Source organism: Zootoca vivipara, chromosome 4 (assembly GCF_963506605.1).
Source record: "Zootoca vivipara chromosome 4, rZooViv1.1, whole genome shotgun sequence".
Taxonomy (NCBI): Eukaryota; Metazoa; Chordata; class Lepidosauria; order Squamata; family Lacertidae; genus Zootoca; species Zootoca vivipara.
This window is the reverse complement of record NC_083279.1, coordinates 45,458,923-45,563,701: the sequence shown is the minus strand read 5'-3', so window position 1 is coordinate 45,563,701 and position 104,779 is coordinate 45,458,923. Positions and strand designations below refer to the sequence as shown.

General features: G+C 42.7%; 3 protein-coding genes across 4 annotated transcripts; 2 read left to right on the top strand and 1 right to left on the bottom strand.

Annotated features, from left to right (window-relative positions):
* Window positions 1-18,315: 18,315 nt before the first annotated feature.
* MED14 (mediator complex subunit 14) lies at window positions 18,316-59,801 on the top strand. Of its 2 annotated transcripts, none has more exons than XM_035114407.2 (31): window positions 18,316-18,703; window positions 21,350-21,376; window positions 24,956-25,061; window positions 27,013-27,186; window positions 28,527-28,656; window positions 29,011-29,139; window positions 29,478-29,585; window positions 31,476-31,608; window positions 34,547-34,697; window positions 35,745-35,856; window positions 37,282-37,407; window positions 38,190-38,268; window positions 40,608-40,767; window positions 42,322-42,516; window positions 44,052-44,186; window positions 45,177-45,253; window positions 45,878-46,041; window positions 46,153-46,299; window positions 46,411-46,502; window positions 46,872-47,024; window positions 47,407-47,676; window positions 48,441-48,578; window positions 49,837-49,945; window positions 50,161-50,292; window positions 50,892-51,074; window positions 52,247-52,482; window positions 53,421-53,600; window positions 54,050-54,157; window positions 54,259-54,384; window positions 55,743-55,932; window positions 58,167-59,801. In XM_035114407.2, exons 1-31 carry the CDS (start codon window positions 18,522-18,524, stop codon window positions 58,238-58,240), a joined length of 4,326 nt encoding a protein of 1,441 aa, XP_034970298.1. In that variant the 5' UTR covers window positions 18,316-18,521; the 3' UTR covers window positions 58,241-59,801. The 2 variants fall into 2 exon arrangements, with proteins under 2 accessions (XP_034970298.1, XP_034970299.1); XM_035114408.2 differs by having other exon boundaries at window positions 48,441-48,575; window positions 58,167-59,800.
* Window positions 59,802-60,203: 402 nt separating this feature from the next.
* C4HXorf38 (chromosome 4 CXorf38 homolog) lies at window positions 60,204-79,025 on the top strand. The gene is made up of 6 exons (XM_060273541.1): window positions 60,204-60,814; window positions 64,904-65,038; window positions 72,087-72,209; window positions 72,933-73,082; window positions 74,433-74,600; window positions 78,662-79,025. Exons 1-6 carry the CDS (start codon window positions 60,599-60,601, stop codon window positions 78,851-78,853), a joined length of 984 nt encoding a protein of 327 aa, XP_060129524.1. The 5' UTR covers window positions 60,204-60,598; the 3' UTR covers window positions 78,854-79,025.
* Window positions 79,026-84,517: 5,492 nt separating this feature from the next.
* ATP6AP2 (ATPase H+ transporting accessory protein 2) lies at window positions 84,518-97,330 on the bottom strand. The gene is made up of 9 exons (XM_035114411.2): window positions 97,213-97,330; window positions 91,841-91,971; window positions 91,292-91,420; window positions 90,987-91,082; window positions 90,683-90,820; window positions 89,782-89,835; window positions 88,398-88,547; window positions 88,055-88,171; window positions 84,518-85,336 (listed from the first exon to the last, which is right to left on the bottom strand). The coding sequence occupies exons 1-9, from the start codon at window positions 97,256-97,258 to the stop codon at window positions 85,142-85,144; spliced, it is 1,056 nt and encodes a 351-aa protein (XP_034970302.1). The 5' UTR covers window positions 97,259-97,330; the 3' UTR covers window positions 84,518-85,141.
* Window positions 97,331-104,779: the final 7,449 nt, after the last annotated feature.

Genomic DNA, 104,779 nt, shown 5'->3' with positions numbered 1-104,779 from the left:
ATGGGATTCAGTTACAGCGGCTGCAAACCTTGGGGAAACTGAGCAAGAGCCTTTTAAAGGCCTCGGGGCGTAATCGGCTGGAGCGTACTCTCACTGCGCGGGCTGGATAGACAGGCGTTGCGCATCATCATCACACCCAGAGGAAATTATTCTGCACCTCTCCGTCGTCTGGACAAAACCACCGGAAACAGCTCTGAAGAGAGCAGAAGTAGTGCTGGGTGTAAAAGAGCCGAGAGGAGTGCTTTAAATTTCACAGACTCCTTACGTTCTTAGACCTGGCAAAAATATGTTACATATAGTGGCTCACGTTTCATTGCTAACCTTACTGTTTTGTCTTTACCTCACACCCATTGCACTTTCTGTCCTTTTTATTCTCTAGCTTATGATGTTATTTTGTTATCTTCCTGGACATGAGTTGGAATTAAAAACATCTTGCTAGTTGGAATGCACGTACAGGGATTCCATTCAGTTATTTTATTTAATATTCAATTAAACAGAAGCTGGAATAACTTTTTCAAACTAATACCTAACCCATAGTAAGATGTGAATCAATAACTGCAAGCAAGATGTGTCTGCTAAGAATTGCACTTGTAGTCCATACTCACCTGTGTCTGCTGGAGGGTAGAGTCCCACCAGCAGGAATACCTTATAGTGTTTCCCTATCTGTTCAATATGGTGACCAAGTGTCCAGTTTTTTTCAACTGCTCACTGAACTGTTCTACACATGCACCCTGAGGGCTACTACCCTCATCTCTGTCATTAATTTGCATGCTTTCTTCATAGTTTTTGAAACAATTAGGTAGCTGCTCTCTTTTATACCTCTGCCACCTGGTTGCAGAAAAAAAAAGATAGTTTTTGGCATGAACTGAATAGAAAGATAAGATTATGGTGCAATACAGCCTAGACACCACTATACCATAAAATCTAAACTACCTCCCCACAGTCCCTTACAACATTTTCATAGTTCTAGATACTTAGTTTTCTACTAGAGAAACTGGATTCTAAATCTACAGGACACCTGCAAATGGAAACATTTACACCATTTGATCAGAGAGAGAGAGAGCTCAAAATCTCGTTTAGATGTCTGCCCTCTCCCCCCACTCAAGGATTTGTTTTGTAACAAAAGACTGGCAGTAGAAGGTTTATGACTTAGAGCAAGACAGGTGAGGGCAATAAGGACTGACTTCTAAGGCAGGCCTGGAGCACCTGGAGCCCTCCAAATGTCATTGGACCCCCAACTTGCATTCCTAACTGTTGGCCATGATAGCTAGGGCTGATGGGAGTTGCAGTGCAACAACATCTGGAAGGCTACAGGTTCCACACTGGCTCTAATGAAGGATTTTGCTATATATAATCATTTTTAATTGGTCACAATACAGCAATAATTCAAGCATATTTAATTTCATTGAAATTAGTGAGGAAAAGCATTCTGAATTGTGTTAGGCCATGGCCTTTGTGATTTTTATAGTATCCTATGTGAAACAGTTTTGTTGCTTTATTTCCCCGCATTCATGAGCTTTAACACCTGGCAAGGGCTGGACTGGTGCAGCGGGTTCTGTTGACCCTGGGCGGCAAAAAAAAAGAACACAATGCCACTGCCAGCAGCCACAGCACCACTAGCTAGGCTGAAGTAATTCTGTTAAAAAATAGTCACAACCCTACACTCCCAGCAGCAAAGCAGAAAGAAAAACAATACCAAAAGAAATAAGATAAAGTAGCAACATTAACAGGCATTCCCACAGCCTCCACAAGTCCACCATCACCCACCAATCACTGATGACCACCAAATAGTATCCATGCACGGAAGACACCAAACACAGGGATGCCATGATGATGTGTTGTTACAGAATCCATTCTGCATCTCCTCTAGTGCATGATGAATGAACACACTGACAAGAAGAACTACCGTACTCATTCAGGAGCCTCCATGGCTCATTGTTTGGAGGACAGCTGTTAACACAGCCATAAGCTCCAGTTTTTCACTTACCGGTAGGGGATGAAATCCTGTAAAAAAAAGTCAGTAGCAGCCTTCAAGTATCCCATTTGACAGGCGAAAAGGGCAATGGGTGCCATTCTCATAGTGGTGGTAGTATTAGTAATTAATTAATTAATAATAAATAACAGCAAGTGTTCCTATAGTCCAGAAGGACCACACATAGAACCTGTAGGTAACAGGCCTCCTCCTAAAGGGGTCAGACCCCACAGCAGTGAAGATGATTCTGGACTCAATGTATTTGTGTGGGTGTCTATAAATAGGGTTGCCATACAGTATTTCAAAAAGTTAAAATCTGGACACAAAAGTTGGGTTGTCACACGTCTGGATTTTCCCGGACATTTCAGCCGGAGCACATAAACAAGGAAGAATGCACTACAGTAGCAAGCTTACAGAAGACAATATTGTGAGCTTGTTAGTAGCTCTGTGAGAAGGCACAATGCAATCGGAAGCAAGAGGATGATTTGATTCAAACTCATGAAAAATGTAAATGTGATCTCCACAAGGCCAAATGTATCTTTTGAGTGAGTTGCTGGCAATCACATGGAAAAAAGCAGAAGCAATAGGAATAGAACCTGGCTTCCTCTTTCAGAAAAAGAGACTCTTAACTACACAGTCACAAACACAGAAGATGTTCCTTACGGGGTTTCTGTGCATAGCGGTCCTTTTACCAAAGTTCCAAGTTGTAGGTTCTTAATTTGATAAGTACAGATACAAAATAATGTAGCCTCACGCTATGCGGTCTTGTCGCATGAACTATGTTCCCTTGCTGGGCCTTCTATACCCTTGATACAAAGTCAGAATCCTATCTTCTTATGTGGCTGAGGGGGGAGATCTCCAGCTGTAGCATACTGCTAGTGCTGCAGCATTGCTACACCGTGTGTAAATAGACTATTCCAGATTAACACTTTATTTTGCCAGCAAAAGGAGATCTATAAACAATCCTCTCCTTATCCAGTGGGAGTAATTTGTTATGATCCTGGTGTAATGTACTTGAATGGGTTTAAGAGGTTAAATGTCTCACTCCAGGGCAAAACACTTTTCACTAAACACTTTCATGAGAATACTTAACAGGCCTCAACTTCCACCCAGTACACTCAATGAGAATGTTCCAACTACTGTATAGTTAAAAGCACAAATCCAAGGAATGTAGTGGCTCTGTGTTTGCATTGGGTTATTTTTTATTGTTTTGAATCATGGGTAGAGCTTAAGCTCCTGCCTGACACTTCTTACCTGTTTGGTCCAAGCTTCATTTTTCAGTCATACCAACATACTGTATTTCTCATTTTGACATTTTATATTTTTACTTTATGTAAAGAGCAAAGCCAAACCAAATGTAAATAAAAATTGCAGATGCAAGATAATGGTTGAGGCCTCACATTCAGCTAGCAGCAATTTTTTGTCCCTGAAGAATATGATTTACAATAGGTTCTTTCATGATGATTATACAATGCTGCCTGCTGTCCAGTATGATCCAGAGTAAATACAATGCATCTCATTCTAATCTGAAATGCATTTCCCCCCTGTTACAATAATTGTGCATAAGAGGCACACCATGTGTGCTGGCAGATCCCTAGTACCAAATTGTCATGTAATTTGCAACTCGGTAACTAGTCTAGCTGTGGAATCTAGAAGACCTTGGAACAAATATTTTATATTAGTGTCTGACAAACTCAGAGTCTCCCTAATTATATGATGTGGTGTCAGTATGGAATGCTCACCAGATGTTTGCTGCTTCTGACCCAAATTCAGAAAGAGCAAATACACACGAGTTGACAAAGATCAAGTAAGGAACTCCTGCAGAGGCTGACATTCTGTGCGCATCCACATTGTTGTTTGATGTGGATAATAAGCTTCCTGCACCTCCACTAATTCTCTGTTGTCCATATGATGTTCTCTTCCAAACCACCATATTCCCACACTATCCTCTCCCTCAGTCAGGATTTTCTCATATGAAGGATACTGCAAAAAAAGAGAGGAAATGAGAATATCCGGACTGAGGAGGGGGAAAGAGTGGGGAGGGAGTTATTTGGTGGAGATCATCAGGTTGATAATAATGGAGAATTAATGAAGGTACAAGACTGTGCACATTAAATTATAGTATCCATACTGTGGGTAATGCTGAGCAAATTTAAAACACAAAGACACTTTGTTTCAGTGATGGAGATGATTAACTGTCAAAACTGACTGTTCAGGGAAGTTTGTGAATTTACCATCACATGGCACCTTCAGTTCATGATTGCCAGAAACCTTCTGAATAAATTAGCTTTTGTCAACCATCAAATTTATGTTGCAGGTGCATCAAACACCTTTTAATCAATCTTGATCCCTCTTGCTGATACTTGGCCTACACTAAATATTGCTGTGGAATTAGCAGTGCCTGCTTGTTTCTTCCTGGTGCATTCTTATAATGTCTTCCTCCGTTTATATACTGCAAATAAACAGGTGTCTGCAAAGTCACCCTCGGTCCTCACTTCTCCCAAGGGAAGTGCCAAACCTAAACAAAAATTTCCACTTTTCAATATAAATGAAGTATGAAGAGCTATCAGATGAGCTTGTGTTTTGAACATATTGTTACAAATTTGTGGGTGGGTGCAGACTCCCCATAATCCTAGATGTAGTAAAGAGGTAGAATTTAGCTGATTTTGGGAATATTAAGGGAAGATGCCAGGCCAGGGGAAAATAGAGGCTGAACCTGTTCTCCTGTTCAGGAGATCGCACAAGAAGAACTAAGGAGAACTAAGTACAGTACTGGGTTATTAAGAACAATTTGACCATGCAGATACTGTCCTGTCCCTGGCTGAGAACTTGACAGAACAGTAGAAGTGAAGGGGGGAGCTTTTCAGGGTAACAGGGCATTATGTCACTACAGAGGTTTAAAACAGAGGTTTGGGAGCAGAGGTTTCTGGGAAGAAGGAGCAGGAAGTGGGCAGAACTCCATGCGGGGACTGAAGGACAGCAGAAATGCTGGCTGGCTGTAGCAGATTACTACAGAGAGACATGAGGATGGCACTTAGGCTGCCTCGGGATGCAATGCTGCACTGCTGAGAAGGACAAGCCCCTCTTGGGATGTAAACCTATGAATTATTTCTCCAACAAAACCTAGGTTATAAATATATGTAAAATAAACTGTATTTTTCAAATACACTAATCTCTGCTGTACCTCATTTCCCCCCAAGGAAACACAAACCCTGATTAAGTGGCACGGCCCCTGGAATCTCTGCTACCACTTGGCGGAGATTGGGGTAGCCTGTAACAATATTTAAAATGAAACGGTGGCTAAACATAAGCAATTCTATAAAAAAGGCACCTACCCTATTGATTAAATTTTGTAGGGTTGCCACCTTTATCTGTTAGTTTACAATGTACACGTTTTTAAATATACAATAGATATATTAGCAATATGTGTTGAGGTGCAAACCTAGCAAGATGGTTCAAAAATTATTAAAATATGCTTGACAATCCATCCTCAAACTTTCTAAGAAAAAAAGAAAATAAAATAAAATAAGAACCCACCCAGTTTCTAGAGCAGGGTTTGGGGGCCTGTGATCAGAAGCATCTACATGAATTTTTACATGGTAGGTAGGCAAGCAAACAAAACAAAATGTAGTTGACTTCAGCGAGTAGATCTATCACAGCTGGTAGAAGTGTTGATGGAGCAGTGGTGAGGTTGGGGTAGACCTGGTTTCTGAGAAACTTGTATTCCAGCCCACCTTTCCATTGCTGTCTATCTATGGCAGGGGTAGGGCCACATTCAGTGGTGCTCTGCCACTGGGGGCGGAGAGCAGGCGCGCTGCCCCCAGGGACGTGGCACACGTTCTGGGAGTGGGGTGCACAGGGGCAGGACGCATGTTTTGGGGGTGGGGTGCACCGTGCGCAGGGGCGGGATGTGCGTTTGGGGGCGGGGCGCGCCGTGCGCAGGGGCGGGGCGCACATTTTGGGGGCGGCCTGCCCCCACTGCCCCTATCTTCCTATGCCCCTGGCCACATTCCCAAATTATGGGGGCCACATGCCAGAGGCACTGGATATACCGGTAGTTCTTACCTTTATAAGTGGGCTACATTCAAGGCACGCAAAAGAAAAGTGTTTCTCTTATACAATGCAGCTTTCCATCCATCAAACAAGCATAATAAGGCCAGTGTTGAAGATGCTGGGACATTTTGCTTTGTAATCCTAGAAATTTCTTCAAAAACTCTCTCACACATACTGGAACATTTGAATCTCCATGCAGTCCCACCAGATATGATGGTAGGTGTGTTAGATACCAGCCATACAAAAGCTTTAAAGACAGTTCCCTGGTTTGTGTCAATATTGACTTAAAGAGTCCAGAACCCAGCAGCTGGTCCTCTTTGTCTACCTAAATGTACAGTGTCATTTCCCATTCTCATTGCTTGAGCCTCAAACCTATCAATTCCCAATAACATCTTATAAAAAGAGGGTATAATGGCTTTACCTGCTCCACCAGAGTTCAAAATCCATTTATCAAAGCTAGTTACAGTAGGTCCCTTGTTTATGCACACCCACACACCCCACTGGGGAATAGAGAGTTGCTGCTTGCTCCAAGACCCACAACAGTGTATGTACCCTAAACTTCCTTTCAATTACCTTTATAGATATGGGAGGATGAACACCAATAAAAACCAGTTACAAAATATTCAGCTGTTTGTACACTGTATATATTGCTTATGTTCTGAAACATTGGGGGTTGGCTGTAATTTTTCTCACACAAAGGCATGTACTGTAACTGTAAGCAGAAGAAGAGATGAACATAGCATAACAGAACCTTCCTAGTACAAGAAAGAAACTTATAGAGAGAGTGTGATGTGATCCTTTAGAACTCCACTGAAGAGCCTACAGAGTGTCTATGCAATCTGATAAATAGAGTTGGTGTGAGAATTAAATGCATGAGAGGAAAGAGTTATGGAAGTGCAGCCAATAAATGTCACAAGAGGGATGTGCTGAAGACTAAATTCCCCTTCCATAGGCAAGCCAAACACACATTTGTATTTGCTTGATGAGTATCTGACTTGAGGGTGAGCAGAAAATAAACGTAGAAGCTACCTACTTTGATGCACACATCATGAGTATTTCCATTTTAATTGCACATCGCACATATTTTAAAATATTAATCCCACTCATGCTTTAAGGCTGTACTATTTTGGGGTAAATTGTTTCCTACTGCTGAGAGGAACGCCCCCCCCCTTTTCAGTGGAAATCCAGAAATGCACATAGCAATTTAAATAGTTTTGTGGGTTTTGTTTTTGTTCTAATAGCAACATTTGGAAGGCTCCCATCCAAAAAGCAGGCTGTGCTGCAAACCATCTTTATTGAGAAAGAAAGTGCCTCGTAATGTTCCCTCCATTCTTGGAAACAAAGCTTCTTTTTAGATTAAGACTGCAAAAACTGGTCACAGTACATTGCCTCAGGAATCTTGCTGGATGTTTTCCTCAATCACAGATGTTAATGAAGGGATTGTGGGAGTCTCAAGCAAAGGATCCATACAGTATAATGATCCTGAAGACTGCTCCTATTCAGTAGCTCCCATTTCGTTTCACTGCTCTGGAGTGACTCATGTTTCTGAATGCTTAGCTCACAGGGAAAATACAGCTGGAGCAAGACAGCTCTCCACAGAGTTCCATGCTTGCAGCTCCATGACAGTCCAAAAGATTATTGTACTTGGAACACTGAGAAATACGTAACTTATACAGTGTGGGAAATGATTTTGCTCTGCAGAGCTGGCCACGCTCTACATACTTGGGAGGCCTTGTCTGCATACTTGGGAGGCCCTGGGCAAGTTATTCACTCTCAGGGTGAAATTAGATTTGATGAAAACCACTACCACCCTCAGAATGTGGGGAATGGAGCTGGGTCTCTTGAATGGTGAAATGAGCACATACAAAAGGTCTGCCTCACTCACTTCCGACCCATTTGCTCTAGGGCCAATGTTCTCTCCTTCCAGCTCTAATGCCAGAAGTGAATCAGGCACAAGTAAAAGTCTGAAGAGAGGAAAGGCATGGGAGAGCTCAGTGTTCAGCACCCCTCACCACATGCAGTCCTTTTCTGTTTGAAGTAAAACCACACATCTACCTTCAAATCGCATGGCTCTCCCCAAACAATCCTAGGAACTGTAGTTTTCACCTCATGGAGCTCTCTTTCCCAGCACCCTTAATAAACTACAGTTGCCAGGATTCTATTAGAGGGGGAGTCATGTGTTCGAATTGTGCTTTAAATGTATAGGGTGGAGGTGAAGCCATGTAAGAGGAAAACACTTGCCTGTCGCTGTCACATCTGGTTTGGCCCTCAGATGCACAAAATTGTTGCGTGGGCAACTATTCAAAAATCAACTTGCCAGAAATTTCCCACAAATTAAGGGATGATGGCAATTAAAAGCATATATATCATCAATACCTTAGGCATTTAGGGCAGTGCTATTTTTATAGAAAAAGAGGTACTGGAACTCACCATGACCGCCTTCCTCATTCTGTTAGAATGCAAATGGTGCCTAACTGAGAGGTGCTGAAACTGAGTTCTGGTGAGTTCCCGCTGAAAAAAAAGCCCTGATTTAGGGTATGTTTAATGTACTTTATTTTGAGGGACAGATGTAGGCTAGTCGCTCATTTGCCACTCACGTTATTACTATCACATGGTGGTACCCACATCATGTGGTCCCCTACCAGCCAATTCCTGTGCCCTCCATGCACTGGGGCTGCTGTCCTGAAGTGAGGAGCCTGCTCTATGCAAGTAGACTTCCCATGCAATTTAGAAACCTGCACAATCACATTTCTCCATCTCACAAAGAACCTACATGCCTAGAGGAGACTTGAAGCTCCAGCAGGTGGAGGGCAGGAGAATGGACTGGTAGAGGATGCAACAGCAAGGCCAATCAGAGGTGCCATCTTCTGAAACACATTGTGGGGGCCCGACACAACATCTTGACATTGTTCTTCTGTGCCCAATTCTAACAATGGTGCCCCCCTAAAAAAAGCATGGGGGTGACACAGTGCCTCAGCCCCCTGGATCCAGTGCCTATAGTGTGTGTGGTGTGTGGTGTGTGTGTGTGTGTGTCAGGTTTCTAGGTTATATGCAACTAAACAAATAGTTTGAATAACCCAATGAATGGGTCAATCCATCCCACAACTGTGACATGTTCTCCACTTCCTCAAAGGGTGAACAATTCAAGGGGAGCTTTAGTTTCCTTTGGACGAGAGAACACTCCTATAAGAGGCAGCAATCCCACTTATTCTGCATCAGATTTCCAGTGAGAGCTGTTGCACTCAAAGGTACTTCGTCCCCACAAACTCACAATTCCCTTCTCTTTCTCTCTCTCTCTCCACCCCACCCCTGTTAATTCAACCTGTAAACTAGATCCAACTGTTTCTGTTAAATGAGTGTCGCCTTCCCAAACTTTGATGACTGTTGCATTTTAAGGCTCCACTCTCAAAAAAATATTAATATTCTTTTATTAAATCTTTGGCCCATATTTGGGAACACTTTATGAAAAAACAAAGTGATAGATACATTAACAGCAAAAGTCAAATTCCTAACAATATACATAAAATTGCTACCCTCAGGTATGAAAGGAAAAAAAGGAGAATAGCAAATACCTTTGGTATATAATATGTATGCTTTGGGAGGCATTTGGTTACCATAGTAATATGAAAGTACCCCTAAACATTTGGTTTTTTAAGGCACTGACTTTTACAAAAATTATTACAAAATTTTTTGTAAAAGTGTCCATAGTTGACAAGCTCACTCTGGAGTTCAGAGCAAAAGCAGGACATTTTGCTATTGTGTTGCATCCATTTCAGTACAGAAGCTACAATTCTACAGTATTCATTTTGTTGGGATGAAGGTCTGTAAGTGCTGCAAATGGAGGTGCCTAGAAGTCCACAATAGAACTACTGCAGATATCTTTCAGACACTTGAATTATTTGTGCCCACAGGAAAAGAGCGGAAAAGAGTGTTGAGTGTGTGACATGAATGAGTCACAAGAAAATCACTAGCTCTGTGAAACCTGAGCAACTAAAAATGGTTGATAAAACGCTGATCAGGTGGCAAATCACAGTTTATCTCAATTCCTTCATCTGTTGCAGAAAATATATTGCAGCAGAATGTGATTGTTGGCTCCATTTGTTGTGTACTTTCTTCAGAGCCTTGTATGGTTTAGCACCCAAAGGTAGCATTTTCAATAGCTTTCAGCAATTTCTGCAAAAATTACAGTGCCTTTTTTTTATTGGGAAGCATACCCCTAAACATTTTGTGAATCTACGTTTGGCCTCATGGAGGGGCAGTATTTCAATATGAGTAGGAAAATGAGAGTAGCCCTAAACATTCTTTTAGAAAAAAAGCATAAAAGCAGCTTTTAATGTTGCTAAGTTTTCAACCCGACCACATACATGACTGATTACCAGCTTGTGATCATCCTTATGAAAGGAAGGGGCATCTCTACAGATCTGGGTCTCCAACTACAACCATGGTATAATATTGTTATCAAGACAGAGGACCCATTCCCATCAACCCCCCCCCCACCCTCTGACTATACATAAGGGTCTGGTGACTTCTGTTTCAGTGTATCTGAAGAAGTGTGCATGCACACGAAAGCTCATACCTATGACAAACTTAGTTGGTCTCTAAGGTGCTACTGGAATGATTTTTTATTTTTATTTTGACTGCGTCAGACCAACACGGCTACCTACCTGTAACTAATACAGGGGACGACCATTTTGCACATGTCATTTGACTCACAACTGTGCACAAGAGCACCATTTTCAGATGAAGAAGAAGAAGAGGAGGAGGAGGAGGAGGAGGAGGAGGAGGAGGAGGAGGAGGAGGAGGAGGAGGAGGAGTTTGGATTTGATATCCCGCTTTATCACTACCCAAAGGAGTCTCAAAGCGGCTAACATTCTCCTTTTCCCTCCTTCCCCACAACAAACACTCTGTGAGGTGGGTGGGGCTGAGAGACTTCAGAGAAGTGTGACTAGCCCAAGGTCACCCAGCAGCTGCATGTGGAAGAGTGGAGACACGAACCCGGTTCCCCAGATTACGAGTCTACCACTATTAACCACTACACCACACTGGCCCATAAGGGGGGTGGGGAAGGGAAGGCTTATGTGTGCTCTCCTGACTTGTGGAATGACTCGGAAAGCAACCTCCACACAAATCAGGCGTTGCCTGTATTTTATATTACAATGCTTTTATAGTGGTACCTCTGGTTAAGAACTTAATTCGTTCCGCAGGTCCGTTCTTAACCTGAAGCACCACTTTAGCTTATGGGGCCTCCTACTGCCACTGCGTCACCGGAGCACAATTTCTGTTCTCATCCTGAAGCAAAGTTCTTAACCCAAGGTACTATTTCTGGGTTAGCGGAGTCTGCAACCTGAAGTGTTTGTAACCCGAGGTACCACTGTAGTTTATGCTTCTCTTTCAGCAATTTTGAATTAGAATCAGTTGTCTCTCGCCAATTGCAAATTGGAGGGGGTGGGGAATAAAAACCTGGTGCCTCACAAAATGCTAGGAACAGAAGTGTCAGTAAAATGTGAATGTAAAGGAACCCAGAGCAGTCTTTAACCTGTAAAGTCAAGGACCTGAATATTCTAGGATATTCATGTTAAGAGAAATCTATTGGATGCAGGGTGGGGAAGCAAAAATTAATTTCAGCATGGCTCTGCAACTTTGCGAGTATATTGCCTTTGAAGGTGTTAAAAGCATTTCAAGTATATTATCTAAGTTATATTTACATCATTTTAAAGTAGCCATTTTTAAAAATAATTGTCTCTAAATTAATGCTGCTTGGGTTATTATCTTTATAGTTTATCCAATGGTTCAAAAAATATACTTGGCAGTGTAGTGCCCAAAAAGGGTAGGAATAAAGATGAAAAAGTTTTGCCTACAACAATCCTGGCATGTAGGCCACTGTTATCACAGACTGCAAACATTGCAGAGATCTCAAAGGCTGCTGAGCGGATAAGAGGAAGTGAACAATGTCTATGGCTGCAAGTGTTATGTCAGTTGCATTCTCTCTGTCACACAATCTCATACACACACACAGACATGTAGCGCCCAAACATGTGCAAACATGCAGCAATATGCCACGGAAAAACACATGCAATAGCCTATCATATACAACAGCATGGCATGTGCAATTCATATGGAGCAGCACATAAAACAAACATATAGTGTACTTGGCAATGCATGCACCAGGACTTTCCCCACATTAGAAAGTTGCACATTTTATTTTTTAATAGGCAAAGGCTTTATGGGGAATTTGTGTCTTCTATAGGGACCCAGGTGGCGCTGTGGTTAAACCACTGAGCCTAGGGCTTGCTGATCAGAAGGTCGGCGGTTCAAATCCCTGTGACGGGGTGAGCTCCCGTTGCTTGGTCCCAGCTCCTGCCAACCTAGCAGTTCGAAAGCACGTCAAAATGCAAGTAGATAAATAGGAACCGCTACAGCGGGAAGGTAAACGGCGTCTCCATGTGCTGCTCTGGTTTGCCAGAAGTGGCTTTGTCATGCTGGCCACATGACCTGGAAGCTATACGCCGGCTCCCTCGGCCAATAATGCGAGATGAGCGCGCAACCCCAGAGTCGGTCACGACTGGACCTAATGGTCAGGGGTCCCTTTACCTTTATATTTTGTTAAGACTCACCCACCAGCCCCAATCAGCACGGGGGTTTTAGTCTAGGGGTCGGCAAGGCTTACTGGGCATGGGCCGGATCACTCCCGCGGAGCTCTTCTGTGGACTAGGCCGGTGCAGCATGACGCCGGAAATCATGTCTGCACATGTCCTTGGCACCAGAAATCACTTCTGTGCATGCCCCAATACCAAAAATCACGCCTGCGCAGAAGCAATTTTTGGCATCTGGGCATGTGCAGAAGTGATTTCCGGAGCTCCGGTTTAGCGCAACACGCTGGGACTTGCCAAGAGGGTGGCTTGGTTCGCGGGTGGCTTGTGGGCTGGTTAAACGGCCTCTGTGGGCTGCTTCCGGCACATGGGCCGTAGGTTGGGGGACCCCTGTTCTAGTCCAACAACATCACTGCTTTAATAGCTGCCTGACTGGCAGGCATCAACAGCTGAAGCTCTTTCTATTACAAGATCTCCATATTCACATTTCCTCTCTATAACCCAGTTAAGCCAATGTGAGTCATTTATAAGACTAACACAGCTGAATCTAAAAACCGCCCGGTAATGCTCAGATAAAGGGCAGTATAGACATCATCATCATCATTACCATCATCTGCCTTCATTATTCACAGATAAGCCTGCTTATTTGGCAATACAGTATGTTCTACTGAAATCAATGCATCTTAGTACCAAGTAAATGCTATTAGGACTTAGGTGCCAAACAATCTGAATCCAAGTGCATCGGCTTCTCTAGACTAAGGAGGTGAATTTGGTCAGCAGCAGTTAAATCTTATCAGTTTCTTTTCTAACTTGGGCAAGGTCACAAGACAGAGTATTTACAGCACAATCTGCTACTGGATATATCAGAATTACTCTCCTCTCCCTGGTGTTTTCCCCAATGCATACAGAAAGGACTCTGGCATATAGCCTAACCCCCAGACCACCTTTGCAACTCTCAACGTCATGAATAACATACTGTACAATCATTGCACTTACCCAAGATGAACCATTAAATATTTCACGCAAATACAGGCACTCCTCCTAGGACATAGACATTACTTCCAAAATACCTACCGGTAGTTTATAACAACTATTATAGTACCTTCTTATGTGGTTAATTAGAAATATGCTCGAGATAGGAAGTTAAATCAAACTTACAGTGTGTAGGGACTTAATACAATTTAAAGTGAAAATTCAGTAGTATTGTGCAGACTTCCTTATACTGCTATGTAATGTGTAGAACTCTTATTCAGGGAATTTGTCATCTCTGCAAGAGCAACAGATGTAGGAAATGTACATACTTCAGCTTAACCATGGCTTACAAATGGCCATAGCTTTTCAAATAAGATAGAAATTGATTTGAGGGAAAGCACATCTATCAGAGATATTTCTCAAGAAACTGCATTATGTTTATGGATTGTGGCTAATGTCATGTGTACTTGGCTTCAAACACCAGTGGTGAGAGTGCACTGGAGCTGGAATAAATGGTAATGTGTACACAATCAGAGTCAGTGTGTTCTGCTGGAAGCTGAATAATATTTCTGGTCTCTTATCTATCACCTTGTATGCGTCCTTCAAGATTGGGTGTTTTAAACGTTGCCATTTTCTATTGTTGTCCTGTCACTTTGGGACAAAAGCTGGATGCATGGAGTAAGTTTCAAAGTGTCCAGCACCTTGGTGAACTAGATTAAATAAATGGTTGGACAGGTTGACTAGAAAGTTTTCCATGCAGTATTATTTCTCACTCTGTGGACAGAGGAACTATTTGTTCCATTGTTATTGTATTAAATAGATTACGTATAAATTTAGTTCAATTGCTGTAGTGTATTGTTAGGTGTGAATGTGGTTTCAGCTGAATAAAGGTTTTAATTCAGATCTTTGCGAGTTTTATTCCTACTAACCTCTGTAGGACCCAAGCAGGTGGAGGTCATATTAGCACCTGCACGAGATGCTTCTGCAAGCACAAAAACGCCCCGCATCCTTAGGAGTTTCTACATGATAATCATTTTTGTTTATTACAGCTATCACCATTTAGAAGTGGCCCCAAGTTTGGCAATGTGGCCCCTTCCGGAATGAACTAAGAAAAGCAGGATATTATTGTCCTTTTTGGTAAGAGATTTTATTGACTTTCTGTGTAAAAAGGAGATTCTGTTCTGCAGTCTACTCCTCACAAAGCCGAGCTGTTCCTTAATCCAGAAAACGAGGTTTTATAAGTAGTCTCTGATATTAACAATACTGTATGTGTCAATATGTGTGCAGGAAGTATACCCTCACCATGTTTATAGCACAGTAAGTGCGTAATTGTTGCTTAGGATCCAGCTCTTTCTCCTTGAATGAAACATTTTTGATGGGGGGCTATGGCATTATCTCAGTACTCAGACTAGAATATTCTGTTTTTAACTGTTCTGTCTTTCCTCCTCTGCAGGTCTTCATAAGCTTGGTAGCAATTGTTGGTTGGGCCATTAAAAAGTACCATTAATGCTAGGACATGAGTCACTTCTATCAGCCCAGGCAGGTGCTGAAAACTGGTTTTGTCTATAAAGATGGAGACCTGAAGTTTATGCTAGTTTAAAATGGAAGAATAAATCTATTACTGTACTGCCTGTAGTTTACTCCCATATTCTCTGGTCAAAAACCAACTTGCAGCAAGCATGGCTAACTGCTCCTGCCATCACTGCCCCCGTTCCATTATAAGTAGACTGCCTATTGTTATGTTATCATTGAGTCAGAACGTGCACAACTCTTTCTAGAATCTGGTGGAGGGAGCCTTTGAACTGATTGGATAAGAAGTATTATACTGTTTATATAGTACCAGCAGCTGGCAGCAAATGATAATGTTATTCTGAGGGGAACATTTTCTTTTTCAAACTGCCATTTCAAATATAATTGCATCTGAATTTCTCAGTATTTTCAACAGGCACTAATAGGTAACTAATTTACTGCTAATGTAAATAATGCTCTATTGTACACACAACAATCACTTAACAATTGACAAACCAATAGTTCATGACAGCAAACTGAATTTACTAGGAATAATACAGTCACTAATGAGAGTTGAGGCCCAAATGTGTGACATGTTATATTACATTTCTTTGATATTAAAATGTTTAAAAATAATTTTAAATTGCATTGCACAAACTATGTAGGGAGACTCTTTTAGTAATAAATGATTGTTACAATAGAAAGCATAAGGTTAATGGTATGTTGAACTAACACTTAGAATTGCTGGAAATTTTTCAGACTTCTTACATCTACAACTTTATATTATAAAATATAATTTTACAAATGAAGGTGGTATTCAGGTAGAAGTTTCCAAGTAGTAAGTTCCCTTCTTGGCTTAAAACCCTTAGCCACTAATGTATATTAAGGTGGAATATTTTATGTTTATACTATTTTACTTTTAAAAAAGCAACTACAGGAATTAGTACAGGGTTGGGGAACCTGTGGTCCACCAGATATTGTTAGGTTCCTTCATCCCTGATCATTGGTCATGTTGGCTAGGTCTAATGGGAGCTGGAGCCAAGAGTCTCATAGAGACAGCATAGAGAGTGGGGTTGAATGATGAGGAGAAGTGGGAGATCAGAGAGCTGGAGAAGGTCAGCCTGTAAGAAGGTTCTAGTGGGCTGGGGATTGGAATCCAGGACCCCAGGAGGAGTCTGAACTGGGGAAGGGTCCTAGGGCTTAGGAGATAGAGCTCTGGATCCAAGGGAAAGAACAAGTAGATTGTCAGAAGAACAGCCCACCTGTGTCATTGGATACCCCAAACATAGTGTGACCACCTGTTGAGGTGTCTTTCTCTTGTTAGTGAAGAGTTTGTCACCGATCTGAAATAGGGTTGTTGTTTTGTGACATCTGAAAACTGTCAATTAATATGATGATAAATATTTTACTAGTGGTTGGTTTTGTTTAAAACTATATTGCTTTTGCGGCCATTGTAACACATCCTGGGATCCTATAATGAACAACAGATAAATACATATAAGAATAATGCAGATGAAAAAAGTAAAATTTAAAACATGTACTTGGATCCAGTTTTTGAAGGATTATCAGTTCCCTCATGAACCTGCCTGGTTGTTAACTTCAGAAGCCCTTTTCTGGGTACCCCCTGCCACCTGAGCTGAGGTGGCAGGAGAAAGCAGCTACTCAGTGGTATTGTCTCAATGTGGAATGCTTTATGCTGGCCCACTGCCCTGGTACCAAGTTGATGAGGCTTTATAATGAGCTTCCCAAAGCAACTTCCAAACTCCATGGCTGATGAGAGATTTCCAGTTCAGGCTTGCTATTGCACCACACCAACTCACTACAAGCGATTCTAAATCACATTGCACAATAAAAAATACTATGGAAAGTGTTAATAATATATGTTTTTTTTTCTGACAAAGCGTCTTTAACTGTTGCATGATTTGCAGGAGCAACTTCTCTTCCTGTCAGCATGAAGAATTTCAGCCTGTTCTGAAAGTTGTTGAAGGTACAAGAACTGTCAGGAGAAAAAAGGAGGAGCCGCAACCTCTTCTTGAGCCGGGAATTCGCGCAGCACGGCCCGCCTTAGGCCTCTGTGGCTCTGCGGCGCCTCCCTCTCTGGCGACGGCTTCAGACAGACGAAGGCCGGTAACGCCAGGCCACCCCCATTGCTTTCCATAGAGTCTCTATACTATCGAGATTGAAGAGTAAAGTCGTGATTCAAATGCCTGAAGAAGGAAGTTCCGGTTCCTGTTGGCGCTAATGTTTTCTCCCTGGGGTGGAAATGAGAGTTGCCAAAAGAAAATTAAGAGTTTATTCCGTCTCCTAAAACAATAATAATAACAATAGAAGCAAAATCGGGAGCTTATGTTCTTGCTATTCAAGTTTGATTTCGGGTGGGAAATGAAGTTGTAGAAGCCATAGTTTTAAGCATCTACCAGCGTCATTATTTTCATTATTACTCAGAAGTAAGCTCCATAGAATTCTATGAGGCTTCATCCCAATTTAGTGGATACGGAATTGCAGCTAAATGTACAATGCATCTCCATGCAAGTCAAGGCTTCCTCGTGCAGCAGTGCTGGGTGTGCGCTGGCTGATAGATCGGTTTAGTTAATATTTATAACTCACTTTCCTATTAGGATAATAGCGAAAGTCGTCTACATTAAAATAACTCGACATGATGCAACATAAAAATTAAATCGCACGTTTAATTATTTGTTTAAACGGGCGACGATTTTAATCAATTTAACTGAACACTAACTCGAGTGTGTTTTGCATGGGATGGATCCTGGATACCGGTACTATTTCTGAATGGAACGACCTCAGTCCATCTTCAGCCTGTAATAAAGATCTGAGCTTACAGGGCTATTGCTAAGCAACTTTCGGGCACGGCAGGCACCTCCCACTTGGGCTTCGTAGTCATGCTATGTTAGAAAGATAAAATGTATTTCTACGTCGCTTTTCATTGAAATGAATGCTAGTACCGTTGGCTTCTTAACGGACAAACCGCTGCACAAACGCAGCTACATTAAAACTTGGGCTTCCGCCACCGTTTCCTGTGAGCGGTTCTTTATTACTTCCTCCCTGGGAGGCTAAAATCGAGCTCAGAGTGAACCCGGAAACTTGGAACCTTTTGTCAGTCTAATAGTGGGTGACCAGAAAAGCTTCTTGCAGAGATGGGGGGAAGTCTATGATCCCGCGCAGGCTACCGGAAGAGGTTTCTTTCCGGTCCGTCGCTGTCCTCGGATTGCTTCCGGTGCGGTGTCCGCCCCCAGCAATGGTGGCGGCAGCCCCAGCAGCGGCGGCGCTCGGCGGCCGAGGAGGCGCGTTGTGATCGCGACTGCTTCTCGTTGCCCGCGAGGGAGAGCGGAGCCGGGCGAGGAAAGGACGCCGAAGACCCGCTCTCGTAGGCCGGCCGGCTTGTTTCGGTTCCTGCCACGGCAACGATGGCGCCGGTGCAACTGGAAAGCCACCAGCTGGTCCCGGCTGGAGGAGGGCCCACCTCGGCCCCAGCTCCGCAGCCTCCAGGAACGGCGGCGGCGGCGGCCAGCGCCGGCTTCCGACTCAGCACCCTCATCGATTTCCTGTTGCATCGCACTTACGCGGAGCTCACCGTTCTGGCCGACCTGTGAGTGCCCGGGGGGGCCTGGGGGACCCCTTGCCCACCTACCTGCCTTGCCCACCTGCCTCCCCCCGCGAGACGGTTCACTCTCCAGCGAACCCGTGTTAGGCGACCTTGGCTTGTGTAACGCCTCTTACCCATTCGCCCAGGAGGTCCTCCTCCCTTGTGGCTTTTTTCTACGTGATGGAGAAGAAGGGTGGTGGTTTGGGGAAGCCTGATCTTCTGGTTCAGTTAGAATCTTAAGACTCTCTTCGCACGCTGTGACTCTTAGGTTACCTGCCTAAGATTCATATGTACACCCCAAAATGTAAAGGTTGAATAGAGTTAAACAATCGTTCAAAAACTTGAGTCATACATACAAGGGCATTTGTTAAAGAGCTGGAATTGATTCCTGGTTGAGTTTTATGTTTGCTGGCAAACCTAACAAGGACATCAAGAAGATAAGGGCTAAGTCTTAAATTAAAACTTGTGTTTGCTTGATTGGAAATACTGAATAAAAAAATTCCTTCCAGTAGCACCTTAGAGACCAACTAAGTTTGTTATTGGTATGCACTTTCATGTGCATGCACACTAGGGTGTAGGTGACAAGGGTGCTGTGCTCTCAGTTGGATGCTGTATTTTAATTTGAAGGGTAGCCTCCTTTCACTGTAAGTCATCTGGACGGTACAGACCATTTTGGTCCAGTGCAAGCTGTCTGTGTGTAGACTATTGAGGGACAGGTACCGTTGGAAGCATCCTATGTGTCTAGATTGCAGCAAGGCCTTTGCTGTCTTTGTATTAATCAGGTTTTTAAAAAGAAGTTGTATTTATACTTTTCACGAAGTTACTATTGAGACCTCGTTACAATCTCCTGTCACATAGCTGGAACTTCTGTGACATCAAACAGGTGGTTGCTTTATTGTGGCCTTTTAAAATCACTTCCTGTTGTGGCTACGTCTTTGCAACAAGCTATTTATAGAACCATAGAATTGTAGAGTTGGAAGCGACCCCGAGGGTCTTCTAGTCCCCCTGCAATGCTGGAATCTCAAATATTGTAAATGATGGACAAAGCAGCAGACCCTCTGTGTGGTCTCTGGAGTATTTCTGGTACTGGTAAGTAACAGCCCAGGTAATGAATAGAGGGTTGGTTGGATGAGATTTTAAAATAATTGATAAATAGCCTTATTGAAGTTAATAGCTTTAATATATTCACACCAACTACTTATTTAGTCACTTATTTAGTCTCTTTCAGGAATATGCTGAATTAGGTTGTTGGCTGTGAAAGTCAGGATAAACCAATTCCTTTTTTTACATATGCATAAATTAGACCTATAGTCATATCTGCAAACCTTTTCAAAAGTATTTGCATTTTAGTTAAGCTGCATTACTGTACTTTAAATGGGGCTAAATGAGTTCAAAATATGATTATTCCACCTTACCTAAATTGTGATTCATAGCACTAGCAATATAGGGCCCTCTACAAAAATATATTTCAATCTACTTTAAGTGGGATATTGTTATCTTTTTTCTGTTAATGCTTTTGTGGAAATATAAGAGACCCTTTAATTTACCTTAAGGTGTGTGGATAAATACTCCCAGAGTTAAAAAAAAAATAGTGGTGTAACTCAGTTTGTTTTAGCATCACAATAACAGAGTGCTGTTAGTACCCTGTTTCCCCTTTTTTAATACGTAGTCGTAAAGTAAGCCATGGCAGAGTTTTTAAGCATTTGAGAAGTATAAGACATACCCCGAAAATAAGGCATACTTCCGCGCTGCGGAAACCAACCCCCACAGGCACCTCCACTCACAGAGTCACTCCATGCGGCCGGCACTGCAGGAGTGCGATCAGCTGTGAAGTGGCGCTCCAAGAGCTCCGCTTAACAGCTGATCGCGCTCTCGCCTTGCTGGCTGCATTCCCGCGCTCCACCTTCTCGCCCACAGTCATCCCTGCCGCTTCCATGCTTGCCGCCACCACTGGGCTCACTGCTTCTTCCTTGCCTGGCCCGGCCAAGGAGCTTGGAGCGCCCTGCAGTGGCAGGCGGAGCGCCTGAGCCAGCGGCCTCCGCCTGGCCCGGCCAAGGACTCCTGCAGCCCCGCCACTCAGAACAGGTGGCTGCTGCAGCGCCGAGCACTCAAGAGAGCCCAGCAGCGCCCTGAGCCGTAAAAACCGTACCAGTAATAAAAAAATAAGACATCCCACCGAAAGTAAGCCACCCTGTGTTTTTTTGAGGAAAAAAAGTTATAAGACGGTGTCTTAAAAAGGGGGAAACACGGTAATAGTAAAGACACAATACATGGAGATCTGAAAATGAATGACTGCAAGTTCACACTTTATGATGTCAGGTCACTTGTATTTGCACTGGTGTTTGAAAAACATTTGGGGAAATCATCATCTGTTTTCAGTTATTTGGACACATGGTAGACATTTGTTTATTATCTGTGTGAAGAGGTTTGCAGTCACATACTGTAGATATCTGCCTAAGATTTAAATGTACACCCCAAAATGTAAAATGTGAATGAGTTACAAGATTGTTTAAAAGCTTGAGAATTGTACAAGAGCTATTGTCAGAGAGCTGGAATTAACTCATGCTTCCTGTTTAATGTTTTTGTAGTATTTGTCAAAACATAATAATTTGTTCTTTTTTTTACTACTCCAACTCCCCTTCTCAACAGATTACCAAGAAAAACAGATATGGAAAGGTGAGTAATGACAATTGAGGAGGATTTGTAATGAATTTTAATGAAATTTAGGTATTGAATCACTGGGTCAAATATTTCCTTTCTTTAACTTTACCTGAGTTAAAAAAGAATAATATAGTGTTTCAGTTTTATTAAGTGCCCAGTTTGAAATTCAAAACATGTTGGGATGGTTTACATGTAATTGCAACTATGATTTGATGCTATAAGAATGAGCCTTGTGGTTTTATTTTCCACCCCTGCCCAGCACCCTAGCTGGATGAATTTCCTCTGTAGTACAGATCCAAATTTGCCACTGCGTTCAAATCAGAAAACTATGGTTTGTGCTTTCCTCCAGATCAGGATTACTGTACTGGATTATGAAATGTTGTATGAGACGTCACACTACTGCAGAGGAAAAGTCTATGCCAATAAAGGATTAACATTTGTGTAATGTGGGGTAGTTGTTGTTTTTTTTAAAAAAATCCTATGTAACATTAGGGTGGTTTGCATTGTAAAGTTGTCTGATGCCATAGGAAGTTATCTAATTTAGCAGCATTATTATTTTTTGTTATTTTTATTTACGTAGTAAACAAAGGTAAAAACTTTGAAACTGCCAAGCTTGCCCAATACTGTATTTGCAATTGGCATCCATTAATTTTTACTGGAATTGTAGAGTTGGAAGGGACCACGAGGGTAATCTTGTCCAACCCCCTTTCTAACTTTTGCCCAATTTGGGGCTCAAACCCATGACCCTGAAATTAAGAATCTCATGCTCTACCGACTGAGCTATCCCAGCTTGTGGGGTGGACATTTTTTCCTTATCACTGAATATCTGGAAGATAATACAATAATAGAACCATTTGCCTGGTAGCAAATTGGGAGTCAGGTTTTCAAATAGAGAACCCATAAGTTTTATCCACTTCAGATAAAGTTATCAATTGATAGGAGATAGACTTGTTTGAATACAGGAGGAATTATGGCCTCATGCAGATTCTGCTTCAGAATAATTTCTGAATACTAAATGTTGGTCATGATGTGAAATCATGGGGTTGCAAACCATGGTTGGTATTAACTGTATATCAATGATATATCTGCACAGAGTATGGTTAGGAAAATTAATCCACCTCTCCAGCCTCTCTTCTTATAAGATAAGAAATAGGTATTGCTGGTGTCCCATTATACACATCAGCTGAGGGCAGAACTAACTTTGCCAAACTAAACCATAATCTCTTGTACGTCTAACATGTTAACCATAGTTAAGTTTAGGTCAGCATTGGGCCATTCAGCTCTCTGTGCCCATGTTCACTTGTATTCGTTGAGGATTTCTTCTAAAACTGTGAGCTTTGTAATGCATAGATATTTATCACACAGTTAAACCCTGTAGCAGTGTTCTGGCATTTGCCTGAAGGTGTCACTCCAAAATCTCCATGCTGTCACTGCTGATGCTTGTCAGTGATTGTAACTCAGCTCTGAAGAGTTTTTCCTGCTTTTTTTTTTAAGTCTGGCTGCTTTAGGGAATGTTTTAATTAACTAGTGTGCTGTCCTTCATTGAAAATGAATGCTTGCAGCAGTGTTCTGGTAAAACTGACTAGCAAGTGAGTCCATAAATCTCCTGCATGTACTATCTTATTTGATAAAATTAGTTAATTGGCCGCCAGGTTTGTTTTTTTAAAAAAAGCTTGTCAATCTATAATCAATAAAATTAGATAGATCAAACATTACAAAAGCAGTGTCAACAAAATGGAAGGCAACTGCACACAATTAAACTGCACATTACTTAAAAGACAATAGAAACACTACTAAAATAGTGGTCTGGGAGACATCCTGAGAAACTGGTTCAAGAGCTGTGAGAAAGCCTTGCTGTAAGTCCCATGGCATGAGAATGGGTCAGCAAACTTTTTCAGCAGGGGGGCAGTCCACTGTCCCTCAGACCTTGTGGGGGGCCGCACTATATATATATATATATATATATATATATATATATATATATATATATATATATATATATATATATATATATATATTGGGGGGGAGAACAAATTTCTATCCCCCCCCAAATAACCCAGAGATGCATTTTAAATAAAAGCACACATTCTACTCATGTAAAAACACCAGGCAGGTCCCACAAATAACCCAGAGATGCATTTTAAATAAAAGGACACATTCTACTCATGTAAAAACAACCTGATTCCCAGACCGTCTGCGGGTCGAATTTAGAAGGCGATTAGGGCCAGATCCAGCCCCTGGGCCTTAATTTGCTGACCCATGGATGAGAAGGAGCAAGAATAGTGATTGTTGCATAGGAAACTGCCCAGAGGGGCAGACAAAGCAAGTGCTTCTCTTGGAGGATCAGGCCACCAATGACTATTAGTCATTATGGCTATATAGTAATCCTGCTTGTGGGCTTCCCCTAGGCCTCTGGTTGGTTGCTGTGAATGGCAGGCTGAATCTGATAGGCCGTCTGATAGAGTTTCTTCAACAAAGTTGAGCATATACATACTTGAGACGGTCAAGTTAAGATCATTTTGGAGCTTCCTGCATTTTTATGCTTACATATAGGAACAGATCACCTAACTGCTCCTGTTTGTCAGTAAAGAGAGCATTAGCATTTTGTTACTATGGGGCATAGAAATCTTTCTATCGAGCCTCACACTAAATGCAGCTGTACATGTATTTAAGACAGTTTAGGGTGCCTTTCTAAAGCAGGCTAAAGTGTGGTTGAGGGACGATTGGATGCAGCGTAAGTGCTTCTCTGTCAGAGAAGGAGGCCTATCAGCAGAATAACACGTAGCACTGCTGGAGGCCCCCAGTACAGCTGCAGGGAGCTCCATGAGTCTATCTGTACTACCAGCAGTGAGCAAGGGGGAACAGGGCATGTTGGGGGCAGTAGAATCATAAACGCCCTTGTTCCCCTGAAACCCCCTTCTCCCCTAAATAAAATGGAGCCCTAGCTATGCCAGCATCGGTATAATGAGGTGGAGTGTGCTGCATTGTGAGGTGGGAGCAGGGGAAGGTATAGCCCCCCACCCCCAAAAAAGGAAAGGAAAGGAAAGGAAGAAAAAAAATGTAGAGCACCAGCATAGAAGTACAATAAATCAAATCAATCACTTAAAACATTGGAAGCAGTAATAACTCAACCATAGAATTCCCTGTCCCCACAAGTGCTCCAACAGTCCTACTACAACTACATTTTTTTTGGCCTTAGATATTGAATATTTGCATTCTGGTATCTCAGGGATAGCTAAGCTCCTGTTCAGATGCCTGGCATACTCCTGAAGCAATTTTTCTGTCCCCCAAGACCTCACCAATTTTGGCAGCCAAACAAAACAAGAAAGGAGATAATAAAATAAAGTAAGAGGGGGTTGTGAGCATGTGAAAGTGTGTATAAGAGTGTGAAGGCAGCCCCTAGAGGGTTCACCAAGAGTGAATGCAGACTTTTGGCCAAAAAGAGTTATCTAATGTATCCAATTGCAATGTTAGTCTATTATCTCATTCTGCATCTGGAATAATTATTGGCATATCTGATTCCCCCTTTCATGTGCTGCTTTTTTTCAAAATAATTGAAGTACAGATTTTCTAATGCAATTTGCTTCTTTACAGAAAAATAGAAATAGTGCAGTTTGCAAGTCGCACACGGCAGCTGTTTGTCCGATTGTTAGCTTTGGTAAAGTGGGCAAATAATGCTGGAAAGGTGGAAAAATGTGCGGTAAGTTTGATACTATTCATTAGCTCTCAGCTGAAATTTTCAGAGGGAAGGGATGGCTTCTGTATTTCACCCAGCTGAGAAAAGAAAGAAAATAGGTCATTCATTCATTCGGCCTTTATTGGCATAATTTAGACAATAAAATCATAAAAGCGGGGGAGGAAGCATCTATAAATCATTGAGAGAATAGTTACTGACATTCCACATGTTCAAATATAGTGGTCATAAATTTCAAAAAAATTTCTAGTAAAAAAGTTATGATTTCATTTTCTTTAAGATGCAGTGAATGATTGTCTCTTGGAAAACTTGCCTGCAGCTGGGTGGACTAGAAACACCTGAAAAATAGCCTGTTCATGGTTTTATTCCTGATCTTTGGTATAGCAAAATATTCTGTTTTCAGAATGTAGTTCTGCAGTTAGTTACAAACTAATGCAGAATAACAAATGACAGCTAAACAAAATTCTGTAACATGATGTAGATTTATATTAAATGTCGACATGCCCCATTATTGCGAATTTTTTCAATATGGTGCATGTAATACTAGTGGCATCATATTTGCAGAAATTGTTCCTGTCCAAGATCCTTGTTTAATTTTATGTACTTTTAATGTGTTACTGTAACAATAAAGAGAAATAAGTCATTTAAAGTGAATACATGCTTCTAAGTGAGGATTGGAGCTCTGCCATGATTTCTTAGGCTTTAGGTTAGCAGTTCATATATTGTGCAAAGATTTTGGCCTGGTCAGGCTTTTCTTCCTGACTGACCTCAGCTTCTCTCTATCCTACTGCCTGGTTTCATACTCTGCCCCCACCCCCACTTCTTCTCCCAACACCTTGCCCAGCTGAGCTGTCGCTGGCTCTTAGTAATCAGAAAGCACTTCAGGTAGGTAAACTGGATTTTTGTCTGTAGTTAGTCTGTTTCCTTTGGATGCAGGTCGGGGTGATCTCAATGTTACATTTCCTGTCATTCTGACTGTCTTGAACAGTGGGCTTGTTATCTTTCCCACTGTATGACACTGCTGTATTTACAGTGGTAGCTCGCAAGATGAAAATAATTCGTTCCGTGGGTTGTGCCGTCTTACGAAAATTTTTGTCTTGCGGAAACAAATGGCAGACGGCAAAAAAAGCGGCAAAAAACCCCGCCTTGCGAGATGCAGCCATAGAAAGCTTCATCTTGCGAGGAAACAAAGAATCACTAGACACTTTCGTCTAGCGAGTTTTTCGTTGTGCGAGGCATTCGTCTTGCGAGGTACCACTGCATTGGATAAATCAGTCTACAGTGGCACCTCCAGTTGCGCACTGGATCCATTCTGGAGCTCCATTCGGATCCTGAGGAATTCGCAACCTGAGGTGCCGCTTCTGTGCATATGCGCAGCGCGACAGAGCACTTCTGCGCATGCGGGTGTGGCAAAGCTCTAAAAAATATTTCTGGGTTTGCCACGTTCGCATTCTGACTGATACTCACCAGAGGTGTGTGTATCCAGAGGTACCACTGTATAAGGGTGTTCTTTAGGCTGTATAACAAGAGCACCACACACATGCTGATCTATTGGGTATGTGTTCTTTTTTTCTTTTTGGTCTTCTCTTCCCTTGATTTTCTTTTAGGGTACTTCCAGAGCTATAATGTCCAAATTGCCTCTTAAAGGCATGCTCTTGTCCTCCTGGCAGCTTTAGGTCTTTGAAAGGGTCTATAATATGATAATATATTTTTGAAAAGTTTACATTACCTTTTACTATTTATTTATTATACTTGTATATTGCCCTTCATCTGAAGATCACAAGGCAGTTCACATCACAATTTATTTCACAGATCAGCTGCAATGTTTATTCCACCAAAGACTTTGACATTTTGAACAGGAGGCATATAGTTGGCTTTTATGGAGGAGTTTAGATGTGGGTAAATAATTTTAAATGGATTTATGTATAACTTTATATATTATATATATATATTACAGATGATATCAAGCTTTCTTGATCAACAAGCTATTCTGTTTGTGGACACTGCTGATCGTTTAGCATCACTAGCCAGAGATGCTTTGGTCCATGCTCGCCTGCCCAGCTTTGCTATTCCATATGCTATTGATGTACTGACAACTGGGTCATATCCACGGTTGCCAACATGTATACGGGTAAATAGCTGTATAATGTAAAAACAACAAAAGACTTAGACCTCTGTCACAGTTTGCTTTCAGGGGGAGCTTTTTCCTCACAGCCTTGTTGCATTGGTTAAAAGGCTTCTGTTTGAGATAACTGATGCCAAATACTTCTGATTCGCCTAAGACACTTTAGTTGGCTGAATCATCACCAAATAAGATTCTTTTAATCACTGGTGTATTTTTAATTTTTTTAAAAAATGTTTTGAGCTTTTTAGAGTCACAATTAAAAAATATGGCCCTTGCTCCACTGGTCACTTGTTTGAAGGCTAAAATTAGCAGGTTTCTTTGGTACACATATGTCACAGATGGGTGTTGGCTACTCCCGAGTAAGCACTCCACACATCCTCTGGATTTTCAGAGTTTTATTGTGCATGTTATATACAGTGGTGAGATGTCTCAAATCATGTCTGCTCTGCATGGGGCAGAAGCCCGCAATGGCCTCTCACGGGCTCTGATGCCCCTTTTAAAACTGGGCATCCAAACCCCCCTCCTCCTTGCTCTACGGGTCCTCCATGGTCCCAAACCAGGCTCCTGAGGTGCCTTTCTACCTACCTCCTCCCTTCCAGCCCCTGCTGAAGCTAGCTCCGCCCCTGCTTCCCTGCTCCCAGCCTGGAGCTGAGCCTCCAGGACTCTGCAGAGCCCTGGACCCTTCTTTACCACTTCCTGTTCCTGGTTTTCCCTCCCAGACTTGCTGCTCTCCCAGCTGGTAGAAGTAAGCAGAGTGGGCTGCTCTCTGCAAGCCCACTCTCTTACAACATACGGTATATGTATTTAAGACACTTTGTTTGTTTGTTTGTTTGGCTTGTCCCTTGGTTCCAAGTAAGTAAGCAAGGGCCACCAGCCACCAGTTTTCCATGATGTGGTTTATTTCATGTCTCCTTTTCTGAGTTTTGATTTGCTGTGTTAACTTACCCATTATGAGAGCCCCTCTTTTTCTCTATCTAGTCCTTTTCTGTCAGTAGCTCAACACATTTCCACTGTTTGTTTTAACAACAGCACAGGTCAAACTCAACTTTAAAAAGTAAAAAGTAAAAACATCCATGAAGTTGTGGTAAGTCCTTTGCATGAGCCCAGGCACCCCCAAACTGCGGCCCTCCAGATGTTTTGGCCTACAAGTCCCATGATCCTTAGCTAACAGGACCAGTGGTTGGGGAAGATGGGAATTGTAGTCCAAAACATCTGGAGGTCCGAAGTTTGGGGATGCCTGATCTATAACATGGATGATGAAGTTTGTCCTTGCAGTTTATTCATGTTTACAAAATGGTTGCATGAATTCGGGATGTATGTAAAAATGCACATCTGTAACTTTACAGGACAAAATAATTCCTCCTGATCCAATAACAAAAGTTGAGAAACAAACAACGCTCCATCAGTTAAACCAGATTCTTCGCCACCGATTGGTGACAACAGATCTTCCTCCACAGCTGGCAAATCTTACAGTTGGTAAGCCATTACACTGATCCCTTCACTCCTTTTCTTCATAAAACCAGAGAATCTTAGACTTGGAAGGGACCCAAGGATCATCTAGTCCAACCCCCTGCAATGCAGGAATCTCAGCTAAAGCATCCATGACAGATGGATTACTCTCAGCTAATTAAAATGTCTAATAAAGATTTATTGAGAGTAACTTAAAAGGAATGTCTGAAACTCAAAACTACCAGAAAGAGGAGTCATTATTGCTAGAGGAAAGGGAATCTTTTCCATACCCCCTTTTTTTTAAAAAAAAACAAACCCGAGTTTCTGGAGTTTTATTTTGCTTATGCTTTGTTTTGCACTATTTATGGTTTCTGTTTTTAGCTAATGGTCGTGTGAAGTTTCGTGTTGAAGGTGAATTTGAGGCTACTTTGACAGTGATGGGAGATGATCCTGATGTCCCATGGCGTCTTCTCAAACTGGAAATTCTGGTTGAAGACAAAGAGACTGGAGGTAATGCCCATAGACATTGTGATAGATCTAATGCTTATGGACTTGGGGCCCTCACCTAAACTGATATACTCCATTAACCTCTTCTATTAAAGTAAATTGAGCTGTTTTTGACCATGCCATCTTAAATGTTGACGGTGTCTGCTCTTCAGCATGTTACTCTGTATCCCCAGCTGCGTGTTCTCAAGGGAACACTGCATCAGAAGCCGCTCTCCAAGCATTAATACTTTATACTTTCCACTATAGTTTGGGGCTTTTAATAAACCTTTTAAGTAGTGTTACATCATCCTAAAGATTCATAAAAAACACAAAAGATTCATTTTCTTTTCTTTTAATGGAAGATGGTCGAGCTTTAGTTCACAGTATGCAGATCAGCTTCATCCATCAGTTGGTCCAGTCCCGGCTCTTTGCCGATGAGAAACCTCTGCAAGACATGTACAACTGCCTACGTATCCTTTTCAATGACTTTTTGTGAACCCATAAAGCTAGCTCCCAATCTGAGATGTGAAATGCAGGGTAAGTATATGTGTAGATGGTAAGGATTGTTTGGGTAGTTGACTCAGTAGTTTGTAGATACACTTACGTGTTGGAAAAACACCCTGGGGGGGGTGCCTGCAAGCCCCCGGAACTCTGAGCGTCCTCTGGTACGCACAGCTCTGGAAAAGGCATCTCCCTTCTCTTCCAGTGCGCTTCTAGCCATGTACATCATAATGATATACGCACACTAAGCTTCTGGCATAGCGCAGCAGGAAGCGTGAAACATCGTAGAGCTAATCTACTATTTATTTACACACTATGTACAGACAAAAGTATAATGGCGTCTTTTCTCTCCAGCTCCGAGAGAACAAAACAGAAAAAAACAAAAGCGAAAGTACAGTGTAATAGTACATGCAGCGGAAGAGATAAGACTTGTCTTCTTTTCCCAGACTCGTCCCAGACAGATTTACAACAATCTCATCTGCAGCATCGGAGGAGTATAATTGCTAACATTATGAAGCTGCAGCTGTTCCTTAGGCCCTGATCTGCTACTGCTTGTTAGTCTCTTTCTCCCTATTTTTCCTTGCACAGAAGGATCTGGAAAACCTTCAGTTAGAGCAGGGCCACAAATGAGTTAAAAAACACAATGACAGCTGCACATGCTGGTAGGATTCCTATTGTATTTCAAAGTATTCTTTAGTAAGGGATATTTAAAAACCCTCTCCTTGATAAAAATGGCTTTGCATGATTCCCCCCCCCAAAAAAGCAGTTTTTATTAAGGAATAGGATTATTTCCCCCTTCATTGGGAAGAATTGTTTGAAGTGTTTGAAATCATACCAGTTTGTGCTGCCTGCTTTTGCTGCTTGGTGTCCTTTTCTATGTAGCAGATTCTGTGTTTTTTGGATCTAAACCCAGTCAAAACGCTTTTTCTTCACCTGGGTACTAGAATCCTCCTATCTGCCAATGTTGAGAACATTGATTGTGCCTTTTGACTTGATAGTGGGAAAGGGAAGCAAACATTAGTCCGTTTCTTTCCTTAGTCCTGGGGAACAGGAAAAGTGGGGTGGGAAGGAACAGTGACCACTATCCTTTCACCCTGCTTGAACTTTGAGATTTTGGTTATATTCTGTACTAAATACAAGAGGTTATTACTTTGTGTTCCTGGTAACCTGAGTAGCCTTTGAGCTGGGGTAGAGAGGTTGGCATTGGATGTCCTCAGTATGGTGTAATGATCACTGTATGCTTATAAACAACATAAAAACTTCAACTTATGGAAACCACATGTGCCAAACACAGTTGGGAAAGCATATATATAACTGTCACATGAATAATATGTTAATACTTTTAAGATATGTTTGGGAGGTAAAATAAGTAAGTAATTTGGAAAAGAAGGCCTAGATTGAATGCGTTTATTCCAAGTATAGCATCTCATCTTAATATGTAAGTCACTTGGTGTGGATGGAACATACATATTACAGAATGATAGCATTTTGTCATTGAACCCAAGACACCATACATATAGTTCCCAAGTAATCACTACCCAGGCACTAACCAGAGCTGCTTAGCTTTAGCATGCTGGTGGCCTACAGACCTAAACCCTGGGATATTCTACAGTAGATCCTGTTAGATTATTTATGTAGAGAGAGAGTGGGAGCTTGGAGGGAGAGAGATTTCACACAAGAAACCATTCCCTGGTGTGACTGTCAAGAATTGCTTTAAAATCTGCTTAACAAGACCAGTGTTGACTTCCCACGTATATGTGTGTGTACAAAGGCCAGCAAGTCTTAGGTTTAGTGTAAGCTGAGAACTATCAAAAGTTGCTCCAATATTTTACTGCATTTACTTAACCTGAATTCTTTAGACTCCTTCTGCTTGTCACTGCAGTTGGAAGTTTTGCATTCACAGACTTTAATGCTGGTTCGAGAGCGCTGGGGTGATCTTGTGCAAGTGGAGCGATACCATGCGGGCAAATGCCTCTCTCTCTCTGTCTGGAAGTAAGTGAAAAAAATCATGAGATCTGTAAATGTTGGATTGAAATATTAAATCTCAAGTAAAGCTTGGGAGCTTCTATACCAGGGGTGTCAAACTCAAATTCATCGGGGGCCGCATCAACAGTTTGGTCACCATCAAAGGGCCGGTTGTATCTGAAGGACTATGTGTCCACTCTTTATTATCATAAATTATTGTCACTGCATTCAATTATTACTGTTTTTTTGTAATAATGTAAGTAATAACTAGCTCTGAAAGCAGAAACAGAGAATAATGGCAAGTAGATATTCAAATGTACAATTATTGTACAATTTATTGAAAAATGATTTTTGGTAACTGCACTGGGTGGTGGAGGCTCGCTAGGGTTTCATGCAGGACCTTTGTAGAGCTACTAGTACCTGGAGATGCTGGGGTCCTTCTGCATGCAGGACAGATGTTCTACCAGTGAGCCACCACCCTTCACCAAAGGGACTGGCTGAGGTTGACTCACTGGAGCTGCTCTCCTGGTTCCAGGGTTTAAGGGCCAGAAGTATAAAGCAGCATCCTATGTTTCTGAGGAGAGGGAGAGAGAGTGGGAGGGAGAGAGGAAGTAAGGATTTAGGGGAGAGAAAGAAGAGTAGGAAATAAGGAAGGGAATAAAGAAGGAAAGAAAAAGAAAGAGGGAGCGAAGACGGAAAGGGAGAAAGAAGGAAGGAATCAGAGGGAAAGAAAGAATAAGAATGAGGGAGAGGAAGAAAGATGGGAAGGACGGAAGGACGGAAGGAAGGAAGGAAGGAAGGAAAGAAAGAAAGAAAGAAAGAAAGAAAGAAAAGAGGGAGCAGGAGGGAGAGAGGAAGGAAAGAAAGAAAGAGGTGAGAGAAAGAAGAGTAGGAAAGAAGGAATAAAGAAGGAAAGAAAAAGAAAGAGGGAGAGAAGACAGAGATAAAGAAGGAAGGAAGGAGAGGGAAAGAAAGAATAAGAATGAGAGAGAGGAAGAAAGAAAGGGAAGGGGGGGGTCGCCGCCTTGATTCAGCGCCAGAAAAGAGCGCGAAGGGACCCAGGGGCAAAAAGCATTTCCCGTGCAGCGTGAGGCAGCGGGTGTCCGTTTTAGGAGAAGTGCGTAAAGCCTCAGAGTTGCACGTTCGTGAGGCTGAGCCGCTGCTGAGCTCACGTTCATGAGGCTGAGCCGCGGCAGGAGGAGGAGGAGGAGGTGAGGCAAGAGGAGGAGGAGGTGGCGGAGAGTCCCGAGCCTCTGGGACGCAGCAGTGCTCTGTAGCACTTTGAATCCTCCTCCTCCTCCTCCACGCGGCGCTGCTGGGTGCTTTGTCTGTGCTTCAGTAGCAGCAGCAGCAGCCGTTTCCAGGCACCGAGCCGTGGCAGGAGGAGGAGGATTCAAAGTGCTACAGAGCACTGCTGTGTCGCAGAGGCTTGGGACTCTCCGTGCGGCGCTGCCGGGCGCTGACCCGGCAAGCTGCCTCCTCCTCCTGCTGTGGCTCGGGGCGCTCCATGCAGCGCTGCTCCGGCCGCCTTTCTACCCCCCCCCCCGGCTCCAGCTGTTTGTCGGTGCGGCGCTTCAGCAGCAAGGTCCCGCTGCTGGGTCCCGCTGGCTGGGGCGCTCGGCGGGCCACATGACGAGGTCTGGCGGGCCGGATTTGGCCCCCGGGCCTTGTGTTTGACACCCGTGTTCTATACTATACTAGCATATTTAGATGCCATATTATATTAATTGCCTTTCACTGAAGCATAGGAATTGCTGATCTTTTGGATTTAGAGGGGTTATATTAGTGTCAGACAAATAATGCATAATTGGTTTTTGGAATATAGAAATTGATGATGATCATTTCTGGCCTTTGATAAGGCTATTGATCCAATAATGTTATCTACTTATAACACATGTTACAGCCAAAATAATTGCAGTTAAAATTAACGTCTTGTTTATATTTAGTGATCCCTTAAAACACGTACCTTAAAACATTGGGACACGGGAGGCACTGTGGGTTAAACCACTGAGCCTAGGTCGGCGGTTCGAATCCCCGTGACGGGGTGAGCTCCCATTGCTCGGTCCCAGCTCCTGCCAACCTAGCAGTTCGAAAGCACATCAAAGTGCAAGTAGATAAATAGGTACCGCTACAGTGGGAAGGTAAATGGCGTTTCTGTGTGCTGCTCTGGTTCGCGAGAAGCGGCTTTGTCATGCTGGCCATATGACCTGGAAGCTGTACGACAGCTCCCTCAGACAATAACGCGAGATGAGCGCCGCAACTCCAGAGTCAGTCACGATTGGACCTAATGGTCAGGGGTCCCTTTACCTTTACCTTAAAACAACATGTCTAGGCTGTTTTTGCATGCTCACTCAGTCAAGTTTTGCTTTATAGAGAAAGCCATCACAGTATTTCAAGCACTATCCATCTGAAACACATAGTCAAAACAGTAAATATGCCCAGGATGTATTCCAAATTAAATTTTAAAAAATTGCACAAGGATGAAACACATATAAAACATAGCATTAACATAGTCTCAACAAAAGTTAAGAGGCATGGGAAAATAATAAGGTGCCTGGCTTGTGTTGGAAGTCAAAGTTGGCATCAGCTGAGCCTCCCCAAAGAACATTTTCAGGTGCAGAAGAAGAAAGAAGTGGACAATGGTGATTGTCCAGATTAAGATGGCATCTTAAGTTAGGCTTTATATTGGATCCCACATGAAAAACAAAGTTCTCAAGAATTTGAAACAGCAAATTGTAGTGACTCATAGGCTGCTATGGGTGATGGTTGTGTATCTGTGAGAGGAGTTTGATAGTGGTTCTTTAGAGACTTTATACAGGAATAGTGCGCTAAACTTTGCGGCACAACACAATTGTATGGTATTGTTTCATAGTATGAAACTTTAAATATTATTCATGTGTTTCAGTATTCTACAGAGGGAGTCATTTGGCTTCTTTATCAGCTAACACAACATTTCTATATTAAGCCAACAGGTGGTTGGGAGAAAAACAGGGACTGCATCTCTTCATAAGGTCACCATTAAGATAGATGAGAATGATGTGTCGAAACCTTTGCAAATTTCCCATGAACCTCCCCTTCCAGCCTGTGATTCCAAACTAATTGAAAGGGCTATGAAGGTAAATATTGCCAGGTGAAGCTGGCATATAATTTTAATATATCATTGTTTTTAAAGTTAATCTCTCTCAAGCAATGTATTGTGTTTGGGTTATATCCCAGTCATTTGATGTCATAATGATATGTGATTGACAGGTGGGTGGGCCATCCACCTGTCAAAAATTAGCCCCCAGCGCCATTTCTGACTTGGGTCCATCCCATGGAGTCCAAACAGTTCTCCACCCCTGTGCTTAAACCTTCCTTTTACTGTACAATCATACCACCACCTCCTAAGTGACTGAAACCCAAAAGGTATGTTGGGTAGGAGGCATATGTTACAAATCAATTGTCTGAATCCAGGAAGGCTAACTTGAGACAACGGCCAGAGTACCTTTCTTCATTTAAAAACACAAAAAACCCCCACCAACCACAACTTAGATGAGCTTTGGGCCATTGCTGTGAACAGTGAAGACTGGGGAGACTCTGAGAGGATCATAGAGAGGAGCAGGAGGAGGGGTTTGCAGGCAAATTGCCACTTGGCTGGGCTGCACATGAATCAACTTTGCACTTTCCCCATCTCGGCCCAAATTTTTCAAAACCTGATTGCAGTAAAGATTGCAGTAGTTTGATAAGCCTGTGGGTGGTTAAGTAAATTATAAATAGCTGATCAATTTTGAAGAGCCTTATTACTTTGATCTTCGTCGTGTTGGAAACTGTGGGATGGTGGGCTAGGGCTCCAAATCGCAAAGTTCTTTTCCTGTTTGGAGATTCAGAAAAGGACTCTAGTTGTCTGTGATGGAAAGACATTGTTACTTCACTAACCAGGCTGCAGAGATACAGTACTTCCTTCCTGTGGTCGTGTTGTATAGAAATCAACATGCTGGATTTAAGAAGAACTTTCTAAAGTCTAACCTTTTTTAAAGTTCTTAAATCCAACATGTTGATATTAGTGAAACAAGGCCAGTATAGGAAGTTTGCCCAAGCAGCTCAAAACACATAGTTTTTAACTGTGGACCTTTTTAGAGTACTTATAAAATACAGAATAACTGCTCTATTTTTTCCCCTTTTAGATAGACCACCTATCAGTAGAGAAGCTTCTGATAGACAGTGTCCATGCAAGAGCTCATCAGAAACTCCAGGAATTGAAAGCCATTCTTAAGAATTATAATGTCAATGACAATTGTATGTGATGGTATCTGAACTACATTGAATTGGGTGGGGGAGGGAGGGGATGTTGTTCTACATTTTTATGTGCCCTTTTAAAACTTTTTTCAAAACCAGAAATTCCTCTGCCAGCCTGCCTCTGCCTAACCGAACCAAAGTCATTTCATGCACTTTGAACTGAATGCTTCCTTTGGTCCTTATTGCCTTGAGCATCCCCTAGGAGAGTGACAAAACTTGAGGAAGAAATGAATGGCAAACATTTTCTTATTTCTGTGAGACAAATGTAAATATGTACAGGCGAAACTCGGAAAATTAGAATATCGTTGAAAAGTGCATTTATTTCAGTAATGCAACTTATTATTTTTTATTTTTATTTTTACAAATGCTTTCTTTTGGAAATTCCACAGTAATAAAACAAATAGTTACAATAATACAAAAATAAACATTGCTATTACATTTCATTAATTACGTTCCATTTATAATTGACCCGCCTAATGACAAATAATTACAATTACAACAAATAAAGGTTTGACGTATCTTGCTTTGCATGTCATGCATCTATCTCATATATTGGTTTCACCTTTTAAGTTGCATTACTGAAATAAATGCACTTTTCGACGATATTCTAATTTTCTGAGTTTCACCTGTATAACTAGTGCTTTCCTTTGGAATTGATTTTAGCGCTTTTTAAGCTCTACTTAAATCATCAGTGAAGATGGGGTTTGGAAATTTTCGTATTTCATTTGACTTGCATTTTAGCTTCTTAAACACAACTTGCCTGTGCCTGATATTGAAAAACTCTTCCTGTCTCTTTGTCTGCCCTGTTCAGAAGGGTTCCTGGCCCTCATGAGAGGCTTTTCAGGGGGCTTGGGTGGGTATAGGTAAGAGGGGGTGAGAAAGCCTTTTTAAACCAACTGTCTTCCATGAATGCTTTTTTAGATTGTAGGTCATAGGAGACACACGGGGGGGGGGGGAATTCCACTTCATACTTGGATATAGCAAACTCTCTCCTCCCCATCCCTCACCCAGGTCCTGACATCTCAATATCAGAGCTGCAGAATTGTGATTTTGGGGTTGGGGGGGAGTGGGTGTATGTTGCCTTATATGGAAAAAAGCAGCTGGCTTTAATACACAGATTGATATCTTTGAAATTTGTTAATTAGTGTACATCCACTTAGTGAACAAGGATATTATATATCCAAACAAGCTGCCAAGGAAAAGGGCAAAGTTATCAAGAATAGCATACCTTTAAACAAATGGTCATTTTTTTGTACTCAACAAAATCTTAATTGAATAAAATAGCTTTTGAATCAAAAGTACTTAATTTATGATGTGGCTGTGAAGGCTTTTAAAGTTCTGTTTTATTACTGTGAAGTCTCCATATTGCTTAATCAAGTAAAACTTTGTACCTTGATTTATGAATTCTTGATTCTTTAATTTTAGCTTTTATAGAAACGGCTCTCCCCACACTTGTCATCCCTATTCTGGAGCCATGTGGTCGATCCGAATGTCTACACATTTTTGTAGACCTTCATTCTGGAATGTTTCAACTAATGCTTTATGGGATTGGTATGTAAATAAAACTTTCAGGCGCTTCCTTCTAATACCTTCCTTAGTAGAATTCAACTCTCTCTTTTTGGCCTTGACGCAAAAATTGAAAATTGAATCTTCTGGTTGGTTGGCTGGCTGGTTGGTAAGGATGCAGGAGTAGAAGGTGAATATAGATTAGCATTGTATTCAGTGAATTAACATGCAGCTTACTTAAAGCGCAGTGCAGTGTGATGTGTAAAGCTGCCCAACAAAGGAAGTAGTTATGGCTAGCAGCTTAACTGAAGCTGAAAAGAGTATGGTGAATTTGTAGAATGTATTTTACAAGTGACCTGATTTCAATGAGCTGAGAAATGCATAAGCCTTTTGCTCCTTCTTTCATTGCACAGTTTGATAAGCCACGAAGTCCCTAATTAACTGTAGTTTACTTCTTCAGGTGCAAAACAAAACTTACTTGGTTTCAGGCTTTGGGACAAGATCCTGGCTTGCTCTGAAACTTTTAATCATGGATTCCTGGTTAGGACAAAATGGGAAACTGTGGTTAACTAGGAATGTCCTGGCTTATAGAGGTCAGCAAAGGGACTATGTGCATTAACGAAGAGGTTATTTTTATCTTGGCTTAGTAAGGTGAGAGAAATTGCATGTTGAACTATCTTTTGTGGCACTTATTACAGAGGGTGGTTTGATTTTTAAAGCACCATAAACCTATGAGTGTGCTTTTACTTAGAACTCTAGATTTCATTTTTCTGGATAAATGCACAAAATGCCACATTTGAGTAGTAACTAATCCTGTTTCCCTGCAGACCAGCAAACTCTGGATGACATAGAGAAGTCAGTCAATGATGACATGAAGCGCATCATTACATGGCTCCAGCAGCTCAAGTGAGTAATATGCAACTATTCCTGTTGGTGCAACGCCTATTCTTTGCCTCCAGAACTGTGAAAATAACACTCACTTCCATAAACTATTTTTGAAAGCTAAACTCCTTCCCCTTCCCTTACTCAGGGTAAGATATTTATGCAGAAAGTTGTTGTCCTTCAAATTCTATTCCAGTTTCCCCTCTTTTTATTGTTAATAGCAATACATTGTTGCAAACTTGCTGATCTTACAAGAAACTGGTAAACCATTCAATGTGATTACACTCTGGTTATAGTCCCCTCGACTCCACTGACTACTGACTTCACTTGCCTTTACTGCGACTTTATTCCTCTTCCCATCTCCCTTCCCCTCAAATCAGTCTGCCATCTTGCTCTGAGTTAGTAAATAATAATAATAATAATAATAATAATAATAATAATAATATGTTGTTGTTGTTGTTGTTGTTGTTGTTGTTATTTGTACCCCACCCATCTGGTTCCCATTAAAAAGTTTGGGAAATGCTCTCTTTAGGATATGGTCAAGGGGGCAAATAAAATCACTTTGTAAGCTGTGTATCACTAAGCTCTTAAAATTCTTTAGGAGTGCCAACAAATGTGTGGTGAAGGGGTGCTCCAGTAGACATTGTCAAAAGCTTTTTGAAAATCTAAATAAACAAAGCCCCTCACAAGAGGCTCCTGAGAGAATTTAGTCAAGAAATAAGAGGACTGATCCTCTTAACAGGAAGCAGCAAGTAAGAATAAATGGACAGTTCTTGTGGTAGAGGGGTGTAAGATATGGGGCACTCCAAGGTTCTGTATTGGGACTGTGGCTTTTTAACTTGTTCGTAAGTGTTGGGTGAGATGGTCAAGATAACATTAACATCACCAAAGTTGGGGGGGGGGGCAAATGGGTAAAAAAGGTCAAATATTATTTACTGTGAAGTGATGCACACACTAGAGCAAAAGACTAACTTGTATTTGCTACCACAGGATGTGGCAATGAGCCACCAACGTGGGCTTTGAAAGAGAAATAGGCAAATTCGTAAAGGTTAAGGTTGTCAATAGTTATTAGTCATGATGGGTATATGCTTCCTCCAGGGGTGCCTCTGAATATCGGTCACGGGGGAACAGCAGCAGGAGAGAATAGCATTTCTCAAGTTCTGCTTGTGGCCTTCACAGAGGCATCTGGTTAGCCATTGGTTGGGAAACAGGAAGCTGTGTTAGATAAAACTTTAGATCTGATCCAGTAAGATTCTTACTGACTTATGAACCTAGTTGCCTTTTTGGCAAAGCTGTTAAAATTTAAAATATTGCAGCAATGTGGCTTTGAAAGAGGAAGGCTCTCTAAAAATGTCCTTATTTCCTTCCAGTAACTTTATTTATAGATGCAACAGAGCAAAAGAAAAGTGTTCGTGCTAGAATTCCTTATTTAAAATCTTTAGGTTTGCTTGTGAACATATTAGTTAATTTATTACTGACTGGTGCCCACAGTTGATAAATAACTTAGTTACTATGTGATATTTTATACAGTCATACCTTGGGTTGCGAACGTGATCCATGCGGGAGGCATGTTCGCAACCTGCAGTGCCATGTCTGTGCACATGCGTGATGCGATTTGGCACTTCTGCGCATGCGCGTGGCATCATCTTGTGTTTCTGTGCATGCGCGAGCGCCCAAACCCAGAAGTAACCCGTTCCAGTACTTCCGGGTTCGGCGCGGAGCACAACCTGAAAACACACAAGCCGCAGCGTTCGCAACCCGAGGTATGACTGTACCAAGGAGAAAAGCAATTGGACATTTAAAAGCAAACACAAAAGCAGATTGCAAGCTACTTTTGGTAGGCACTAACCTATCCCTACTATATATTAGGCACCATATAAATTATCCCAAATAAGAATTGTATTTGTGTAACTTGCAAGTCCCCAAATGTGATAGTCCTATATACAAGCAAAATCTCATAAGACTTGCTAATGTTGGGTTTGTGTCGTGAATACACATGTAAAAGCCTCCATTCCTATAGTTATGAGCCAGTAAACATGGGTTTACTACCATATGTACAGTTACCAGGCAGCTGCAACTGATCTTATTCAAATGTCAAGTGTGTGTGTATAAGGTACATAAGTGTGTCTGCCATCTTCACATCTTCCTTTTGAAGTACACATGTAAAGTATTTTAGATGCGCACCCCAAACAGAATTTGTATAGTAGCCCTGTGAGAACAATTTTTTAAAAAAAATGCAAGTCCTATTCTGTTCTGCATGATTGCAAAGAGGTCAAAAGCAGTCTAGAAGGCAAATTAGCAATGTTACACTCTATCTAATGCAGGAGTGCCAATGTTTTTGTATGTTCTTTTTTTCAATTAAGGTTTTGGCTTGGACAGCAGCGTTGCAAACAATCAATAAAACATTTGCCTACAGTCAGCAGCGAAACACTACAGCTAGCTAATTACGCTATGCACCCTGTGGGAAATCTCTCCAATCACAAACTCTTCATCAAGCTCACCCGACTTCCACAGTACTACATTGTAAGTGAATGTGGAATCTTCCTATGAACTGGGCCCTTAGAATGAAGGAAGCAAAATGTAATAGGCTAGCTGTGACTACTGCTTTGATTTTTACCACTTTGAATTGCCAGAGCATTGCAAACCAGCAGTTGGGAGTGTTTTCAACACCACCCCTCCCACTTTGCCCCAGTGGCTGCAAATTTTTCTTTTTATTTCCTAGAAGCATTCTGTACCCAGTGGCTGCATGGGTGGAAAGCAACTTGTGTAACTGCTCTTTCTCTTCCCCTCCTCCCCATGTACCCTCTGGAGAAAACCCTCCAGGGAGCCTGAATAGTGGAGGTTGTCATGTGGTGTTGAAGTGGGAGATTGATGGAAATCGGGCAAAAGGATTTTGCCCAGTGGACCTCCTGTTGGAGCAAGCTTCCTGCACTCCGTTTAAGGCGATTCTCTGCTCACTGCAGCCACCCATAACACAGCCCTTGGATTTGGGGAAGAGAAATATAGGCTATGCAGACTGCTTTCCAATTGTACAATCATTGGGTGCAGTTTATTTCTGACTAGTGGGGAAAGTTTGGGGAGGGGTCATGTTGAGAGGCCACTCGATCCTCCAGAGAGTGTAACTGGAGGCTGCAGAGAGGATGAGGAGAGAGATTGGTGGCTAACCACTTGCACAATTATTGGATTCAATCCAATTTAGTTTAACACTGGCAATGGCAAACTTCTGTATTCTAATTGGGGGACCCTGTTTTTGACAAAATTTCATGTTGAGTCCAGCAATGTAGTAAGGAAGTACAAAAAATTTAAAATGAAACTATATTTTATAAAATGCTTCATGTGAAATAAAAAAGGTGAAAGTGTGGAATCTATTTCTTACAACTAACAAAAATGTTGAGTAAAACTACAGGCATGTATTGGTTAAAATTTGGTAGAGTGACTAGTGAGTAGGCTGCTTTGGGGCTGGATCAGGCATGGATCAAAGAGGTGGGAAGCTAGGCAAATTAAAAAAGTTGTAATTGGTGGCAATACATAGAGGGCTTTTTTTGGTCATACAAGTGCTTGTGTGTTCGAAGTAGGTTTTTTCCTGTTTGTATTTATTTATGAGCAGCAAATCTCTCAGCTCCCCTCATATCACAATTACAGTAGCTTTTGAAATGTACCTCCATTTCAAAAGCACTTCATTATGAAGTATATGTGGTGGGTAGTTCAGGAAATGCAATTCTTAACTCCTGTTTGATATGCAGAACTAGTTGTGTATAATTTACACAAGTCATTCTTTTACAGTGATGTCTGCTTCAATTCCCCACCCCATCCCCATTTGATTGGAATTTTTTTCTAAAAGTCATTGTTGAGTCATTTACAAACCATTCTACAAACTGTAGTTTGACCTTGGCTGTCTTCATGCAAATACCCAAATTGTGTTAGCTAGAATGTTTAAACATGTGAATTGTGTGCTCATTATGAGAGTTCATGTTTTCCTGTTGCAAACTTATTTAGTGCTTTCTTCAATGACAGAGAGAGTTCTTAAATATGTGAAAATTCTCAAGCTCCCCCCCATTTTTTTAAAAAACAATTTAGGTAGTAGAGATGTTTGACGTTCCCAGCAACCCCACACAACTGGAATACAAATACTACTTTCTTTCTGTGAGCTATGCTGAAGGAGATGACAGCCCTGCCACTGCAGTTCTGCTGCAGCAATTTAAACCAAATATTGAAGAGCTGGTTTTGGACACAAAAAGTGGGAAGCAAGCAAAAGGTGGCACAAAGCGCAAGGTATGGCTTTGAGAACAGGGACAGTTTTTTAAATTGGCATTTCCAGAGAAGTACCAGTCTGTTACAGCAAAAAACAGCAGAGTCTAGTGACACGTTAAAGGCTAACAATTTTATTAAGACAAAATAAATAGCCAGCTTTATTATGGCATAAGCTTTATGCCATTATAAAATTGTTAATCTTTAACGTGCTACATGACCAGTTGTTATTTATTTAGTTTGTTTCCTACATAAAAGGTCTTGAAGTAGAACGCCAAAATACAATGTATTGCAATTTTCAGCAAACCTCTCAATTGAAAAACACCACCACCACACCAGATAGGTTAAATCTACAAAAATCATTTACCACATATGTAATCTTTCCCCTGCACAACACCAGCATGAACACTCAGATTACCCTAGTTGAAGGTAAGCAGATAATTATTGAGGTACATCTTGGCTTCTGGCTGAGTGAATCATGGTCAATAATAAGCCTGCACAACTACATTTCTTTGGTTACAAGGCAGAAATGGAAGAAATTGGGTTTGAGGAGCATTCCAGTATCCTGCCATTCTAGCCATCATTCTCCATATTTAAATAATGGTACTGAAATTACCTTAAGTATTTAATAATCTAGTCCTCTATGGTTCAGTAACTTGCATATGGTTTTAGAGAAATTTTCACAGTGTTTATGTAAGTAATGCTTGCGTACATCTTTAGAGGCAATTTCTAAAAGTACATTATAGGAGCATGCTGTCTTATGGCCACCTAGGAACCGGAGTATTTAGTTTCCTTACCTGACATGGAAACATTAAATCATGAGGATAGATGCACCGTCATTTACTAGTATGTGTGTTTCCTTGAGTAGGAACTTTTAGGGCTGTACAACTGATTCAGAAAATATGAGTCAATCCTTTAGCTTTTAAACGGCAAGATTTCATGGGAATAAAACTATAGTTTTGAAGTGAAAATACGTTTATAGAAGCATGTATATGTCTCAGCAAGCCCTGTCTGAGGAAAAGTAGTTGTCCAGCCTCTGTGGGCCCCTATGATAGAGGGCAGGGCTAACCAGCTGACATGACCATGATGTCGTGTGAAGTATTTTCACACCATCTTAAATTCAAGCTGGTCTGCAAAGTACAAATGTTCCTCTGCCTGCAGAGTTTCAAACTGTGCGGGCAAAGGAAGCATTTCTCTTTCTGCTTTATTTGCTCACATGATTTGAAATCTGACCACTTGACAAAGAAAGCAGAGTTTTCAGCCATTGGCAATCTGCGTTTGGCAGGGGTGGGTTCCACTTGGGAGTGGAACCCATCCTATTGAGGCTTGTATTTGGAGCCAGAAATTTAAAAGACACCGAACACAAGCCCCTCTTGCCAAGCACAATGGAAGGCTCCAGATAGTTCCTTTGCAGCTGCTTCACATTGTCAGAGGCATCCCTGCTGTTGCTTTACATGAAAAAGGCGAGTTCAGTGCTGTGAACCGAATGCCTGTAATTAGAACTTTGAACCCAGCTTTTAACTGCAACTGGCTAAAAGAGGTTTCCTGCTATTCTCTAGTTGTCTGGTGATCCATGTCCTACTGAACCCAAGAAACCAAAGCGGTCTGGAGAAATGTGTGCCTTCAATAAAGTTCTAGCTCACATTGTAGCAATGTGTGATACAAATATGCCATTTATAGGACTTCGTATGGAGGTAAGTAGCTAATAATTTCCATTGTGCGAGAGACGGTCGCGTTGACAAGTCTTTTTAAACATGGACTTTTTTTGTATGGAAAAGAGCCTAGACCTCAGCTCAATAGTAGGGAGGAACAATTAGACTTTATAGCCATTGGAGATGAAAGAGACTCCTGCTTTGACTTTCCTGTTCAGCTATGCTAACTGCTGACTTGGGCACAAAGCCCAGGATTTGTCAGAAGGTGAAGAATTTAGTCATAGACCAGAAAGCATTGTGCTCAGCTTGGTAAAACATTTTGCTAACGACCATAAATATCCCTTGGTGTGTTGGGTTTAATTGGTTTTAGGGATGACTTGCATGACGAACCTTGGGACTTGCAAATAAATTATTTGTGTGATAATTTGGTGGACCTGTTACGTAGAAGAGGTTGGGTGCATTATGTCAGGGGCGAGGAACCTGTGGCTGTTCAGATGGTGCCGGTTTACAACTTCCATTGTTACTATTGACCATGCTGGCTAAGACTGGAGGGCCACAGGTTCCCCAACACTGTATTAAGCTGGAAAGGAGGAGGTGTAGCCATTGTTGGGAGTGCAGTTTCTAATAATCTAATGGGTGAAGGGTTTGGAAAGTAGATTGAAGCAGAGAGTTCCCAGCAATAATCCGCAATGTGGTAGGAGCACAGATCCGTCACTTAATGATGCAGAAGATGCTGATACCTTGCCAGGTACAAGGAAGTTCAACTTTCTCCATTCTCTTAAACCCTTGTGAAGGGCTTCTCAGCCTGTCATTGCCTCTGGTACCATATGAATCACTACCTGTGTGATACATAGCTCATACTGTAGATGCTAAGGATCAGGTAGGCAATTTAATACCCTGTATTAGGACTGAACATGTTGGAAGTTTCACTTGGCTGAATGGGCCAGTTGTGGTGGCAGGGGGGGGGTGCTCTTTAGCCTGGACTTTTCTCTTGCAATGAAAATATAAGAAATGTGATTTGTTTTGTTTCAGTTATCCAATATGGAGATCCCACATCAAGGAGTCCAGGTTGAAGGAGATGGCTTCAGTCATGCTATTCGTTTATTAAAGTAAAGAGATTATGCCACACTTTCATTAATGTGTACAATATTCCATGAGTGATGGAAGGGGAGGAAAGTATTTAATATACAACATGTTGTAGAATTAAAACTGATATTGTATTACATTATACATTTATTCATTTATAGAATGGAAAGTTTTACAACAATAGTTGGAGAGTAAAAAAAAACACACCCACCCATCTTCAGACTGTTTTTGAATGCATACATAGTGCAGAAAAGTGAACAGCTTGACACTAATTTTGGCACAGTAATTTTACTTCCTGCCGCCCCATACTCATCCTTAATTTTTCTTAGCTTCATTTTATGTAGCAGCATCCTTGAGAAGTATCAAAGCCGGACAACAAAATTTCACTACTTCCTCATTGCTTTGAATTATGTGGATTTTCTTTTTTTCTCTTTTTTATTTATTAAAAATTGCATAAATTGCTGAAAGATGATACCTCAGTATGCTGTTACTATTTTACACTTTTCTAGTAACTTCAGAGTTTCCTTGCAGGGACACATTTTATTGTACACGTTGTGTGCTCCAGAAAATATTGAGCAGCTTACGTTGAATTGTTTGGCTGTGAGACTAAAATAAGTACATGGTATTACCTTTATCCTTTTCAACAGAATTCCTCCGTGTAAGGGTACAAGTGAAGAAACCCAGAAGGCTCTAGACCGTTCCCTTCTTGATTGCACTTTTCGATTGCAAGGTAGAAATAACCGCACGTGGGTTGCTGAACTGGTGTTTGCAAATTGCCCACTTATTAATAGCACTTCCTCCAGGGAGCAAGGTTAGTGTTCCAACTTGCACTTTGTTCTGTCTTGACTTCCCTACTTTCTGCTTAAGTTTTCTGTGTGCCAATGTGATTTGACCATATTGGACCATTTCTTTCACATTGTAGGACCTACCCGTCATGTGTACCTGACATATGAAAGTCAATTGTCTGAACCAGTTGGTGGACGAAAAGTAGTAGAGATGTTCCTCAATGACTGGAATAGCATTGCTCGCTTATATGAATGTGTGTTGGAATATTTCAGATCCTTACCAGGTATATAAATACATTCTTCTTTGTTCTTATGTTGCTGTATGAGGTCTGCCGAAACAATTCATATATCTATTTTTGTATCTTTCCCCATCCACTTTCTTTCACCTTATGAAGAAATACCCAGCCATCTAAAAGTTTTCTCAGAGGTCCGAATCTACAATTATCGGAAGCTAATTCTTTGTTATGGAACTACTAAAGGAAGTTCAGTAAGTAATTTTTTGGGAGAAGGGATAAACCAGGATTTATTTTCACTTTGCCTGATTTCTAGCTTGTCTTTATGTACCAACCAGGAATTGTGGTTTAAAATAAATGCTAGTCATTTTCTAAATAAGCCAACTTGAAGCTGGCTTATTTTAACAAACTAGTTTACTGTTAAAGTACCATTTCTGGTTCACAGGGAAGAACAAGATAGGAATAACTGAAAACGAACGTGAATTTGGGTCTGTTACTCTTCCTAGCTGTTCTAAACCATAGTTTAGTGATTACATGCACACCCTCCAGCTGCGTTGTGAAACAGTTGCTTCTTAGATGTTGTTGGATTATTTTCCATTAAAGCTCTTACTTGTTTTTTATAGATCAGCATTCAGTGGAATTCTGCACACCAGAAATTCCACATATCATTAGGAACAGTTGGACCAAACTCAGGTTGCAGTAACTGTCATAATACAATCCTGCATCAGCTCCAAGAGATGTTCAATAAATCACCAAATGTAGTCCAACTTTTACAGGTAACTAACCCTTCTCCCCAACCTGCCCTTGGAAGAGAAATGTTTGATTCAAAATGCAAAAAGCACCAAAGGACAAATTCTATTCCCAGTTCTCAGGAGTATCATTTAGCACAAGAAGCCAATAATGACTTGTGTGTAGGGCTGCAGGGGAGAATAAGCTCATTCATTACATAGTTAACCTGCTGTTAAGAGTTTGCTTTTGAATTAAAAAAAATGAGTGGGAAAGGGTGATATGAACATTTAATACACAATAAATAAGCCACCAGGTTCTTACCCCTGGTAAAAAACAACTTTAAAGTTGCATTTATGTTGATTGTTTCTAAAGGCTAAGTATATTTAGTTGGCTATTGTGAAACTAAACAAGTTTTGTTTTTACTTGCAGGTTTTGTATGATACTCAGGCTCCATTAAATGCTATCAATAAGCTCCCAACTGTGCCAATGCTGGGATTGACACAACGTACCAACACTGCCTACCAATGTTTTTCAATTCTGCCTCAGTCACCCACACACATAAGGCTGGCCTTTCGGAACATGTACTGCATTGACATTTACTGTCAGAGCCGTGGGGTGGTGGCCATTCGCGATGGAGCATACAGCCTTTTTGACAACAGTAAAATTGTGGAAGGCTTTTACCCTGCACCAGGACTAAAGGTAATTTAATCTTTATTTTACAGTGTAATTAAATAAGCCTGAGTTAAATAGCCTGCCCTACATTTTTTGAGGATGTAATGACAGTGTTGGGCGTGAGATTTGGACAGTTACATCCTTCAGGTCACTTTTGGGAGTTTTCACAACTGCTACTCAATACTTTTTAGCTACTGAAAGCCAAATTCAGGTAGCAAGATGGAATAGACTCCTGCCTGAGATCTTGGGAGAGCTGCTGCCATTCCGAGTGCTTGCTGCTGGGCTGAATGGACCATTCTGTGACTTAATATGTCATATCCATCATTTTATGGCGTTTTTAAAAACTTGAGTCTTCTATGAGTTGCGTTTTTTCAAGTGTAGTGCAGCTGATCTTATCGAAGTAACTTTCAGCTTTCTTCTGTCCTGGATGCCATTTTTTAATGGTACAGAAATATATTTAAAAGGAGTACTTTTAGAAGACACCTGAAGGCAGCCCTGTATCGGGAAATTTTTAATGTTTGATGTTTTACTATGTTTTATATATGCTGTAAGCTGCCCAGAATGGCTGGGGAAACCTAGCCAGATGGACAGGGTATAAATAACACAATTATTTGTGATTTATTATCCCTTTCATGGAACAGAATTCAGCTGCTTCTACGGACACTGACTAGCTGAAATAGTTATAAAATCCTTGAATATTGCTGTTAAGATTGATCTAGATGTCTGGTAGATACAACAGGAAGACATGTTGACTCGTAAATCTGATAAATCTGAATACTCTATATCCACAGACATTCCTGAACATGTTTGTTGACAGCAATCAGGATGCACGAAGACGATCTGTCAATGAAGATGATAACCCACCATCTCCTATTGGAGGGGACATGATGGATTCATTGATATCACAGCTTCAGCCGCAGCCGCAGGTTGTACGTGTGCATGCGTAGATTGAACTCCCAGTATAAGGCTAAGCCCCTATGATTATGGTGATCATTTTTGACAAATGTGTATGTCCAAAGAGATAACAACAGCGAGTGAGGTTATATCCTTATTGTACTTGTGTAGCAATAGTTATAGCTCTTCCTGGCCAACCGTAAGTGAAAACTAAACATAATAACATATTTTAAAATGTAGTGGTGATTTATGAAGGCCTGCCTGGGGGGCGGGGGGCGGGGCGGAATGAGGATGGCAACTGACTTCTCCCCAGGCCTTAGACATTGCTAGAGCATATTAATGGAATGCCAGAAGTATTCTGTCAAAAACCCCAGTGAACCACTGGCAGTCAGTGTAGACAGGTACTGAACTGGATGGAGTAATGGTCTGAATTTGTGTAAGAAATGTGCCTAACACATCAACGTGTGTACGTTAGAGTGGATGTTGATTTCCAGTGCGTAAGCTGCTGGCTAGAAGCAGTAAAGTACAGACCACATAATAGACTTAGAGATATAATAGAAAGGAAAAATGGCTCTTGGAATCAATGGCTTATGTTGGTAGTTTGTGGAAAGATAGTGTAAAGAAGTGAAATTCTACTTTAGAAATTCAGCTTTAATGAAGTCTAATGCCTGAGGACAAAACTTCTAAGTATTATATACAGGTGAAACTCAGAAAATTAGAATATCGTCGAAAACTGCATTTATTTCAGTAATGCAACTTAAAAGGTGAAACCAATGTATGAGATAGATGCATGACATGCAAAGCAAGGTACAGTCATACCTCGGTTTAAGTACGCCTCGGTTTGAGTATTTTCAGTTTAAGTACTTTGCGGACCTGTCTGGAACGGATTAATCCACTTTCCATTACGTTCAATGGGAAAGTTCGCTTCAGGTTAAGTACGCTTCAGGTTAAGTACAGACTTCCGGAACCAATTGTGTTTGTAAACCGAGGTACTACTGTACAGTATGTCAAGCCTTTATTTGTTGTAATTGTATTTATTTGTTGTTAGACGGGTCAATTATAAGTGGAATGTAATTAATGAAATGTAACAGCGATGTTTATTTTTGTAGTATTGTAACTATTTGTTTTATTACTGTGGAATTTCCAAAAGAAAGCATTTGTAAAAGTTAAAAGAAAAATAATAAGTTGCATTACTGAAATAAATGCACTTTCCCAAGTCTCACCTATATTTAAGCATGTAGAATTATTGGGATCTATATTTTACTATATCTAATAGAGGCCTTATTTCAACAGTCTTCAAAACAGACAGGAGCACCAGGGGCTTACCCATTGACATCACCCCCTACATCTTATCACAGTACAGTCACCCCATCACCTTCCATGATGCACACGCAGTCCCCAGGTAAGACGGCTGCCTTTTATGCGTTGCCAGTAGCAGTTCATGGCATTTAGTGTTCCTAAGGTGTTTCATAAATGAAATGTGATGCATCCTGTGTTTTTATAAATGACTGTACCTTCAAATAACCTTGACAACTTACTAAAAAGAGAGTTCTCTTTAAACTCGGAGAGGAATAGTTGGGTAGTACATAATGTTGCTGTTCTGAATGTCCCCTTTAGGAACGCTGCATCCTGCAAACTCTCCGAGTGGCGCATTAAGAGCACCGTCACCAGCATCATTTGGTCCAACTCCTTCTCCTTCATCTCTTGGAATCACAATGGGACAAAATACAAACTATGCTAGCCCACATGGTAAGCCCATGACTTGTACAGCTAGATACTGATAGAAAACTGACACTTCAGATACCGTAAAACAAACAACCCCTTTTCCTGGCTCTGGGAAAGCACACTGCTCCATTTCCTGTTGGGATGCAGGCTCTGAAATGACAGCAACTGTTTCTTCACACACCTGAACTGTTGCTCCTACTTAAACAGGAGCCGCTGCTGCTGACAAATCACTGACTTTATCAGCCCCAACATAGCAGGTAGGAAAAATTGGAGCAAATAGTCTTGATCTCCTTCTAGTGGAATGGTTTCTAAAATCTCTTGCGTCAGCAGGCATTGTCCTGGAGCCTTCTATGGTAAGCAGAGCAAGCGAGCCCCTTATCAATGAATAGACTGAGCAATAAAGCATTCATTTTTTAAGGTTCACTGCCTGGCGTGCTATGGTCCATGGGGTCATGAAGAGTCGGACACGACTAAACGACTAAACAACAACAACTTAAACAATGTACGCAATCAAGGCATGTTTTATGTGTTAGGCTTTAGATAGGCAGGGTCTAGGAAGGCTATGGATCCGGGTGTACAGATAGCAGAGAAAGCTGCCTACAATTTTCTTGCAATTTCCACAGGTCCTATAGATCCTACTTCACCGTACACAATGATGTCTCCAAGCCAGCGTGCAGGGAATTGGCCAGGCTCGCCCCAGGTCTCTGGTCCCTCTCCAGGAGCACGTATGCCTGGAATGTCACCAGCGAACCCTTCTTTACATTCTCCAGTACCAGATGCTTCTCATTCCCCAAGAGCGGGAACAAGTAAGTAATACCAACAAGAGGTTGCAAAGCCAATAAAGGGGATGTTCAAACTTAGTATTTCACTACAAAATGCTGTTGACATGGTTATGGCAACCTAGTTAGTCAAAGGCAGGCAGACAGGCAGGGATAGCTTAATTGGTAGAGCATGAGACACTTAATCTCCGGGGTGTAGGTTTGAGCAAAAAAATTCTGCATTGCAGGGGATTGGACTACCCTCGTGGATTACCCTCGTGGTTCCTTCCAACTGTACAGTTCTGTGATTCTATGACTGAGTTATTTGTTAATACAAAATAAACAAAGTACATTAATCAAACATTATTGTAATTTGAAGATAAGGTGACTATGCAATCACCTTAACTCTGGAATAGTCCCGCTTGGACTACTGCAATGCGCTCTATGTGGGGCTACCTTTGAAGGTGACCCGGAAACTACAACTAACCCAGAATGCGGCAGCTAGACTGGTGACTGGGAGCGGCCGCCGAGACCACATAACACCGGTCCTGAAAGACCTACATTGGCTCCTAGTATGTTTCCGAGTACAATTCAAAGTGTTGGTGCTGACCTTTAAAGCCCTAAACGGCCTCGGTCCAGTATACCTGAAGGAGCGTCTCCTCCCCCATCGTTATGCCCGGACACTGAGGTCCAGTGCCAAGGGCCTTCTGGCGGTTCCCTCGCTACGAGAAGCCAAGTTACAGGGAACCAGGCAGAGGGCCTTCTCGGTAGTGGCACCCACCCTGTGGAATGCCCTCCCACCAGAGGTCAAAGAGAACAACAATTACCAGACCTTTAGAAGGCATCTCAAGGCAGCCCTGTTTAGGGAATAATGTTTGATGGATTTCTGTATTTTAATATTTTGTTGGAAGCCGCCCAGAGTGGCTGGGGGAACCTGGCCAGATGGGTGGGGTATAAATAAAAATTATTATTATTATATTATCATAGTGGTCTGAGTAGTTAACCCTCTCTGTTTGCATGAGGGAAATAGAGGGAATTGGACACAGCCATTAACTGTTTCTTAGTCTTTGGAATTGTTAGGAAAATCCTGGGGCGCTGAGTTTGGGAAGGTGTCATTATGCCAAGTCTTACTGGGAACTGCCTAGCATTTTAAATGTATGTAAATAGCCATGCATCCCTAGACAGGAAGAGTGAGGTGTGCTTTTTCTTATTTCTGCTAGGTTCCCAAGTAATGCCAACAAATATGCCGCCACCTCGTAAACTACCTCATCGCTCTTGGGCTGCATCCATACCCACAATTCTCACTCACAGTGCCTTGAACATTCTTCTGCTGCCCTCTCCCACCCCCGGGCTTATGCCGGGGCTGGCCGGAAGCTATCTCTGCTCTCCACTTGAACGTTTCCTTGGATCAGTTATCATGAGAAGACATCTCCAAAGGATTATCCAGCAGGAGCCGGTACTTAAGGAATCAAAATGTTTAGTTCCTTATGCAATCACTTTAAATTTAGACTTCTCCTAGCTTCTATGCACTAAGTAAATTTCTGTTGTGCAGCCACAAGGCCTTGTGCTAACAGAACTGCTATGTTGGGTTCTGCCCATTGAAATTAATGAACTTATATGAGCCACGGCCATTACTTTTAGTAACTCTACTCTGGATACAGTCTAATAGGTGTTAACCATTCTTCATTTTAAGAGGTGTGAAATGGGATGTGATTTGTGATGTTTTAACCACATTGAGTTGGTATACTGCATTGCTGAAGTCGAGGACAGTGGTTTTTAATTTTTCTGCCCATAGGGAATACTTTCTACAAGTCTGCCAGAGAACTCTTACATGTTCACTGTGGAGTCCTGAGCAGAAAATTCTGGGGTGCACACTCAATTTCTGTAAGTGGTGGTGGGGCTAGCTCCACCCCCATGCAAACTAAGACTGCATCCTTGAATCATTTGGAATGGTGCTCAAGTGGGCTTTCAGATGGCTTTTCCGCCATTATCAGTTTCCTCAGCAGGTAGCTCCTGGATTCCTAGCAATGCAAGTGGGAAACCGCTTATTTAGCACTTCTATTTGGAAAAACATGGTCCAAACTTTGGCTAAGCCATGAACTCGTATTATTTGTGTAGGACCAACCAGTATTTGCTAGGATTAGTGAAATAGGAATTTGTATTGACATATCTCGGGGCTTGTAGGGGAAAGCTAGAGGGAAGAGTTGAATAACAATATAAGGACTGGTTGTTGTTGTTTGGGGAAGGCAGGTGGAGATGTACCTGACAAGCTACATGCAGCCAACCTTAAAATGCTTAGAACTTGGGTTTGTGAAAGTTTTGCTCCTGCTGCTTACGAGTATAGGCAGGAGCTTATTTCTTGCATTCTAATCAACTGTCTTGGCTTTTAAACAGCTACAGCTTATGAACTCCAATGAACCAGGTGTAATAATGTTCAAGACAGATGCCCTGAAATGTAGAGTTGCCCTCAACCCTAAAACTAACCAGACCTTGCAGCTAAAAGTAGCACCTGAAACTGCAGGGCAGTGGAAACAAGAAGAACTGCAGGTTTTGGAGAAATTCTTTGAAACCAGAGTATGTACCCCCATCTTACTTTATTCGTAATTTGATGTTTGAGAAGATGTTTGAAAACCACATTCATAAAGTAAGTTCATAATACATCACACATATGTGATTCATGTCCAGTGAGCTTATCATGCAGAACATACTCATGCCAGTTCAGCACCTCCCTAAAAGCTGCCAGGCTGACATTGATGTTCCATGTGATTTTTCTCCTTTGTATGTTCCTGGTCTGATGCTTGTGCTGATCATAAACTGGGCCACTTCATATTCTTACGGTTTTCACCTAACTTTCCAGCATTTATTGTAGAGAATTCCAATTTGTGAGATTGCCATAATGAGAATTTCGCATCCTTGTGCTGTTATTTTGATTTTAGTAGGGTTTGTGATATGGATTAAGAGCAGGATTGAAGAATCATTGAGCTGCCTAAAGAAATTCTAATAACACATTGCATTCACTGTAGGTTGCAGGACCACCCTTCAAATCCAATACTCTAATAGCCTTTACAAAGCTGTTAGGGGCACCTCCACACATTCTCCGGGACTGTGTACACATTATGAAACTAGAGCTGGTAAGTTGGTTTTAATGTCTTCACAACATTCTGTATTATTTCTTGTAATCCATTCTGGATTGTTCATCTGTCTTTTTCTGTGGCATGTTTTATTGAAACAGTTTCCTGATCAGGCCAGCCAGCTGAAATGGAATGTACAGTTTTGTTTGACAATTCCTCCAAGTGCTCCACCAATTGCTCCTCCAGGAACACCGGCCGTTGTGCTGAAATCCAAAATGTTGTTCTTTGTAAGTAGAGCAACTAAGTCAGTTCCATGTTTGGTGCAGTCTTTTGACAGTGTCCAGTTGTAAGGAGTAGTCTGACTATGACTTCTGTCAGCCACTGTGTAAGTAGCAAATGAGATACCTAATTACAGAATATATTATCCTATTTTCATCCCCTTGAAGTCTAGGAACTGAATTGCTCTGGTTATACAGGAAAGTGAGGGGCAGGTGGGGCTCATCAACCTAGGAATGTAGCCCATCAAGGAGAAGGAAAACTCTATTCCTAAACCTCTGCTGCCTTGTGGGATATCCTCAGAAGGACAGGCTAAGGAGTAAACCCTGCACAAATCCGGATTGGAGTCCATAAGACGGTTGGATGACATCTTGTATGCCTTCCTTCTGGCAACTCCTGCAGCCAAGCTGGTTCCAAACATATTGCTCTGCTTCCCTTTGGACCACATCAGTATGCCAAAAGGAGGGATCTTGTCGTCTGGGCAGCCCAGGACCTACACACACACACACACACACTGCCCAGGCTTGTGCCCCAGGGTACTACTAACACAGTGGTTTGACTTCACCCCCAGAGGCACACTCCATTATCTCTTGAGACAGATGGATGCCAACAACAATATATGAAACCAAAATACAACATTTCAGCATGTTCCATTGCTTCAATTGGGGTTAAGGATGACTAACTTAAATGCTGAAGTTGCTGCTTCTGCTATAAGAGGCCGTGACTAACACGACTCTTTGCAATTAGTCCCTTAGTCAATTTCTTTACAAATAGGGCACTATATTTGATTTGTGCTAGTTTTTATTTTCACATATGCATTTCACATATGCAGTAGAAGGCACCTACTTTTTTCCATAATACGTAGCTTTGAAAGTTTGCATGTGTGGAGATGGTTATGTAGACCCATTTTGATAAGCAGTTTATGTAATTGTCGGTGTGTTTAAAGTGAACACTTAGGATTAAAAAAACCCAGCTGACATTGAAATCGGATGAATGGTGAAGATAATCTTACTTTTTGGAATATCACCATTCCAAATTTCTTTAAAGAAAAATTGGACAGTACGTATTGCTTATTTCTAAATCTCCCAGTTTCCTTTTATCACTAGGGAAATTCAGGCTGCACTAGGTCCTTTGGTGCACTTTGGTTTAATTGTCAGTTTGAAATGGTTCTGATTTAAGTTTGGATAGCTACTCTAATTTGTGTCGGTTGTATTTTGGCTTTCATTTTTCCTCTTGAGCTAAGGAACGGATTCAAACTGGCACAGCAATAAAGACCATGCCTTAACTCATATGATGTTGCCATATCTATATCAAAGGTATATTGTAAGATTGCTGTGATTACTTTTTGCATATTCTATTCTGTTCACAGCTTCAGCTAACACAGAAGACTACAGTTTCACAGGAAGCCATGAGCATAATAGTCCCCATCATTTATGATATGGCTTCAGGTACGACACAACAGGCAGACATCCCCAGACAGCAGAACTCCTCAGTTGCTGCTCCCTTGATGGTTAGCAATATTCTAAAGAGGTTTGCAGAACTGAATTCGCCACGACCAGGTACTGTACATGTCCAGTAGGTCAAAACTTCTGCATGCTTGAATGGACAGAGTCCAACCTTTAAAGTTTTTAAATTTCACTTTACCACCAGTGTTGCTTTGCCTTTTTTTTTTTGTTTCCTGAAAACTGACCTCGTAAGACCTGGCTTCGGATTACTGCATGTTAGTGATAAATTGTTGAATATATACCTCTCTGTGGTGCCAGAAGGGTTGTATTATTGACAAAACATGGACTTTATGACACTGACCAAGGAAGTGTAATGCACTTAATGACTTGGCTCATACTATTGTAGTCACAGCGACACGATTTTAACTTTTGTCATGTGAGCACTGTGTATATATTTCTGTGAAAACTAGTGCTTGTTAAGTCATCTTGCACTGTAGGAATGTCTTCCCATTTCTTGTAATTTTACTGTTACAAGGTTTTACTACCTGTCTTGTTCTCAATTGTACTCCTCTGAGGAAAGCCTGGGGTCCAGGAAGATGGAACTACTTATAAATTATTCCATAAAGTATCACCTTACAGCTCTGGCTTATACTTTCTGTATCTCATGACTAACATCTTGCCTTGACTGTATCTTCTCTCTTATTTATGCTGCCTGCTTTGTTTCTGTGAGAAACTTTTGTATTCAGTTTCACTTTTCCTTTAATAAAAGTGTTAGAAACTTTTGAAAAGTGATTTTTTTAACAGTTTAATTCTTGGGTATGATATTTTTACCCAAGACACTAACTTCTTTAATGGAAGATTTTCTCCCCTCAAAGGATATCTTTCTTGCTTTCTGATTCTTGGTTTAACAATAAAAAATTATTATATTAGTTTAGGGTTGTTTTTCTTTAAAAAAGTGCCAGCATATTCTTAGTGTAGTGTTATAGCATAGGCATGAACACTGATTCTGAGACTGCACTGTGTGGATACGCATACCATTTGACTACACTGAAGCAGCTTATAGGATTGATGTGGTATGTGTGTCTGCCTCTTCAAATGCTTGCCTTTACTTTTGGCAACACTCCATCCTGAACCCCTGATCGTCACTGAGGTAACTGCGATGTTGGGAGGGGTTAGCCTTGTGTTTCTACCTGGGCAGTAAGGTTCAAGGTGAGTTATTCAACATCCATGCTGCGTGTCACTAGCAGTTGGAATACCGTGCATGCCACACCCATAATTCATGCATGCTCCAAAGAGCAACTTTCAGCTGCCTTGGCACTGACGATTGTGGGAGGGAAATGCAGGTATAGCTTCTATACATAACTAAACAAGCGTCATCTTTACCAGTGAGGCATTTTGTCATCAGGCTTTACTACACAGGGCCATGGGGCTTTAATGAAAGGGAGGGAGGGGAGTTAATGGAATTGGCAATTGCAGTTTTGTTCCATTACTCTAAAATATAAAGGCATAAAAATAATAAAATGTATGCCATCGAAACTGAAGTTTAGAGAAGAAAGACTTCATGGCTACTTTTCACTGCTTTGTCATTCTGAAATTGTAAGTGGAAGCACAATGTACATGTAAGTAAGCTATTGTCTATTAGAGCATTCCTATAAAATCAAATCCTCATCAAGATTCCTAATCCTTAGAAGTGTCCACAGCAGCACCAACAAACCAGCTCCAACACCAGCAGTATAGCTTAGCTTGCTGTGATTGTTTATGCCTATCAGGAGATACTGGCTGAGCTGTTACTTTTGAACTGGACGCTTATTTTTGTCTCTGAGTCTTTATTGACAAGGAAGTTTGGTTATCAGTCAGCTTTGCATCCCTCCTTTCCTTCAAGGAGCTAAGGGTAGCACATGTTGGGGGGTGTTGTATGAACTCTGCTGGGCTGAGAAATAGGCACTCACCCAATGCCATATGGGGCAGGGTTTTGAATCCAGGTCTCCTTGGCCCAAGACCAACATTCACCACTCTTGGTTGTTTTTTTTTTTTTTTTTTTTGCTGCATGGAGACTCCTAATGGTCCAGTTGTGGTTGAGTGGGCAAACTGCACCTTATCAACATCTTGATTTGTATTTTCCACCCAAGCTGGCTACACAATTTCCAATAGGTTAGAATAAAGCAAACTTGCTTAGCATTCAAGCTATTTGATTACTGTTGCACCTGGTTGTAATTACCTATTTACAAAAGTTTGAGTTGTGGCGTGCCTTGTGACACAAATTGAAATGCATTTGATTAAGTTTATCACTTGCCATAACCCGACTTGTTTTTTCTCCAGCTAACTTGTGTTTCTTTCCCTTGTTCTAGGTGAATGTACAATCTTTGCAGCGGTTCGTGATTTAATGGCTAACCTTACACTGCCCCCTGGTGGGCGTCCATAGGCTATTTTTAAGCAAAGGGTAAAAATGAGATGAAGAGGCAAAAACATTTCTCTGAAATAAGCCTTCAGTTATATAAAATGGAAGAGACATTTTCGCGTGTCACATTTTAAAAAGAGCTAATACAATGGATTGGCCCACTTTCAGGGATGCACTTTCATCAGACTTTTTGTACAGCACTCTGTATGACGTTTTAAGGAGACATTTCAAAGTCGTAACAGATTTATGTATCCGCTTGCCAGTAAATAGAGTTAATATTCTGTTTTATACTACAAAGATTATGAAAATGCCAAAATTTGTTTATTTAAATGTTTTTTCTTATGTCTTGGTGTAATAGTCTTTTTTTAAAGGCAGGTCTGTCATTTTTTGAATACTGTAAAACTGTGACAAACTTTATATTGAAACTGTATTTTAATATGACTGCTTTGAATCCTTACATTTAAATCTGGGCTTGTTGTAAACATGTCCCCCCAAAAGCAATATTTAATAAACTAGATTTAAAAAAAATGTTTGTGTATTTGCATTAAAAATGTTTAATTTTTTTATGTGAAAAAAATAATGCCAGCTTGCTTGCTTATGGGGCTGTTTCTGGGTAGTCCGTCGCTGCCTTAGAAGCTCAATGTACTCGGTGCACCAAATTTAGAAGTAGGAAATTGCCAGTTCCTTCTCAAGTACAGTAGTTTAATATCTCTAAAACTTGGATTGAACAAGCAGTAAGTGGTATGATTTTGCAGATCTTCATACCTGATTTAAGGCAAGTTCCTGAAGCACCCTGAAACTAGTTCAGTAGGCCTTTTGACTACTAATAAAAGAGCGAGGGCGGCATTCTGTGCTGCACAGCAATTGACTTCGAAACTCCGGGATGTAGCAGAAGCAGTTTTTAATGGAGGGACTTACTTTCATGCATATGGAAAGGGAAAAGGGAAAAGCCCCAACAAAGGGAGTACCCAACAAAAGCAGTAGCTAAGGTTGTTCTCTGAATTCTGACTATTCTTCAAATTAAAAGTGTTGCATGGAAGCCGCTTAAAACAGCCTCTGGGGGAAATCTCCCACCTGGCAACTGTACCTTGTAGAGTAGCTTGCCACATGGAATGGCAACATTACATAGTATTCCCCTGTTCACCACCAGCAGCCACAGAGGCATCTGGTGCTGGCATGGCAAATCCACATGACAATCCCAAGTGGTAAGTTAATGCATATTAAAGATTCCCATGTTGTGCTGCTAGTAAGTGGGGACCATTTGACAGCTTCCATATCAGTAGAATATTGATAATTGAGGACACAAATAAAACACTAGAACATTTAAGGAAACACGACAACTTTTATAAAGCGTGTATATGGAAACTAAAGAAAATCGACCATTGTTTAATATCAGTAATAACTGTATTTGGAAGTTACATTATAGCCATTAATAGGCAAAATACAGGTTAGCTCTGATTTCTTTAACATAATGCCCATCACCACATCTTGTGGCAGTGAATTCCATGAGTTAATTAGTACTTCCTTTTATGCGGCTGGCCAGTCAATTTTGTGGGTAACTCATGGGTTATAGTTCTTCCATTACATTTATCCAAACCAGGAATATTTTATAAACTTATTTTATCTTGCTGCCCTTTTGGGTTTGTATTTTTTTTCTATTGCCAATAGAAGCCTCCTCAAGAAGTTGGTGGTTTCTGGTATGTAACTGAATACTGCTGGCAAATGGTCTGACAAATACCTAAGAACATATCCTGAGAATATAGATCATATATTGAAAATATATCTATAGGGTGCCATGGACTTTTCTGAGGAATCAAGAACTGTTTTAGGTCAAATTACTACTAAAAAAACAGTAATATCACTGTTTACTTTTCTGCATTTCATTTCCCACTGACCTCGCCTTTTAGATTTCTCTCAAATTTCACACAACTGGTGGTGTAGACTGTACTCCACAAAATCTTATGCCATAATAAATTTCCTAGCCTTTAAGGTGACCCTCTATATCTATCTATCTATCTATCTATCTATCTATCTATCTATCTATCTATCTATCTATCTATCTATCTATCTAACAATGGACTAAAAAGGCTACCATCTGGAAATTAACGTAAGTGTACACTATTATTTATGAAGCTAACATTGCTGAGAAAAATCTGAGTGCCCTAGGGCAGGGAGGGGTCAATATTTTCCCCAGTTTTAAATAGTCAAAGTGTGGATTAAATGAAATCGATACCTACCCTCTTGCACGGTTGCTTAGGAAAGTGTCTGCAAGCGTGAACCTAGAGCTGACAGGATGACCCCGGGATGAGCCTCCCTGCGCTCCGCCGCCTCTAGCCCGGCCCCCTGGAGGCTGGCGCGCAAGGCGGCAGAGTCGGGCATGCCATGGCGCTGGCGGAACTGGCCTCTCGCCTCAACTGCGCCGAGTACAAGAACTGGGTGAAGGCCGGGCACAGCCTGCTGCTCTTGCGGGCCGCCCTGCAGCGCTTTGCCGGGGAGCAAGTGCAGGCCTTCCACCGCCAGCTCGTCGCGCGCTCTTCCGCGCGCCTCAGCCCGTCGGGCCTCCGCTGCAGCAGGCGCTGCACCCCTCGAGGCAAGCAGGTGAGGCTCCGCCCTGGGAAGCGGAGGTCGGAGGAGGGTCCTGCCCCGGTTTGCCTGGTCGCCCTTCTCCCGCCAAAAGCGCGCTCGAGGAGCAAACTCGCGCGCATCATTCACCCGACCCTTTCCGAAGTGCACGTGGCGCGCCCCTGAGGTCGCTTCAATACCCCCGAGGGTTTTTGCAGCCTGATATCTGGAGGGTGGGTGGCCCGGGGGAACTACTTTTGCTCAATCAAAGAGGAGGGAGCGATTTTGAACAGGAAAACAGCTGAAGGGGTTGCGCATCCCTCTTCTCTCGCGCGGAAAGATACGCGCCGCGCTCATGGCAAGTTTCGGCCAGAACAAAGAACTCCGGCTTGTCTCGGATCCAGAGCGCTTTCTGCAAAACTGTTTCTTTCGAACAGCGCCCCCTTCTGCTAGGCGAGAGATTCCCTGCTTTATAATACAGTACAGCATGCTGCGCGTTTTCCTATCCTTTTAATGTATTATAATTTCATTTGTTTACCGGTATATATAAGCTCAGGGGCAGCGCAACACGACCAGTTCTCTCGCTTATTTTAATGTGGTTGCAGAACTTCCGTTATTTCATTGTGAAATACTGAAACATTTTCTGCTGTACTACCATATACAGTAAAGGTAAAGGGACCCCTGACCGTTAGGTCCAGTCGCAGACAACTCTGGGGTTGCGGCGCTCATCTCGCTTTATTGGCCGAGGGAGCCGGCGTTTGTCCGCAGATAGCTTCCGAGTCATGTGGCCAGCATGACAAAGCTGCTTCTGGTGAGCCAGAGCAGCACACAGAAACGGCGTTTACCTTCCTGCCTTCGAACTGCTAGGTTGGCAGGAGCAGGGCCCAAGCATCATCCAGTTGCGGGGATTCGAACCGCCGGCCTTCTGATCGGCAAGCCTAGGCTTTGTGGTTTAGAGCCACCCGCCTACTATACAGTACAGTGAAGCAATAGTTACAGTGATTGCTCCTGGCATCCTTGAGAAATTTGAATATGGTTGCGAAATTAGTTTTGACATGAAGGAAGAAATCCCAAGAAATGGCATTTATTCTTAGATTTTTTTTAAACATTAGGTATGCTAGCAACAAACATGAAGGATGCTGAGCAATTTTATTTTTAGAGTGCCACTACGATGCACCTACAATCATTAATAAAAATGCACAGTTGTTTCATGATGCCAATTTCACTTTTGCTTTGCAGCAGAGGGGAGGTGGGCAGAGGGTTGCTTTTCTGTTTCAGATTACATAATCTCTCATTGGATTTTCTCATTTGGGGTTCAAAATGTGTATTTGATGCCATTAGTAGCATGATGGCAGTCAAGCTTTGGAATGGTACATCAAACTGAATTCCACATCAAACTAGACATCCAGGTTTTAGCTTTTGGCGCACCATATATCTGCGGGCAAAATGTACACCTTCAGTCGCGATCCTAAGCATCATAGCTGATAGTGGAATATTATGTGTAGAACTGCTAATCACAGACCCCAAATGAAATCCTTACAAGGGTTTTGAAGGCTTAAAATGATGCTGCTTTCAGGCAAGATAAGTGAGAAGGACTAGCGAGGTCAGTGTGCAGCAGCTAATACAACATATTGCACTGATCGCATACATAGCCGTGAACTTTGTTCTGCAATCAAGGCTTCAAGGAGAAACAGATTCACTAATGGAAATAGGCCAGGATTTTCAAAACATCCTAATGAAGAGACCCTGCCCTCTCAGGGTACTTGCACAGAATTATTTGAATCAGAACTTCTTACTTTAACTTCTGTGGATAGTTAATTTCATGTTTTGAAAAACTGCTGCTGGTGTGCTTTACTTAGCACCAGATTAAGATAATGACCAGGTACCATTATGAAGGTTGCAAAGAAAATTGCATAGAAGCCAAAGGCATGGAGTCCTGCCAAGAATGAAGCCCAACTGACGCTTTATAAAGATGTAGTTGAAGACAGCATGACTCACTGCTTTGAAATATTTCTGGAAATGATTATGCTTGTCACCAGCAAATGATTATTTTAAAGCACTGCAACAAAAGGGAGTCTCTAATCCTGCCTGTTTTATTTATTTTTTATGTTGATTCCTACATACTTTCACTGCTCTTATCCTGTAAATGGCATGTGTGGAGTGCTTGTTTTCCTATATCTTTGAGACTTGAGTGGGAAGAGAATTTTGGAGGTGGGTCTTCCACTAAGAGAGACACAAGTCGTCCAGATCTCAAAATATACCTGGTGGGCGGCATTTTCCAATTCTTTTGCAAAGCTGCCAAACTAATTTGGCAGCCATCTCAATGATTTCAAATTGCTCAAGGGTGCCAGGATGTCACCACTCAAATGATTATTTCACAAAATGTTATAGCACAAAAATTATATTTAAAAAATGGGCAGGCAGCACTTCACAGTTAAATAACCGAAATTCCAAAACTGGACTGTATAATCTTATGCAGTGCATCATGATGGCAGTTTGTTTGATAATTTGTGTAAAATTACTCAGTGATGCCAAAATGGCACCATTCGTATTTGAATTATAAAGAAAGCATCAGAAATGCTCTGGATAGGTGGAAGTTTGTGGCTTTTTGCTTTGCTGCTTGACTTAACATGACTGAAAGAATTCAATCTGCACAACTTTTACCGATACAGAATCTCCATAATGGGGAAGGCTCCCCCTTTTTGAATTTTGGGGATTTTTCTGGCATGGGTTGAAATTGCAGGAACTACAGTGGTACCTCGGTTTACAACCACAATTGGTTCTGGAAGTCTGTACTTAACCTGAAGCCTACTTAACCTGAAGCGAACTTTCCCATTGAAAGTAATGGAAAGTGGATTAATCCGTTCCAGACGGGTCCGCGGAGTACTCAACCTGAAGCGTACTTAACCTGAAGCATGGGTGTAATTGGTTCCGGAAGTCTGTTCATAAACTGAAGCGTTCATAAACTGAAGCGAACTTTCCCACTGAAAGTAATGGAAAGTGAATTAATCCGTTCCAGGTGGGTCCGTGGCGTTCGTAAACCGAAAGTTCGTAAACCGAGGTGTTCATAAACCGAGGTTCCACTGTATGTGATTTGCCAGAGAGACAGAAAAGAGAGATAATGGTTAGAAGAAAGAAGAGTGGGGGGAAGATACATGTTTTTGACCAGAAATTGAAAGGGAAACCTTAAGAACACTGTGGTACATGTTATCTGTTCTGACACTCTACATACGGGTACTTTGGCATTATAATGCTGGGCTTCATCTCATCAAGGGAAGCAGAACCCATTAAATTTCTGCATGCCTCACAGCCTTTAAAGACACAGGAGCCAGCACACACACCTTCCCCCAATATTTTTAGCCCGATGTATTTTAATTTTATTTATTTAATAGATTTAAACTTCCTTTCAGGGTATTTTCCCTTACAAGACAGTTCATAACATGGCAAATAATAGTATACTTATTCCACCATATTAAAATAACTTGCTTTCTACTTGTTTTGATAGAGAGGACATTATATTTGCAACAGAATGGAATCTTAAGTTATGCTCTGATTTCCTTTAAGAAGTATAGCCGGCGATGCCATTCTACCAAACCCATCTCCACATGTTAAATTTCTGCTTGACATGTGGCATTTAAAAACACAGGAGTCCTGCTTGCAAAGAGCGCTCTGAATTCTGGTGGCGGCATTTTTTTGTGCAGCTTTTGCATTTTGAAAGGATAAAGCTCACAATCATTTCAAGGCACCTCAACAAAAGAGAGTATTTAACTTTCTATTTGCATCCCCCCCAATTAATTCCAGAATATTTCCAGCTTTTCTTAGCATGCACATGCAGGAATCTCTCAAAAGGTCTTAGGAACTGGAAGCCCGCTAGAGAGACACTATGACTATGTAAACCCATATAACCTCAACATCTCTGCCTCTTTCCTGCCAACAGTAAGCAGTCCCATCCCTAACTCCTTTTCATCCCTTTTTAATTACCGAATTGGGATTTGTTGACTTTGGGAACCGGACAGTGCTTGATTTCTTGGACAATCCAAATTGAGTCCCATCCCCTCGGATAAAAAAATTGAAATCAATGATTTACATTATAGTACTTTTATTAGTGTTTCTTTTGATTTGTAGTTCCAGCCTGCGTGCTCCTTGTGTAAAGAATGGAAAAAAGAGATTCTGAATCATCACACGCACAAGAATGGGGAGGTCCACTGGGGAAACTGCAGGCCTTGGCTCTGGCCGTCTAATGCATGGGAGTTGGCAAAGGTAATGCCTGGAAGTTCTGTTATGTAAAATGGATGTTCTGCTCCAGCTTTTGCAGCATGCATCAGGGTAGGATATACCATAAATCAGGGATAGGGAAGCTGTGGCACTTCAGGTATTGTTGAACTATAAGTTCCCATGGCTGCAGTCAGCATGGCGAGTAGTCAGGGGTGATGGGAGTTGTCCAGAAATATCTACAAGGCCCTGTGTATGATATGGCTACTTTTGAAACTGCTTCAGGAGCAAGAAGAAGCTCCTGCTGCTCTGAATTCTAGGCAACCAATTGCTACCCTCTTTTGTTACTGCCACCTTTTCTCTTCTATGAGTTTATTCAGTTGTTTTTTCCTTTATTTCTGGATTTGAACAGTCCGAGAAATCACCAAAGCAGCATTTGTAAGTTTGTATTCAGTTAGTAAGAACAAACAAACAAACTCATAGTAGCATTTTACCATTTAGAAGTTGCATCTCTCCCTCAACAGAAGTTATGTGATTTTGACAACTGCACAGCAGGCAGATATTCAACACATGAAGCTGTGGGCTGTGGTTGGCAAACAAACCTGTTGAATTTTATGTCCGTATTAGAGTTGCTGGGCCCTGTTAGAGAAAACAGTGTCTCCATTTCCTCCCATTCTCCCGAGGAAAGACAGAAAGCCCATGAAAGGAAAGACAGAAAGCCCATGTGTGGTGATCATATATGTATCTGTTGTGTGGTGATCATATATGTATCTGTTTCACTGTGGCTTCCCACAGTGTAGATGTGTGCTCTGGGAAACTGTGCCTCTTTGTGGCTTCCAAGATGTAGACATGCTGTGAAACAGACGTAAGTACAATCAACGTGTGATGAAAAGCATGTTGATGAGCTTTGCAAGGCAATACATCTCACCCTAAAAGTCTCATCTACAAGTTTGGTGCTTCATTATGGAAAGTGGAACTTGTTTTGGATTCAAGAGGGAGTGGCAGCCTAAGGCTGACCAACAGTAGCTGAGTTCTAAATTGTTCTAAATTGTGCCCTCCTGTATGGTGTGGAACATTATGGAATGTGTCACAGTGGCCGGAGTGGACTACTTCAGAGTAACGACGCTACGCAGCTCTGCATTTTATTCTTTTATTGGTGCTGCGTATTTACAGTGCTGAAGTCATTGCTATTTACACGGAGTGATGTGATCAGTCGGTTTCAGAACCTCCTAATGGCTTTTGGCGCGTCTTTCTCCAACACAAAAGCTTTGGCAGACCCATCCTCTTTCTGCGTAGTTCTGGAGTTGGGGGGATGGGTCTCCCCCCCTTATTCGCCCCTTCCTGTCCCACCTGGGACCCTGGCTCCTCTACCTTGCCTGAGCCTCGGACACGACTTCCTGCTTCCCCACTGGAATCGGAACTCTCTCTGCTTTCCCCTGTGCTCGGTGATTGGCTTGAACTCAGGAGGGGAGGGACTTCGCGATATCCCCTGTCCCTCACATCCACCCCCCTCCCAAGCTCTCCTTCACCCCTCCCCAGGTCCCCCCCAGGTGTCGGTGACGACTGGAAGCCTAAGAACTCAGTGCTTTCCGAGCCCGTTGGTGTGAACACCTCCCCCCAGTCCTGCAAGCCCCCCCCTTCCGCCTGGGAGGATGGGAATCCCAAAAAGTCCGTGGCGTCAGAGCTGGTGGGGGTAAAAATGTTCTGCCAATCTGCTCCTTCCTCTGACTGGGTGGATCTCGGTGACACCCATACCTCATCCTCTGGTTCCTCAAACTCCGCTTCCCAGCGCCATGGTGAACTGCTCTCCCGTGCTTCCTCCCCCTCCCCCTCCCTTTCCATGTGCCAGGGCTTGGGTCTATGGGGAAAGAGGGCGTGAAATTCTTCTACCAGGAATTCCTCCTGTATCTGAGTGGCTGGGACCCATTCATTCTGGGACGGTGGAGCATCCTCCCATGCCATGAGGTACTCCAGTCCCCCCACCCCCCACCTTGAATCCAGGATGGCCGTGGCCTCATTGAGTTGCTCCCTGCCTTCCCTCTCCCCCCCTCCCTCAGGGGTTTGTTCGCTGTCTCGGAGCCTGCTGCTTTCCCTGTACGGCGACAGCAGCGATCTATGAAACACAGGGTGCACCCTCATGTCCTCTGGCAGTGCCAGCCTGTATGCCACCGGGTTGACCTGTTGCGTGACCGTGAAGGGGCCCAACCTTCTGGGCGCCAGCTTTTTGCATCGCCCTCTGATGGGAAGGCCCTCCGAGGACAACCAAACTTTGTCCCCCACCCTAATGACCTCCCCCGGTCGCCTGTGGCGATCTGCCCCCTTCTTGTACGCTTCCTTGGCTCTCTCCAAGTGTTCTCTGAGCTGCTGGTGCACCGTCTCCAGTTCCTCTGCCCAATCCTCAGCCTGTGGGCCCTCCTCCTCCTCCTCCCCCTCCCTCTCTGGGAAAGATCTGAGGTCACGCCCGTAATTGGCCTTAAAGGGCGACACCCCTGTGGAGACGTGCACCGCATTGTTGTAGGCAAATTCTGCCAGTGGCAGGCGATCCACCCAGTCCGTTTGCCGCTGGCTGACGTAGCATCTCAGGTACTGCTGCAGAATGGCGTTGACCCTCTCCGCCTGTCCATTGGTCTGCGGGTGTCTAGCCGTCGACAAGCTGACCTCCACCTGCAGGAGGTTCATGAGCCGCCGCCAGAACCTGGAAACAAATTGGCGGCCACAATCCGAAATAACCCTTAAAGGTAATCCATGCAGTCTGAATACGTGATCCACAAACAGTTTGGCTGTCTCTTCTGCAGAGACCGCCCTGGCACACGGTATAAAGTGGCACATTTTGGACATGAGGTCCACCACCACCAACACTGCGGTCTTGCCCCTGGACGACGGCAGGTCTGTGATGAAGTCCATGGACACTACTTCCCACGGCCTGTGCGGTGTGGCTAAGGGCTCCAGCAAACCTGCTGGTGGCGCTCTGACCACCTTTGCCCGCTGGCAGGTGTCACAGCCCCTTACATAATCCCTCACATCCTCCCGCACCCCTGGCCACCAGAAGTGTCTCATGACTAGGTGAGCGGTTTTGTCCCTCCCAAAATGACCCGCCGTTGGGTTGTCGTGCATCTGCTTGAGGACCGTGCGTCTAAGCTGGGTGGTGGGCAGGTACAGTGCACCCTTGTAGAAAAGCAGCCCCCTGCGTTCTGCAAAGTCTTTTGCCTGCTCCCCCCCCCTTCTCAGTTCTCTGAAGATGCGGTTGGCAAATTCATCCGCTGCCGTCAGTGCTGTGAGTTCCGCCTCGCTCACCACTGCTGCTCCGCAGGACCATGCTGACGGGGGGAAAATGTGCCTGGGTGCCGGTGGCGCCTCCTCCTCCATGTACTCTGGCTTGCGGGAGAGGGCATCCGCCCTGACATTCTGCTCTCCCGGGATGTAGTGTATGGAGAAGTTGAAGTTCGAGAAGAACTCTGCCCACCGTATCTGCCGCTGGTTGAGCACCCTGGCAGTTCTCCAGAACTCCAGGTTCTTGTGGTCTGTGCACACCTGGATGGGGTGCTTGGCACCCACCAGGAAGTGCCTCCAGTGCTGGAATGCAGCGTGGATCGCAAGAAGTTCCCGATCAAACACCGTGTAGTTTCGCTCTGGCTGGGTCAACTTCCTGGAGAAGAAGGCACAGGGTCTCCACTCTCTGTTGGCGTCCAGTTGCAACAAAATGGCGCCCACAGCTTTATCAGAAGCATCTGTCTCCACGCGTAGGGGCGCGTCCTGAACCACGTGGAACAGGTTCTGGTCTGAGGCGAACACCCTCTTGAGGCTTTCAAACGCTGCTTGCGCCTCTGGTGTCCACCTGAACTTCTGCTTGCCTCTCAGGCAGTCAGTGATGGGAGCCGTAACGCGAGAGAAGTTCTTGATGAACTTCCTGTAGAAGTTGGCGAAGCCTAGTAGGCGTTGGGCATCTTTGCGCGTCCTGGGGCTGTGCCAGTCCAGGATGGCCTGCACCTTGTCCTTGTCCATCGCCAGCCCCTTGTCTGACAGCTTGTAGCCCAGGAAGTCCACCTCCTTGGTGTGAAACTTGCACTTCTCCAGCTTCACATACAGGTGGTTCTCCTTCAGGCGCTGCAACACCTCCCTGACATCTTTCACATGCTGCACTGGGTCATCGGAATAGATAAGGATGTCATCCAGGAAGACCAAGCATTTCCTGAAGAGGAGGGACCCCAGGACGTGGTGCATGAAGGCCTGGAAGCATGCTGAGCCCCCTTGCAACCCGAAGGGCATCACCAGATATTCAAAAGAGCCCAGAGGCGTGAACATCGTGGTTTTCCATTCATCGCCTTCCCGGATCCTGATCAAGTTGTACGCCCCCCTCAGGTCTAGCTTGGTGAAAATCTTGCCCCTGCGTGCCGCTGTCAGGAGATCATCCACTCTGGGCATGGGGAAAGCCACTGGCTCTGTTACTGAATTCAGCCGTCTAAAATCCACCACAAGACGGCGCTGTTGCGTGTCTTTCTTGTCCACCCAGAAGACTGGGCTGCCCCCTGCTGCCTTGCTTTCTCTGATGAACCCCCGCTTGAGGTTCTTGTCGATGAAAGCGCGCAGATCCTCCAGTTCCTGGTCTGACATGGCGTACAGCTTGGCTGGGGGTATAGTTGCCCCTGGCACCAGGTTGATCTGGCAGTCAAAAGGCCTGTGTGGGGGTAGGTGGTCGGACTCCGCTTCGCTGAAGACCTCCTGTAGGTCCCAGTACGGCTTGGGTATCGCCTCACCCCCTTTGATGTGCATGGTGGCCACCGTGGCTATCGGAGGCCCCTCCCCTGGTTGGTGCTGCATGCAATGTTCCAGGCAAAAGTCCGATCCAAAAGTGATGCATCTCTGGTGCCAACTGATGGAGGGGTCGTGGCGCGCCAGCCAGCTCATGCCCAAGACGATGGGGGGGTCTGAGATGGTTGTGACGTTGAATGCCAGTGTCTCTGAGTGCCTTCCCACCGTCATTCTCATGGGGGGGGGTTTGATGAGTGATGGCCCCTCCCAGCAGCTCTCTGCCGTCAATGGTTGCCACGTGCAGGGGAAAATCCAGCTGCAGAAGCTGTATCTGGTGCTCTTCTGCAAAGTTTCTCGAGAAGAAGTTGGCTGAGGCACCACTGTCAATTAGGGCGAGGACCGTCAGGGGATAGCCATTTGGGAGCGTGAGCGTCACTTCTAGAACCACTCCTGCTCTGGGAGGGGTGGGCTGGCTCTGCTCCTCTCTGTGCGGGTGGGTGGGCTGGGGCTGTTGTCTGCTGACTGTGCCTGGCTGCTGCCCCTTGTCTCCTGCAGCCAGGCTTTCCCGTTTCCCTGCTGTGGTGCTGCGTCAGTGGGGGAGGGCACAACCGTTCCCGCCTTTCCTTGCCACTCCCTGCGATGTGGGCAGTCTCTGACGAGATGCTGGGGGGAGTTGCAGAGAAAGCAATTCCCACCCCTTCCCTCCTTGCGTCTTGGCGCCGCTGGGGTTTGAAAAGCCCGCGCGCGCGCGCTATCAATCTGCATGGGTTCCTGGTCCTGACTGGCCCCAGGCGTGGCTTGAAAGGGTTGTTGGGGGAGTGGCTTCTCCTGCGACCGTGGGAACCAAGCCCGCTTTGCGCGCGTTGCTTGCTTGTCGCTCCACCGGGATTCCTGTCTCACCCCCACCGCCAGAGCCGCTTTGCTCAGCTGATCCATATTACTGGGCTTTGGACCTCTCGAGAGCTCATCCTTCACCTCCTCATGCAACCCCAAGTAGAACGCCGCTTGCATTGGGGGTGACTCTAGTTCCCACCCCAATCTGTGCACCAGCATGGTGAATTTCGCCCAATACGCGCGAACTGTCATATTTCCTTGGCGTAAATTATGAAGTTCCTCCTTAGTCTGGTCCATATGACTATCGGACGAATACATCGTTTTCAAACCTTCTAGAAATAGTTTGACATTCTTCATGCAAGGATTCTTTGTTGCGATTAACGGTCTTAGCCACTCCCTGGCTGCCCCGGTAAGGTGCTCCACAATAAACGCTACCCTGTGCTCATCATCAGGGAACTCAGCGTGGTGCAGCTCAAGAGCATACACAATCTCAGTCTCAAAGCCCTGATATTCCCTCGGGTCTCCATTGAACTTGCTTACTAGCGTCCCGGCTCTCCTTCCTGGCAGCACTTGGACTTGGGGTGCCCCTCCCGCCTTGTTTTTCTCTGCATCCAGCTTGTTTTGGAGGTCTACCGCCACCGCCCTTAATTCCTGCTCTCTTTCCTGTAGCGCTCTCACCTGTTCCGCAAGTTGTAGCCGGTCGTCCTGGACCTTCTTAGTCTCTTCTTTAGCTGCCTTCAATTCCCCCTGCGCCTGCAGCGACAGCTGCTGCAGTTCTTGCTGGGCTTGCTCCGCGATCTGCCGCCATCTCTCCGCCTCTGACACGCTCATCCCGGCAACTCCAAAGTAGCCCAAAAAGGATTAGGAGGTTGCTGTCACAGTGGCCGGAGTGGACTACTTCAGAGTAACGACGCTACGCAGCTCTGCATTTTATTCTTTTATTGGTGCTGCGTATTTACAGTGCTGAAGTCATTGCTATTTACACGGAGTGATGTGATCAGTCGGTTTCAGAACCTCCTAATGGCTTTTGGCGCGTCTTTCTCCAACACAAAAGCTTTGGCAGACCCATCCTCTTTCCCCTCCTCTTTCTGCGTAGTTCTGGAGTTGGGGGGATGGGTCTCCCCCCCTTATTCGCCCCTTCCTGTCCCACCTGGGACCCTGGCTCCTCTACCTTGCCTGAGCCTCGGACACGACTTCCTGCTTCCCCACTGGAATCGGAACTCTCTCTGCTTTCCCCTGTGCTCGGTGATTGGCTTGAACTCAGGAGGGGAGGGACTTCGCGATATCCCCTGTCCCTCACAGAATGACTGTGCAGGAGTCCAGAGAGTGTATCCAATGGGATTGTAAAGAGAAAAAGGACAGCTGCAAGATGCTAATTAAACCACCGTTTTAGTGCTTGACAAAGCTACAATTAAATAAACACAAGTTCTGATATAGCTATCAGTTAGAAATAGTGTGTTACTAATAGCTTCTGAATCAGACATAACTGCATGCGTTCTCTTTCGGTGTGTAGGCTTACATGCCTCGTGGGAAAGCAGACATTTGTGGTCCAGACAAATGTGATGCATCTGCACTCTTAAACCTTTTCAACTTCTGCGATCACTTCAGTAACATCGATCAGAAGAAAGTCAGAGAGGTAATCCAACTACTGATATTGACATCTTTTCTTAGCAGGGATCCCACAAACACCCTCACCAGGGCGCCATCAGTGACTGCCTCTTCCATTTGGGCAAGAGACCTCTCACAGAGCTACAGAGCTACAATTCCCAGACTTCTGTTTCAGTGTATCTGAAGAAGTGTGCATGCACACGAAAGCTCATACCAATGACAAACTTAGTTGGTCTCTAAGGTGCTACTGGAAGGAATTTTTTTTTAAATTTTGTTTTAATTCCCAGAGTTGTACAACAATAAATCCCTCTTCCCAAGAAATCTGGAAACTCTGTGTGAGGGGAGTAGGGGCCTCTTAACAGTTCTCAGCCCCTTAACAAACTACAGTTCCTAAGATTATTTGAGGGAAGCCATAACTGTTTAAAGTGTTATGAGACTGCTTTAAACGTATAGTGAGGTGGAGCTTAAATTGTGCATTCCTACAAGTATAAAATGCAACATAATAAAGTGCTTAAGGCTGGTTATCATGTAGCAGCCTTTGAGGAGGAGACAGTCAAGGAACATAACATTGGCGAGGTGTTTGCCACACGGGGCGTTTCCATTCTAGTAACAACAATATGTGGCTCTGGTGTGAAAACAGATCGCTCAGTCAGCAACCCCTAATGCAGGGCTGTAACCTGAGGTCTTTGCTTACCATTGCCCTTAACTGAGTTCTCAGTCTACTGGTTTTGCTTCATGTTTTTATCTCTAGGTGATTAAGTGCCGCAATGAACTAATGCATTCTTCAGATATGAAAGTCTCTTCTTCTTGGCTGAAAGAATTTGGGAATCATGTTCAGAACTTGCTAAATGAATTTCAACACATTCCAGAGGCTCAGACGGCTCGTACAAGGATAGAAAAGGTAAGAGTTGCCATTCTTTCGACTTGTAGTTTTACTCTTGAGATTACCATATCAAAAGTTTATTTTTTGAAACAAAACAAAACAAAAGTACAGCATTTTATCTGCATGTTATAGATGGAAATGTAAAACTTCTGCAAGGTAGATAGCCTTGCAAGGAGGCAACAGGCATTATGCTATGTGGCATTTTTTTTTAAAAAGAATAACTGGTTAAAAGAAATTACTTCTCAGTGTTGAAATTTAGAACAGTGATCTCTTTTTTTCCTGTGAAGCTTCTTTCCTTCAGTTTTAGCAGGTGTGTCTCTGCTCTGAGAAAGAAGCTACCTGCTCAGCCACCTTAGATCTACGTTACCTCTGGGACAGAAATAGAATCATAGTACTGGAAGGGACCCTGAGGGTTCTCTAGTCCTACTTCCTGCAATGCAGGACTCCTGCCCACAGCTGTCCCTGGGTGGGCTTGAACCACCAACCTTTTGGTTGTTAGCCTATGTGGGAGAACACAAAAGCCAGGATACAAATTCTATTTTAGGCCCACTACTGGAATAAAAAAAAAATCTTTTGTTCAGCCGACTTTTATGCTGTATCACATAATCTGCTTCTGAAACTTCCCAAAGTTTCAAAACAGTTCAATTGTTTTAGAAAAGAATTTAAGTAAAAGGAGATAATTAAAAAAATAAAATTAGTAATCGGCAGGGACATTGCTGCAAAAGAATAGCCAAAGCACCATTTTTTAAATTATTTTAAAGAAGTTATTACTATGCATACCTATCTGGAAATAAGTCCCATTGAACTCTACAGGGCTTACTTCTGAGTAGTCATGCATAAGATTCCACTGGGAATTGTTTAAATGTGTTCGTTTGCAGTGAAGGTATAGCCTCCAAATAATGTTTTTAAATCCACAGAATGCCAGTAAGTTTCACAAACTACAGTGGTACCTCAGTTTCGAACGTAATCCATTCCTGAAGACGGTTCGAGTTCTGAAATGTTAGAAATGTCAGGATGTTGCACTCAGCAGAAGCCGTGTGGCATGTTCGATTTCCGAGGCATGTTTGAAAACCGAAGCATTTACTTCCAGGCTTACGGTGTTTGAAAACCAAAACGTTCGTCAATAGAGATGTTCAAAAAACGAGGTACCACTGTGCTTGGCATACCTCAGTATTGTTGAATACTGTTGCTCATCTCTAATGTCACAAACAACATTGACTGGATTCAAAGAAATGTGTAACTAGTTCCATCTGTATTTCTCAAACAGCATCCTGTGCTTTTTGGGTCATTGAAGCCCTTAAGTGTCATTATTTTGTCAATAAACCCATAGCTTTTCATGTTCATTTTGTTTTTACTAAAACCCAATAGCTTCTGTCATCTGATTGGGCTGTACATGTACCAGGGGGAGATCAGCTTGATGGATTGGAGGGTGAAATGAATCAAAGCCACATCAGTGAAATAGAAGCAGAACTGATAAAAGAGAGACTCCATGAAATCAGTCTTCTTGTGGAAGAACAAGGAATGATGTCAGAAGAGGTAACCTAATTTGAAAACATAAAAGCAGGATTGCACTCATGCTTAAGAGTTTGATGCTAATAGGTCCATCTGTGTAATAAGAGGGGTGCATTTAGAGGGTACCTCAGAATTAAAATAAACCTTTATTGCTTGCCCAAGGAAAGCTTGTTCCAGGCAGTTGAGCTCCCAGCATCTCCGTTGCATTTGTACCCTAATAGAAAAAATTGCTTCGCTGTAAAATTCAACTGGAATGCATTTGCCAGGGTGCTTAAAATCTACCCCTATGGCATGGACTGGTAACACACAATCTTGCCTCACATTAAGTGGTTTTGGGTGAAGTCAGTGCCCAGATGCCATGAGGGATCCCTGTATAAGCTGCCTTGAGTGCTTTGATGGAGGAAAGGAGGGCTATAAAGGTCCTAAAGAAATTACTACTCAATGTTGAAATTTAGAACAGTGATCTCTTTTTTTTCCCTGTGAAGCTTCTTTCCTTCAGTTTTAGCAGATGTGTCTCTGCTCCGAGAAAGAAGCCACCTGCTCAGCCACCTTAGATCTACGTTAGAATCATAGTACTGGAAGGGACCCTGAGGGTTCTCTAGTCCTACTCCCTGCCATGCAGGACTCCTGCCCACAGCTGTCCCTGGGTGGGCTTGAACCACCAACCTTTTGGTTGATAGCCAGATGCACTGGCCCATTGTGCCACCTGTAACGGAAATGGGATAAGTCCTTTCACTGAGTAGCCCAATAGTACACAGAGGCTCCCAAGGAAGCTGCCAACTGCCCCCTAGACAGGAGTGATTTCTGAGGGGTCCAGGGCTGGTATTTTGGAGGGCAGACAGAAAAAGCACCCAGCCTACAAGGCTCTTCCAAGGTAGCCTGCTTCCCCCCCCCCTCTCAGACCCCTGATGTAGCCTGTCACAAAAATGGTCCAGGCACCATTTTTGACTCTGGCAGAAATGTATCCAAGATGTCAACAGCCAAATTTTATGAAGTTTATTAAGAATCAAAAAGAAAGGTAGAGGAGAAATGAAAGAGGCAGATTGTTTCTTCAATAAAATAACAAGCTTTAATTTAGATCACCCTGTTATAGCTACTTACAAACAGTGAGGTGAGCCATCCAGGTGTAGAATAGCAGCCTTTCCTCTACTCCCAGATGCAACTCTTCCATATGCAGATTATGGAAGACGGGGGGGGGGGGGGGGAGGATTAGCAAACTCATTGAGGAGAGCAGGCGGAGCTTCCATTTTATAGTTCCTTGTGTCTGCTTAGTTGTAGGTGATCATAAAAACCATCCTCCCCTAGTATTTCAGTGACAAAAGGAATTACGCATCTGTTTCCAACACAAACAATTCCAGCTTGTGCAAGAACGTAGGGACCTGAAAGTTGACATTTGGTGTCTCTTTATTTTGTGTTCAATGAATGTAAGCAGCAACATGTAAATTATAGTTATAGCACGCATGTGCCCATCGACTAGGTTTTGAGGCCCTGTGGTAAAGGTCACAAGTACTTTATGAGTCTGTGAAGGCTTTGAATCTTGCACTGATCACAGAGTTGACATTACGTAACTCCCTCCAAATGCCAACAGAGTTACTTAAGACGCATGATTCATGAGAGAACAACCTGCTCCCCATGATCTTGCTGGTTGAAGTGGCCTCATGCTCCCTCAACAACTATTAGTTGGTTACTTCAGAATTACCTTGCCCCCTCCCCCTGAGGTATAAAGGCAGAGGAGCCTACTGCCGGAAAAAAAGAGCAGGCAGCAGCAGCATATAGTTAAACCTGCAACATGCTTGGGAGGCAGGTACTGAAAAGCTTTTGAAGCCCACTTCAAAATATATGTATTTGAAGTGTTTCTGTCATGTATTGCCTTGGGAATTTTGTGTGCGTGTGTCTGTGGAAACATAATTAATAAATGCAACAGAATGTTTAGGGAATTAAATGCTGAATATAAGGAAATTCCATCCCCCTCTTAGTTTGTGAACTGCTTAAATCCATTTGCATAGTAATTAAATAAATGGAACCAAGTAAGTTATTCATATATTCACTGGATATATATTTTTTTTAATGGCAAGAACCGGAGACCACTCAGTGTCTGAACTAATGAACTCTTCTGGTATTGCGAGAGACATTGCAGTGTTCACTTTCCCCTTCTTTGTATTGTGTTGGTTGATAGTGATGAATATAGGATGGAATGTAGTCTTATAGCTGAATGGGTTTCTTGTCCTGCCCTTTACCTGCCACTTTAGTACAGTCAGCAAAGGGCTTGCTGCCCACAATTGTGGCACAATTAATTTTTGTCCGATGTTGCATTTTCCTGTGCTTCACTGATATGCCTAATATCGCTCACTTCATTCATTGCTCTGCTGTCGGGTAACTCGTGGCATTTTTCCATATTAGCTTCCTGGTTTCAGCTTTAAAGATTATACACTTCTGGCTTCAGATGAAGTAGCAAGTTCTGCAGGTAAAATAGTAAAAAGGCTTTTTTTAGAAAGAAAAAAGCCCAAATGGAAACATTTGTCTACTGCTTTATAGAAATCTTTTTAAATTAGGAATTGCAGGTCTTGCAAGAAGCATTGGAAAGAGAGAGAAGCGGTTCCGGTTTCCGCCGGCAGGAATGGCGGACCTGTTTTCCATCCCTCTGACCTTCGTAAGGAATTTGGCGGTTGCTAGGGGAGTAAATGGCAACCCCCTACCCTCTCCGGGGGTTACGGAGAGGGGCCGCTGGCCCGCGATGCCCCCAGACCCACTCCGACTGTTTATGGAGTGGGGGGAGCTTGGGCTGAAAAGCACTTACGAGGGCCAGGACTCCCGGACGCTAATCTGCATGGCGGGGATTTCCATGGTTAAAGAAGATAATTAGGCTTAAATCTATGGACATACTTCAGAAGGAGGGGAAGAAGCGCTGTTTACTGCTGAGAAATCTATGCTGCTGAGGGAGAGGAGTTAAAGGCTGTATATCATCTGGAAGAAGGATTGATGGGGACGGAGCGATAAGGGAATGGAGTTTTATTTTTCTTCATATGAGTTACTTCGTACCTTCCCAGACGCGATGTCCTGGCTTGTTTGGAGTGAAAGAGAAGCAAAAGACTGTGTGAGTTGAACTTTATAAACTGTTGTTACTGAGCATATTTTTTAAAGATGTGGAGTTGCCGATGAGAAAAGCCCCCCCCCCCTAGTCGGACGGAAGGAGTCCTGGACGCGTTCGGAGGATTTATGAGCTGTGACGCACTTTGAATTGGAGCAGCGACCTGAAGCTAAGTTCAGCTATAGGGCAAGGAGATCCATTAATTTACCAAGAGTTTATGGTTTGATGTTTGGGTCTTCTGCCTGGAAAAGCTGTAAATTTTATAAAGATCGTTAATCTTCATGGCTATGAGAGAAAACGAAAGTGATTTGAGCTTTTTAAGATGGCGCTGCTTCGACGCAACAGGGAGCTACAGACTAAGAAGATTTATGGGGAGGCTGGACTGATTAACCCACACAGGAGAAAGAACATTTGTGAAACCTCGTTTGATATTTATCTCAGCAGCTGGGAAACAATCGGTTGAAAGTGGAAAACATCTATGTGACTGTAAGGGGAAGATCTGGATTATTATGAACTTGGAGGACGATTTGAACTTTAGAAAAAAGACGGCAGTGGACGGTTGCGAGGAATCCCCAATTTCTTGAAGCATGGGAACCCAAATAAAAAATTCTTTAGACGATTTGGCATAACATTCGGTTTGATTGATATATATATGTGTATAATTTGAAATAATGAATGTGATATAATTGGTTTTAATTGGAAAATTAATAAAATATATTTAAAAAAAAAAGGAAAGAGAGAGAAGCAACCGACAGACCAGAGAACAGGGTTGGTGTAGTAGCAATTTGTGTGCATAGGGTTGGCGGTGATAAGCTGAAATTCAGATCCATCTTCTGCTATGAAGCTCTCTAGGCAGTATCAAACATTTACTTGCCTGAGATGCTTTTGGTGAGGTGGTAATAAGAACAAAATAGGATCCTGACAAAGGCTCATCTACTCCAGCATCCTGTTCTCATTTCACATTTTGTTACTCACAAGGTATTTCTCCCCCTCTTAGGATTTAAACAGAATACAAATTGTAAAGGATTTCCTAAACGGCAACCATGATCTTCAAAGAAGTTTGCAGGCTGAAATGCAGAACCTAGAAGACCTTGTGCAAAAATTGTACGGCCAAAAACAATCCATGAAAGAAACCCAGGAAGTGAACAATGAGGAGACAGATGAAGGCAAGTGTATATGTTTAAAATGAAATTTGTGTTTTATCGCTCTAACAAGTTGCACAGCAAAACTCGCTGACACATTGTAAGGTGTTGGGAAAGAATACCGCCTTAGGAAGGAATACCACCTTACAGAAATCAGAATATGCAGCTTTGAGGTTGCTTTTATTTGGATTCCACGAGGCAGACCTTCAGTAAATAAGGGCAGGTGCTATTCTTACCGTAAGTATGCAATATGTGTAATGTTGTCTGTGCCTTTGTTTAATTTTTAGATTGCCATTTAGAAAAAAGGAAGCGTACGATATGAAGAATGTGACTCTACTGTGAAGATGCCATGCATTACCAAATGGGAAATGTGCACAATTCCACAGGAATGCTCATTTAAAGAGTGATCCTTTTTTCAAGTTATATTGGAATTTGGAGAATAAACCTGAAGGGTCAACAATTATTTCCTTAAAAACTCCAGTTTCCTTTGAACTGTATTATGGTTTGCTTTCAGAGGTTTAGTATTTTGCTGTCTACCCAGGACAGTTTGATTCGTTTCACCTCTGTGCAAATGTTTTGACCGTACTACTTCCTCTTGACAAATGGAACTATCAATTTTGTAATCTCTCTATTTTACATTGCACCAAATGCAATCTTAATGTGCATAGCCCCATTAGGACATGACCCTCCTAACTCTTTTGTTTAACACAAGCCTTTTTCCCATGAAACTAAATAGTGGCTGCATACATGTGACAGTTCTTTTCCATCTCCATGTTTCCCTGTTAATTTATACATTAATGCAAGTCCAAGACTCAAAATTTAAATTCTTCCAAGTTCACCATGAGCAAAATCATGTGAGGATTCTTTGTTTTCATTAAATAAGTTATTACAGTCCAGCAACAATGATCATTTACTGCTGTGTCTTAATGAAGTCTTTCCTAAGTGTGAAGTTTTTTTTTGGGGGGGGGGAATTAATACATGGAGCTTCAACTTAGGGAGTAGCTGCAGCAAGCCTGACAATTAATGTGTGCCAAATACTCTAAACCTGAAATTCCTTGTAAGATATGACAAAATCCAGCAAAGGGGCCCTTTTCACAGCAACTGAACCTGGTAAACTTGAAAGAATTAAAATTTTGAGTCTTGGACTTGCATTAACCAAATTCCTGGGCAGGGGGTCAGTAGCTTTGCAGGAGCATGAAAACCACCGTGAGGTTTTTCAGAAAAGCATTCAGATAAGCTGAATGCCTCTGGTGTAACTACTAGCTTCTCTCAAGTGTAAAGTAGCTAGCATAGGGTCTTGCTCTGTTCAGAAATTTAGGATTACATTTGAATGGCTGATACAGGACTTCCATGAGTTAGTATGTCAAACAGGAGGGCAGGAGTGAGTACCCTCTCGAAACTGCCTGCATATAAAGGCAGAAATGGGACGCGGGTGGCGCTGTGGTCTAAACCACGGAGCCTAGGTCGGCGGTTCGAATCCCTGCGACGGGGTGAGCTCCTGTTGCTCGGTCCCAGCTCCTGCCAACCTAGCAGTTCGAAAGCACGAAGTGCAAGTAAATAAATAGGTATCGCTCTGGCGGGAAGGTAAACCGTGTTTCCGTGCACTGCTCTGGTTCGCCAGAAGCAGCTTAGTCATGCTGGCCACATGACCTGGAAGCTGTCTGCGGACAAACGCCATCTCCCTCGGCCAGTAAAGCGAGATGAACGCCGCAACCCCAGAGTCGTTCGTGACTGGACCTAACGGTCAGGGGTACCTTTACCTTTATAAAGGCAGAAGAACAGTAATATGAAGAAAAAGCAGGTGCTTAAGTAATAAGCCATTAGAATAACACAAATCTTGACAAGCACAAACATTTTATTCCATATAAATTGGGGGGGGCATTGTCTTCTAATGCACCCATGATCCTTTTAGGGGAGAGAATGTGCTACAATACCTGTTTCATTATCTGTTAGAGGGATGCGGTTTAGAAGGCTGATGATGGACTCCAAAATTCATCCAAATACAAAGTTTGGTCACTTCAACATACATAACAATGAACTGCCACACTGATACAACTGTATAAAATGGCATTATTTGTTAGGATCATGTCCTATTTGATATCTCAGGTAGGACTAGGTACAAAAATAGCCTTCTCTCAGCTGTCTCAGTAAAATCATCTGCGTTTTCAAAAGGCTTCTTGCATTTATCACAGCTATAAACCACAAAATCCAGTGGTCTACTCAATGCCAGTAAAAAAGAATGGAATAGTTTGATAGTGATGAACTTGTCCAATTTGTTCCAGTGGATAACTTATTCCAATTGTGAGTCAAAAGCCTTATGTTGTCCCGCACAATGAATTACTGGAGCCCAGTTAATAAATACAAGCTCCAGAATCGAACAAAAACTTGAATCAGTTAACAGGATTTAGATATGTCTAACTCTAGGTCGCATTGTGCAGTTTTCATTTTACATTACTAGGCAATTTTAATTTCAGATTTCATTTTAGGACTGATTTGTTGGTTTTAGGATTGAAAAACAGATGCTTGGTCTAGTAATAGATCTGTGGATCTGCAACAGGACTGGTCAATCTTTTAACATATCAAGTAGCTTATGCACCTGGTAACCACTATAGCAGGTTTTTTAGACTGGAGGAAACGAGCTAGAAAGTAATAGTTTCATTCAGAATATTTGTATATAAAGAATAAGTACTCTAAAGCAGAAAACATTTATGTCTACTGCTAGAGATAGAACGATTGCACTAAAAGTGGAAGTAAAGTATTCTTCATATATCATTTTTTCAATTATACATATAATTTCACCTCTAAAAATGGAATTCAAGCAGCTAATTAATGTAATCTGGGAACACACACCTATCATGTTTAACCTCAATTCGACTGGAAGACACAGGCCACTTAACACATTACAGTGTACACGTTGAAGACTCTGACCTGCCAGAGACTTGAAGAAGCTGCCATGAAGAAACATTTTGCAAGATGTGACCAACACACAGTTTTTGTGGCTGAAATTCTTGAAGAAACCATCAGTATTTTTAACAGCAGCTCTGATAGTGAACCTAGCCAGCGCCAAAAATACAACTGCAGAAGAAGAATAATTGGGGAAAGGGGTAAAGCCGGGCAATGAAAAAGCATTTATAAGCAAGACCGACAGCACTCAGAAGATGACTTCTCATCCCAAAAGGAAAAGGGCTGTATCTTCTCAGTGCCCAGCTGGCAAGGTGTTTGAGAAAAAACTGGTAGAGGACAAAGTTAAGAAGAAGTTGGAAGAACTTACAGCCAGCCACCAAAAAAAGGAGGTCATTTGTAGAGCTCTGCAGCTGGAAAAGGTGAAGCAACTGTTACAGAATCGAAGGAAGGAAGAAGAGGCTGAACAACAAAGGAAACAAAACTGGAGGAGGGGGGGGGAAGAGCAGTTGGGGGGAAAGAGCCAGAAGTGTAAAGGTCACCTTCGCAAGGCACTGCAGCCTTGGGAGCAGATGGAAGAAGAGAACGCAACTTCAGCAAAAGCTTGCTCAGTAAGTTGGAGAAGCATGGAGAAGAAATTAATACAAACAGCCATACACCCATAATATACACTACTTGACACTGGTGTATTTGAGGTTGTGAATGGGTAGGCAAACTAAGGCCCAGGGGCTGGATCCGGCCCAATCGCCTTCTAAATCTGGCCCACGTCGATTCCTGACGGTCCAGGAATCGACGTGTTTTTACATGAGTAGAATGTGTGCTTTTATTTAAAAAGCATCTCTCAGTTGTGGGGCATCTCTCGGTTGTGGGGCATAGGAATTCGTTCATTTCCCCCCCAAAAAATAGTCTGCACCCCCCACAAGGTCTGAGGGACAGTGGACTGACCCCTTGCTGAAAAGGTTTGCTGACCCCTGGTGTAGAACTCTCCACCACGCCCAAGTGGCAAAACATGCTCTCTCTCTCTCTCTCGAGAGAGAGAGACCACCTAAATCAGACATCCCCAAACTGCGGCCCTCCAGATGTTTTGGCCTACAACTCCCTTGATCCTTAGCTAACAGGACCAGTGGTCGGGGAAGATGGGAATTGTAGTCCAAAACATCTGGAGGGACGAAGTTTGGGGATGCCTGACCTAGATCTTGTGTATCTGGTGTTTTTGTGCATGGCAATTTTTGTCGCTTTCAAAAATATGTTACATTCTTCTTATATTAATTATGTTTTTCTTATTTGTGATAATGAATGGTGTACTCTGTTGGCACTCCAAAAAATAATAATAAGCACTGCCAGCAGCAGCAGCAGCCAGGACAATTTTTGACCACCTTTCTGCTCGGCTTTTGCTTTGCTCTCCCCTTCCTGCTGCCACCCAGGTATTTGTTTCACAATTGATATATGGCTCCCAGGTGTGCAGTTATAAAAACACTGCTCCTTTTGAAATTTTACAACTAAATTTTATTGCTCTTTGTTGGGGATTTCATCCTGTGTGCCCAATGTAGCAGTTCACCTGGAAGTCGGACAGATTCCGGTTAGGTCCCAGATATTAATTTTGAAGATCCATTCTTGGTTAAAACTGATTTTCTTCCTGGTAGGTCTGACACTCTTAACTTTAATAGTTACATGCCAAACAAAATGGAAATCCTCATTGCAAGAGAAACTGAGAAGCCAAGGGTTCACACCTCAAGCTCTGATAACCTGTGGATATGGGAAAACCAAATCCACAATTAAGCAACGAATCTTGGATGTTGAGTTGCAATGCCATGTGCATGAAATGACCATTAAAGGTAATGGGAGGGGGTTTACTCCAGTGAAGTATTTATCCAAGCTAGAAAAACTTGCTTGGATTTAGATGATCGTTTACCCTTGCCAGGCTCAATGTCGTACCATCTGCATTACTGCAGGCTGATTTGAAGGTAAACCATATTCAGAGAGAATATGCCCATGTGGTTTGAAGGAAGTTGAAGCTGTTACTCATGTCCTACAATACTGTCATTAATATAGGGACATATGTTCTATATCACTCCAATCATGCAGCGAATCCCAAGCAGATCTGATGACCACTACTTCAAATATCTAATAGAGGAAAGTGGCTAAATTCTGTGCTGCTGCTATAAAATTAAGGAGACAAGCTCTTAATGAATTAAAAACGTAATTTAAATTGGCGGTTAAGGTTTTAACCTAAATATTTCAATTGTTTTATATCTGTATTTATCGTGTTCTAGCTTATAGTGTTTAAATTTATTTATATTTACATGTTCTCTATTACTGTATATGTCTGCATTTCTGGTCTGTGACTGTAATAAATCAATTTAAAGTTGCTCTCCTTGAAAGGAGGACCAACCCAGAAGATCCTGGACCCCCTCCCCACTCATTTACAGCCAGTAGGTTGGCCCCCACCAAGGGTGGCCACAAAAATCACACCTTTCCACTCTGTCTTGCTCTGGTGGTTAACTCAGGAGGTTAAGAGGGATAAAAGCACCAGGCCAATGTGAATGCTTTTTTGGGGGGGGTATGAAGAAGGGTGGGCAGTGTGGAGTTTTTATACAGTATTCATCTAGTAGTTAGTGAATGGCAGCATTGCTTGATTGTTTGCATACTGCTTACATTTCTACTGTCATGTGTTGAGCTGCTGTATTGTTTTTGTTCCCAATATGAATATGAACAGGCTGTATTTACATATTTGCATTCATTGCAGTTGCACTATACCAACCCTTGTTTTCAACCTCTGACACAATCCATGACATTTAATGACAAGATCCTGCAAATTCTAATGTTTTATGCTATAGTCACATGTATTTTCTTCCTTGTTCATTTCTTCCTGTACATTTTTAAACAAATGTTCAATCTGAACAAAATTCGTAGGGTGGCTTACAAGTGTGTACACACAAAGCAGGAGCTGCAGTATAGAAGTTCCACTGTAAACAGGACTAGATCTCTAAAGACAGCAATTTAAAGTATTTACATCCACAACATATTTAATTCATAATCTACAACAGAGTCTCAAGGTAACATCCTAAATCACCAGTGCAAAGAATTTAAACAAAGCAACTTACTAGCATACGTTCAGTGCAGTCATTTCACACATTTAGTCACAACAGTACAGAGGAGCATATTTAGAACTCAATGCATATTGCACAGCCACAAAATAGAATTGTTTTCACATAGTGTCAATAGGCAATTGCTCATGATTTAACAGCAGTGTGCAGCTTCAGCTCTGCAAGCCGACTATGCCCACTGCTAACCTTTTAAATATATCCTAAAGGAAAACAGAAGGGGATACTCCACAGAAATAGTTGCACTGTTGAAGAAAACCAAGAGAGTCCATACTGAACCAGGCCAAAGCCCTGGAAAAACATTACTCCTTTAATGCCTGACTCTAAACCTTAATCCATCCTAATCTTCTGGTTGGTCATCCTATAAATGATGCTGTCGTAGCCTGGATCCATATTCCAGAGGTTGTAGGAGATGACTATCACAGCTATGGCAAGGACTATCATCATCCAGAAGACTATGTTGAAGATCACAGCATAGTTAAAGTTGTATTCATATCCTAAATTATATGGATTTTCATCTTTGGGCTATGAAAAGAGGAAAAAAAAGTAGTATTAAAAAATGAGAGAGGAGTGGTAAGCCAACACCATACTGATTACACCTGCCTGAAAGAAATATGGGGAGTAATTTGGATAAATCGTTGAAAGACAAAGCAGTTTCTATTGCATGGAGTCACTTGCAAATAACCAATCGAGCACCTGTGTTTTCACCACCAGCTGCCCATAAATATTACCAGCTTCCATTTTTTCTCACTACTAGGAGAGACAGGGACTTCACATTTGTACTGAGGTATCATGAAAGGAAGAAACAAGCCAGATGAACTTCTGCTTTTTAACTGCAGTTTGAAGAAGTCTGTAGGAGGCTTCTGAGAGTCCTTGCCAGCGGGCCAGGGACACTTGCCTAGTGTAAAATCCCAACCAAAAAGCCTCTTCCACTTAATTTGGAAATACAATGGCAACATTTCAGAGTCAAAACTGGCCCCAAATTATTTCTCCTAATTTTTTTATCTCAAAGTTTAGATCACTGTTTGTCAAACTTGGGTCTCCAGCTGTTGTTGAACAGCAACTCCCATCATCCCTGAGTACTGGTTCTGCTAGCTAGGGATGATAGGAATATAGATGTAATGTAACAGGTATAGATGTAATAATAATAATAATAATAATAATAATAATAATAATAATAATAATAATAATTTTATTTGTATCCCACCCATCTGGCTGAGCCTCCCCAGCCACTCTGGGTGGCTCCCAATCGAGTATTAAAACAATACAGCATCAAACATTAAAAACTTCCCTAAACAGGGCTGCCTTCAGATGTCTTTTAAAATTAGGATAGCTGCTTATTTCCTTTACATCTGGTGGAAGGGCATTCCACAGGGTGGGTGCCACTACCGAGAAGGCCCTCTGTCTAGTTCCCCGTAACCTCACTTCTCGCAATGAGGGAACTGCCAGAAGGCCCTCGGCGCTGGATCTCAGTGTCCGGGCTGAATGGTGGGGGTGGAGACGCTCCTTCAGGTATACAGGAGCGAGGCCGTTTAGGGCTTTAAAGGTCAACACCAACACTTTGAATTGTGCTCGGAAGCATACTGGGAGCCAATGTAGGTCTCTTAGGACCGGTGTTATGTGGTCCTGGTGGCCACTCCCAGTCACCAGTCTAGCTGCCGCATTCTAGATTAATTGCAGTTTCTGGGTCACCTTCAAAGGTAGCCCCACGTAGAGCGCATTGCAGTAATCCAAGCGGGAGATAACCAGAGCATGCACCACTCTGGCGAGACAGTCTGCGGGGAGGTAGGGTCTCAGCCTGCATACCAGATGGAGCTGGTAGACAGCCACCCTGAACACAGAATTAACCTGCACCTCCATGGACAGCTGTGAGTCCAAAATGACTCCCAGGCTGCACACCTGGTCCTTCAGGGGCACAGTTACCCCATTCAGGACCAGGGAGTCCCCAACACACACCTGCCCCCTGTCCCCCCAAAACAGTACTTCTGTCTTGTCAGGATTCAACCTCAATCCGTTAGCTGCCATCCATCCTCCAACTGCGTCAGAGGCACTCATACAGGACCTTCACTGCCTTCACTGGTTCTGATTTAAAAGAGAGGTAGAGCTGGGTGTCATCTCCATACTGATGAACACCTAGCCCAAGCCCCCTGATGATCTCTCCCAGCGGGTTCATATAGATATTAAAAAAGCATGGGGGAGAGAACGGAACCCTGAGGCACCCCACGAGTGCCCAGGGGTCTGAACACTCATCCCCCAACGTCACTTTCTGGACACGGCCTTGGAGAAAGGAGCGGAACCACTGTATAACATTGCCCCCAGCTCCCAGCCCCTCTAGACGGTCCAGAAGGATGTTATGGTCAATGGTGCCAAAGGCCGCTGAGAGATCCAGCAGGACCAGGAAACAGCTCTCACCTTAGTCCCTAGCTCGCCAGAGATAATTGACCAGCATGACCAAGGCAGTTCCAGTCCCATGGTGAGGCCTGAATCCCGATTGGAAGGGATCCAAATGGTCCGCATCCTCTAGGCGTGCTCAGAGTTGTTCAGCAACCACCCACTCAATCACCTTGCCCAAGAATGGTAAATTTGAGACTGGACGATAGTTGGCCATATTGGCTGGGTCTAAATATGTTTGTTTTTTTTAAGAAGCAGTTTAATAACCACCTCTTTCAGCGGGTCTGGGAAGGCTCCCTCACAGGGAGAAGCTTTCGCCACCCCGCAGAGCCCATCGCCCAGCCCTTCCCAGCTCGCTTTTATTGGCCAGGATGGGGAAGGATCAAGGAGACAGGTGGTCAGTTTCACTCGTCCAAGCAGCCTGTCCACATCCTCGGAGGTAACGGATTGAAAATGTAGACAGCCGGCTCATGTTTTTTGCATTCTGAAGGCCACTTCAGAAAAGCAAGCAAGTCATGTCCATTTACAATAGTATAAAACCTACCATGTCCGCAGTTGTGCAGCATTATGTTATAAAAGTGATACGGTAGTCTCTTGGGCAAGTTGCTCATTCTTTATATTAGCTTAAGGCCGAGACATTCTCAAATGTCTTTAAAATGACTACAGTTTTGTTCTTAGAATTATGTACTGTAGAGTCGAGATAACAGAGAACAAGGCATAGTACAGGCAGCTTATAACTGATAGGCTGCATTCTAAGTGATTAGCTTAGGAGCGCCAGTGAAATTTATGAGATTCCCAAGAAACTATTCAGGATTGAGCTATTGCATTCTTAGTAATAAGTGTTTGTACAACCTGTGGAGCCTGCAGAATGGATCGTGACTTCCTCACAAAAGGCGTGTCAAATGTCTTCACGGTCACTACCTCAACCACTGCATTCCCACCATAGAGGTTGTACATCTCATCTGCAAACTGGAAACATGTTTTAAGACAGAAGTCACCATCAGAGTTAGATAAACAGCTCATGAGACAGGAGGGGTACCCTTTTAATAGCCACTGAATAGTAAGAAGCATCTACACCTTATTTTATTCAAAGCAGAAGCACTGTGCTAGTTTGCAGATAAAAGCAGGTGTTTCTTGGGCTTATGCTAGCATATTTGGCATTAAATATATAAAATAGGGTCTCTGCTCATGTTACCTTTTGTAAGGAGTCTGCAAGAATCTGAGAGGCATCCTTGAATTGTTGTGAATCTTCCCCATAACGTTTGCCAATTTCTTCCAACCCAGAGAGCTCTAGAGAATATAGATCTGGTGAATGATCTTTGGCCAGATGTTTGTGCCTGGAAAGCTTTTGAAGAAGTGGAGGGCAGGGACATAAAAAAAGAATGCCAAAGTGAAAAGTGGGTATCTTCCATTTTAAATGGTTGCATGTTTATGCCACCCTACTTTATTTATCTTCACAATTTATATATCACTTAATACCATACTTTCCAAGCATGTAATATAAAGCTAAAAAGAAGCAATACATATAAAGTTAGTTAACGCTAACCATAAAAACAGAAAACATGCTTAAAATGCCTGCTGAAATATAAAGATCTTCATGGTGTTTCCTGCTTGGCAGGGGGTTGGACTGGATGGCCCTTGTGGTCTCTTCCAACTCTATGATTCTATGAGGCACTGCATTATTTGATTGGCATGTCGCTTTTGCACACACATAAATGATGCTCAAAGCAGCATACAACAGAAAACAGGAATTTATTTCAAAATCAAACAGTGCTAAAACAATTTCATAATAAGAAAATAAAAAACACAATATCATATATAATATACAGAAAACAACATTTCAGGACTAGAAATATAACTAATAACAGTAACAAAAGTACACCTCATGGCAGCAGCAAAAAAAAACAAGGGAGCTTAACAGTTGCAATTTGGTCCTAGAAACACTCTTCCCATGATGTTGCTCATAGCTCCTCCCCTGCATCAACTAAAGGCAAGGGGTGCTGCCACTGGCAACACCCTTCCCAGTTGAACAGGGAAGGGGCCTGTCTCAGCTATGGAAGGAGTTCCACAGCATTGGCCCAGCATTACTAATGCATTGCTCCGAGTGGATGCAAGACCTGTGTCAAACCATGGGAGGAATAACAACAGTGGCTGTCCTAAAGACCTCTGTGAATGTGGGGGGACGACGACAGAAAGTACCCTGGCCCCAAGTTGTCATATGCCTTGTAAGTTAATACAAGAACCCTTGGACTTTATCAGTAGGAAATGGGCAGCTAGTGCAATCTTTTAAGGACCAGAACTATGTGCTGGCAATAGTGTATCCCTGCAGACAAGGAACCCTAACCAGGATCTCTCTTCTAGTCTGCTACTTTTTTGGGAAGGACTGCTTCCTCTGTGACTGCATACATTTCTTCTCAGTTTAAGAATTCCTCAGCCAGCTGAAAAGTCCATGACTGGAAAAGTTATAGGGTGGCAGTTCCCATTGTGGCTGGGGCAAAACGGAAGATTGCCTATCTTCTGATAACAGATCAACAGCTGCCAACCCCATGGCAGAATTAAGTATTTGTTTAGTTGCTTACCAAGCTTGTGATATCATGCAAAACTTGCAATTCTGACAGGAAGAGCAGGTCAACCTAAGGAAACAATAATCGTAAATTTCTTTGAACAGGATCTGAATACGTTGCATCTATGCTGAAGAGTTCTAATTCAGAAGTTACACTATTAGCAGGGATGGCAGAAGTCAGGATCACTTGCATATTTCTGCTTACTGATCATTACTATTTATTATATTTCTTTAGGCACTAAATGTACAAGCGTGACAAATTAACCTCAGCCATGCTCAGACAAGGCTCAAAAATCAGTGCGGAGCACACAGGCAGGACTGCAGACTTGTGCATTAGTACCTTGTACCCCACCCCAAATCTGCTCCAAAGGGGTTGGGGGCCCTTCAGAACTATGGGAGGAGATGCAGATGGATGTCAATGGAAAGGGAAGGGGATCATCTTCACCCACCTTCTGTCTTGGAAGCCTCTGCTGGATCAATGAGCCTTCTGTCACTGAAAGGATGTAATTTGATACATCCCTATGCATTAGTGAGTAAGCAGAGGAATTAGCTATCCATTGGTCACCATGCAGCTAGACAGAGTACAGTTGTACCTTGGATCTCAAACGCTTTGGTTCCCAGAGAAATCAACTCCCGAACAAGCATTCCAGTTTTTGAATGATTTTCGGAAGCCAAACGTCCGGCACAGCTTCAGATTGGCTGCAGGAGCTTTGGTTTCCGAATGTTTTGGAAGTTGAACGGACTTCCGGAATGGATTCCGTTCGACTTCCAAGGTACGACTGTACATATATGTGCTTAAAGTTGTATTAAGCAAATCACTGAAACATATGCAAAACCAGGCTGTGTTCCTTAAATTTGAAAGAGTGGCATAATATAAAATGGAAAAAAGTTGTGTCTAATGTCTAGCCATGCCTTACCTCATTGTTTCTGCTCAGCGAGTTGAGCGGAAGGGAAGCTAGGATGGAATTTTCCTGGAACAATCTGTTCCGAAGCTGCCGCAGCGTGACAGAAAGATCCTCAAATACAGAGTTGGCCTTTCCCACCATGTACACTCTCTGAAAGAACGACCAGAGTAAAACAACATTCACCTGAGAAAAGGACGTTTCTTGAACACAACTGTTTTCCCAAAATGAATAGTTTTTACATAAGGTTATACTTGGAAGCATGAGTAGGGCGTTATTAATTAATTTCAGGGGCTTTCAGAAAGAGACAAGCACTTACCTCTTCGCTAGGAGCTAGCTGTACCACGACAGGGGTTTCTTCAGAAAATAAGGTGTGAATTGCATTCGCAACACCATCCAAGCTAAAAGGAACCGCCTAGGGCAATACAGAAAGGACTAGTAAGCAATGTCTGGCTGTGGCATATGGAAAATTGCAAGAAGGGTAACTAACCCCAGCGAAAATGTACACAGAACAAGACACTGGAAAAGCAGGGTTTGCTAACAAGGACCCTCTCCCCTCCAAAAATAGCCAGGTCTCTAGGCCTACCAAAATAAGCATTTGAATCTACACATGACAGTACTTACATTCTCAACTGGGTAAGATATGCCGTTTTTAGGCAATGTTAGTTTGTCTATCCCTGTCACTGTGACTAGAACTGTAGCTCGAGGACGCCGGAAGAGATCTCCAACTGCTAGCCCTGGCCAAGAGAGATCCTGTAATAATTCAAATAGTATTTTTTTAAAAGGAATGTTTTCGCTTTTTAAAAATACATCAGCAGCAACAACAAAACAAGAAACACTGAGTTAGGGTCACATGAAAAGCTATTCCCAATCAATATGGGGTGTAGGGAAGGAGGTAGTCACTAAGGCATGAAGGGTTTATGCCACTTGGGATATTTATATATGAAAAGCCACATGTGTATTATTAAAATAATAGGTAACTAACCACCATTGCCTAGTTTTGCTATATACGACCAATATAAAGCAAAGCCTACAGAAAGCTAGATTATGCTCTTGCCCATGATTCCTAAAGTGTGCTGAGAAACAGAAGGGACTGCACAGGCTAGGCCTATTTCACCAATTTTCAAAAGCAATGTACAATGTGGCTGAACAGAGACATAGTGAGTTGCATACTTCCTCAATAGAGAAGCCCATGGAAAGCGCTGCCACATCTGGAATTCGCTCGCCGGGTATTGGCCAACTTCCTTCACGAAAAACAATGGATTCAGGATATCTTAATACACTGAACTCACTGGCAGAAATACCTGAAAAAGGAAGGTAGGGCTGATAAAAATAAACATCCTTAAACAGCATCTCAGCTTTTTTGGAAAGCCTTTGAGTACACAAGCAGAATGAGGCGGTAGAATGGGCCACACCACTTTAGACTACAGGTGTCAGCTACTACTGTTGAATGCTTCCCCCAGGTAAAATAAAACTGTTTGCAAATGGAAAGAACACTCACAGGGAAAATATGCCAGCCCATGTCCTTGCCCAGCTGTGCTTATTTTATATTGCACAGGGAATGCTTTTTACAAAGGTAAGGAATAAGGATATACCTATATGTGGTACCCAGCATAGGGGCTGCAGGGAAGCCTTTGTATCATCATCATCATCACTCTTAATTTGTATACCGCCTTTCTATCATACAATACTCAAAGCGGTTTACAAGCTGAAGAAACAGAATCTAATGAAATACAAAACAACCTTATAACAATCTAATGCAATACAAAAATATGATAATAAAACATAGCTTTAAAATAAGCAATCAAATAATGTAACGTTCAGCAATCATTACAATAGTAAGAATAATATCAGCATATGAAAATTAAACAGAAACCCACTCTTAACATTTACAATAAATAATTTCAAAACAATAATCAATAAAACAACAGCAAGCCACAATGCATAAAACAATACCACACAAATTGAAAAATATAGACTGGAGGGTGAGGCAAGGCAGGTGGAAAGAGGCCTTGCCTGATGGAGTCTCCCCCTCACAGTTCTTCCTCCAGGCACAGCTTCCTTATGAGGAGTCCTAGGGCCAGAGGGGGCGAGGCAAGGCAGGTGGAAAGAGGCCTTGCCTGATGGAGTCTCTCCCCCCACAGTTCTTCCTCCAGGCACAGCTTCCTTATGAGGAGTCCCAGGGCTGGAGGGGATGGGGCAAGGCAGGTGGAAAGAGGCCTTGCCTGATGGAGTCTCTCCCCCCACAGTTCTTCCTCCAGGCACAGCTTCCTTATGAGGAGTCCCAGGGCCGAAGGGGGCGAGGCAAGGCAGGTGGAAAGAGGCCTTGCCTGATGCACTGAGTGCAACTGATACACACATAGGGGGGTTGAGTCAAAGGAAATGCTGCCCCACTTTCCATCATAGGATCTCTAATGCCATAGTCTACATCCCTACTCTGCTGTTTCCTTTTCTGGAGAGTTACCCTGAGAAATGAGGGCGTAATGGGTTAGCAGCTCAATCCTTACAATCTATTGCTGCAAATGCCACTGTAGGAGAGGGTGGAAAGCTCAATGGTAGAGCTCATCTTTGAATGCAGATGTTTTCTTGTCCAATCTCCTGCCTGGCATCTCCAGTGAAAGTGATCTCAGGTACTGGGTCTGTGAAAGATCCAGAGTGCTTCTGCCACCCGGGGTAGACAATACTGGGCTGGACGGACCAAGTATAAGGCAGCTTTCTATGATTGTCTGCATTGTGTTAGCCTCCATGTTAGCCAACTACAGGGTTAAGTTGCACTTCTCAGAAGCCAAGATTTGGCTGAAAGCTTACAGTTGCTTATCCTACTCCTACGTGTTCCAGAGGCAGAATGAGGTTCCAGAAAAGGAAGCAGAAAAACTTATACCACACAAAAGCCTCCAATAGGTATAACGCTTCAGCTACAATATTTTTCTTCCTTTGTTCTGACCACATTAACCTTGGAGGTAGGTCTAAACCACATTCAACTTTTAGCAAAAATACAGGAGGTATTGACAGTAAACATGTGTCATTTTACAACACTAGCTTCCAACAACAGCACTGTATCTGTAAATATTATCTTCCTATCAGGTCATTTAAATATAGGGCAAAAGAGGAGTTCAATACCTGGGTTTTTTTAAAAAAAATCCTGCCATGTATAAATCGGAGAAAATATAATCATTCGCAGGGAACTTGTGAGATTCAGAAATACAGTATTTTCATTATGGGCCTAGACATTCCGTTGTTGTGCCCATAACATAGGTTTAAGGTGTCATTTAGCTCCTAGCTTTCATATCTTAGTTTCTAACAATGCTCATGTTCTTTAACTTGAAAATCATTACAAGCACTTTTATTTAAGAAGAAGGTAACACTGTACTTTTAACTCCCTTGTTCAATCTAGCACACAGGATTAACACAGACAACAGTTGATTTACAGTGAAAATTAGAACCTACACATTTGAGAGCTGCAACTATTTCATTTCAGCCATGGCCTGTCAAGAATGGGGGGATATAAATCCTGGAGTTTTCAGACATTTAGACACACATTATCACTTTGCCATGTATGTGCAATAGTTATACTCCTATATATATATATATTCCAAATAAATGAAGCTAATTAGCATAAATTTTGTGAGTTGTTCCTTTAAAGCAGTGGTTTTTAACCAGTGTGCTGTGGCACCCTGGGTTGCCTTGAATGATAGTCAGGGGTGCCGTAGGCAACACTGGCCTCTATCTCACTTTCCTTCCCCTCCCTTCCTCGGATAACCTCTTGCGCCTCTGCCTCCCAAAGGCTTGCACAGCTGTTTGTTGCAGCAGCCCTGGCTACAAGCTCCCCAAGCAAATTGTGCCTCTTGGGCTAGCCAGGGGGTGCTTCCCAGGCCCCTGTGGGGCAGTGTGAGGAGATACCTCTCTTTGGAGTGGGGGTTGGGGCAGCTCAGAGACCAGGGGCAGCAGATGCGACTGCCCAGAGGACTTCCAATGAGAGGGGAGAGGAGAGGAGGCTAAGGGAACACTCCACAAGGGAGTGTTTGAAAAAGGGTGAGAGGCTGCCAGCTCTGCAGGCAAGGGGTGACATAAGTGGGTTCCTAAGCCCCACAGTGGTGCCACAGAAAGAATGCAGTCAGCCATGGAAACTGTGGACTCAAAAAGGCTGAAAACCTCTGCTTTAAAGCATTACATTCAACCCTATATGTAAGGTTTTGCTCAATTTGATTTTTTTGTGAAGGAGGATTGAGGATAGGAGAAGGTGGTAGCCCAGGGATAGGGAACCTGCGGTCCTTCAGATGTTGAACTTGGCTCCCATCAATTCCTTGGAGCCAAAGCTGGACCCATTGCCATTACGCGACAGCACTGGGCCCAATCCAGGCCTGATGGCTGTGCCACCTCCAAAATGGCATAGTAGTCTGCTTGTCCCCTACCTTCTGCCCTGGCTGCTGTGCATGACAGGCCTGTGAATGCAGCTGTAGCCCCACTGCTCTGTAAAGCCCCAGTGTGGGGTGGGGACTTAGGACTGCAGCCCAGGATATTTACTTATGACAACAAGTGTCAACATTTTGGATGGCTCTTAATACTTTGCCAAAATCTTATATGGGCAGAATCCAGAAACATGGACTTGCTACAGTACACTCATATCAGCACCTCGCATTACAAGATAATTACGCCCGAATAGTCAATGGAAAATCATTAATTCAGATTTTCCAGCCCATGAACTTGAGAGAAACCATCTAAGCTATTTACTAGGAGGAAACAGATAAATGGCCCTGCTTTCTACTACAATCATTAGAATCAATTTTAGTTCAAGCAGCAAGTACTTAAAGCAGCTACTGGCTAGCAACACATTATCAGCTGACCAAGGAGTAGGAAGACTTCCCTCACGTGCTTTTCATCTTGACATTCCTTCCCCAGACAAGGCGGCTAGTCTAAAGTGATGCTGAATTCCAACAAAACCAACAGCAGCTGGAAGTTGTGGAAGAAATAACCAGGCTGATGCTGAAAGTACAGGAATAAACTGACCAAAGATCCTTGGCTTGTCGCAACAAGACAAACAATTGAGTATCAGGTCACAAGATGTCAGCCATGTCTCGAACTAGGCAAGAAACGGGACTTCCTCAAGCTAGCCAAGACTAGAACTAACAGCACAAATGCCTCTGAATATACACAGACTAAAACGCCCTACATTAAACAAGCAGAAAGACTAACTGTAGTAACAACGAGAGTGTTTCTCAATTTGATCCTTTTACTGTACATGTTTTGGGATGTTTTGTGGTATTTTATGCACTGTGATTTGCTGTTATTTTTATTGATTATAGATTGGTAATTCTTTAGTGTGGTTGATAAGTGTAAACTGTTTATTATTTGCTGATGGTTAATTTCAGTGTTTACTGGACTCTGATGAATTGTTGAATGTTGCTTGCTTTGTTTAAAATGAGTTGTCTATTTTAAAGTTACTGCAACTTTTTATATTGGATCAGATTGTTACTATTAATGTTTGATGTTTTTATATATGTTGGAAGCAGCTCAGAGTGGCTGGGGCAACCCAGCCAGATGAGCAGGGTATAAACAAAATATTTATTATTATTATTACATATAAATGGAGCTGCCAAGGGTTTCATTCTGCTCCCTTTCCTTTTTTATACAGAGCATAATGAACTCCGGGCATTTAAAAAATGAAAATCAGCAGACAAACTACCAGTCTGGGTGGAGGAATTGAGTGGGGAAATATATGAAGAATCAGAAACTGGGATGGCTTCTGGAAAATAGGGACACTTGGAGTGTCTGGTATACTGGATAAGCTATATAGGGAGTAAGATTTTTGAATGCACAGGTAATAGGCACAAAACATGAAAAAGCAAAGGTCCATAATAAAATTACCCCTTCTGAATTTTAAGAGTGCTAGACCTGGGAGGCCAGGGTTCAAATCCCCATTCAGCCATGAAAGCTCACTAGGTGACCTTGGGCCAATCATTGCCTCTCAGCCTAAACTACCTCACAGGGTTGTTCTGAGGACAAAAGTGCGGGGAGGGAAATCATCCACACCACCTTGAGCTGCTTGGAGGAATGGTGGGATACAAAGTAATCAATAAAAAATGGTGGAGGAATGGTGGGATACAAATGTAATGAATAAAAAAATAAAGAGAGGCCTGGTGGGCCTCCCACTAGCCAGTAAGGATCCTGCTCCAAAAAAGGCTTGCTTTCCTCTTTCCTCCTCATTTCCCACCTCCATCTTTTGTACAATGTCTACGAGATTGTGAGCCAGTGAGCAGGGACTGTCTCTATCTTTAACAGGACTACAGCAGGAAATGTCGAGCATTTTATAAGCGTTTCATGATAATAATTATAATACTGTATAGTAAAAACCCACGGCCACTACAGTTCCACGAACACGCCCCACCTCCTCTGATAGGGAGTCTATCCTGCCACGACGACCCCCAACACGCAGGTGCCCTAATCTCTGTCGCAGAGACCATCCTTCAGAGACCGCCCCGGAGGCCCTCTTTCTCTCCCCCCCCAGCCCCAGCCCCCCCCCCATGCAGAGCCGCCCAGAGCCTCACCTGCCACAAGGGCTGACACCAGCCAAAGAGCCAACGGGACCCCCATCACTGCTGCGCTCTCCGCCGCGTTCCAGGGAAAAGCAGAAGAGGAAGTCTGAACCAGCCGGTCTCGCAACCCGACTATGTCCCGCCTCCAACTCTAATTGACAAGGTCTCCGACCGCTCAGAAAGGGGGAGGGCGAGGCTCATAGGGAAGAAGGCGTAACCACATTCTGAGTGGCAAGGCCATGCGCCCAATAAGAACATGAGAGCAAAAACCCTCCCACCCACCCACTGCTGTCGAATCCACAGTACTTCAGTGCACTCAACAGAGCGTTAGAGCTTGAGCGACAGCCATGTTAGCCATTCAGAGGATCTCCAGCAGCTCCGTGAAACTTAACGGGGGGAGTTGGGAGAAACCAACCAGTGTGTCCGCGGAACGATGGGCATGCGCACGAGGGTAAGAATGCCAATGGCAGGAGGCGGGGTCAGCCCAACAGAGCGACGGGAAGGTTAACAATTTAGGACCCGAAGGATTCGTCCCATCTCGTGACACTGATGCATGAGGCTTCTCTTGCGGTCTTTCGGTCAGATTGACAAACCCACTGACCAATAGAAGGAGCCTCACTAATGACCGGGTATCTTCTCCTTGGCTTGTCTGCAGTTTCTGCATGAGGGGGAATACTATACTACCATGCTGTTCGGTGTCCAAATCTGCTTCCTGACAAGTAGCATAACTTCCAAAGCTAACAGATAGATTATTAATTTTACTTCAGTACCCTTGAGTTTTTGGGATGCGGGTGGCGCTGTGGGTTAAACTACAGAGCCTAGGGCTCGCCGATCAGAAGGTTGGCGGTTCGAATCCCCGCGACGGGATGAGCTCCTGTTATTCGGTCCCTGCTCCTGCCAACCTAGCAGGTCAAAAGCACGTCAAAGTGCAAGTAGATAAATAGGTACCGCTACAGCGGGAAGGTAAATGGCATTTCCGTGTGCTCCTCTGGTTCGCCAGAAGCAGCTTTGTCATGCTGGCCACATGACCTGGAAGCTGTACGCTGGCTCCCTCGGCCAATAAAGCAAGATGAGCATCGCAACCCCAGAGTCGGTCATGACTGGACCTAATGGTCAGGGGTCCCTTTACCTTTACCTTTGAGTTTAAAACTCTGGAGACTCACATTGTTCAGAAGGATTTCCACCGCTTTTATTGTTCATTATGTTTTTATATTCCTGTACACTCCCCTGATATTTTGTAAGAGGGTGGTATATAAGTACTTTTAGAAATGAAAAAGATGTGTGTGTGTTCTATTGATAGGAATATTTTATTTATTTCATTTATGTACCACTTCATCTTTCAACATAAATCTCTAATATGCGTTCAGCTTCTTCAGTGACTTTGCATGAACTCTTGCTGTCTTGAGATTGGTACTAAATAACACTAATTATGTGATCAGAGAAACCCCACAGTGACAGCCTCTTCGGGCATACAGAGTAGGCCTACATTCTCTGTGCTGGACTTGCTGTGGTTTCTGCCTCCAGCGAAGACTGCAGGAACTAGCTGGCATGAGTTTCACAGACCTTGCATCTGGCCTCCACCCTCTCATGTTAACTGATATTGCTTCTCCATTTTTATTTTTATTTTACAGAACAACCAAAAAACAGTAATTCATGCATTGGTCACATCAAGACTGGGCTATTGCACTGCTGTATCTGTGAAGCTGCTTTTCCAAAACTGTTCAGAAATGTCTATGTACAGAACACAGTTGCCAGATTATAGGCTGAACTTGGCCAGTTGGATGGGCCATGTTACATCAATTTTACAGCAGCAATGTTTGTTTTCCATTGGTTCCCAGGTCTATTGCAAAGTGTTTGTAGTGACCTGCCATAAACAAGCCTGGTTCCCAGATCCTTAAGGACCTATTCTTCTTCTTTATTATCTTACCCACACATTAAGATTTTCCTTGGAGGCTCTCCTCATATACTTGCTTCCTCTTCATCATGCTTGCTGTGGGAAACCACCCATGTCCTGCTGGTCCTGATTGTGGAGATCAAGCAGGGTCTTCTAAGTTGTGGCACCAACACAACTTGGTTCCTCTTGTCTCTTAGCTGGCTTGGCAAGACACTATCGAGTCCCTGGGCTTTTGAACTATATGATAGCTGTAGTAGGGGTTGTACTTACCTGCTCCTGCTAATTTGTACTCTCTTCTGGTTATATTGAGGTTTAAAATATTTGCCACTGGGTTTTATTGATTATTAGATGCCTTGTGGATTTCTCATGGGAAGGTGGTATATATACATGCTCTGGTTAAAAAGAAAAATAATAGTGAAGAACTATAGCTCTGTTCAGGGTAAAAGTAAATTTTCAGTCAACTAAAGCAAAGGCAATATAAGACTTAGCTCTAAAGAGCTTACGTTCTGAAAAAGGGAGGATATTACAATAAGAAATGCAATAAAGCATGTTTTTATAGTTTTCTAACTGGCACAAAGCTTTAAAATGCACAGGCCCAGAGCAATAATGTGCTGGGCAGCATCAAAACATTAAGGAATAATGTTATTAAGGAATAATACCTAATGATATATCTTAGCAAGCCACTAAATGAAATGATTGCCATGGAAAGCTTAGAGGACACACCAGGCAGGAATAACTTTTATTGGGTGTTTCCAGGCAGGGACTTCATGTCGCAAATGGATTGTTCAGATCCATTTTTTCTGGGTACATTATGGGCACACAAACATCCACACACTCTCTTTTTTAAGTCTTACATTTGTCATAGGTATTCTGCTGTTTCACATCCATATTGGTATGCAACCTTTGGTGCAACATTGCTATGCTGTGTTTTCCAACCCTTATCTTTCATTACTCCTCTCCCACCCTCAACTAGGTACCTTTACCTGTTCTGGGCTTGTACACAATGACTTCTGCACCTGTACATGCACATCTTTTTAAGAATTTATTATCATTCATTTTCTAATTGGTTTATAGCAGTTATCTTACTGTTAGGTGCTTTCCTTGTGCAAGTGAACTGTGATCTGGGGGGGAAAGTACTGACTGCTTCCTGGGATTCCATTTTTATTTTCCATGAGAGAACTGTCATTAAAACATGCTCAAGCACTTCTGCCTTACACATAGCATAACTGTTATTGTAATGGCTGCTGAGTGGTATCAGTCTTACCGGTAGTAGGACTTACATTTGTAGCCAAATTTAAAAGTCCTGCTTGCCACGGAAAAAGCAGCAATGCACTTGAAGGTTCCTAATTGTTCCTTTGCATTTTTACCTGTCCCACACCTGACATCATGTAGCATCAGGTGAGTGTGGGATTGGGAGAGCAGCCTAGCTGCCCATATTAGAACCACCAATGGGTCTAATAGGGCTGCTGGCTGGAGGTTTCCCATGAATGATACACTAATTTTCTCTCTCTTCAAATATACCACAAATTGAATCTCTTCCCATTCTATGAGGCTCAGTAGATCAGAAAGACCTTTGGAAAAAGATGTTTTTGTCAAGCCTTGAAAAGCCCGGTAGGCAGTCGAAATACTATTCCGCCTGATAACCATTTCTGAGTCCTTCCTACAGAATTGAGCGTATCTCCATACCTATTCTGCTTCTCTTTCTAAGGATGCATGCAAACAACTTAAGCGGAGATGCTGAATGTGACAAACTCTCCTCTTACTTTTGTGAGAAAGTGTTATCTGCAATCCTTCTTCAGTAGCTTGGTAATTGTAAAAATATAGCGGGGTGGCTGCTTCTTCAGGAAGGATAGGCGGCTGCTGAAGGAAAGTGTGATCAACCCTTTAAAAAACGTTTTGAGTTTCAGAGTCACCTCCCCCCCCCCAACCCAAGAAATTAATGCGTGTCAGAAATTAGTTAATATTTAGGATAGGAAGGGAAAATCCAAGCCACAGAACTATGCCAGACAAGGAGGCTCATGCAAACCAGCCTGGCCAGGCATTGGCAATGCAAAAGAGCTGTCCGTCCCCACAATTCTGAGGACTGGATAAAGTCAAGAGAAGTGGCAGTTTGCTAAGGGGTTGGGAGTGTGAGGTGACAGGAAAATGTGCATTTGCAGAGACTCTGATAAGAAGAAGGAGAACAGACGGCAGAACAGATGCACAGTCCTATACATGTCTACTCTGAAGAAGGAGAAAAGACGCCAGAACCAACATTGGCACAGTCCTATACATGTCTACTCTGAAGTAAGCTCCATTACGTCCAATGGAGCTTACAGGTAAATGGAACTGAAAATTGCTGCATGTTCACTCAAGGTGTTTTCTGCTTTGTTCTTGACATTTCCTTTGTACTGAAATTGTGTAATTGTGTAATTAATGGTACTAGTTTTAGCTATAACGGGAAGCAAGATGAATAATGTAGGTTTTGACTGAAGCTGAAACTGTAGCAGAATGGCCATAATGTTGGTTGTGACAAACACAGGATGGGATGGAAATAGCTGTATCCTTACATCCATACTCCTGTGTAAGTGAGCATAGTATAGGAACCTACATTGTTCAATTACGAATGTTAAATGTGATGCCCAGTTAATGAAGCATTTGGGTTACCATTCTGGCCTCTCACGCTGGAAATTACTTAGCTTTGCATTTCTTTGCTTTTCTCCATTTGGCTTTTTTCTAACCTTATGTTTTAACTCTGCCACTAATGGAGTGTTTAGACCCTGGCACTGCATACCGGTACATTAAGGGTCAAATTCTGTTCTGTTTGGTGTCAAAGACTAAACTCCCATTAACTTTGAAGGTGCAGGATTTGGAGAAGTCGGTGATGTTTTTGCCATAGCTATTTTGCATTCCGTTTCAGCCTTGTCATTATTGATTTCCTGCATGAGAACAGAAATGCTGAATATAGAAAAGGGGCAGCATCATTATTTCCATCTTGGGCAAAAATAGAGCATAGGAAATGAGTGATTTTAAAGCGGGCTGTGCAGGATGCCATGTTACAGTGATATGATTTGCTTTTCTACAGCCACATTAATATGATTTTTTTTTACACTTCTCCCTCTGAAACTTCCTTTCCCCTCTCTTAATGCACACCACAGATTCTTGTACACTTTTTTTCTAATGCAATGTTTGACGGTTTCAGAATTGGGTCTCTGATAATATGGCACTGAAATAGATTTTCCCAGTTCTATACTAGATGCTAAAGCCCTTGAAGCTGGCAGCCAAGTTTTGCATGGTCCTCCCGGCTCTCTGTAATCTGTGCATCACCCAGAGGGCTCATTTAAGCCTTCCACACCCAACAACTTTTTAGCTGCACAACCTTCTCTAATGTGGCGCTCTCTAGATGCTTTGGACTACAACTCCCATCAACATTTTGCCAGACCCGTTTTCATTTAGGCAGAAAGAAAGTGTGGCAATGTTTACACAAAAGCTATATGAACCTGGTCCTCTTTAATCACCTCCAAATATATTGCATTGCTTAGCAACTAGAGTGAAGCTAATCAGCATGATATTAAATATTGATATTTTACAAAAAAATAAATGTCATCAGAAATTTTAAGGAGATTCTCCCACGCACTTGGCCTTTACTTAAAGCTGAACTAAGCTGGTTGAGCCGATTCCTGGCCAGTGTATCTTGCAATGATGATGTGCTGGGATAAACCACAGTTCTGCTGCTATCGATGCTGTCAAGCTCTGAGACATGGCATTCAGTGCAACCCTGCCTGTCACTGTCTCTCCAAGTTGGATTTCAACCACAGACTTTGGCCATTAGCAATTCCCTTATCTTCCCACACCTGTCGATGACACTTTTAACCTTTCACCTCCTTTGGCTTCCTTGGAAACTTCGGCTGGATCTAGAGACGCATCAAAGAAGCGTTTCAGTTTAAACTAAGCGTTGTACATTTGAACTGGGAAAGCAGGTAGAGAAAAATGGGACTCCACATCACCATAGGGTGGCACAGTGTTATATTGCATATACAACTCATATCAATTGCTTTTCCTTTACCAGGCTAGCTGAGTGCTTCCTTTGCACACTTAGGCAGCTACAGAAGTAAGATGTGTGATAGCAGAGTAGCTGTTCACTTCTATAAATATCTGGTTCCTTCATTCTTTGGAAACTTTAGCAGCAGTTTCTATGTTTTCTGCTTGTATATTATTATTTCAACATGGCAACAAATACATCTCTGTCTGGTCTTTTTTAATTATTATTACATGTGCCTTCTTTACTTTCTAAGGAATTGGTGCACGTTGCCTGAACAACATAGCCCCATTTAGGCATTTGAAGACACAAAATAGAGATAATCAATGTTCTCAATTGTGCAGGGAGCCTACCCAGGTATGTGAAGTTTCCTGGTGTAAAGAAGCACACCCTTTAAAATCACAGAGGGCTACATAGCTACGGTAGGTATGGTGATACGGCAGAGCAATGGCTCGTCCTTGTCCTCTTATATGCCTATCTCTGTCACATGTCCACTTCCCTGCTGTGACTCTCCTATGCTAACAGCCAACATCGCTTGCCATGTGGATGCTTCTGATCTCATGGAACCTTTCCATTTACTCACCTCCTTTGTGGTCCTTGAGGTGGCTGTTGCTAGCATGGAAACAGTGCACACAATGAGGAGACTAACCCAGCAAGCTTCACCAGCTGGTGCTCTGGAGGCGATGTGATATGGGGATGAAGCAATATGTAGTCTTTTTCCTTGACTTAAGAGTTGCTTCTTCCCTGAACCACCCTAACTTCATCTTGCTTCCACTTTTTACCTTTCTTTTATCATGCCACTGCTACTCATTTGCTAATTCTGGCCTCTTTCTCTTCAACCATCTCTTATATAGCAGGCATGTCCAACAGGTAGATTGTGATCTACCGGTAGATCACTGGACGTCTGTGGTAGATCACCGGTAGATCAGTGGCTCCCCCCAAAAAAAGCTAAAAAAACTTTGGCTCCCCTAAAAAAAATCTTGACACCTTTGCCCTGCACCCCTAAAATGACCTGAACCACCAAAAATAGGGCTTTCCTTCCTAAAATAAAAGCTCAATGTCGCTTTCCTCCTTCCTAAAGAAGCTCAACAACTTTTACGTGAACCCCCAAAACAGGGCAGATCACTGACAGTTTTTAACTCTATGAGTAGATTGCAGTCTCTTGGAAGTTGGCCAGCCCTGTTATATAGCTAATGTAGACTGACACAAGCCTTGCCAAGAGGGCTTATCTTGACTTATATGCTGCTGCTGCTGCTGCTGTTGTTTTAAAAAAGTAATAGCAGTATAAAAGTAATAGCACTAACCATACCGTCAGTATTCTATTAAACAGTTAATTTTAATTTAATTTAATATAGGTTACAGGTAGGTAGCCGTGTTGGTCTGGATCGAAGTAAAATAAAAAAATTCCTTCAGTAGCACCTTAAAGACCAACTAAGTTTTTATTTTGGTATGAGCTTTCGTGTGCATGCACACGAAAGCTCATACCAAAATAAAAACTTAGTTGGTCTTTAAGGTGCTACTGAAGGAATTTTTTTATTTTAATTTAATATAGTTATTGAATTTCTAAACCACCCTTCTTCTTAGTTTGGAGTTAGAGTTGCTGTGATGTGAACTGGAGGGAAAGAGGCAGAGCGTGATGCTCAATGTCTGTTTGGATCCAAGGCTGC

Bases quoted from the DNA above. Each gene is read 5' to 3' on its own strand.
- C4HXorf38 (XM_060273541.1), top strand. From the start codon at position 60,599: ATGGCGCTGGCGGAACTGGCCTCTCGCCTCAACTGCGCCGAGTACAAG. The intron at 60,815-64,903 runs GTGAGGCTCCGC...TTTGATTTGTAG, and splicing joins GCACCCCTCGAGGCAAGCAG to TTCCAGCCTGCGTGCTCCTT. The intron at 72,210-72,932 runs GTAATCCAACTA...TTTTATCTCTAG, and splicing joins ATCAGAAGAAAGTCAGAGAG to GTGATTAAGTGCCGCAATGA.
- MED14 (XM_035114407.2), top strand. From the start codon at position 18,522: ATGGCGCCGGTGCAACTGGAAAGCCACCAGCTGGTCCCGGCTGGAGGA. The intron at 45,254-45,877 runs GTAAAGAGATTA...CCTTTTCAACAG, and splicing joins CATGCTATTCGTTTATTAAA to AATTCCTCCGTGTAAGGGTA. The intron at 47,677-48,440 runs GTAATTTAATCT...CTATATCCACAG, and splicing joins ACCCTGCACCAGGACTAAAG to ACATTCCTGAACATGTTTGT.
- ATP6AP2 (XM_035114411.2), bottom strand. From the start codon at position 97,258: ATGGGGGTCCCGTTGGCTCTTTGGCTGGTGTCAGCCCTTGTGGCAG. The intron at 91,972-97,212 runs GTGAGGCTCTGG...TTCCTTTTTCAG, and splicing joins GGTGTCAGCCCTTGTGGCAG to GTATTTCTGCCAGTGAGTTC. The intron at 88,548-89,781 runs GTAAGCAACTAA...CTTCTTCAAAAG, and splicing joins TGCATGATATCACAAGCTTG to CTTTCCAGGCACAAACATCT.